At 50.4% G+C, this 138,996-nt stretch overlaps 5 protein-coding genes and 2 long non-coding RNA genes across 14 annotated transcripts; 4 read left to right on the top strand and 3 right to left on the bottom strand.

Moving 5' to 3' along the window:
- Window positions 1–117: 117 nt before the first annotated feature.
- Window positions 118–6,834, bottom strand: LOC113186892 (uncharacterized). 2 transcript variants are annotated; one of them, XR_003301345.2, is made up of 5 exons: window positions 6,249–6,834; window positions 5,914–6,091; window positions 4,626–4,741; window positions 803–1,026; window positions 118–383 (listed from the first exon to the last, which is right to left on the bottom strand). It is a non-coding gene; the product is annotated as an uncharacterized LOC113186892 (long non-coding RNA). The 2 variants fall into 2 exon arrangements; XR_003301346.2 differs by lacking the exon at window positions 4,626–4,741.
- Window positions 6,835–38,806: 31,972 nt separating this feature from the next.
- Mrpl14 (mitochondrial ribosomal protein L14) lies at window positions 38,807–51,969 on the bottom strand. Of its 2 annotated transcripts, none has more exons than XM_026394501.2 (3): window positions 51,864–51,969; window positions 41,276–41,365; window positions 38,807–39,313 (listed from the first exon to the last, which is right to left on the bottom strand). In XM_026394501.2, exons 2-3 carry the CDS (start codon window positions 41,344–41,346, stop codon window positions 38,947–38,949), a joined length of 438 nt encoding a protein of 145 aa, XP_026250286.1. In that variant the 5' UTR covers window positions 41,347–41,365; window positions 51,864–51,969; the 3' UTR covers window positions 38,807–38,946. The 2 variants fall into 2 exon arrangements, with proteins under 2 accessions (XP_026250286.1, XP_026250287.1); XM_026394502.2 differs by lacking the exon at window positions 51,864–51,969 and adding an exon at window positions 51,418–51,505.
- Tmem63b (transmembrane protein 63B) lies at window positions 51,506–77,075 on the top strand. 3 transcript variants are annotated; one of them, XM_026394498.2, is made up of 24 exons: window positions 51,506–51,593; window positions 58,812–58,994; window positions 59,271–59,350; window positions 59,583–59,621; window positions 60,528–60,618; window positions 62,008–62,045; window positions 62,952–63,094; window positions 63,188–63,239; window positions 63,700–63,808; window positions 64,440–64,510; window positions 68,383–68,463; window positions 68,794–68,917; window positions 70,034–70,167; window positions 70,306–70,443; window positions 70,557–70,710; window positions 71,649–71,755; window positions 71,988–72,074; window positions 72,318–72,383; window positions 73,597–73,759; window positions 74,325–74,430; window positions 75,337–75,504; window positions 75,760–75,875; window positions 76,037–76,117; window positions 76,375–77,075. In XM_026394498.2, exons 2-24 carry the CDS (start codon window positions 58,836–58,838, stop codon window positions 76,564–76,566), a joined length of 2,499 nt encoding a protein of 832 aa, XP_026250283.1. In that variant the 5' UTR covers window positions 51,506–51,593; window positions 58,812–58,835; the 3' UTR covers window positions 76,567–77,075. The 3 variants fall into 3 exon arrangements, with proteins under 3 accessions (XP_026250283.1, XP_026250282.1, XP_026250284.1); XM_026394497.2 differs by lacking the exon at window positions 51,506–51,593 and adding an exon at window positions 52,102–52,200; XM_026394499.2 differs by lacking the exons at window positions 51,506–51,593; window positions 59,583–59,621 and adding an exon at window positions 52,102–52,200.
- Window positions 77,076–77,192: 117 nt separating this feature from the next.
- Window positions 77,193–97,389, top strand: Capn11 (calpain 11). The gene is made up of 22 exons (XM_026394500.2): window positions 77,193–77,225; window positions 86,180–86,430; window positions 86,761–86,830; window positions 88,317–88,435; window positions 89,398–89,531; window positions 89,691–89,859; window positions 91,837–91,920; window positions 92,014–92,099; window positions 92,313–92,387; window positions 92,532–92,692; window positions 92,880–93,055; window positions 94,274–94,285; window positions 94,596–94,807; window positions 95,099–95,138; window positions 95,237–95,302; window positions 95,387–95,444; window positions 95,544–95,605; window positions 96,044–96,112; window positions 96,524–96,602; window positions 96,698–96,811; window positions 97,168–97,226; window positions 97,338–97,389. Exons 2-22 carry the CDS (start codon window positions 86,203–86,205, stop codon window positions 97,359–97,361), a joined length of 2,097 nt encoding a protein of 698 aa, XP_026250285.1. The 5' UTR covers window positions 77,193–77,225; window positions 86,180–86,202; the 3' UTR covers window positions 97,362–97,389.
- A 22,834-nt stretch (window positions 97,390–120,223) lies between these two features.
- On the top strand, window positions 120,224–121,042 carry Mymx (myomixer, myoblast fusion factor). Of its 2 annotated transcripts, none has more exons than XM_026394493.2 (2): window positions 120,224–120,302; window positions 120,716–121,042. In XM_026394493.2, exon 2 carries the CDS (start codon window positions 120,729–120,731, stop codon window positions 120,981–120,983), a length of 255 nt encoding a protein of 84 aa, XP_026250278.1. In that variant the 5' UTR covers window positions 120,224–120,302; window positions 120,716–120,728; the 3' UTR covers window positions 120,984–121,042. The 2 variants fall into 2 exon arrangements, with proteins under 2 accessions (XP_026250278.1, XP_026250280.1); XM_026394495.2 differs by having other exon boundaries at window positions 120,283–120,321.
- A 1,249-nt stretch (window positions 121,043–122,291) lies between these two features.
- Slc29a1 (solute carrier family 29 member 1 (Augustine blood group)) lies at window positions 122,292–138,399 on the top strand. Of its 3 annotated transcripts, none has more exons than XM_077801836.1 (13): window positions 122,292–122,414; window positions 129,278–129,363; window positions 131,220–131,301; window positions 131,429–131,631; window positions 131,712–131,851; window positions 132,225–132,359; window positions 132,453–132,550; window positions 132,689–132,767; window positions 133,203–133,327; window positions 133,741–133,849; window positions 134,076–134,161; window positions 134,504–134,703; window positions 135,031–138,399. In XM_077801836.1, exons 2-13 carry the CDS (start codon window positions 129,332–129,334, stop codon window positions 135,140–135,142), a joined length of 1,401 nt encoding a protein of 466 aa, XP_077657962.1. In that variant the 5' UTR covers window positions 122,292–122,414; window positions 129,278–129,331; the 3' UTR covers window positions 135,143–138,399. The 3 variants fall into 3 exon arrangements, with proteins under 3 accessions (XP_077657962.1, XP_026250241.2, XP_026250242.1); XM_026394456.2 differs by lacking the exon at window positions 122,292–122,414 and adding an exon at window positions 122,426–122,505; XM_026394457.2 differs by lacking the exons at window positions 122,292–122,414; window positions 134,504–134,703 and adding an exon at window positions 122,426–122,505 and having other exon boundaries at window positions 135,031–135,138.
- On the bottom strand, window positions 124,758–130,581 carry LOC113186868 (uncharacterized). Its single transcript, XR_003301342.2, has 3 exons — window positions 130,408–130,581; window positions 129,990–130,075; window positions 124,758–125,227 (listed from the first exon to the last, which is right to left on the bottom strand). It is a non-coding gene; the product is annotated as an uncharacterized LOC113186868 (long non-coding RNA).
- Window positions 138,400–138,996: the final 597 nt, after the last annotated feature.

The raw sequence follows: 138,996 nt of genomic DNA, 5'->3' as shown, positions 1-138,996 counted from the left end.
AGGGCCAAAAAGGGTGGGCAGGAATGTTCAGTTGGCATTTGAGCACTGTGTGTGTGCATGATACAGGGATGCTTAAAGAAAATACTAGAACACTTATTCATTTTTCATTTCATCCTTTTTCTAATTAATGTGACCATATTGTAAAAGATCAACAATACAAAATATATTCATATTACAGGGGTGTGCTCAACAATCGTTTTCTTGCTAGGGTTCCATGATCAAAAATAGCTTGAAGGTCACTGGTCTAGACTTCAGGCAGAGTGACTGTGGGCAGGGGCTGGTTTGTCTTGTCCGTCTGAGTATCTGGCCTGAAACACGGTTAGCTCAGAGCCTTGAAGGGAGGCGGGAGCAGGGACAGAGTGGTAAAGGAACAAAGTCCACTCCTAGAAGTGACAGATGAAGAAACTGAAATGACTCTGGGTGGGGAAATTGCTCAGAGGAGGACATGGACAGATGGTCTCCCATTGGTGCTAGATCTGCTGGGCCCAGCACCCAGCATCACCCAAACCCAGCTCCCACCCACATCAGCAAGCACCACTCCCTCTCCTGCCTGCTAGACTCTGCTGGCACCAAAGGAGCAGAGCCAGGTAGGGTTGCCACCCACCACATCTCCCAACTTGGCAGGAAGCCTGTTGAGTGCTTAGTATTGTGGAATTCTCCAGAAGCCCATCAAATATGGAGAAAGCATTTAGGCTCCAGACAGGCCCCAATTCCCCTCCAGGTGAATGACGTGGGCACAACACATAACTGCTATGGGCTTTGGTTTCTTCGCCTGTAACACGGGACTGACAAGCACACTTACCACGTGGTGTATTGTGGATACTGACCAGCCTGCTGGTGTACACGTCTAGCACATAATGCATGCACCAGAGTCTTCCTGGTCTGTGCGACAGGTGCCCACTAAAGAACCTGTTGGGGGCTGGGATTGTGGCTCAGCTGTAGAGTGCTCGCCTAGCAAGGGTGGGACCCGGGTTCGATCCTCAACACCACATAAAAATAAAGGCATTGTGTTGTGTCCATCTACACCTAAAAAATAAATATTAAAAAAAAAATGGTTAGTCTTTGTTAAAAAAAAAAAAAAAAAAGAACCTGTTGATTGTGACTTGGCATCATCCTGCGAAGGAAAATTCTGCAGGCAGACAAATGAGCCCTTGCAGACACCTCCCTGCAGAAATTTTGCAGCCACCCAGAAGCCTGGGCTTTCTCTAAACTCGCCCACTCTCTGGTGGCTTGGCCTCCTCTTTTCCACCCTGTTCCTTTCTCCCAGGCAGGACAGCTTCACTTCAAGCACGAGCTGAGGGTGACATCTAGTGGCCATTTTTGCAGCCGCATGACCCTGACTGGTGACACCCTCTCCTGGAGGGACCTGAGGTCAGGTGTGGGAGCCCTTGGTTCCAACACCTTTCCTGCCCCTTCCATCTCATGGTCGGGCCCCGGCAGTCTCTGAGGCAGCCACTCCCCACTCCGCCCTTCAGGTCTCCAGCTGTCAGGGCTGCACCTGGTGGGAGGGATGACCAAGGAAGACTGCCCACTCTGCAGCCCCAGCCCTGGCCCCACTCAGAAAGCAGAAGACGGCTACCCTTCTGTCAGGTGCTACTGGACACCTTACAGGCATCACCTCGCTCAATTCTTATCATGAGAGCCCATCATTATTGCAAAGAAGCCAAGACACAGCAAGGAGACTGCAAGACTCACAGCTCCTTGGTGCCCAAGTGCTGAAGCGACTCCTGGTGATGCTCAAGGCCAAGAAGAAGGGGCCTGACTCGGGGCTGGGAGCTTCAAATTCCAAGCCAGCTTTGCCCCCAACTAGTGGGGTGGCCTCTGTGGAAGGCCTCCTGCCCACTGGGCCTGTTTCTTTGACTGTCCTATGACAACTTAGAAGAGTAGTGATTCTCAAACTGGCTGTGCATGGATCCCTTCGGGGACGCGGGGTGTTAATATACATGCTTGCTGAGCCTTGCCTGAGAAAATCAAAATCAGAGTGGAGCCAAAGCATGGGTTCTTTTCAAAATCTTTCTGGGTGCTTCTATATGAGAACACAGCCTTTCCAAGTTTCCATTTTTCAGACTCCCCTTCCTTCCCGAGGTCAGCTCCCCAGGCTTCTCCCAGTCCCCAGGGCTTTCCAGAGAAACTGTCTCCACTCCTCCCAGACCCCCAGAATAAGTGACCTCCTCACCATCAGGGGCCCCCAGGAGGGCACTGGCCCATCGGCCCTTTCTAGAAAGGGCCCAGCAGGCTTGAGCCTCCTGAGGCTCTGACCCCCGGCCCGGCCTCCTGGCTGGGGGAGGGAAGGCCACAGGGAGCTTAACCCCAACAGGATGAAGGCGGCATAATTAGGGTCAGGCGGTTGGCTCAGCCTGCGGAAATCCCCAGCTTAGTAGGGATGGGGGGGCTGCAGCCTTGGAGAGGGGGTCAGGGCAGAAGTGAGGGGGCAGGGGAGGCCAGGCATGTGAAGACCCTAGGACCTAGGCCCCAGCTGCCCCCTGAGAGGGCCCAATAGGGACTCCACACAGTCCCCTTATTTTCTGGGGGTGCTGACCCTCATAGAGGGAGGGAAGGGGTATCCAGCCCCCACCCCTTGAGGTCCTGCTGCTCCTTCAGGATGGGGTGCACCAGGATCACCCCCTACCCCAGTCTTGGCGGGAGGCAGAGGGCCCTGGTGGGAAAGGACTACAAGAGCATTCCCAGGGTGACCCCGGCTGCCCCTGCTATAATCCCCAGGCCTTTAGTGAGGGATCACCTTCCCCTGTGGAATGTAACACCCAGGGGATGAAACAGGGGGGTGCAGATGTCAAGAAGGGGGCCTTGCTGGGGGTGGGTACTTCCCAGTCCCCCAAAAGGCCCTTCAGGAGGTGGCAACTGCAAAGAGAAAAGCCCCTTCCCCCATTATTCCCCAAGCCTGTCTTCTGAGCTCACTGCGGGGCACAAGGTCTCAGGCCAGGTTGACCAGGTACCCTCCAGCCAACGCCCACCCGAATCCTAACACAGGGCAGGGCCTGGACGGTGGCTTTTACTAACCTTTCATCTCACAGGGGAGGAAATGGATTTGACAGGCAAAAACTGGTGAAGATCGTGTAGTGTCAGAACCACACCTAGAAGGCCCAGCTGCCCGAGAGACTGCTTTAGTAATCTAGCAAGAACAGCAGCTTGTCACTCAGGAGTCCCTCACACCTGTGCTGGACTCTCTGCCCCACAGCAGGGCACTCAGCTCTTTTACCCTCCAGGGTCATGGGCTGGACACGGCAGGGCAGGAAGGGGATCATGCATACTGGTCACAGCTGGGACCAGGGCCCAGAATCAACACCAAAGGACTGGCAACATTTCCCTCCCACAAAGCCTGGCCTCCCAGAGGCTGACCTCTCTTCCTCAGCCTCACCCCTAGCCCATCAAATAGGCCCTGAATGAGCCTCAGTCCTGCTGGATGTGGGGTTTTCCAGGAACCCCTGTGGACAGGACCATGTGGAACACAGAGGTACCATGCCCAGCCCAGCACCCACCACAGGGATGCTCAGGAAGGAGGAGGGTCTCCTGGAAAGGTGGCAGAACTCAGCTCAAGTCACAGGACCCTAAAAGCACCTTCAGTAGGAAGCCACCTCAAACATCCGGTCCAGCCCACATGACCTCCCAGTTGGAGTTCAGCTGCCTTCTGCCTCAACACTGTGAAGCGGGAGCCTCTCGGCTGTCCATTCAGCCTCTCAGCTAGTGAGCCTGGTCCCATGCTCGGCCACGTTCTGGGGCTGAGGCAAAGTACCATGTTCAAGGAGGCAGGCTAAGTCCAAATAGAGGGTCCTCAGGCAGCCTCTCCTGGGCCCGGCATAGTGCTAAGTGAAAGTCAAAGATGCTCATCAGAAATGATCCCCCCACCATTATGTCACACTGACATCAAGTGTGGTTTGCACGCTCGGGCTCATTCCATACTCACGACCTCCAATCCCAACAGCACCAACGTCGCTGACAGATGGCAAGGTGAGGCTCAGAACATGATGGCCTTGCGGCTGGAAGAGCAGCAGAACCAGGACCCTGCCTGGCAGTCCAACTCCAGCCCAGGGTTCCCTTTACACACCCACTCCCAGCCCCCACCAATGTGGGTTTCATGTGGAAGACAGGATTAACCCAGGAGGAAGAAATTGTGATTCGGGCCCCAATTATAAAACTAATCAGTGACAACGGATCGGAGGCCTTCAGGGTCCCAGCACAGCCCTGAGTCTGATAAATGCACAGGAGTCACGGGTGGACCGTGGAACACCCCCTCCTCCTTGGGTCAGGCCCACAGTGTCCCGGGCTAGCTCGGTGGCATGGGCAGATGCACACACAGGCACGCACACACATTCAGGGTCATGAGTCTCTGCACGTTCCAGGGACAAGGTGGCTCAGCCCCTTCCCTCCCCTCTGATAACCCAGCGGCTTCCTGCAAGACCGGCACGTTGGCCTTCAGTCTGGCCACGTCAGGCACGTGCCAGGCCAGTTGCCAGGGCCCCGGGCCCCAGGCCTGCCGGGCCCTAGAGGGTGACCTGCTACATGACTGACCCTGCTCAGCCTCAGGAAGAGGGTGATTCTCTGGGGTGTGAGGAGCCCCCATTCAAATCCCTTCTCAGAATCAGTGTTCACTGCAGGTAGGGGCTTACTGGGGAAGCTCAGGGTTCCTGGGGCTTCGTGTGGGCACTCAGCCCTGATGGCATCTCTGGGCACACTCCAGGGAGGTCCAGGGAAACAAGATGCTCCGGTGGGGACTGACGTGGCTCTAGGAGGAAAGGTGGTGTGGCTACAGCAGGGCACCCAGCCCTCTTGCCCTCCAGGGTCATGGGCTGGACATGGCAGGGTAGGAAGGGGATCATGCATACTGACAAAGGGTTGAAAGTAAAAGTGAACCTGGGAAGGTGGAGGTGCCCATGTGGGCTGTTTGGAATCGAGAAGTAGGGAGAGGGTTTGGCCAAAGAGTGCTAACAGGGCAGTTGGAATTTAAGGAAAGGGAGACTCATGTGGCACAGGGAAGGAGATTAGGAAACAGCCAGGGTTAGATACCAGTCTTGCCATTTATATAAGCTGGGTGATTTGAGCAAGTGGCTAGCCCTCTCTGAGCCCCTTGATGTCATCTGCAAAATGGAGCTAATAATAGTATCTGGCTTGCAGACTTTGAGAACTGGATGACACTCTTGGGGTAAAGCATGGGGCAGCCGTTGTCCTTGTCACCCTGTCCTTGAACTGTGTGACGGACTGAGAAGAGGGAAGGAGTCACGGCTGGGAGCTGGCATCTTCCTGGGGATTCTGGAAGGTCCTGGGAGAATGTCTGCTTTGTTCAGATGAAAGGGTCCAGGTCAGAGGGGAGAGGAACTTGCCCAAGGCCACTGAGAGTAAGGACAGAGGCAGGTCCACTGAGTCTCCCACCAGCTTCTTTGCCTGTGAGGTGCCCTGACCCTGCTCAGAAAGAGAAGCCAGGGACAAAGACCCCTTCACCTCTGAGAGCCAAGGCCGGGCAACCTGCCTTCTGGACCTGGGAATGGGACGCTCCTCTCCTGTTCCCACACAGGGCCTTGCTGAGGCCCAGGGGACACTTGTACAACCTCCAAAGCTCAGGGGCACGGAAGGTACCTCTTCCAGGACACCCTGACCAGCAATGGCAGTCTTGCCAGATGGCCGAGCCATCACCCTGGTCTGTGGACATGTTGCTTTCCCACAATGACCTTCAAGGTTCTGGGGAGAGACAGAGTCTTCATCAAATTTCAGGCCACAAACCTGACACCACAATCCAGCCTAACCTTTGTAGGTGTGGATTAAGGGAGACCTGACCGTGCTGGCCAAGGACCCTGAGCATCGGCACAGGGCCCCCGGGGCATTGCCACCCTGCCCCGGCCTGTCCTCCCTCCCCCACGCCTGGGCCCCATGCTAAGAGCAAGTTCCTGGTGCAGGCTGTACCTTGTCACTGGTGCCTGGCATTTACCAAAAGGGCAGAGGCACCGAGAAGGGCCTCCCTGTGCCATCCGCTCTTGAAGGAGCCCTCAGAGGGGGAAGAGTCAGGTTTCAAAGTGCCCGAAGATGACAGAGTGATGGCGAAAGCTTGGCATGTCAAAATCCACCAGGGGTCACATCTAGGCTGGATGACAAAAAGAACATTCACAGAGCAACAAGAGGACAGCAGCCCTGCCCCACAGTGGGCATGAGAGATAGAAGGCAAAACCTCAAAAACACAAGAAAAAATGCCAAAGAACACCAGAGACCTCCCCACCCCAGGCAGATGGGCAAAGACTCACACGCCGGGTTAAGGCCAGTATCCGTGGGGACACGGGGACCCAGGAGCCGTCTGCCCTGTGGGAGGCGGGGTAGGCCGGGCAGCCACAACAGCCTGGGGTGGGTCATGCTCCCTCAGGTTAAGAATACAAGTGCCCCATGACCCAGTGACTCCACTCACGACTCCACCCCGGGATCGTCAGGGCACCTTGACATGGCGGAGAGGGGGGCAAGAAAATATGTGGGTGCCCCCCATGGGGTAGGACCCAGCGGTCTGAAGCAATAGGGCTGGATTTTATAAACAGTGCTGAGAGGGGGGGGACCCATAACACATGACAGTCACCAAAGTGAAAAATATAATAACATGTTTACAAAACAGCCGTCCCCACTTGCAGGAACCACAAAAACAGGAAGGATCAAATATTAGGAGGGACAAAGAAGGGTGTGGGGGAGAGAGGAAGAGGAGAATCACTCCAAAAAACACAAAGAAGGCCAGAGGCCTGTGACCCTGGGAAGATTAGCACTCCCCTGGAGGGTGGACCCCAGCCTCCAGGGCCCCCAGCAAGGCTCAGTGCCGCCAGGATCCCCATCTGTGAGGCTCTGAGATGGACCCACCTCAGGGGACCCTTCTCCCACCGCCCTCCACAGCCCAGGCGTGGCTGACGTCCACGGGGGGCCCCCCGGAGCTGAACACAGCTCAGGCTCCCCTTGTGGCTGGAATGGAAGAGCAAGGGACCTCCAAACCAGGGCCTCAGGAAATGGGACCAAGCTCTTGCCCTTATAAAACTCCCTAGAATTAAGGGGGCTTGCTGTTTTTTGGTTTGTTTGTTTGTTTGTTCTTTTGGTTTGGGGTTTGGTTGTTTTTTTTTTTTTTTTCTTTACAGAGAGTTCTTTAGACACGATTCTGAAACATCTGTGAAGGGGTATTGTGTCTTTGGCACGCTTCAAAATAATCTGGGGGTGAGGCCTAAAGTGGGGTATGAAATCAGAATGATCATAGAATTAATAGCTGCCGAGTCTGGGAATGGGGGTACAGGTCACCACACTTGATTCTCTACTTATGTGTATATTTAAGTGTTTCCATAATAAAATTTTTCAAAAGAAAATGATCCCCGGGACTGGGGATGTGGCTCAAGCCGTAACAGGGTCGCCTGGCATGCACGGGGCACTGGGTTTGATCCTCAGCACCACCTAAAAAAATAAAGACGTTGTGTCCACCAAAAACTGAAAAATAAAATATTAAAAAAAAAATGATCCCCAGTAAGAAAATCCCCCTTGAGAGGAGAGGAACCTCTAACCTCAGGAAGCCCCCAGTCTAAAGGGGGAGACATGGGCTGGGGATGTGGCTCAAGCGGTAGCGCGCTCGCCTGGCATGCGTGCGGCCCGGGTTCGATCCTCAGCACCACATAAAACGAAGATGTTGTGTCCGCCGAGAACTAAAAAATAAATATTAAAATTCTCTCTCTCTTGTTGAGAGCCACAGCCGAAGGGGCCCCAGCAAACTTCCAGCTGCCGGCTGATGATTGGCTCACAGCGGCCCCAGCAACATCTAGCTGATTGGCTCCTCTGCGGTGATGCTCATTGGGCTGTTTCCCTGCCCTTTCAGACCACGGAGCTGCTCATTGGGGGACTTTTTTGGCTCCGCCCACACGACCCAGCCAATCGGCCTCAAGAGCAGGAGGATTGTAGGAGGTGGAGAGGCTTGTGGTTGTGAGAGAGGCTTGGGGGAAGCCGTTGGTGGCAGTTGGGCTCTGAGGGTTTTTCCTGAGGAGCTGTTTTGTTTGGCCTGTGTGGTTCTAAAAATAAAGTTAGTTTCTTTTGACAAGTGGCTGCTGAATTGTGCCCAGCCAGACTGCGGCATTTGGTGGCTCGCACGGGGAGCGACTGAGGGTAAGTGATAAGGTAAACTGCTCGCCCCTGAGGGCAGGGCGAGAGGATGGGTAGCCATTTTAAGATTCCTCTTTTGTTTTGCTTCACTTTTGTTTTAAGTTGCCTGTCCCTGGAGATGAGTGAGATGGAAGAAAAACCGCTCACATCTGAGGAAAAACTATTTACGTCTGAGGAACAGATAGGGAGAAAGGACGGATGCACATGTCAGGAGGATAGAAAGGCTATAATGACTTTTTGTTGTTCCCTTTTTATTTCATTCTGTCTCGATTTTGTTTGGCGTCATCTTGTTGGGTTGTATTATAGTAGAAATATGGGATCAGAAATTAGTAAAAAACAAACCGAAAGAGTGTTAAGTAAATTATTAGAGGAAGGAGGCATCTCAGTAAAATCAAGAACAGTCAGGGCATACGTTGATACAATACAAAAATGTAGCCCATGGCTTTTTAAGGAGGAGTTGTTAAATATATCACAATGGAACCATCATGGTGAAGATTTAAAAAGAATAGAAAAGAAAAGCCCAGGAACTCTGCCAGTTGGCACATTGACATTGTGGGCGTTGGTATCTGGTTTGCTTAGTCCAAAGCCTTCAGTTCAGACAAAGATAGAGGAAGAAAGCTTAGAGTAGAAAAAGCCATCAGGGGGAAAGTTACAAAAGGAGACTGCTACTAACAACTTTCTATCACCAGAGGGCGTAAGTGTCCAACCAACAGCGCCACCTCTACAGGAGACTGCTACTAACACCTTTCTATCTCCAGAGGATGTAAATGTCCAACTAACAAGGCCACCTCCATATGCTGGGAGGCCCCCAACCCCCGTAGTTGATAGATGGGATCCTGAGACAGGACCTCAAAGATCAGCATGCTCTGTATTTGAACAGTCAGGAAGGCAGCAAATTCACCATGTTTTAGATTTCAAAACAGTGAAGCAGCTAAAAGAGGCTGTAACAACCTATGGTCCCCAAGCACCTTTCACTGTAAGCATGGTCGAATCCATTACCAACTTGGACATGATGCCAGCAGATTGGGCTAGTATGTGTAAAGCTGTGCTAAATGGAGGGCAATACCTGTTATGGAAGGTTGCCAATGAGGAATTTTGCAAGGAGACGGCTAGTCGAAATGCAGCAGCTGGTTATCCTCAGAAAAATCTAGATATGTTGTTAGGAAAGGGACCTTATGAGGATCAGCAGCAACAAATTGCATATGATCCTGGCGTATATGCACAAATTGCTGTAGAGGCGGTTAGGGCATGGAAGACTTTACAAGAACATGGAGGTTTACAAGGTCAATTATCTAAGATAATACAAGGATCTAATGAATCTTATGCTGAATTTGTAGATAGGCTTATTCAAATAGCTACCAGAGTTTTTGGGAATACAGAACAAGCAATGCCATTAATAAAACAACTGGCTTATGACCAAGCAAATCATTGGTGCAGAGAAATCATTAGACCATGGAAGCATGAAGATTTAAACACATATATTAAATTATGTAGAGACATTAATGAACAAGAGCAAGTCGTGGCAGCTGCAGTAAAACAGGCTTTAGATGCCAGAGACATTAATGAACAAGTGCAAATTGTGGCAGCTGCAGTAAGACAGGCTTTAGATGCCAGGCCAAGAACATGCTACAATTGTGAACAAACAGGACATTTTAAAAGGAATTGCCCCCATAGAAGGAGGGTTTAACAATACTAGGTATCAAAGGGATAGAATACCGGGTATTTGCCCACGATGCCATAGAGGGAGAACAGCAGCCAATTTGGATTCCAGAGAGATTAATTAAGGTCCTGACCCAGTGATTGTCTGGAGTTGGGGGTCTGTTTGTGTGTTTCCACAGGGAGAACAGCAGCCGATTTGGATTCCAGAAAGATTAACTAAAGCGATTTCTACAGTCCAAAAAGAAGATGATTTGGCTCAAATCCATAACAGCTGATATCCAAAACTCCAGTTTGGCTATCCTTACATCTGCGACAGAACCAGGATGCTTTTTTCAATATCTATTCTATTATTGCCCTTTCCCACATCATAAAGTTCTATTTTGTTTTTTGAGCTCATACAGGCCTAGGTTAATGTTTTGCTGATCAGTTCTATTTTTTGACTATAGAGTTTTTAAACATTGCAATGGAGATTTCACCTGTAAAAAGTTATAAGGCCTTTACTATTATGTTATGTGTTGTATGTATTATATTATGTGTGCACACTTGTGTTTTGTGTTATATGTTTGAATGTATGTATGTCCATATCATATATGATGAGCGCTCATGAAAAAATGGATCCAAAATTTTTTTTTATTCACGTGATTTAAATGGTTTAATTTAAATTGGGTAAACAACTGTTGAGGATTGTTTTAATATGTGAACAAAAAAGGAGGTTAACAGATCTGTTTGTTTACTTTCACCTTTCCTTTTCATTATATTTAATAATTCTCTTCAAGATAATGTAAATTGTTAAGAAAATTGTTTTCTTTTAGTGCCTTCTGGAATGTTACATAACTTTTTCTTTAGCCATTATTGCCAGAATTCCTATCTTCATCCCAGTGCCGGTGAAAACAAAGATAAAACCAATCTACAGCTTCTGCAATAGCCATCACTGAACTGCTTGCAGAACTTGCCTGGACTATGTATGACTTGTATGCATTGTGAACTCACCTGTATGCATTATGAACTATCTGTTGGTGCAGCGACTTGTGGTAGTGTTGGGGTATTTTTGCTGATGATGTCATCAGTGGTACAATTTTTCCAAAAGGAGCCGTCAATTGGCTTGGTGTATCTTCCTCCCTTCTGCTTGTCATGATCGTTCAGCTAAAATTTGGGGGCCAACAGAGGTGAGGCAAAGAACCTCACCCCCCCCCCCAGTACAAAGACCTCTCCACAGGTGTGGCTGTATACTGGACTGGTAGTCAGTGACGGGTAAGATCCAATTACAATGGTACCAACCTAAGACAGGAGGCTGATGCCTTGAGGTCAGCTCATCCGAAGACGGGTAAGGACCATATGTAGTATTGGACAACCTAAGGCAGGCACAGTCCCTAAGCCACATGCTTGTTGTTTAAACAGAGAGGAGGAGATGTTGAGAGCCACAGCCGAAGGGGCCCCAGCAAACTTCCAGCTGCCAGCAAACTTCCAGCTGCCGGCTGATGATTGGCTCACAACGGCCCCAGCAACATCTAGCTGATTGGCTCCTCTGCAGTGATGCTCATTGGGCTGTTTCCCTGGATCTGGGCGCTCTCCCAGATGAACCACTCTGTGTTTCTGAGGGCAAGATAAAGTCTCTGCCTCTGTCTGTCCCAGGCCTCCCCTTCCTGGCTTGCATCTTGTCCAAACAAGGTTCCTGGTGCTCCCTTGGCTTGGAGCTCAGCAGTGGGACTAGGGGCTGGGGAGGGGGGTCTTAGGGACATCACCCTGGACTCTGAGCCAGGAAACTGTCCACGGAGCTGCTCATTGGGGGACTTTTTTGGCTCCGCCCACTCGACCCAGCCAATTGGCCTCAAGAGCAGGAGGAGTGGGGAAGGTGGAGAGGCTTGGGGGAAGCCGGTGGTGGCAGTTGGGCTCTGAAGGTTTTCCTGAGGAGCTGTTTTGTTTGGCCTGTGTGGTTCTAAAAATAAAGTTAGTTTCTTTTGACAAGTGGCTCCTGAATTGTGCCCAGCCAGACTGCGGCGCTCTCTCTCTCTCTCTCTCTCTCTCTCAAAACAAAATTTAAAAAAATAAAGGGGGAGACATGGCCCCCACCATGTGTGTGTCCAGGGTCTCCCTGCTTCTCCCCAGCCATCCCCTGAGGGCCACAGGTATATCAAGGGACACAGACATGATTCCAGCACCAGAGATGGAGCCTCAGACCTCATCAGTGAGCCCCAGCATCGCCCTGGAACTGCCTGGGAACAGCTCTGGTCCCGGCCCCACTGTGCTGGCTGCTCACCATCCGGGCACCTGCGTGGGCACAGGGAACACCCGGCCAGCCCCAGCCTGCTCCCCTGCACCAGGCCCTGCTGCTGTTGGTCATGGTTCCTCACTCCTGCTGGCTCCCCTCCATGTTTAACGAGAACTAGAGTCACCAGGGAGTTGGAAGATCACATCAGACAACACTTTACAGGTGCTCATAAGAGATTCCAGGCCGGGAGGGAGCCGGCCAAGGTCACAGCCAGGGAGCACAGAGCCAGGTTCCTCACGGGTCCAGGACCCTGTGCCCGTTGCCACCCACCTGCCATGAGGCCCACAGGCTAGTGGACAGTTTCCTGGCTCAGAGTCCAGGGTGATGTCCCTAAGACCCCCCTCCCCAGCCCCTAGTCTCACTGCCGAGCTCCAAGCCAAGGGAGCACCAGGAACCTTGTTTGGACAAGATGCAAGCCAGGAAGGGGAGGCCTGGGACAGACAGAGGCAGAGACTTTATCTTGCCCTCAGAAACACAGAGTGGTTCATCTGGGAGAGTGCCCAGATCCAGGGACTCTGTAGGGGGCTGTTGGGGACATCAGGAGTCCTGGTGTCACCCAGATTCCCAGGGCAACGTTTGTGAGTTTCCTGCTGTGGACACGGCGCTGCTCTCCTGCGTCATGTATATTATTTAATTCTCACAACTCTCCTGAGAGACCGACGCTGTCGCTGTCCACACTGTGCAGATGGTTTCACTGAGGCACAGAGAAGGTAAGCAACTATCCCGAAGTCGCTCAGTTTGCAACCAGTAGAGCTGGAATCTGGCTGCGGAGGTCTCTGAGGCTGTGCCCTCAACCACCCTCCCAGGTGCACGCTCAGTAGCCACCTGGCTTTTCCTGAGCAGTGCTTCTGGTTTTCCTGGGGTCTGATGGTTGTTGACAGGGCAGTGGGGGGCTCTATCACAAAGGAGATCGGGCCATTGACCATGCCTCCTTCCCTGGGGGAGGTCCAAGCTCGAGCACCCACTTGGCCTGGGAGCTCTGCTGGGGAGAAGGGCAGGCCAGGCAGCAGCTGATACCCTGATTACACCATAACACCTCACCTGGTCCTCACCTGGGTGGGCAGTCCAGGCACCTGGGCAGTGTCTGCACCGGTCTCTCTTATGTCTCTTCTTCTTCCCCTCCTCCTCTTCCTCCTTTCCCTCTCCCTTCCTCCTCCTCCTCCTCCTCCTCTTCCTCCCCTCCTCCCCCTCCTCCTCTTCCTCCTCTCCCTCTCCCTTCCTCCTCCTCCTCCTCCCCCTCCTCCCCCTCCTCCCCCTCCTCCTCCTCTTCCTCCTCTCCCTCTCCCTTCCTCCTCCTCCTCCCCCTCCTCCTCCCCCTCCTCCTCCTCCTCTTCTCCTTTTTCATTTAAATTATCCTCAAGAAGTTAACCAAGCCCTGGGGAATCTCTCTCCTCCTTTGAATGAGAACAGGAAAAGCCCCCTTCCCCTGAAATGTGTTCCTCTGCAAGAGGCACATGGCACAGGAGTAGGGGGACTGGTGTCTGGTGGCCACTGCTACTCCCCAGTGCTGAGTATTAGTTGACATCTTTGGGCCCCTTTTTTCTCTTCTGTAAAGTTGAAATGACCACAGCATCAAGGTTCAAGTTTCAAAGGAAGTAAATGTATGGGAAGCATCAGCCTAAGGCCCTGCGCATAGTAGGTGCGCAACATTGGCTACCAGCATTAGTGCAGCTCTCAGGATCAGCCTCAACCAAGCTATGGGGTGCTCCAGGTGGAGGGGAGCTCATGGTGTTCTTCTTAGTCCGGATCAGCATTCGGCACAAGGCATGACACACAGCACCTGCTCTGTGTCCTGGGTCAGGTCCCCAGAAGATCCTGGGATGAGGAATTAAGGCTTGGTGATTTGGGACTGTTCCCAGGGACTAGATGGGGTGCTGGGAAGCAGGACTGGAAGGAAGCGGCCAGCAAAGGTATTGGAGGCTCAGTCCTACAGAGGAAGGCTCTGTCTGGTCCTGTGGGGGGGACCCTGGAGCTGGGTTATGCCTCAGGGTTGTCCCCACCCCAGGCAAGAAAGCTTGGATCAAACTCCCAGGACTTTCCACTGCAGCTGAGGGCAGTCGCCAAGAAAGAGTGACCAGCAGGGAGGCACCAGGCTGGCCAGGGAGGACTCGTGGAAATGGGGAATGGAAAAGGGGTGTGAGGCCATCCACACCCCCCCGAATGTCAGCCCAGCCTCTGAAAGATCCAGGCTCTCTGTGTGGTCCAGGGTGGTCATGGCAGAGGTGGGGGACCCCCAGGCAGAGAGGAGCAGCTGTAACCTACACGGTGGAGTCTCCTGGTCAGAGGCAGGAGGGTCCCCGAGCAGCCTGTCTCCCCAGTAGCTGGCACGGGTGGGCCTGGGCTGCAGAGTTGGTCCCAAGATCTCCTGCTCTGTGTGCGGCTCAGATGCCAAGTCCTTCTCATGATCTGTGCATTTAATCCTCTCCACAACCCTGCAGAGCATCCCGACTTAGGGAGGAGGAAACTGAGGCGTCCAGAGGTCAGGGCACCTGCATGCGGCCCCCCAAAGTTAAGGGCAAATATGACCAAGGAATTAGTCACTATGGAAATCCAAATTGAACCCACAATGAGATGCCACATCACACCCACTAGCATGGCTGTAATACAAAATATATTTGAAAAATGGAAAATAACAGGCATAGACAAGGACGTGGAGACTGGGTCCCTTGTCCACGGCTAGAGGGAACACAGATGATGCAGCTGCTGTGGAAAATAGCTTGATGGCTCCTCAGGAAGTTAAACATAGAGTCACCATATGATCTCATGATTCTACTCCCAGTGTATACCAAAAATTGAAAACTGGTTTTCAGACAAAAACTTGTACAAGAATGCTCATAGGAGCACTATTCACAATGGAAATAACCCAAATGCTCACCAACAGATGAATAACTAAACAAAACATGGTCCATCCACACAATGGAATATTACACAGCCATTAAAAGGAGTGCAGTGCCAATTCTCACGCTACCACCTGGATGAACCTTGGGAACATTGTGCCAGACATGTTTACATAAAGTGACCAGAATAGGCAAATCCATAGAGCCAGGATGCAGACTGGGAGTCGACAGGATGGAGAGAGGAGAATGGGAGTGACTACTCAATGGGTCATGAAACCAGGGAGCAATTACAGTGGCACGCATCATGAACATACCAAACACCACTGGACTGTACACTTTAAAGTGGGTATAAGGAGCCGAGTGCTGTGGTGCACACCTGTGATCCCAGTGACTGGGAGGCTGAGGCAGGAGGATCGAGTTCAAGGTCAGTGACTTAGGAGGACTGTGTCTCAAAAATAAATAAATAAATAGGATTGGGGGTGTAACGTGGTGGTAGAGCACCCTGGGTTCAACTCCCAGTATTTCAAAAATAAGTAAGTAAATAAATAAATAAAATTTTAAAGGTAGAATTGTTATAATGACAAATTTTGCATGTGTTGTACCACAAAATTTTACAGTTTTTTTTAAAAAGTGAGTAAAGGAGGGGCTGGGGTTGTGGCTCAGCGGTAGAGCGCTTGCCTCCCATGTGTGAGGCCCTGGGTTCGACTCTCATCACCACATGAAAATAAATAAATAAAATAAAGGTATTGTGGGGCTGGGGATGTGGCTCAAGCGTTAGCGCGCTCACCTGGCATGCGTGCGGCCCGGGTTCGATCCTCAGCACCACATACCAACAAAGATGTTGTGTCCACCGAGAACTAAAAAATAAATAAATATTAAAATTCTCTCTCTCTAAAAAAAAAAAATAAAATAAAAATAAAATAAAATAAAGGTATTGTGTCCAACTACAACTAAAAAATAAATATTAAAAAAAAGTGAGTTAAGGGGCTGGGGTTGTGGCTCAGTGGGTAGAGCGATTGCCTAGAATGTGCGAGGCACTGGGTTTGGTTCTCGGTACTGCATATAAATAAATTAAATAAAGGTCCATTGAGAATATAATAGTGAGATTAGGGCCTGGAGCAGTCAGTCATGGTGTTTGGACATGGACAGAACAAACCAAAGGCAAGACCGCTCAGCCCTGTGCCAACCAGGACCTGTGTGTGTGTGTGTGTGTGTGTGTGTGTGTGTGTGTGTGTGTGTGGTGCTGGGGATTGAACCCAGGGCCTTGTGCACGTGAGGCAAGCACTCTACCAACAGAGCTAGATCCCCAGCTCCCCAACCAAGGTGTTTTTAGCCATTTTTGTGCCCTGGCCTGAGAGAGAAATGGACCCTCTGGCCTTGCCTTCAGACAGAGACTGGATGGAAATACTGATTCCATCACTGCTGTGTGACTTCAGCAAATTACTGTGACTCTCTGGGTCTGTTTTCTCACCTGTCATGTGGGGATACTAAGCAGCAGCTCTCCGTGTTGTTGAGAATTAAGGGAGTTAACCAGGGAAAAAGCCCCAGGCCCAGGGCCCCCACCCAGCTCAGGCTCAGCCAGGGCAGACCCCTCCTCCCTCTCCTTCCCCACATGGCCACCCGGTGCTTATCCCAACCAGGTTTCACCTGTAGGAACACCTTCCTGGGAGGTACATGCAGTACTTGTCCTGGCTCCTGGGGAGCCCTGTCCAGGGGAGTGGATCCGCAGGAAGCCCAGGTGAGATAAGGAAGTGAAGCCATCCAGGGGACATTTGGGGTAGGGAGCACCCCCTTCCCTGGACATCATTTTTGTGCACACACAGAGACACATACATCCAAACCCCTGACTCAGTTCCCCCAAGCTGGTCTCTGACCCTGTCCCCCCCGCCCTGTCCACAGCTCAAAATGTCAGTGAAAATGCTATCAGCTTCCTAGGGAAGGACCAACTGGTCTTTTTCTCCTTTTTTTTTTTTATTAAAAATGTCACTTTTAAGGATCTACTAGAAGAAATTTAACTTTTAAATTATCCTCTTGTCCTTGTTGGAAAAATAAGATGCCCTCAACCCTTGACAGAGTCTCCAAAATGACTTATTTTGAAGTTTTATTGGTAAATTCTCAAATGTGGCGTCTCCCCTCCTGGTAGGGAGCGAGTCCTCCCTGCCTCGTGCTCAGTGGGTGGGAGGAGGGTAGGGGCCCTGGATGTGTCCCTGCCTGGCCACTCTCTCACCTCCACCCACGTCCCGCAGTAGCAGACGGGCATCGGCCTCCCTCCCCCCAGCACCGTGATTCAGCCTGGGCACCACGGCCTGGGGCAAGCCTCTGTCCACCAGCAGGACCAGTCCCCAGGGGCTGTGTCTGAGGCAGAGGGCAATATGGAACCGCCACACTGCCCCCTTTGCCTGACCTCTGGTTTGGCTTGACAAGGAGCACTCCACGTTCCGAGAGCATTTTTTTTCCTCTAAACCAAAGGAGGCTTCATTAGACTGCAGCCTGGTCACTCCAGCCCAAGCGCCTCCCTGGACCCTCCTGACTCTCCGCGAGTCTCTCAAGTTGAGCACACCCTTCTAAGTCATTGTCCTATCACCCAGTCTGAGGACAGGGCAGAGGCCTCCAATACTACGGCAGGAATGTACCCCAAGCCCCCCTTTAAAATCCTGCCTTGGACTTGGAAGCAAAATCAGTGGCAGAGACCTGGGACCTGCCACCCCCACCCTGGGAGATGCCAGGCTCCGTGTGACAGGCACTAGAAACTGTCAGAAGACCACAAGAGACTGCAGGGAAAAGGAGGCCGAGACAAGGAAGGGCAGGCAGGCCTCGGGGAGAGCCCGTGGGGCCCCTGTGGGCCAGGCCCAGGGCTCGGTGCCAAGAACACAGCGTGGATGAGGTACAAGCCCTTCCCCTGACAGGGTCTCCCAGACAAGCAGGTGCCACTGGTAATTGGAGAGGTCAAGGTTGAAACTTATCAAGTCAATTCATCTCCCATGATCCCCAGTTAAGAATCCCAGCTTCATGGAGCTCACAACCAAGTCAAAAAGCAGGAAAAAAATTCCTCCTGGGACAAGCCCCAGAAGAAGATAACCAGGCAAGGGAGAGCAGAACAAGGCAGGAGATTTAGAGCCGGGGGTCCCAGAGGACCTCTCCAGGAGGTGACACTGGAGGTGGAGGAGGAGAGGGAAGCGTGTTCTAGGTAGAAAACAGCAGGTTCAGAGGCCAGGAGGGGAAGAAAGGGCTTGGTGTGCTCAGGAAGAGCACAGGGCTGGGCCAGGGCTGTGGCTCAGTGGCAGAGCGCTGGCCCAGCTTGTGTGAGGCACTGGGTTCGATCCCCAGCACCAAAAAATAAAGAGAAAGAAAAATGACTCTGGTGCAGGAGCCTGAGATTAGGGAGCAGGGTGGGCAGCTGAACTAAGTGGGGAGACAGACGCTGGTGGAGGGGAGGGAAGGGAGATGGAGAAACGTGATCAGGGGTGCAGAGAGTCACAGAGGTGGAACAGGCAGGGCTCCTCAAACCTAGAGGGACCCAGGACAGACAGTTGCCCCAGACAGGGGCTCCTTCATCCCCTCCCCCACTCCCCATCAGCCTGGCTGGGGAGGAGATGGGGGAGCATGGAAGCCCAGGCTGAAACTAGAGGAGCATTGTACAGAGTCGAGAATGGGATGTCCCCACCCGACTCACTCTGCCCATCTCCCAGCCTGGTCGGCACCCATAGCTGGAGTCCATTCCCAGTTAGAAACCCCAGAAACTGCTTCCAGTGACCCCAACAGCACAGGGCTTTCTCTTTTTTTTTTTTTTTTTTTTTTTTTAGTACTAGGGATTTGAACTCAGGGGCGCTTAACCACTGAGCCACACTCCCAGCCCTTTTTTTGTATTTGATTCAGAGACAGGGTCTCACTGAATTGCTTAGAGCCTCACTAAGTTGCTGAGGCTGGCTTTGAACTCAGGATCCTCCTGCCTCAGGCTTGTGAGCCTCTGGGATTACAGGCATGCGCCACTTGCACCCGGCAGCACAGGGCTTCCTCTCCAGGCTCCACAGTCCCAGGCCCGTCACTCTCCCCAGAGCCCACAGCCCCCACTCTCTGGCAGAGAATCGGCTTCACAGGGGTGGGGAAGCCCTCAAAGAGCAGCCGGCACACAGGTAGTCCTCACCTGGAAGGGGCTTGTGGTATGTGCTTTCTTTCCATTCACAACATCCTCATAAGAAAGGCACTGCTGCATTCCAAGGAAGGGAAACTGAGGCATGGGGGACTAGTCCATGGCAGTCTGCTGCAGGGTCCTTGCTTGCCGACTCTCCTCTGTGCCATATCCGGGTCAGTCTTTGCGCTCTCAGAACTCTGAGCATCTCCATCCCCGACTCTTCCCTGTCCTTTTGCTTTCACAAAGGTCCTGCCAGATGCTCCATTTCCTGCCAAGATCAAGGGCCGCGTGTGGGGATTGGGTATCTGAAACCCAGAAACCACCTGCCTGCCTGCCACAAGGGGTGGTGAGGAGTGGCCCCTAAAGTTAGCAGGCCCTCTGGGGAGTAGGGGCAGGCAAGCCTGTCAGGACCCTCCCCACCCTGCACCAGAGATGGCTGCTGTCCCCAAAAGCCAGACCAAAGCAGATTGCTGAGCCCCAGTTGACCTTGGTCAGCTGTCACACCTCACCTCTGCTCCAGGAGCTCAGGCTAGGCAGCTCCTACCCCATGCTAACTTTGCACAGCACTTGGGATGGGGCAGCTGGGAGGCTTCATCTCTTGTCCACTAGATGGCGAGATGTGCACAGAAATATGGGTTTGCCCTCGGCTTCCCTTCCCATGGCATTAAGGACTGGGTTTCACCACCCACCCTTTATATTTCTCTTCTTCTCTTTCTCTTCCTCTCTCCTTTTGGTATTGGGGATGGAACCCAGGGATGTTCTACAATTAAGCTGAATCATTAACCCTTCATATTTTTTATTTTGACACAAGGTCTCTAAGTTGCCCAGGCTGGCCTTGAACTTGGAATCCTCCTGCCTCAGCCTCCTGAGTGGCTGGAATTGCAGGTGTGGACACCACCACACCCAGCTGTATTTATCTCACTTTTATCCCACTCCCTCACCCGCCGCCCGTAGCCAACCATCTGCATGTGCTCTTGCAAATCCAGAACATGTATTTTTTAGTTTCATACTTGGTACCTTTAGATATTTCTTATTTTCACTCAGCACCATATTTTAAAACCCGTCCATATTGATGTGGACAGGTTTAGTCCCTGGTGAGCACTCCTCACTTACTTACCCAATTTGAGAGTGATGGGCACCCAGGTTCCCTCCCACACTCCTACAGCTGTGAGCATCCTCACAGGATCCCTATGGCCCTGCCTGAAAAGAGAGAGTGCGGAAACTGCCGGGTGGCAGGGTATGTGCTGACTTCATTTGACACAGTACCGCCAGCCAGCTCTCCACCCCCTTGATTCTCCCCAATCTCCCAGAACTGCTCAGCGGGCCATCCCTTCCTGAGTGAGGGCTGGACCAAATCCTCTCAGCTTGGAACCCTAGGGAGATGAAGAGCTGCTGGCCAAGATGTCATGAGCATCTTTCGATTGTAAGACCTCAGGCCCTGCACCCTCCCCTGGGCCTGCACTCATCCAGGGAGCGGCTGGCCATTAACTCCCAGCATGCCCCTCTTCAGCAGACTTTCTGACTACAAAGCACATTTGGCCCTTTCCCCTCCCGCAGGACTACCCTGGTTCTCTGCATTTTCTCATTGCTCTTCCTCGGCCCAGCTCTTTCCAAGTGATTAGCTCTGTGATCCCAGCTGTGTATGGGGGCAGGTTGCGAGACTCTCCCAGTCTCTTCATCTACGTCATGGAAGTGAGCCACCCAGGCGCAGGGACTCTCTGGCCTCTGCACACAGCCTATCTGACTTACCATGGCCTCACTTTCCATAAAGAATGAGCAGTTCCAACTTCTCCTCCTCCAGGAAGTCTTCTCAGATGTAACCAGATAGTCCCAAAGTCCTTAACCCAACTGTCACTTCATGAGAGCTTGAATTTTTTTTTTTTTTTGGCTAAAAGTTGAAAGAACAATAAAACCTATGATGCATTAAGCACCTACTGTGTGCTAGATCTTTATCTTACCCCACATCCTCACAAGAGCCCTGGAAGGCAGGCATAACCATCTCCATTTCACAAACAAGTGGGCTGAGGCTCAGAAGGTTAAGAGACTTGCCCAAGGTTATTGGCAGGTCATTGTCAAGGTCAGAATTGGAATCTAGGCTTGTATGATAGGAAGATTTTCTCCTACCCTATACCACCTCCTTCAAAATCCCTCTTCTTGTCTCTCCTCTTCCCATATACCCAGAGTGCAAACCATATACATTTGTGTGTGTGTGAGAGTGTGTGTGTGTGTGTGTGTGTGTGTGTGTGTGTGTGTATGTGGTGCTTTACCACTGAGCTGCATCCACAGTACTTTTCATTCTTTATTTGGGGAGAGGGTCTCAGTAAGTTGCCCAGGCTAGCCTTGAACTCTTAAACTTGCCATCTTCCTGCTTCAGGCTTCCAAGTCACTGGGATTACAGGAAGTACAGCACCACAGCCTCCCAGTGACAGGCTATGGAAGCGAATTGTCCCCTACAGATGGCCCAGTGCATGCTCTATTTTGCAAAGTTAGTTTTAAGTATGTAAATAATAAAGGGATGCATTCTCCTTATTTAAGAATTAAGTACTATAGATAGGGCTGTCTCCCCTGGACTGGGACCTCCTCCCTCCACCAAAGGAATCTCTGCTATTGGCAGTTTTGAGTGTTGTTCCAGGGCTTTTGTGTGCATTTACATAGAATTTTCTACATCTGTAGGAAATAAGTAATATGGTTGAGTGCTTTTACTTTATTTGGCGTGAGTGATGTGTGCCTTACCCTTCCATGTGCCTTCTCCCACTCAGCCATACGTCTTTTGAGACCTACATCCATGTCTACTCGCATGGCGCCTGCTCAGGACTGCTGTGCAGTATCCTGTGCCACGGTGGGCTTGGCTGATTTACCTGGCTGATTTACCTTGTCTCATACAGATGACATCATCCGTGACCTTGCTAATAAACCCCTTGCTAACTCTCAAGGGGGTTCTACACCTGGGAGTCACTGGAGGCCTTGGGGGCTCCCACTTCTAAAATTGTACCCAAAGTTACCTCCATGCACACACTGGGGAGAGCGTCCCTCTCCTTACTGAGCTCCAGGCTTTCAAAGAGCCCCAGAAGAGCTGAGAAGTGCTGACTTGCATCAGCTTTTGTAACTTTATGTCCCAGCAGCACCATGTTTCAGGCTCAAAAGGACCAGTGGAAGCACGAAGCCCCTCTCTCCCTCCCTTTGCCAGCCCCGGCTCCATCTAGTGCTGAAAAAGAGGACCTTGGGGGTCAGTCCCTATTCCAGAGCCTGGCTCCGCCCCTCACCAGGTGGTTTGGGGCAACTAATTAACACCTGAACCTCATTACAAAGGGAGGCAGGTAATACCTGCCAGGTGGAGAGTAAGTGAAACCCCTGTGTTCCACGCCCAGCCTAGGCATGCCTGCAGTCTGTCCCTCCCAGCCAAGTGCTTTAGGCAAGGGGACTTTCTCAAGGGCATCTGCAGCCCCCTTGAGTTCTGAGCCTAAGTCTGTGGTGGACAAATCAGGAGCAATGACACCAAACAGATTCCTGGCCCCGGCCCTCGAAGTTGTGCAACAGCATTGTCACCGGGAGGCTGCAGGCCAGGCCTGCCTTGCCCAAGCCTGGGGAGCAGCTCTGACAAAAGCAGTGTGTGTGTGTGCGCGCGCGCGCGAGCATGCTGTGTGCTCAGGCGTGTGGGTGAGAAGGCATGTGACTGTATGTCCTGGTGCGTGAGCGAATGAATGGGTGATTTTCAGAGAGGCACTAGCCCTGGCCCTCCCCTGAGGAGTCTCCAGGGTGCTGGAACAAATTTCAAATTTGATCATTGCTCCGTGCCAAGCACTTCTCTTTTTTAACCAGTGATTGAACCCAGGGGTGCTTACCCACTGAACCACATCCCCAACCCTTTTTTGTATTTTATTTAGAGACAGGGTCTCACTAAGTTGCTGAGGCTACCTTTGAACTCATGATCCTCCTGCCTCAGCCTCCCAAGCTGCTGGGATTACAGGTGGACATCACTGGGCTTAGCCCATGCTGGACACTTCTTTTTTTTTAATATTTATTTTTTAGTTGTAGTTGGACACAATATGTTTATTTTATTTATTTATATGTGGTGCTGAGGACTGAACCCAGGGCCTCCCATGTGCTAAACGAGGGCTCTACCGCTGAGCCCCAGCCCCAGCCCCACGCTGGACACTTCTGTCCCTTAAAGAACTCACAGGACAAAAGCAATACAGCTAAGTTCAAGCAATATTCTCAAGTGCTGACATTGCACTAAACACTAGAAATGCAAAAAGATATTTCCTGCTCTCCCAAATGACACATTTTCTAGAGTCACTGGACATGTAATTTAATAAGTACAACCTCATGTGGCACCGAGGGACAGAAGTATATTCAAAACCCAGAGACCATGGAGATCAGAGTGACTCTGTCCTGGGCAGCAAACATGTAATACAGAAGGGGCACATCCCCTCTCCTGCAGACCACAACCAGGATGTCCCCAGCCACCTCCCCTCCTTCCTCACACCCACATGGCCACCAAGCCCTGCTGGTGGGGGGGCATGATAACCCTTCCGGGCCCTTGTCCTCACCTTTCCCACGCTGCCCCCTCACTCCCAGCACACAGCCTCCCCCGCCCCAGGCTTTCAACACCCTCCCACGCAGGCAGGCTGGCCTCTCGGAGCAGCCAGTTCACACACGCCCCAGCCAGGCTCCGAGGGTGAGATGCCCGTTCACTTGCTCAGGTTCCTGGCGTCTCTCTTCCTGGGGCTCCTGCTGTTGTCTCCTTGTCTCCACGGCCTCCCCTCCAGCAGCATCTCCCTATGACTGCAGAGCACTTAGGCCCCACCATTTCCCAGCCTAAGACCTTAGGCAAGTGACTCCACCTCTCTTGAGTTTTGGTCCCCACGTCTGTCGCACAGGGCAAAACCCAGTGGAGTCAACAGAAGATCAAAGGGGGCCCCTGGGAAGACGTGATGATACTGGGCACATGAAATGCTCAGCACAGGAGTCAGGTCGGGAGCGTTCTAAATGTGATCAGTATTGCCGTAACCCTTGGCAACGCCCAGCATCTGAAAGGACACGAAGACACTGTTACAGTTTGGCTTTAGAACGTTCCCCGGCAAAACTCATGTGTCTAAGACTTGGTCCCCAGTGCAGCAATGTTCAGAGGTGGAGCTTTGGGAAAATGATTTGATCGTGAGGTTCTGACCGCATCAGTGGATTAATCCATTGATAGCTTAATGGGCCACTGGAAAGTGGTAGAAACTGTAGACAGGTGGGACATCATGGAAGCACAGCCCTGGGGACTATGTCTTGCCCCTGGCCCCTTCTCCCACCTGTTCCTCTGCTTCCCAGATGCCACGGGGTGAATCATTTTACTCCGCCATGTCCTTCTGCCATGAAGTGTATGTCCTGGCGTTGGCCAACCGTGGAGCGAAACCTCTGACACCATGAACCTAAATAAACCTTTATTGTCCAAGTGTGGGTGTCAGTTACTTTGGTCACAGCCACAAAAAGCTGACTAACACAGCCCGCATTAGGTGATCACTGGATGATCAGAGATACAGAATCCAGGGATGGTGTCAAATGGTTATCCACTGTCCCCATCAAAGTATCCTCCCATGTAAGTCAGATTCTATCCCTCCTGGGGTCCATGCCCACCCTCACTCAGGACCCTGGTCCTCAATCCGGCAGTCTCGCTTTACTTTCCTCCAGGAGTGTCAGCTCCACTGGGTCAGAGCACCCGGAGAGGGTCCTTGGAACGAAACCCCATCCCAGCGCCTCATCTCTTACTGAGCTTGGTGCCCTCTTAGTACTTACCGTGCTCACATCTTCTCACCAGAAGCCTCTCAGCAGGGGAAGAGCCCATGTGTTCACAAAAAAAGTCCTTATGTCCCCTTTCACTACAGCTCATCTCTCCTACCCTTCTCAGCCAAGCTCCTTGAAGAAGTTATGGGCACCTTCAGAGATCATCTCCTAACCCATCTCCTCCCCACCCCGTTGCAGGCTGCCCTTGACCCCAAGTTCCACTGGTGACAGCCTGTGGTCGCTTCATATCCCTCTGTGGCATCACTTTGTCTGATGAGGTTGACCACGTTCTCCTCAAACCTCACTTCCCCAGTTCTCCTCCCGACCTGACCATTTCTTCTGGATCCCTCGCCCAGCTTCCTCCTCCACCGCCCACCTCTTGAACCTCCCTGTTGTCTGTGCCCTGGGCTACAGCTCCCCCCTCCCTCCCTCCCTTCCCTCTCCTTGGGTGACCTCATGATTTGAAATACCACCTGTGTCCTGATGCCTCTGCAATCTCTCACTCTGTTCTCTCCCCTGGCCTGAGGTTTTGCATTTCCGGTCTACTCCCAAACTGTGCAACTCAACAGGCAGACAAGACTCCCTTCCTCCCTTCCCTCTCCTCCCAGGATCCTGGACCCTGAGATGATCCCACCTCACCCACTGAGCCAGAAGACCCAGGGGCCTCTCCTCTTTCCAACTCTGTTTAAATCTTGCCCATCCCACTTTTGGGGATGTATGAGTTGGGTGGCCCTGTAGGTTGAAAGTGCAGGGACACATGGATGCATTTTATTTCAAGGCCATAGCCATGTCCCAGAGAGAGGCTGCTCCAGAATGCAAGGGGAACAGCCCCACAACTCAGATCACACAGCCTTCCAACCAGACCTCCCCACGAAACCCGGTGGCCTGTCCAGCTGCACAAAGAAAGCTGTGGACATCTCCCCTGGGGCGCTCTTAGCCCACGTCCCCACTAATCACCTGCTGAGCTGGTCAAGCTCCCTCACGGGCACAGCCTGCAGCCCCCCTACCCATTATTCTTCCCTTTGGAGTTCCTCTGCATACAAATCCCATCCCTCAACAGCTTATCCCAAAATATTTAGTTGTGCTAACTTCAATTTTTGGATACTTCTCTATGCCAAGTGACTTCAACCTGCTCATGTCTTCCCGCCAAATCTCTCTTGACCCCTATCTTCCACCCCTGCCTTACCCCACCTTAATGCTCTCATTAACTTTTTTTTTTTAAGAGACATGATCCCATTCTTTTTTTTTTAAGAGAGAGAGAGAGAGAGAGAGAGAGAGAGAGAGAGAGAGAGAATTTTTAATATTTATTTTTTTTTAGTTCTCGGCGGACACAACATCTTTGTTGGTATGTGGTGCTGAGGATCGAACCCGGGCTGCACGCATGCCAGGAGATCGCGCTACCGCTTGAGCCACATCCCCAGCCCATGATCTCATTCTTTACCCAGGCCTTAAACTCCTAGACTCAAGCCATCCTCCTAGCTCAGCCTCTTGAGTATCTGGGACTACAGGCAAGTGCCATCACCGCTGGCTTCTCATCACCATTTCAGCTTACTGAATTCCCTGTCTCCTGCCTGGGCCCCCTTCCATCTCCTTAGAGGAGTTCTCTACACAGCCATCTATAAATATTCATCTGGGCCAGGCGTGGTGGCACAATTCCAGAGACTGAGGAAGCTGAGGCAGGAAGATCTCAAGTTCCAGGCCAGCTTTAGCAACTACTTCTCAAGAACCCAACTCAATAAAAAAATAAATAAAAAGGGCTGGGGCTAAAAAGTTCAGTGGTAAAGTGGCCTGGTTCAATCTCCAGGACCAAAAATAAAGATAAATAAATAAATACTCCCCCGGGGTGAGGAGCCAGGGGTGTTTGAAGCAGGATAGTGACAATGTTAAAGTCCGTGTCATGGTGCAGCCTACAAGGCCCTCCCTGACCTAGCTTGCCCCATCCCCAGCTCCCTGTCACCTCTGTGAACCTCAAACTGAGGGCAGGTCTCAGTACACCTCACTTGTTGTCACATGTCTGGCTTTGGCTGGAGGGAGGGGTGTTCCCACTTGACCCTGTCACTTGACTAACACTTGCTGAGGTCTCAGCCTCCGGGTTCTGGAATCTCCTCTGGAAGTCTTTCTGGCTCTCCTGGGTTGACTGCCATAGCATACAGGCAATCCTAATCCTTGCTGAAGTAGAATGAAACTGTCCACGGGGCTGTGTCCTTCCCAGGAGCTTCTCCAGGGCCGGGAGCACATTCGCCCATCTGGGTGCACACTTATTTGTTCGCACTGGGCAGGGTTGGAGCAGGCAACAGGTGGGCCACTCAGGGCCAAATTGGGATGATTTGAGTATCACGATGCCCAGGGTCCAGTCCCTGAAGAAAGTGGAGAGCAGCTGTGATGTGAACAGGGATGTGGCCAGCCCTTCCTGGAGAAAAGGGGGTAGTGACAGATACCCCATACCTTCCCTCTCCTCTCTCCTGTCCTTCAAGCTCCTGCTGGTACCTCCCACTCTTGTGATCCACACAGCTTGCCCCCTCCCCCAGGGCAGAGCAGGATGGAAGGGGTGGGAAGGACTCTCCAAGGAAAATTAAGTGTCCAACCTCATACCATAAATGTCAGTTGTTAACAGTATTTGCTGGATGAGGTGTCTGAGCAAAGATCCTCGGAATGACCGGCCACCGCCCTGGGGAGGAAAGGATGTTGCTAGCCAAAAACACATCAATGGGCCCTTCATGGCTTATGCTGGATGCAACAGCAGCAATTGTGTGGACAGGGCAGGAGAAAGGAGGAGGGAATGAGAAGTCTTGGAGTGGGACAAAACCCCATCTCCATGATGAAGGGACTAGCAAGCTAAACTGTCTAGTGAGTCTCCAAGGGACTTCCTTGGCCTGGATTTTCCAGGGGCTGAGGAACTAGGTTTGATGAAGCAGAGAGGCAGCCGTCCATGGGGATGGGGAAAGACCCACACTCTCCACTGGTAATTCATTCAGGGAACATTAGGAATCCAGTAGGGCTGGGTGCTGAGAGCCCCATGGTGAACCAAGACAAGACTCCAGCCCCAGGAAGCCCCTGTGGGCCAGGAGCAGAGAGGGGAAGATAAGGGCCCATTTCCTTGGCCACAGCAGATGTCCAAGTTGTGGAGTGGCAGGAAGCTGTGTTGTTAAACAAGGCAGGAGCCAGGATCCCCAGGAAGCACAGCTCTTGGCTTGGGCTTGAAGGAGCTGACCTGATGGGCAACTGGGAGCACGGCGGTGTCCACAGTGGTCATCCAATGGCTACTTCCGGAAAACAACTTTCATAGCCTGAGGAGGGCACAGGACCAAGAAATATTTCCACTACAGGTCGGTGCAGCAGAAAGGGCAGGAGCTATGAGATCAAGTGATCCTGGTTTCAAATCCCAACCTGGCACTTTCCCACGCATCCCTGAGCTCCTCTTAGCCTGGTTTTTCTCACTCATAAATCAGGCACACAGTGACACAAGCACCACTGTGAGGACAACTTGGAAGAGAATCCAAAGTACCCAGCACAACATGGGCCCAATAAACCACTTTTTTTTTTTTTTTTTTGCTTATTGGGATTTAATCCAGGGGTGCTCTACCACTGAGTGACATCTCCAGTCCTTTTTATTTTTTGAGCCAGGATCTCACCAAGTTGCATAGGGCCTTGCTAAATAGCTAAGGCTGGCCTGCAATTTGCAATCCTCCTGCCTCAGCCTCCCAAATCACTGGGATGGCAGGTATGCGCCACCACCGTACGTAGCAGTTTTTCCTCTGCTTCTACCAGCACGTGATGCAGATCCAGGCTGAAAGAGAGATGGCTTCTTCCTCCAGGAGCTGCCTCTGGTGGGTGGCTAGATTGTCATGATGAGTTGGCAGTATGCCCAGGCTGGGTAGGAACCCTGGGATGGAGAAGGAGCAGATTGGCCAAATTCTGGAAGGAGGAGGAATATTACTTCTGTAGGAGAATGTGCAACACTTTGCCAAGACCCAAAATGGAAAGGGAAAAACAGAACAAGCTCAAAAGTGACTCCACAGCTGTCAGATTCGTAAGGTGGGAAGGTCGCAAGCACCATCACTAGGACAGTCACAGAGAACAAGGGCATGGCAGAAACCAAGGCTCCGAGCAGCGACCAGCCAGGGTGAACCAACATGTGGGTCAGCAGCCAAGTCCAAGCCAAAGCTCAACCTTGGCCCCCAGCCCAGGAGCTTGTGCATGCGCTCATGTGGATCAGATCCCCAAGCTCATTCTGTGGGCCAAATCACTCCATTCCTCTGTTGGTCCATGTCGCAACCCTTCGGGAAGCTGCAACCTTTCTGAATTTTCTATTACCTGCTCCAAACATTAGGTCTCAAATCATGACTGGTCAAGTGGTCAAGTAGAATTCCATCGGTCTCATCCTCTCATCCTACACCATTATTTATGAGCCAACAGTTAGTTTACTGAATCTCAGGTACTCTCTGTCCCTTCTACACATTACGGGCCCCACCAAGTCTCACCCTTGGTGCTATTGATACTTGGGGCCAGAGCTGCTTTGTTATGACCGTTCTATATATTGCATGGCCAGCAGTATCCCTGGTCTCTACCCACTAGAGCTGCCAATGTCACTATGACAACCAACAATGTCTCCAGATGTTGCCAAATGTCTCCAGGTGAGTACCATGGCCTTATCTCTTGCACAGCCTTTTTTTCCCCCCCTCCAAAAATGGAAAGGAAAAAAACAATTGAACTTTAGTCCATCAGTAAATTTTATTCCACAACCTTGTGGGTGGAGAGGGTAGGGAAAACCAGGGGAGGAAAATAGAGAAGGCTTGTCAAAAAGAAACGACAGACAGCCAGCTGTGGTGGTGCACACCTATGATCCTAGCTCCTAGGAGGATCCTCCTAAGAGGATCGCAAGTTCAAAGCCAGCCACAGCAACTCAGCGAGGACCTAAGCAACTTAGCAAGACCCTATCTCTAAATAAAGTATAAAAAAAGGGCTGCGGATGTGGCTTAGTGGTGGAGCGCCCCTGGATTCAATCCCCAGTACAAAAAAAAAAAAAAGGAAGGCTGGAAATGTAGCTCAATGGTAGAGCACCTCTGAGTTCAACCCCTTTTGAGAGAGAGAGAGAGAAGGGAAGGAGGGAGGGTGGCAGAAAGAGAAAGAAGAAACTGATAGCCTGAGAATGAGAACTGAAGAACACTGAAGTCAAGTTGTAGTGACACAGAGTCACTTTCCCTCATGTGCATCTGCTCTTACTCCCTTATCTGTACCCTGCCAAAGCCCGAGGACTACTACTGCTTCCAAGAATACCATTTAAACCCAGGTATGGTGGCACATGCCTGTAATCCCAGGCTTTGAAGGCTGAGGCAGGAGGATTGCAAGTTCTGGGCACCATAGCATGACCCTGTCTCAAAAAAAGTGGGGAGGAGGTTTGCAGATGGAGCTTAGTGGTAGGGTGCTTCTGGGTTAAATCCCTAGTACCACAAAAACCAAAACCAAAAATAACAAAAAACCACACCACACTATAGCTTCTCCCCAAGAAAGACACGGTGATTCTTTGCACATAAAATGTGAACTCCAGTTTAACTGGGTCATCAGTATAGACTTGGCTTAGGAAGACACCCCATGAGCAGGAACCACTGGGCATCCGGCCAGAATGGGTCAAGTCCATGGGGTAAGGATCTTTGGGAGATGTGTATAGATCCTTAAGCACGGGTCCTTGTAACCACTCTGCAAATGTTTGAATTTTTACCAACCCCACACTAGACTTTGATATACAGACTTCTAACTTGAGGATTCAATTTTTATTTTAATATTTTTTTTTTAGTTGTAGATGGACACAATAGCTTTTAGTTATTTTTATATGGTGCAGAGGCTTGAATCCAGTGCCTCACACTTGGGGGGCAAGTGCTCCACCGCTGAGCCACAGCCCCTCAATTTTTTTTTCTTTTTTGAGAGTTCAAATTTTAACCTTTGAGCGCTCAGTATTTCTTTTCCACATTGACTGACAGATGATAGAGCTGTGTGCAACACAGACTGCTCCCGTCCCGATGGGGCTTGTCTAATGCCACCCTAGTGTGAGACGCGCTCTGCTGGGGAAGAACTGGACACAGTGGCCCCCACAGCGGAAGACAAGAACACCAGGCCTAGCGTCCCTGCTTACATACTCAGTTTCCCATCTCCCCCCACACCCCCTCACAGTGTGGGGCTGGAACACAGGGCCTCTCACCTGCTAGGCAAGTGCTCACCACTGAGCTGCATCCCCAGCTCTCTCCCATCTTTAAAACAGGAATATCAGCCCTACCTTCACCCAGAGTTATCATCAGGCTTGGAGTCACAGAAATTCAAGGCTGGCAAAGCTTTAGCAGCAGGTATGGAGAAGACCACCAAGGCAAAAGCACTCCAAGAAGGGGACAGTGTTCCACAGAGGTAGCCTGCCACCAGGGGCTCAGAAATCATGGGGTCCCAGTGAAGAAGCATCTACTACTCAGGAGGAGGGAAGAAAGCAGGAAGGGAGCTTCCAAGCTCTCGGTCCAGGGGTGAAGAAACGGACTCAGAGAAGAGGTGTTAGACCATAGCCCTGCCTCCCTCCCTCCCTTCATTACCGCTGGTCACTCTGCCTCAGGAGGCCACTCGGGGGCAGCCAAGATTCCCTAGCTCCTTGCAGGCTGTGCTGCCTCCTGTCCCTTCAGGCTGCATTGTGATGGCCCCGTGCAAAAGCACTCGTCAGAAAGTTCATCAGATTTTCAAGCTGAAATGGAACAAAATGCTGTGGCCCAGGAGGAGAATAAGAAAACCCACATTCCCCACCCGAATCTGATACTTTCATAAGTTAAATCTGGGGAGTCTTCAGCCCCCAAGTCTCTGTGGTCAGAGAAGGGTCCAAACCTAACTGATGGGAGTTCACTTTAGCTTTGTTTGGAAATAAACTCTTCAAGCCACAGATGGGTTGACTCTGACAAGGCCTTGGCCTTGGGAGAAAGAGCCCTATACACTCCCAGCTCAAAAGGAAAACTCCAAGTGCACTCTAGACTAACACTCGTTACTTAGGAGGCACTTCAGGAGGTTCCTTCAAGCCTTAACCTTGGGCTGCAGTGTAGCTCGGTTCTAGAGTTCTTGCTTAGCATGTGTGAGGCCCTGGGTTCCATCCCCAGCACCACAAAAAAATAACCATAAAAACCTCACCACAAGCTTGAACAGAAATGATTTATTAACTCAACACTTAGACGTATGCCAACTATGAGCCAGATGATGGGAATACAAAGTTTGAAGACATCATAGAACCACAGTCCTAAACTGAAGGGAAGAATACAGCTCAGGCCTAGTCCCTGGGGAGAAGGGACAGGAAATGAGACAGGCAGAGCCAGAAGCCAGGCGTGGTCAGGAGTGAGTGGACTCAGGCTGTTCTGGTTCCTGCCATTAGCAATTCCCATCAGGCAGCCCACAGCCACGAGCTCACGTTTATGCTTGGGGATAGCCAGTGGAAACACATTTCGAAGTGGGCTTGGTTTAGTCATGAGTCATATTTTTAAGGCATCAGTCATTAGTCATTTTTTTAAAGCAATATTTATTTTTTCACCACCACCACCCCCAGCACTAGAGATTGAACCCAGGGACACTCTGCCTCTGAGCTACGTCCTCACCCCTTTTTATGTTTTGAGACAGAAGGATTCCAAGTTCCAGACTGGCCTGGAACTTGGAATCAATCCTTCTGCCTCAGCCTCCTGAGCAGTTGGGATTAACACACACTCCACTGTATCCAGCAAGATTTTACATTTCAAATAATATTAGGAATATAAGAAATATGGAAGAATTATTGCAGCCAGGCCCAGTGGAACATGTCTATAATCCCAGTTACTCTGGAGGTTGAGGCAAGAGGATCTCAAGTTCAAGGACAGCCTTAGCAACTTAACAAGACCCTGTCTCAAAATTTTAAAATTTTTTTTAAAGGGCTGGGGATGTAGTTCAGTGGTAGAACACCCTGGGGTTCAATCCCCAGTACCAAAAATATAAAATAAAACAAAAACACACCACACAAATACATGATCTTATAAAGGGAATGAGTAAGACTAAAATTCATTCCTATATGAAACAAAAGAAAATGAGTATGTATATATGAATTAGCTCTGTGTAAACAGTTACCTATCCAAAAGTAATTTCATTAAGTACAAGGGGTCAGGAGGTCTAAACAAAGACTATTGGTAATAACTGGAGAAGCATGTAACTGTTTCAGTTGTGAGCACCCATCCTGGAGAAACAAGGTCACAGAACACCCTCAAACTTCAGTACACGCAAGGGGTTCATTCTTCTGTACCAGAAACTCTTTGATTGGAACTGGCCAAAAGCCAATGAATTAATGCAGTTGGCTAAGGACACGTGCCAGTGAGCTATGTGGACACACAAATGCTGTTCCCTGGCCTGTGTTTGCCTGACCCTTTATGGGCATCAGCTATGGCCAACCAGGAAGGCACTGGATTAGCCTGGATGTGTCAGCTCAGCCTACTCCCAAGCCCTGGAAATCCACCAAATGCCAGGCGTGGTATCTCTCGAAAAGGCCAGCACCTGGAAGAGAAGGTCTCTCTTTCCCTGCTCCTCCTATGCCAGGCAGCCCCTTGAGAGTAGGTACAAATTAACAGGGAGCCCAGTGTGGGCAGCAGGGAGGACAGCTGTGATTGCTTGCTGGATCCTCAGTCCTGGATGACCAAGTGCTGCTCTATTGACAGCATGTAAATATTGACATGTAAATATTTGGCCTCACATCACTCACTCATCAAGGTTTCATAATACCCAAGGATATCCCAATTATGCAAGAGCTCTTTTGATAATAAAATTATCAAAATAAGTTTATTTTTTTTAAATGACTCTGGTAAGTCTTGGGGGACAGCCTGTCATAATACCAAGCCAATGGCAACAGGTTATCACTGTTGGGAGATCTGGGAACCACTGGCTTGATGCCGAAATAATTTGGAAAATTATTAATATTTGGCAAAACAATTTAGCAAGAAAGTATCTAAAATGCTGAGAACTGAATTTCCATAAGCACCCTCCAGGTGGGAAAGAATAAAACAAAATCCCCCAACGTTTTTAAAAAGATTGAATTACAAAATTAGAAGGAGGAAAGGAATGCAGCAGTTGCAAGGGGAGAGTTGAATTTCAGTTCAGCATTTGATTTCAGTATCATGCAATTTTCTCGGCCTCTGAGGAGGACCCTGAGAGAACAAGAGGCAAAGGGGAACAGGGAGGGGACTGAGATGGAAGCCGAGTTGGCGGGAAGCCTGCCTACTGGAGCTGTGCCCTGCCGTGCTGCCTGCTGAGGGTCCCCCTCACCCTGCCCATGGGAGCAAGGTGCCAGCTGCCTGCCTTACAGCAAGCTTAGGTGTGGGGATTCCAGGAAGGAGCTTTCTGACATTCAGGGCACAGCCTGACACCCCCTGCCACAGTTGGTTGGTCTCAGGAGTGTTGACGGTGAGTACTGTCTGCCACATTTTGGCCAGGCCCCCATCTGCAGCCAAGGGCATGCCCTTCAAGGAGGCTAGGGTGAGGGCTGTGGTCAGTGTCACCGTGGTCTCCTCAGGCCTCCCAAGCACCAAGCCATCATGCAGTAAGCTCCCACTTCCCCCTGAGGCTGTGCCCTGCCCAAAGTCACACAGCTAGATGGCAGCAAGGTCCCAACTGGAACCCCGGTCTCCCAACCACAGCTGTCAATCTAGAGCTCTTTCCACCATATTTCTTCTGAAGTGGCCTAGCAGGAGTCACAGCATGGGTGGAGTCAGACACTTCAGCAAAGACACTGCGGTGAAGTCCATTAGTCCAGAGAGAGATTGGCCCATCAGGGGCGGCTTCTTGAGGGCACAGAAGGGGAAAAAACAAAAGCAAGTTTATACTCATAGAGGAAACATAATCTGTGATTATAAATATTTCATGGGCAAAGAAAGCAGCACTGGCTGAGAGACTGGGGTGGGGGAGGCGGACAGCAAATTAGATCCCAGTTTGCAAAGTGATAGGGCAGCTGGAAAAGCAGCAAGGCTGGGCTATTCTGAGCTGAGTGCCGCGAGAGCCTGCGTCACAGGCCTGGCCACCCGGTGGTGTTGAAACTGCAGCCTTCCAGTGGTCAGCGCAGAATACCTTGGGAGGAGTGCCGAGGTCCATGGGGGACCAAAGGGGACAGCAAGGACAGAGTCATCTGGGTGGCTCTGGTGAGCTCAACAGCAGGGAGGAGGGCAGGGGGTGCAGCAGAGCAGTCAGCACCCTGCGAAGACATAACTGAGGGCAGAAGGAAGAGGGCCTGACCCCAGGAAGCAAGTGGCCAGAAGCAGCAGGACAGATGAGATCAAGCTGTCCCTGAGGAAAGGTCCAGCCCCAAAGCAGGCTGAGAGTAACAATTCCACCGCTCCCGTGTGCCAGGCCCGGGCTCTCGTCCTCCCACAGCCCCTGGGGAACGGCATAGACAGCAGAGAAGTCGAGAGCCCGCTGAGGACCAGAGAAACACCCCGCACTGGCCATGCTCGCCAGCCTCCTCAGCCACGGCCACCACTGCAGCAGCCTGTCAGCCCCTGACTCTGCCAGCCCTTCTGGAGGGCCAGATGGAGAGGGACCTGAGGTTCCCAAATCCCCAGAGCACCTCAAGTCAAGCTTAGTCAGAGGGGAGCAGAGAGTTCCTCAGCTGGAAGATGCAAAGCCGGCAGTAGTGGGCTGCAAGAGGGACCCGTGGGACCCAGAGAATAAGCATAGTAGCCTGCAGGATCACAGCTGGCCAGAACCGAGACAAGATGGCAAGGACTCACCAACTACAAAAAGGACACCCAGTGATGCTGCGGCCAGACCCTGAATTTTAAGCCACAGGATCTGGCTTTGAAATCAGCTTTACCACTTATTAGGAATGGGGTCTTGGGGCTGGGATGTGGCTCAAGCGGTAGCGCGCTTGCCTGGCATGCGTGCGGCCCGGGTTCGATCCTCAGCACCACATGCCAACAAAGATGTTGTGTCCGCCGAGAACTAGAAAATAAATATTAAAAATTCTCTCTCTCTCCTCTCTCACTCTCTCTTTAAAAAAAAAAAAAAAGGAATGGGGTCCTGAGAAACCATGTTACCTCTGAAACTCAGGGTACACCCAAGAAATGGGACCAATGCCTGTAAAGCCCGAGGACCGTGAGGAGCACCAAGAATATGCATGCACCTAGATGTTTTCAAATTTTACTTTTATTCCGATGTTCAAGATATTTTACATACAGCTACCTGCTTGACATCTCTTGAATGTACCAAAGGTACACACACCTAGCCAGCCTGCTATTGCTCGCCCTCCCCAACCCTTGGGCACCCTAGCTGAGTGCTCAGCATGACTAACCACCCAGGTGTGGAAGCCAGAAACCTCCAACCCACCCTTGGCCTCCCCATCACGTTAGCTAGCTTTAGCCAAGTCCGGCAAACTGTTTCTCCCCGAGGCGTCCATTTGCTTCCAATCTACCCTAGTCCACCTCAGTCTCTTGCTCAGTCTATCACAAAGCCATGCTCTTCCACTCTAGCCTCCCTCAGCCCCTCTGAAGAGAAGGCCTGACCTGCTATCCCCTCCCATGCCCCAACCCTGCTTGAGAAATTCCCTCCTGAGCAGCCCAGGCCCTTGGGATAGCCCCTCCTTCCTGAGGCCGAGGAGGCCCTAGCCAGAGGAGCCCCACTCCTCTCCTGGCCTATTAGTTTAGATCTTAAATGTCCCCCAATGGTCCATGTGTTAGAAGCTTGGTCCCCAACCCATGGGGCTATTGGAAGTGGTGGAGACTTGAAGAGGTGCGTCCATGGGCTGGGATGTGGCTCAGTGGTAGAGCCACTGCCTGGCACAGGAAAGCCTGGATGCCACCCCCAGCACCACACACACACACACACACACACACACACACACACACAAAGTGACGGGGCCTAGTGGGAGGTCTTCTGGCCACTCTGGGCATGCCCCTGAAGGGAACAGTGGCCCCTCATCTCTTCCTTTTCTTTCACTTCTGGGCCTTGAGGTGAGCGGCTCCGCTCAGCCCCGGTTCCTCCATGATCTGCTGGAAGCCAAAGTGAACCTTCAGGTGTGGACAATCTCAGGCAGTGGTTACAGCAACACCAAGGTGACTAACGCACAGCCTCCTGCTCAGCTGCTCCTGCCACACTGGTTTTTCCTCCAGTCTGTGGTACTTACCCCAGTCCCTGCCCCAGGGGTTCACCCACATGCTCTTCTCTCTGCTTGAAACCTTTCCCCTCCCCTCACCTAGCTAATGCGTATCTGTTTATTTTCACTAGGGTACAGCTCATTAATTATTTACAAAGGTATACACTCATCTAGATTTAGAGCATGTACATCACTAAGAATAATTCCTCACTGGGCTCAGGAGGCTGAGGCAGAAGGATAGCCAAGTTCAAGGTTACCTTCAGCAACTTAGTGAGCCCCTATCACAAATTAAAAATTTTTAAAAAGGACTAGGAAATATAGCTCACGGTGAGCACCCCTGGGCTTAATCCCTAATAACCGCCCCCCCCAACACACACACACACACACACACACACACACACAAAATAAGGCTCCTCTTGTCCATTTCTGGTCTACACACTCCCAATCTTCTAGGAACCCTATTATGACTTCCATCATAACACCTATTCAGACTCTAGCTGAGGCAACCCTTTCTTTGGGAAGCTGCCTCTAATCCCACTGAGAATCTAACCCTTTATCACAGGCCCTTGATAGGCTTGGTGTTTTGCATCCATCTGGGGAGTTAATTCATGTTGGCTTGGTCTCCCCTGCGAAGCTGTAAGCTCCCTGAGGACAGGAAATCGCTGAGAGCAGTTAGTGCTTGTTATTGCCAGGTACTGCTCTGAGCACTTACAGGCACATCAACCCTATCAAGTATTATATCTTTAATATATCCCCATTTTACAGGTGAGGAAATTGAGGCAGAAAGGTAAAATAATTTGCCCAAAGTCATGAAGTGTAAGTGGTAGAGATGGGATTCAAACCCAGGCAGTATGGCTACAGAGCTGTGTTCTTTACCATTACACTACTCTGCCTCTCAGAGGCCACTGAAATATTTAAGAAGCACCCCAAAGTATTTTTTTTTTTGATATCAGGGAATGAACTCAGGAGCACTAGTCCACTGAGCCACATCTCCAGCCCTATTTTGTATTTTCTTTAGAGACAGAGCCTCACTGAGTTGCTTAACGCCTCATTTTTGCTGAGGCTGACTTTGAACTTAGAATCCTCCTGCCTCAGCCTCACGAGCGGAGCTGTGTGCCACTGTGCCCAGCCCCCAAGATATTTTAAATGAATGAATTTGTAAATGACCTGATAAGATTCCATTAAAGACACTAAGAGAGCTCCTAATCTTCCCAAGGAGGCCAACAAGTGATCAGAAGATAAACTGTCACTGAATCATGTGCACAGGCCCAAAATTATGTCATCTCAAAATAGAAGGACCTGTCCATTTCTCCACAAGTCCTGGGAGGAGGACCTATGTCACTGGGCAAAAAGGAGTGTTCTGGGGGCTGGGGATGTGGCTCAAGTGGTAGCGCGCTCGCCTGGCATGCGTGCGGCCCGGGTTCGATCCTCAGCACCACGTACAAACAAAGATGTTGTGTCCACCGAAAACTAAAAAATAAATATTAAAATTCTCTTAAAAAAAAAAAAAAAAAAAAAAAGGAGTGTTCTGAGAAATACTCGAGTGAAGAAAGGCTGCCACTGTTCCACTGCTCGATTCCAAAACCCAGTAATCTTTACAACCATTCCATACCTCAGGTCCTAGGACCTAAAACAAGGATGGAAAACAGAACAAAACCATTTTTAGTTAGAAAGTGACAGACTCCGTGGTACATTATAAATTGTCATTTGATTCATACCAGTTTCCCAGAGCCTGACGATCCTGGATAAACTCATATCATAGGATCCAAACCAGAAAGGCAAGGGCCCAGCCCCTGCATATAGCCGGTTCCATGCAAAGACTGTCATCATACGTGGCCAGATGGGTTGGCCACCTTTCAACTGCTTGGGTGTCATTTACCCCATGCCCACATCCCAGAAAGCACAGGAAGAAAACATACATGAAAACGTTTATTCTCTCACGGAACACTGTGACCCCGCACAGCAGCCACATGGCAGGCGGCGCCTCTCAGCCAAGATGCAGCTCTCGGAGCTGCTCTATCCACACGCCCCCTGCGGCCAGAGGCCTGGGCTCTGTTCACACAAAGTTCTGAGCGATGGCCAGCACCTTGGAATATTCTCCTTCCTTCTGGCGCAGGCTGCTGGGGATGGGTACTTTAATTCGGGTCCCCACAGGGTTCCCATTGTCCTCAATGAGGACGACATTGTTAGAGTCAAACCTGGGGGTCATTCGGGGGCCAGGCATGCGATGTCCCACAATGAGCGCCTTTTTCTTCTGTCCCCTAATGGCCAGCAGTATCCGGTCACCCACCTTGCCCACCCCATTCTTGTTGTAGACGTGGATGCACCGAGGAGGGCGATGGTAGGGGGTGTTCCCCAGGGCGCTGTTGTCGACCACTCGCACCCGCGTCATCTTCTGAATTGCACAGAGGCTCCCAGTGGTGCTGGTGGGAAAGAAAGAACAGGCTGTGACCTGTTCCCGCCTAGGCCAAGGTGCATGGCCTCGGAAGGCAAGAGAGTTCATGTCAGAGACAGACACACACACACACACACACACACACACACACACACACACACACACACACACAGAACACAATCAGCCCTGGGGTCTTGACAGGCAGGCAGGACTATGCATACCCAAATTCCCTTACAATCAAGAGCTTCTGCTGCTGTGGCAAGATCTTGATTTGGGTGGATTTTAAAGAGAATTCTACTTTTCTATTATACCATCATTCATGGCAGCTCTAACTTAAAGCCTCTGATTTCCAAAAGATCTCTGAGAACTCAGGAATCCCTTATGGACCAGGCCTACAGCCAATGCCTATCCTGCAAAACCTGCTTCCCCAGATACACTCACTCCCAAATGCTCTCATCTACGTGTTGCTGGGAACCTGGAGATGGGAACGAGCAGCCTTGCTAAGGGAATCCGCTGACACATGCTGCAGAAACTGGAATTAAGTCAAGGTAACAATATTTTGATACTAAAAAGGGTTGGTTTTTTTTGACTGTTTTTTAGAGTATGTATTAAAGGCCGAGATGGTGTTTACAGAGTGGTCTCTACAGTGAGATCTCTATTTTCCAGATGTTCACTGCTGGTAGTCACCTTAGGGCCTCTTCTCTCATTCTACACACCTGGGCAGTTTCAGCCACTCTCCTTGCTGCCAACTAGTGAACTCCATCTCCAGTCCTATAGTTCCACTCCCCAGGGTTCCCTAGAACCTGCCCTACCGCCAATGCACACTGACCTCCTGGGGCCCTTGCAAGCCCCGTTCTGCTGCTGCATTTCCTACCCAGGGAATGGTTTCTCCAGAAACTCCAGCTCCCACCCATACACCTCTGTCACCATCAAACATCCACCAGCAGCATGTCCTACTGACGCCACTTCCTAAGCACTGCCCTTTCTCTGTACCCTCACTGACGATGCCCCTTGTTAAGCAGTTCCCTCTGCTCTGCAACTGTGACATAGGTGTGCTCACTGGTTCCTGCCGCACCCCACTCTGCTGGCCAGGGCTTTCTTTGGAAAACAAAAACTGAGGCAATTTCCCGGCATAGAAATGTTCAATAGTTCTCCACTTTCACAACCTGATCCCAACTTACCCGCCTCTGAGGTCACACACCCTACCACTTGCACACCTGTGCTGGGCCCCAGCAGCTGGCAGGAAACTCTAAGTACACTACCTCCCAGCCTCCCTGAGGACCTGGGCAGGACCTGTGCCCACTTCCCTTCTGGGAAGACTGCCTCCTTGCCTTCCTCCCCCCCAGCCCCCACTGGCAGCTCCAGGCTCAAGCCTTCCCAAGTACCTTATTATTATACTCATCAATTTTTCTTGGAGTTATTTGTTTTCAAGTTCCTTCCTGTAGCCCACTTGAGAGCTCTTTCATGGCAGGAAGCAACTCTCATTTGACTCTGTATGACCAGCCCCAGGCACAGTGCTCAGAAAATGCCTGTGGCATGGGGACACTGATGGGGTAGGGCTGTCCTAGCTTAGTGTCTGGAAAGAGGACAGGAGGTCACACTTCTAACATGCTTGATTTTTTTTTTATAACAAGCAGTATTATTTTGTGATTAAAATACATTTTCCATTCTTAAAAGAGAAAGTTTTAATGCCCCAGGGGAATGACAGGTCAGAGATGTCAGAATCTCTGTAAGAGTCTCACAGAGACTGAAAAGTAACAAGCTTCCATCATATGCTAGTCCCTGTCACCTACCAGACAGAACTCGCCTCTTTACCCACCATCACCGTTCACCATCCTGCCAAATTCCAGCTCAGCTGATTTCCTTTAGCTTTCCCTGACCCCAAGACACTTCCCTGAATTTCTCCTCCCAATCTAGTTTCCATACTAACCAGCCCTGATGAGAGGTTTACTCAAAGGCACAGTTTTGAGAACTTAATGCGGAAAGTTACCTGAAACAGCGCTGGCTGAAGGCTCTGCTTGCACTGGTGACAGGGCCCCAGAGCCCACTAAAGACAGCCATGGGCGCCAGACAGCAAATCCTGATGGAAAAGGGGGAAGAAAAAATTGATTTCAAAGTCAAAGTCCTGACTCAGAGCCAGTTTTCTTTGGGGACTTGTGTGGGAGATGGCACTTCTAGCACAAGACTATTAGTCACTAAATATAAATCTTAGTGGTTAAAAGATACACAGACGATTAGATGGAGAACTTCAGCTCCAAATTCTGCTGATTCACATTCTGACTCTGGGTTCAGAGAGCAGGACTGGCCCTCAACACTTCCACAGTAAGTAACATCACAACACAGGGATGCCTGCATTGCAGTCACTTCCACAGGCAGGAGAACTTGAGTCCTCTAGCATGCCCTAGCTAGTGACTACTGCCCAAGAACCCCACGGAGCTGCACACACACTATTTCCCTTGAATACCTTTTGATATCAGACCTTAATCCCCTAAAAAAAAGTAGATTGGCCAGGCATAGTGGCACATGCTTGTAACCCCAGTGACTTGGGAGGCTGAGGCAGGAGGATTGCAAGTTCAAAGCTGGCAAGTGTGTGCGTGTGCATGTGTGTGTGTCTGTCTGTGTATAAAAGGGCTTGGATGTGCTCAGTTAAGCACCCCTGAGTTCAATTACTGGTACAAAACAAAGAGAAAAAAGAAATAGGTGGTCTAAGCAGCTGCCCATCTGCTTGTCACTACATCACCTTTCCCCCAAATATGAAAGTCAGAACATTGTATAGCTCAAGGTCAACAAAGCAGAGCCAAAGACCGCCCTTGCCAAGTCACTGACCAAAGTCTATATTTGGGTCAGTCTCCCCAACAACACTAACATGGAAAAACCAATGACACCATCTTAGAGCTGAAAGTGGGCTTGGGAAAGCAGGCGGAGGTGCAGAGCCAATACCAGCCTAAGATTCGTGACTCCAGTCTGCAGACCTCAACCTTAACAATCAATTATGGCAGTCACCAGCATTCTGCCAACACCTCAACACCACTCACGGGTGTGCTCGAGAGCGCCTACAGCCTGCTGTGGGTTCTAGCTGCAGAATAGAACCCAAACACTTGACTGAGAGGGTCTCATTCAAGAGCTCTGCAGAGCCAAACTCTACACTGTAGTGTTTACACTCGGCTTTGTTTTGCACAAGTTCAAAACACCTCAGATAAGACTTTATTTAATAAGGGTGGGTGAGGAGGACCCTTTAACTACCACAGAAATGCCTACACATTCCACAAATGCATGTTAACTACAAGTTAGCCTCAAATCACAGGCTTACTCCCAAGTATTTTTCTTAAAACAATCCATGAAGCACTGGCCAAATATAATTGTGATCAGAAAATTAAATCAAAGGCAGGCAGCTAGCCTTTGAAACTATTAACAACTGACACACGGAATCACAGGCGACAGACAGAGAAGGCCAAGTTCATGTCTGCTAGCTGAATGACCCTGGACAAGTAATTAAAGTGCTGAGCTTTTCCCACGTGAAACACTGGGACACTGACAGATGCTGTGCTCAGGAGGACTGGGCCAGACGCACTGCACAGAGCACTCGGCCCAGGGCCTGGCACCCCATACCTGCTCTCCTCCTCCTGATGTCGCAGCTCATCTCACAGAGACATTAAGTGACTTATATCGAGCCCACAACCTGTCAAGGGAAGAACCAGAACCAGAAATGACTGCGGCCTGGGTCTAAGGCATTCCCACCACAAGCACCTTGCACATGAGGAGCTCCCAAGTTGAGCAGCTTCCAGGGTCATCTGGCCCGTCTCCTTTCTTTCTGAACATTTACTGGCTGGTTACAATGTGTTGGGCACCAGGCTAAGTGCTTTACATTGCCATCTGATTTAAGGCTCACAAAAACTCTATGGAAATGAGTACTATTATTAGCCTCAGTGTTACACACAAGGAAATGAGGCCCAGAGAGGTTAAATAACTTGACCAAGGACACGCAGCTAGTACTGACAAGGCAAAAATTTGAACCAAATAGCTGGCTTCCTGAACCCATGGTCTTACTTATCAGGGAGTAAACCTGGCAATTGTAATTTAAATATCAATATTTTTCCAACTGTTAAATCACTCTTGTTCCATCAAGACATTGCCATCATGAATGAATAAAGAAAATGTGGCATATATATATATATATATACATACATACATACATACATACACACAATGGAATATTACTCAGTCATAAAGAATGAAATTATAGCATTTGCCAGTAAATGGATGGACTAGAGACTATCATGCTAAGTGAAATAAGCCAATTCCAAAAACCCAAAGGCTGAATGTTCTCTCTGATATGTAGATGCTAACACACAATGGTGGTGGGGGGGGGGGTTAGAAGTTCACTGGATTAGACAAAGTGGAAAGAAGGGAAAGGAACGGAGGTGGGATTAGGAATGACAGTGGAATGGACTGGACAGAACTTTCCTATGTTCACACAAGAATATGCAAACGGTGAAACTCCACATGGTGTATAACCACAGAAGGGAAGTTATACTCCATGTTTTATGTCAAAATACACTCCACTGTCATCTACATCTAAAAAGAAAAAAAAAAAAGAATACTGACATCACATGCTCATTCTACTCATAACCAACTCTGTGCTGCCGAATCAATCAAAATGTAGACAAACACCAGGTGAAAATCATTCACTTTAATCCAATTTAAGTCTTGAGATAATCTGTAGAGTGTAGGTGGTGAAAAGAACTCCATGCTAAGCAACAACTAAAACTAGGGCGGGAGGGGAAGGAGACACACAGGGGAGCAGTCCTTCTGGTCCTGGCTGCCGTCCCCTCTGGCCTGACGCTGGCAGGCCCCTGGTCTGGCTCCTTGGGAGAAAGGAGGCTCCCAGGCTACTCCTTAAGATAACCCAGCACCACCCACCTTCCCTCCCCGGAGAATCACAACACCCAGCCTCCTCCTGCCTCTCCACTCTGCACTGCTCCTCAGGAACATGGATACAGCGTCTAGGGGCTTCCCAGAACTCTCCTGGCTTGGGTTTCACCACAAACCCCAGCACTTAAGGCACCCCACTAAACTCCTTAGATCAGTCAGTGCACAAGCCCAAACCTCCTCTCCCAGCCTCGCTCTCAAGCCACCCCACAACCTATGCTCCTTCCCTGCCCACCCCTCTGACCTGGTCCCAAGCCCACTATCTCCAAGAAGCCTGTGTAAAACTGCAGCACCAGCTGCCGTCCCTCCTGCACACTGGGGATGCTGTGTAACCTGCTGGAACTGTCAGAGACAGCACGCACTACCCGAACACAGACACTAAACAAACTTGGACCCTTTTTTTTTTTTTTTGATGTCCCTTAACATTCTATTCCTTGCTACTTATTATCCAAAACACACAAACCACAGAGGACCTGACAGCACCGCATCTGAACTGGCTACAGGAATTCAGGAGTCACACAGACTCAGATGGCAGGGATGACACGTCTTGCCTTGGACACAAGAGTGACAGAGTCATGCCTCCAGGGAGCGCTTCCATTTTTACAAGGGAAAAAAAAAAAAACCTGAAAACTTTCACTACCTCTTTAGTGATTTTGATATTGACCTCCATCCTGACCCAGACAACTTAGTCACCAAATGGACACCCATAAGCATTACTATGACCTTAAAGCGCAAGAGTCAAATATTTCACTTACTATATTATATACCCCTTACCCCCCCAAAAAACATAAAAAATGTAAAAAAAATAAACTATTATCTCCTCCCTATCCTCCCCAGCAGATCCAGATAAATAGCAGGAGCACAACAGGCATTTGCTGAATGGAGTAAAGTGAGCCGGCTGGAAGAAAACCAGGCCCCACCCCCACCCCACCCCAGCTCCAGGCCACAATCCCAGGCTGCAGGCACCTATCTGCACATGGGGACCTGCACCTCTCAGGTGAACACACTGCAGAACGCTGCTGGTGGCAGGAAGGTGCCAGTCCTGGGAGAAGCCTGTGCTTCGTTTGCAGGCCCCTGGATCCACCTCTTGGCCTGGTGCCTGCCCTGCCCACTGTGGAACGTGCCTCATCCCACCCCTGAAGATCTGCCTCAGACCCGGGATGAGCAATGGAGGCAGCAACTGACTTCAAAGAAACTTTGATGGACCTTGGTGGTTATTTCCCAGCATATACCCCTCCCAAGGACATAGGGCCTGGTTCACTTCAAACCTACTCTATACATAACGCTTTCACAGCCAACATTGTTCAGAGTCAAAACTCTCAAAGAGGAAGCCAGGTATTTGGAAGACAGTGGTGCCGGAGAGGGGTTTTCATGCCACTTCCCGGTCAGTACGGAGCACTACCCTCCATTTCAGGGTATAAATCACAGCCTCTTTGTTAAAAGAGAAGAGGGAAGAGAAATTGCTTAATGCCATCCATCCAAGAGCCAGGATCATTTTTCATCTTGGCTTAACTTTAAGATCCCTTGGGTTGTAGAAGCACGGTGGGGGGAGGGAGTGCAAGGGGCATGATGGCTTCGGTTTCACAGATACACAAATGAGTTGTTTCTTGGCTCATCACCCTACAGGTCCACTGGAATAAATGCTCCCTGGGAGCAGAGACGGGAACCTGCCTCGGTCAGTGTGCAGCACACAGCGAGAGCCAAAGAACCCTGTGTCAAATGGACAGAACTGATTTGCAATTCAACCTCCAGCACAAGAGTGTTTCCATGTTGGGGGTTTGAGAAGGTTTTCCTGCGCCCTTTACCCAGGCTCCCAGTGACTGCTTGGGGGACTCATTTTTAGGTAGATCTCATACACAAAGTCTGAGTTTATAAAACAGACAAAACGAACCGACACCTCAAATGTTTGCTGGAAAGCTGGAAAATAACCATTACTTGAGTTTTGAAGATCAGCCAAATGTACTGCAGCTCTACCCACAATGCAGCAAGCCTAGTAACCAGCACACATCTATCCATACATTGTCTCCACCTCAACAATGACAAAATTCAGGTGCCTGGAATGGGTCATACATATCAAAGGCTTTTCAAGGGGAATGGGCTCTAGAGAAAAGGAAGAAAACAAAAAGTCCAGCATAATTAGAAATGAGTGCTTAAAGGAGATTTTGTTAGTATGTAACAGAAGGGAAAAGAAACACTAAGAAATCAAATGCAAAGCCCAGCCACAAAAAGAACAAACTGCTAGTGTGAGCTTGTGAATGTCCTTCTTCATCAAAGCAGGGAAAGGCAACAGCCTGGCAGCTTTGAAGAATCAAATAAAGGAACTCTCAGGCGGGTGCGCTGGCACAGGCCTGTAATCCCAATGCCTTGGGAGGCTGAGGCAGGAGGATCCCAAGTTTGAAGCCAGCCCTGGCAACTTAGCAAGACCTTATGTCAAAAAAAAAAAAAAAAAAAAAAAAGCTGGGGATGGAGATGTAACTCAGTGGTACAGCATCCTTGGGTTCAATTCCCAATATTAAAAAAAAATTAAAAAAGGAGGAACTCTCAAGATGCTTCACCCATCATGCAGGTTTGATACTTTCATCTTGGCAGGGTTCTCCCAATCATCCTGGACTAATAAATACTTCTACTGATACTTAGAGATTCATTTCTATTTGGCTATTAAAAACTTCCCTTTCAGAAAGATGAATGTGTGTGTTTAACTTCACACAACTGTAACATGCTGCAATTCCCAAAGTATTCTCGCCCAGATCATTTTCTTTGATTTCATTCCTAAGCACCCAATGAAAACACAAAGACACACACAGAAAGCAACAGTCTTGTGAGGTTGAACAGACTAAGGACTTGGACTAGCTATGAGGGCTCAGGGCAGTTAAGTGTCATTTTACAGATGAAGAAACAAAGTCAGAAACACTGTGACACTTGCTAACTCATCCCAGGTTAGAAGGCAACAAAGTCCAGACCAGAACCCAAGGCTGTTTCTATCACACCCTGCACAACAACGGCACACCTAAGATGCTGCCTAACCTCTAGCAGACTTCACCTAAAACCCAACACACACAAGGTGGGCACTCCTTTGTCAAAGCTGCCACACAAACTGGGCAAGGTGGCACACACCTGTAATCCTGGTCTCAGGAGGCTGAGGCAGGAAGATCACAAATTCAAGGTCAGCCTCAGCAATTTAGCAAGGGCCTAAACAACTTAACGAGAGCTTTTCACAAAATAAAAAGGGCTCAGATACCTGGTACCAAAAAAAAAAAAAAAAAAAAAAAAAAAACTACTGCACAACTTTAAAAATCAGACAATAAAAAGCTGCATCTTGGGGGCTGGGGTTGTGGCTCAGTGGTTGAGTGCTTGCCTAGCATGTGTGGGGCATTGGGTTCAATCCTCAGCACCACATAAAAATAAAATAAAGGTATTGTGTCCACCTATAACTAAAAAAAAAAAAAAAAAATTTTAAAGCTTCCTCTTCAGTAAGTATCCATGCTATACCCAGCACAGCCAGCTGATTCAGAATCACCTGTCAATCACCACTACCAATGAGCAAAGCATCCTTAAAAAGCAAAAGGGAAATTTCTACCACAGATGCCACTGAGAAAATCCCATTTCTCAGGCTGGGGATGTGGCTTAGTGGTAAAACACTTGCCTGCCCTATACAAAGATCTAGCTTCAATCCCCAGAACTGCAAAGAAAAAAAAATTAAAAGTCACATTTCTCAACTTGATCCACAAAGGATGAACAGGCCCAAGGTTTCTGTCTTATATTTGTTTAACTTATGTCCCACCTTGTTACAAAAGTAAAGCAGAGGTCTTAGATTCATCTATCAATTCTCACTCATTCAAGCTGTCTTTTAATGTGTAAATTTAATCTAGTCTACCTTTGTCCCCCTCCTATCCCTGACTCACAGATGGGCAAACAAATATAATTCAGAAATAAATTTGTATTGCTCTTGGTGTAGTCAAACTCAGGAAATAATGCACAAGGCAAGTTAAGTCTATTTAATCGCACACATATTCTGTTAGTACCTACACTGGTCAGTGGCAAAGAGCCAGGTTTGTGGAGATGTCAGGAGAGGAGGAGGACAGTGAGGAAAAGCCAAAGCCTGGGGTGTATAGGACTGGGGGTACCTAAAACCAAAGAGGAAAAGCTGCTGATGGAAAGCATCTCCCTTCACCCAGGCTTCCCCTCCTCTCCCATTAAGTCTGTGGCCTAAGAATCACTTTTCTAGATCTAGCAAGGGCATGGAAGCACAAACCCATAATCCCATGCAATCCCAACTACTTGGCAGGCTGAGGCAGGAGGCTCACAAGTTTGAGGTCAGCCCAGACAACACAGCCAGACCTGTCTCAAAATAAAAAATTTTAGAAAGCTGAGATAGTGCTCAGTGGTACAGCACCCCTGGGCTCAATCCCCAGTAGGAGCAGGGGCAACAATTCTCCAAGTCAACCTGACAAGTGCTTCTGCTTCACTCCCATAAGGGATCAATTGGGAAATCCCTGGGAACTACCCAGTAGGACCAGGTCTGCAGGATAAGCAGTTTGTTTCCCAGACCCTAAACAGGAAGAGCAGCCTCACTCCTTGATCTTGGGGAAGCACCATGGTTTTTAGCTTAGGGTGAGCCAGGTACAGTGGTACACACCTGTAATTCCAGCTCCGCAGGAGGCTGAGGCAGGAGGATCAAAAAGTTTGAGACTAGTGTGAGCAACTTAGTAGAGCTGTCTCAAAATAAAATGGGCTGGGTATGAAAGATCAGTGATAAAATGCCCCTGGATTCAATGCCTAGGAACAGCGGTGTGAGCGGGGAGTACAGCTTAGAGTGGGCATGGAAAAGTGTTTCTTCTCCTTCATAAAGACATAAATAATTTTTAAGTATTTGACAGGGACTTTCCTACTCTTTCCCATATTTCCCTAGTGAATAATAAGCTACCTGCATCTTTCTTAATATTCAGCATATTACCTAACCCAGAGAACAACAAAGTGAGACCTGAATCTCAGTCCTCTCTTGCACACTGGTTGTCATTGTTAACATACCTATAAAATCATACCAGGGTGAGCAACAACCCAAACAACCATCAGCCTCTGAAATGGAAGGTTAAATCATAACCTGACTTTGAGTGACACTCCCAAGCCCCTCCACCCCAAGCTGTAAGAATTTCCCAACTAACACAAACAATAGAAAAATACAACCAGGTGCAGCGGTGCCTGTAATTCCAGCAGCTTGGGAGGCTGAGGCAGGAGGATCACAAGTTCAAAGCCAGCCTCAGCAACTTAGCGAGTGAGAGCCTGTCTCAAAGGAAAAAAAAAAAAAAGTGCTGGGAATGTAGCTCAAAGGTAAAGGGCCTCTGGGTTCAACCCTCAGTACCAAAACAAAAATGAAAAAAAAAAAAAAATCTATCCAAATATCACAATAATGAGGACAGGAGTGGAGCAAAATAGGTTTTAAAGGACCTTTGCATCCTCTAAGATTCTAGGAGCTGAGGAGATTCTAAATTACTCCTGAGAAACAGACTGTTTCTTTATGGATTCTACAATGCACCTAACTCAATTCTTATCAGGCTTGCTGAAATGCTTCCCATCTTCTACCTAGAAAGAGTCACCTAATGGTCCATATACTCCTTAATAGGTGATGAACCTAACTAGGGATAGGTAGGAATAGCTCAGGAATCAAACTTTATAATTCATAACTTTAGATTATGAATTATAAAGATTCATAACTTTATAGTTTTTAAAAATAATATTTAAGAAATGTCTTCCAGTGATCTTGGAGGCCCAAAACCAGGTAACTATGCCCCCCATTTCCATTTTCAAGTATCCACTACTAGTGTTCTTTAGCCCCAACGTGAATTTGATTGATCCATGCAAACAATGGGTCACATTAGTTTGGGGGTTTTTGTTTGTTTTTTGGTACCAGGGTTGGAACTCAGGGGAATTCGACCACTGAGCCATATCCTCACCATCCCTATTTTGTAATTTTATTTAAAGACAGTGTCTCACTGAGTTGCTTAGTACCTGGCCATTGCTGAAGTTGGCTTTGAACTCTCCAGCCGCTGGGATTACAGACGCCGCGCTAGACTGGTCACACTAGTTTTATTACGATAAAGTTAAAAATGTAAAAAGTTCCACACAAAATATATACCCAAAGAGGTCTAAGGGTAAAATGAAGAATCCTTTTTAAAAAAAAAGTAAAGAAAAAAATCACAACCTATCCTTTTTCATCAACTGTTTGCTCCTACCCAAAACAATTCTTAGAATCCAAGCTTACAAAGACTCCTGCCACCAGAAAGTTCACAAAAGCAATTTCACCCCACCCAACTTTGTGTCACAGTTGAAAAACTGCCCTTTCCCAAAAAAGCCAATTTATCTCCTATCCTCAACGAAATCCATTTTTCAGTATTTCCAGTGAACTAAGAGTGAACTTTCTCTCTCCTAGGAAGTAACCTCTTGGAAGATACTACTCTGTCTTTCAGTGTATATTCCTGGTATACTAACTGCATCCCTTGGGCAATTTGAACTCACAAGAAACTCAAGCTAAGGAAGACAAGAGGGCAAACAGGGTACAGGAGATCAATGCTTTTCAGACTTTTCTAACTGCGACACACGGAAACACATTGTACAACAATCTTTATACACTCAAGTGTCAAGAAGCAATATTCTTACTAAATGCAACACCATCGGATAATTTTTATTTCATCTTTTTAAAAACGATGGACGAGATTTTCTAAACTGATTTCTAACTCACCGATAGGAATCAACAGTTTGGAAATTGCAATTAATCAAATCTTACAGTTGCAATTTACAAGCTACCCCAGAACCTTTAAAAAGCCATTAGACAGAACAGACACCGACCAACTACAAGAACAAGTGGCTCCCAAATAGGCAGTATCCTTCTGTCCAGCAGTGGTTGCAAGGTTTAAGTATTTCCCACATCGCCAGCATTTCCCAAGTAACCCAAAGTGACTGTCAACTATGGAAAGCAAGGCTTCCTTTTTTGTCCCCTTCAGGAAAACGAAATTAAAGATGGTGCTCATTGGGTCTTTGTGATCCTATCTTTGTGGGGGTATATACAGAAAGTCAGTCTGTCTCTCCCTCTCTCCATCTTTCTAGTCTTAATTACGGCTAGTTGCAGTCTCTGGTGAAATGAGAAACCAGGAAACCCCCTGCACCAGGGGAGACACTCAGCAAACAGAAGTGAAAGCAAGGACTCACTCCTCAGGCCATCCAAGTGCCTAGCAAACTCATCTCCATTCCGAAGTTTGAAAGGGGAGGGAGGAGCAGATAACTGCGGGAGCCAGCGCGCCAGAGTGACCTTCCAAAACCACCTCGCCAAGGCTTGAGCGCAGCCCTCCCCTTCCCAGGCCGGCTCCACATCCCTGGGAAGGCAGGTGAGCACGGGCCCGGGTGCGTGGGAGGGAGGCGCAGAAACCGCAGGGACCCCCCGCAGCCCAAGGAGAAAGGGAGAATGGGACAGAGGAGGGTCCAGGTCTAAGGCCTCCCTCCCCGTCGAAACTCCTCCCACTGACCCCCATGCGCCAAGGGCCCACAAATCCTCCGTCACCCACCCCCGGGGAGCGAGCCTCCCCTGCTGCAGGGAAGAAAGGGAGACCAGAGGAGCAAAGCTAGGAACCTGACCCCCTCTCGCTCCCCCTCCATACCGCTCTCGCTGCCCCGGAATATCCCGCCGCGAGCCCCACTGGCCAAGCACCGCCTTCCCCCACGCGGCCTCTCCCCCTGCGCCTGCGCGCCGGCCTCGCGGGGCGAGCGGCGATCTGCGAGTGCGCGCGCAGCTTGCGTGTGCTGGCGTGGGGGGTGGAACCCGCGGGGTCCCGCCCCCTCCTCCCCTCCCTCCTCCCGCTCCCCCTCCCCCATACACTGCCGCGGCCGCCGCAGGAGCCCAGAGCTCCAGCCGCCCAGCGACTCCCCCTCCCCCTCCCCCAGCCCCGCCCCGCCCCAACCCGGGGCTCCCAGCCGGAGCCGAGTCTGCGCCTGGGGGTGAGTACGCGACCCTCCCCAGCCCCCTCTCTTTGCTTGGAAGATCCCACCACCACCCAAGAAAAACCCAGGACTCAGCTGCGCGTCCCCTCCCTTCAACCTCCTGCGGGACCCAGAGGTGCCCGGGCCCGCGGGACCCAGTGGTGGCGCTCACTGCCCCCAAACCCCGCACCATCCCTAGCCAAAGGTGAATCCTCCGACCCTTGTCCGGGGTCCAGATGTGCACCGCCTTCTGACCCCAGGCCCTGGGAGATCCCAAGGGGTGGGACCCCTGTCTCGGCCCCCTAGTGCCACTCTGATCCCATCTGCCCGGACCAGGTGCTCGTCCCCTGCGCGCCCCGCCGGGGTTCCAGCTGCGCCCCACCAGCCCGCCGCCGCTGTGGGGAACCAGCCGCCCCCGCCCCTGAGTTTTGGATTCCGGGGTCGCCAAGTCTGATGTCCTCGGTTTCTTTTATCTTTTCTCTTGTTCCGGGGCCAGTGTATACAAGAGGCTGGCCCAGAGCAGGGGTTCGGGCTCAGGCAAGGGCCGGGTTCGTGGGTGCTGGCACGAGGCCGGCTGCTGCCCCCGGCCCTTCTGGGGACTGATCGGCGGGCCGGAGAGGCGACTGGCCCGGGGAGCGTGTCCTCTCCTTGCGCCCCACACAGGGCAGTTCATTCATGAGCCGCCCGGGCCTGCGTTGGAGGGTGCGGTGGGGAAAAGACTGAGACTCGGAACCGGGAGTGGGGCAAAGGCCCTGTTGGGGGGAGGGGGCGCGCTTTGTCCCTCCTGGCTGTCTTAACCGCCCAGGGCAGACTGTCCCAAAGCTTTCCGCGGGTTTCCCAAGCAAAGGGAAGGACGCTTGGGAAGTGGCGACGAGAGGTCAGAGGGGCCGGCTGCCCTTGGGTCTCTGCTGCCACCTGCCTGGGTCCCTGGGGCAGAGAACTGGCAGCTCCAGGCAAGCCTGAGCACTCCACTGCTCTGGAGGCTGGGGCCTGCCTTCCCGGTATCAATCTGGCCTCTCCTCGGGTCTGCAGCAGCCCAGGAAGAATGAGGCTGTGCCCAGCACCTCCTGAGGAGGGGCTCACAGTCTTGCCTCCCAGGCACAGGTGAGGAGGGGAGTGGGAGTGTCTGCCAGGCTCCAGGTGGAAGTGTACTGGCAGCATGATTGTCCTCCAGGGCATCAGAGGGTCCAGGCCCTGGCATGCCCCAGATGGCACATGCTGGGGCCTGCTGTCAATTCACCCCATGCAGTCTTGGCCTGTGGGTAGGTGGGTGGGTAGGTAGGTGGAGATGTTGTAAAGCAGAAGACAGGTGGTAGGTACCTGAGTGCCCTCTTTTAGAAGTCATACAAAGTCTCTCCAAGTATAACAGAATAATAGAGACCTGAGTTCAAATCCTAGTGCTGCCATAATTAAGCTGTGTGACCTTGACAAGTTACTTAACCAGTCTGAACCTATGTTTCCATTACAAAGTATGGTTATTACCACCTCCTTATATGGTTTGTCAAGCAAGATAACACAAGTAAAGAGCTTGGCACCCTGCCTAGTAATTGATCATGAATGTATTCTCTTCTCTGAACTTCTGACCCATCTTGGCAGAGCATCACCTGCCATACCCCCACATCCCAGCCTGCTGCAGATGGATAGGAATGTTTGCAGAGTTTGGGGACGTTCTTTGCCATTCAGTGGCAGAGTCTTTAACAGTTTAAGTTCTTAAGTCTAAAGGAGAAGCCATCCTCCTCCATAGAGAAATTCTGTGCTCTCTTTTTATTTTGATTTTTACCCGTTTTCCTCCACTAAATCAACCCATCATATTCCACATCTTATTAATCACAATGGCTATTTTTAGAGCCTGTTATATGTCTTGAACTGTATTAAGAGCTTTGCGTCGTCATCTTAATTCTTAAAACAATCACACAACTGGATTATTGTTCCCATTTTACAGATGAAGGAACTGAGGCCCAGGGTGAGTAAGTAATTTGCCCAAGATAAAAGGTTGGAGCTGGGCGTGGTGGCATATGCCTATATCCAGTGACTTGGGAGGCTGAGGCAGGAAGAAGGCAAGTTTGAGGCCAGCCTTAGCAACTTAGGAGACTCTCAGCAACTTAGAGAGACCCTATCTCAAAAAAAAAAAAAAAAAAGGATTGGGGATGTAACTCATTATTAGATTGCCAGGGTTCTACCATCCCAACTTCTGTACCAAGAAAGAAAGAAACAAAGAGAGAAAGAAGGAAGAGGAGAAGGGGGTGGGGGAAGCCAGGTCTTGAGTCTTTGCTCTTAACCAGACTATTGCTTCTGTCACTTATTTCTACTTCCCATCTCCACCCCCAGCACCTGAACTCACAAACCTAAGGCCAAGTGGAAGGTCTAGGAGCCCCAAGAAAGAGGAAAGACAAGCAGGTAGAAAGAGTATGGCATTTCTCCAGAGCTGTGGCTGGCAGCCCCCAGCCCTCAGCTCCGTGGTGGAAGTGGGCTCCTCTATTTGCAGAGGCAGCAGTTAAGATCATACATTTGAGTCAGGCTGCCTGGGTCCATCTCTGGACCCACCACAAACTGGCTGAATGTCGGCAAGTTATATACCCTCTGTATACCTCAGTCACCTCTTGAGGTTGTGATGGGGAGCAAATGAGTTATATTTACAAAGTGCTTATTAGAACAGTGGCACAAAGAGTTAAAGAAACATTTGATAAATGCATTGTTACAATTTTTCGGGGGGAAGGTATCTGAGATTGAACTCAGGGGCACTTGACCACTGAGCCACATCCCAGCCCTATTTTTTGTTTTTTATTTAGAGACAGGGGCTCACTGGGTTGTTTAGTGCCTCGCTTTTTTTTCTTTTCTTTTTTTTTTTTTTTTTTTTTTTTTTTTTTTTTTTTTTTGCTGAGGCTGGCTTTGAACTTGCAATTCTCCTGCCTCAGCCTCCTGAGCCATTGGGATTACAGGCATGGACCACAGTGCCAGGCTTGCATTGTTACTGATTTATTCTTACTTATAGATGCATTTTTGCCTATCCCTCTGAAATCTGCAGCAGCAGGGGAGGCCTCTGATGTTAGTATGTCTGTGTTACAGATTGGAAGACTGAGGCCCAGGTTACACAGTATCACAGCTGGCTTCCATCTTTACCATCCGCCTCCCTATGATCCCAAGCCCCAAGTTAACTCTCCCCACAGTAACTCCATCAGGAAAAACATTTAACTTCTACACACACTCCCTAATGGTAAAATCACAACCTTAACTTAGTTAAATATACAACTCTTCATCACTCTGCCCACTTCGAGCTAAAGCCTCGTATCAGACTAGAGAAACTTCAGCACACAACTGACTGGGGCATGTCAATGAAAGAACTACCCGCTGCCACCTTCACCCCCCAAATAGCCCACCTGTGTCTCTTCCCTCCTCTTGGCTACTGGGCCTTGTGCTGGCTTTGAGAGCAGCTGCCCTTGATGAAACTGTCCAGCAACCCCGCCCCCACAATAAAGAACTTGAAGTAACCCTGTCAACCTGCAGAGCCACCAGCCTCAACTCCATCGCTTACCTGCCCTGTTACCTTGTGCTAGTCTCTTTACCTCCCTGGGTCCTTTCCTCCCCTGCAAAATGGGGATAGTGAGGGCTGGGGCTGGGGCTCAGTGGTAGAGCACTTGCTTAATATATGTGAGGCACTGGGTTCGATTCTCAGCACCGCATATAAATAAATAAAAAAATTAACGTCCATCAACAACTAAAAAATAATTAAAAAAAAAAACGATCCATTGACAACTAAAAAACATTTTTAAAAAATGGGGATAGTGATCTGAGTTTGCCCCATCCTTCTTGTGCAGGGGGGGCGCAATACAGTTTTGGAGGGGAGAGTGCTTTGTAACAGTAAAGAGGGTGGCAGCAGAAGGACTGGTGATTTCAGCTGGACGCTCACTACCCTGTTGGAGCCTGAGTGTAGAAACTCCCAGAATGTTCCATCTTTCTGCAGCATGGGGTGGAGGCCATGGCATACTGACCTTGGGGTTTGGAGAAAGAACCAGTGAGGTGTAGGAATGGGCTGTTGAGATTTCTAGAGTGCCTGGGAGTGGTGAGATGAGAAAGTGGGGCACGAGTTAGAGTCCCCCACATCCACACCCCTAGCCCTGGAAACATACGACTGCCTTTAACCTGCTCTGGTGCCCCAGGGTCTGTGCACTTTATGTTTACATACCCAGGCACCCAGACACACCCACATTCATGCCTCCACTTAAACCCAGCAACTCCCTTCTTTCTGTGGCCTGCAGTCACCTCAGCCACCTTAGCTCCCCTAGAGCACAGGCACATAGACACACACACACACATTCAAGCACACACAAGAGCACATATTTGCTCATCTAAACACACGTTTCCCACAGTGCCTTTGTGTTCTTTGGCCTGAGAGTGTTTAGTGAGCATTTTATTTATGAAGCTCCAACAATCTGTAGAGTTTCATTCTAAGCATGTGGGGGGGGGGTGTTCTAGGGCTGGGCTTGTGACAAGTTCAGTGGTAGAGCACTTGTCTAGCATGTGTGAGGCACTGGGTTCGAGTCTCAGTACTGCATATAAATAATTAAAGGTTCATCAACATAAAAAAAAAAGAATTAAAAAAAATGTTCTAGCTTAAGAAAGAAGTTGACCTAGGTTTGAATCCTGGGTCCATCATTTTAGTAGCCATGAGATCTTGGGAAATTTACTTAACTTCTCTAAACCCTCTATCCTCATCTTAAAATGGCAGTGGTACTCATAGGATTGTTGAGGATTAAATGCAACCATGTATGACTCTTCAAATAATGGACACTCAATAACTTAGTACTTTTAGTGCCTGCTAAAAGTACTAAGTTAGTGTGATTTTTAAAGTCAGCTTAGGCTAGAAAAGAGGGAGGCATGTATACACACAGGACAGTTACTCACTGAGCCTCCCTAACCCATGCTTTGCCAAGACTCCCTGGGACCAAGGAAACATGTAAACAACCCCAGCTTCCTCCTCCTCCGTCTGAAAGCTCCTGCCTCTTGCCCTCAGGTTGGAATGTTAGGAAGGAGAAGGGAAAAACCCAGGGCTGGTGGGTTGGAGAAACCCTGAGTCACCCCAGGGGGGTGAGGAACACTTGCTTCCAAAGTCGCAGTCACCCATTCTAGGTTTGTTGTTCTCTCTGTCAGGTTTCCTTTCTTCCCTGGGGACATCCCCCGCCTAGGCAGAGCTTCACTGTTGTCAGCAAAAGGGGCCCCCAAGGGCCCCCCAGTAGGATGGGGTGGGGCAGCAGGTGCTGCTGCCACCCCGCTGCTGCAGCTACACGTCTCCTCCCTGGGAACCTCCCCAGAGCCCAGCTTAGCTCTGTCCCCTAGCACTTCCAGAGCCCAAGCGGCTAGCTGGCTCCCCTTCCCTCCTCCTGACCACCCCATCCTCCCAGAGAACAGAGGGCCCTGGCATGGAAATGGGCAGGAGGGCAGTACCCTGGTTGCAGGGGCTTGGACGGGCCAAACCGCTGCCCACTCTCCCCTCTTTTGCCAATGGAAAAGCTTGCTGGAGAGGATAGCTTTCCCAGCCTGCCCTGCTGTGGGGGTGGGAGCATGGCATTCTGGGAGTTGTAGTCTTCATACTGTTCTGGTGACCCCTGTGCAGAGATCTGGGAAGGTAAAGAAGCTGGAAAGGGAATAGTGCAGGGGTATCTAGTGCCATGGCAGGAGGAAAGTAAGAGGGTAAGCATGAGTGGCTGGGGTTAGGCAGGTAACACAAACCCAGAAGTCTTGCTTTTTATCTGCTTCCTGTGTCTCATCCTCAGACCCCTGCTCTGAGGACACAGGGCTAAACATCTTGGTTTTGTTAGTGTTATTTTCTGGTACTGGGAATTTAATCTAAGAGTTGTTTACCACTGAGCTACATCCCCAGCCCTTCTTTTTTTTTTTTTTTTTTTTGAGACAGGATCTTGATGAGTTGCCCAGGCTGACCTCAAACTTATGATCTTCCTGCCTCCAAGTAGCTGGGATTATAGGCATGTGCCACTGAGCCTGGCCAAACATCTTGTTTTGAGGCCAATTATATTGAGGCAATTAACAGAGTTTAAAACTCTAAGCAGATATAATTATGCCATTTTTCTTTTCTTTTCTTTCTGCTGTGCTGGGGATGGAACCCAAGGCCACTGAGCTACATCCCCTGCCCTCTCACCGTGTTCTAATAGAGATAGAGAAGATGAGGATGAGGCAGCTGGCTCCTGGGCCATCTTCCCCTGGCATGGAGATCCCTTCTCTTAACCTTGGATCCTTAGACCTAAGACCCTTCTCCATGTTCCATCAGCTCTGCTCTGCCCTTACCTGAGGCAGAGAAAATGAGAGACTGGGAGAGAGTGTGTGGGGTGGGGTGGAGTAGACACAGCCTGGCGGATTCCCTCCCCCCAGAACAGGCCTGACATCTGGGCTGAGTTCCCCAGGCCTGGGATAGGGTCACAGCTCAAGAGCCAGTGAAGGTAAATGCATGTGACTCAGCCCTCCCCTCACCAGGCCCTTATCTCTGGAGGCCAGAGCTTCCACCCTTCCAGGCAGCCTGGTGATGTGTCCTCACCGCCCCTTCCCCATGCCCATTCTGCTGGGGCATTGAGGGGAATAGGGGGCCAACCCAGCTGACTGCTCTGCCCTCTGCCCAGGAGGACCATGCGGCAGTAGCAGCCATGCTGCCCTTCCTGCTGGCCACACTGGGCACCACGGCCCTCAACAACAGCAACCCCAAGGACTACTGCTATAGTGCCCGCATCCGCAGCACTGTCCTGCAGGGCCTGCCCTTTGGGGGCGTCCCCACCGTGCTGGCTCTGGACTTCATGTGTTTCCTTGTGAGTTCCCACAGGCCACTCCCCTCCCTGGGCGCCCAGACCTTGTCCATCCCTGGCAAACATCTCCAGTTCCGTCCACTCTCCCACCTGACCCTGACTCCTCAGGCTTCCCTGGGGAGGAATGCCTACTTCCAGCCCTAGTCTAGCTTCTGAGAATTCACCCAAGCCAGGGGCATCCCCTTCTGAACCAAGAATTCATGCCCCTTTGTCCCACTTCCGTGGCCGGTCCAGCAGTGGGCAGTGTCTCCACCAGCCGACTCCCCCTTCTTCCCCCAGGCACTGCTGTTCTTATTCTCTATCCTCCGGAAGGTGGCCTGGGACTATGGGCGGCTGGCCCTGGTGACAGATGCAGACAGGTAAGGGTGTGAGACCCTCCCTCCACCTCTGCACACACCCTCCTTATTCCACGTTGCTCAGGAATAGGAAAGAGCCAGCCCTCTCTTGTTCCCCTTTGTTGAGGGGGACAAGAGAGACCAGTCGCAGAGCCAGCATGGGGGGCACAAGGACCCTTAGTTGGGCCTCAGTCCCTTGCCAGTCCCCAGGGACTCTCCTCTGCCCCTGCTAACCCTGTCTGTTCTCTGTCCTCAGGCTTCGGCGGCAGGAGAGGGACCGAGTGGAACAGGAATAGTATGTGGGGCGCCAGCCCCTCATCCTCACTAAACCAGCTTTCCTTTTTCTTCCTCTCTCATGCTTCTCTTCTGTTCCTGCCAAGTTGCTGATTTCTTTTTGCAGTTTTCTCCTCTGCAGGCTCATGTTTCAGATTAACGCAGGCGGGATGCTTTGCAGAGCAGGGGGCTCCCCAGCTTGTCTCTGCTTCCCTACCCCCCCTCTGCTCCCCCTCTGGGTCCCTGCCTGAGAGAAGTCCCTGCCTAGGTGTCTCTGCCTTCGCAGCCTTTGACCTTCACTGGCAGGAGGGGGAAGGACCATCCTCCAGGAGATCCCCAGCACCATCCCCAGCACAATCATGCAGAGACAAGATTGGGTGTCCCCACTGGCTTCTCATCCCTAACAACTAGTTCTTCATGTTCCAGGGTCCCCTGCTCACCCCTTCTGGAGGCCTAGGAGGGGGGCTGTCCAAGGAGCCCCCAAGTCTGGCCTGTGTCTCTCATTGTGGTCTCTGTCTATAGGACTGGAGTTGGAGCTGTGGCAGCTGCTGGGACAGGGAACGGGGAGGTTAAGGCCCCTCCTGAGAGACATCTTCCAGTCCCCCATCCCTATGAGCTATCCTAGTCCAGCTTCCAATTGCTGGCCCTTTGCCCTGCTGGTCAGCACTGGAACTGCAGAGCCCTGTAACCTTGTTTCTCTTCCACCTGGGCCTTGATGAGGACACCCTCCTCCATCGTGCCCCGCTGCCCAGCACCAGTGCCCCTGAAGGGAATGGGCTCATCTGAGGGAGGCAGGATAGAGGGCGACCACTCCTGCTTCAGCCTCTGCGCTTTCTATGCTTCCTGTAGCGTTAGAGCTCTGGGTGCCCACAGCCGCTCCCTTGGGGCTCACACCTGCCTCTGATCTCTCATCTCCCCCACCCCTCAGCGTGGCCTCAGCTATGCACGGGGATAGTCATGACCGGTATGAACGCCTCACCTCTGTCTCCAGCTCCGTTGACTTTGACCAAAGGGACAACGTGAGTATCCTCCCCAAAACATTTTAGCCCTCCCAGCACCAGGGCTTGTGGGCTGAGCAACCTCTAGCTCACGATGCTACAGGTCAGGGACGCTGCTGCTTCTCAGCAAGAAAAGTAAATTTACTAAGAGTCATAGAACAGCCACCCCAGCCCAGAGCTCCTGGCTCCTGTCTGTGTCACAGTCTCTCACCAGCCTAAGCCTAACGTCTGTAAATCCAAGATTTTGTTTGTCAAAATAGTTCTATGCTCACCTCTGCTGCTGATTAATCCTAAGGCCACCTTTCCTCCTTAGACATGTTTATAGAAATCATAATGAGCCTTCCGGGCCTGTGTAGCAAAACATACGTCTCCGATAGATTGTTCAGAGTCTGTAGGTTGGCAGCCCTGACCGAGAGGCTAGCTGACCTGCTGGGGTCGGGGCTGAGTAGCAGTGGCCCCTCCAGTCCTGGCAGTTCGCAGGAGTCCCACACTCCCTTCCATATCAGACCCAGCATGCAGGTGTTGCCTGCCTGGCCCTCTGTCATCCTGAGGGTGAGAGTCTCAGGCTGAACTCTAATCCTAAGTCGGGGTTAGCTATTTTCAGTTCAGCTTAGACTGGGGGTCTGGGGGTGGCAGCTCCTGCAGCAGCCCCAGCAGAAGACAGCTGTCAGCTTCTTGAATCGGACTCCTGCGGGTAAGTGGCAAGGCTAAGGTTCCATCCCTGCTAGCCAGAGGTGTTCAGATGGTCCCCAGACCCTGGCAATGCCCAGGGAGCATGATGTGCATCTGGACTGAAGGTGCCTTCTTCCCAGTCCGCTAGGCCCTGGCCTTCTCCTGGTAGGAGGCTGGGTGCTAGTTCTCTGTGCCCAGCTCTCCCCTGTAGCTCCCCACCCTCTGCCTGAAGGCAGGCCTGGGGATAGAGGAGGGAGACCCTGGGTTTGGGTCCCTCCAGAGTAGACTAGAAGACAGAGGCAGGGAATCAGGCAGCCTAGCAGGCCCCTCTGATTTTGGCAGCCATGTTGCAAACTTCTCTTAGCTGGAGGTTAATGGACCCCACTACCCTTCCTATAATCTCAATCTGTCCCGTCCCTTCCTGGCCCACACACCACAGGGTTTCACAGGATTCTGTAGCTCTGGACATGAAGGTCCACAGAAAACCTGGTTTGGCCTTGGGCCTTTTTCATCTCTGATGGCAGGGCCATTCCCTCTCCTCTCTCCCCATCCCTGGGATTGGGCTCATTCCCGGGGCATGGGGTTTTTCTCCAGGAGCGTGGGTGGGTGTGGGAGCTGTGCCAAGGTGAGCCACAGCCTGGAGGTGATTGTGAGAGTGGGGTGCATGGGACTTGAGGAGGAGGGGAGTTGGGGTTGCTGGGCTAGGGCTTCCAGCTGATAGCCTTCTGTCCCCCCCAGGGCTTCTGTTCCTGGCTGACAGCCATCTTCAGGATAAAGTAAGTGAATGGTCTCCAAGCTCTAAAGAAAGAGAAAAAACAGAAAAAAACATCAGAACCTGACATCTCCCTACAAAATCCAGAGGCCAGCAGCTTTGAGGGCCCTGGTGCTGCTAACCAGCCCAGCGCTCCAGTCCCTGCTCCCGGAGGCCAGGCTGTGAGGCCGAGCAGTGGGGGTGCCTGGCCTCTGCACTCTCCTGGATACTCACTTTATCCCAGTCTTTTCCGTGGTACCCTGCCGGGGGAGGGGGCAGCTCTGCCCTCATCTCTCCCTGCCCCCCCCACGCCTTGAGAGCGGGGGGGCTGGAGCCCCTGCCTCAGCCTCCGTGCAGCCAACGGGTAGGGGCCTCAGGCAGGCCAGGATCAGCCCTCCGGGCCTCAGGCAGGAGCCAGTGTCCAGCAGGCAGAACTCAGGAGCCTCAGCCAGAGGCCTGCAGGCAGGCAGTGAGCGCTGGGACAGGCAGGAGGCTCGGCAGGTCAGCACTGCCCCCGGCCCCAGGCCCCTTCCCAAGTATGGCTGCTTCCAGCTCAGCCAGCACCCCAAGGGCACCACTGCTGCCCCACCTCCCACCTCTGCCCCTTTCTGTCACCACGCCCACTCCGGGTCCTTCTCCCCACGCTTCCTTCCCCTCAGATTTTCCTCTTCCTTCCACTCCATTTCTTCTCTTCCTCTTCCACTCCTTCTTCCCTTCTAGCCCCTGAGTCCCTTCCCTTCTCCATGCATTCCTTCTGTTCTGTCTCCCGCCCCCCCTTCCCCCTACCCAGGAAATCCCAGACCAAGAGGGCCCCTTTCACCCCCATACTGCTGCCAGGTCAGCAGGGATAGGGTAGATTTGGGGCTGGGGTGAGAGAGAACAAGCAGGCTGGTCCTTACCCCATCCTCTGCCCCGCCCCCACGGCCTGTAGGGACGACGAGATCCGGGACAAGTGTGGGGGCGATGCGGTGCACTACCTGTCCTTCCAGCGGCACATCATCGGGCTGCTGGTTGTCGTGGGAGTCCTCTCCGTGGGCATCGTGCTACCTGTCAACTTCTCAGGGGACCTGCTGGGTCAGTGAGGGCCCATAGGGTCAGGGTGGAAGTGGAGGCACAGGAGACACATGCCCGGCCCAATCATCAACCTCTTCCTCTTCCCCCTTCCAGAGAACAATGCCTACAGTTTTGGGAGAACCACCATTGCCAACTTGAAATCAGGGTGAGGCCAGAAACTGGTTGTGGTCTGGGCTCTGCAGCCAGAGTCAGGGCAGGGGGTGGGGGAGATGGAGCATCATCAGTGGAGAAGGCGGCTGAGGCCACAGAGATGGTTGGAGACAACCAGGGCAGAACCTGCTAGGGATCTCTAAGGATGACCACCTGTGGAGGAGGGGGTGACCTTCAGTCCAGGGAAGGCTGGCCAGGGCAAGTTGAAGGGTACCATAAAGCCAGTGGGTCAGGCGTGAAGCAATGACCTCTTGAGGACACTTCCATTAGAGTAGAACAGTTTGGGGGCCTAGGGGCTGTGAGGTATGGGGCCCACCCTGTGAGCGATCAGTGCCAAAGACTGGTGGCAGTAGAGGGGCCTCTTCCATATGAAGGGGTTCACTCAGCAAGAGGTTGGGAGCATCTCAGTGTGTCCCAGCCCAGTGGCCCCCAGGGATCCCCTCTGCCCCCCACAGGAACAACCTGCTATGGCTGCACACCTCCTTCGCCTTCCTGTACCTGCTGCTCACCGTCTACAGCATGCGCAGACACACCTCCAAGATGCGCTACAAGGAGGATGATCTGGTGAGTGAGGCAGAGCCTCCGGCCCACCCGTCCTTACCCCCAGCCTCATTCATGCTCTGAGACCATGACTGCTCAGCCTTCAGGGGTGTTGGCTGTGGAGTTAAGCCATTTGGCTTAGGAACCCCCATCCTGCAAGTCACGTGCCCTCCCTAAAGCCTTGGTTTCCTCACCTGTGAAATGGGATAATAGTACCTTTCTCAAGGCTATTGGGAAGGTGAAATATGGCAGTGCCCCTGCACACCCATGCAGGGCCTGGCCTGGGGAAAGAGCTACGGCTGGTATTATGGTAGTCACGGTCCTTTGCCACCTAGTCACTCACCACACCAGTGCTGGGTGCCTGTTCCATGCCAGCCACCGCTGTGTCCTCAGGCTCCAAGCATCTGAAAGTAGCACCCACCCACCCTGTAACCTCTCACAGAGCAAGGCTAGTGGCCTCTTCTTTTGTCTTTATCACTTGGTTTCCAACTCTGGCTTTCCCTGGGGCCTGTCATACCCCTAAGATCTCTTCCCACTCTGTCTGCTCCTCTCTGCTCACCCTTTCAAAACAAAGCCCCTCTCCAGCCCCTCCCTGCACACCCTGGCTCCTCTGGGTGAGTCCTCAGAAAGGAAAACTTGCCCCCCTCTCATCCAGGTGAAGCGGACTCTCTTCATCAACGGAATCTCCAAATATGCAGAGTCAGAAAAGATCAAGAAGCACTTCGAGTGAGTAAGCTGCCCCCTCCCCAGCCTTAGGTCTACAGACCCTCCTAAGAGCATCCTCATACTCTGGAACTCAGAGGTCTGCAGCAGGGTAGAGGTCAGATCAGGAAAGATGGTCTCTCATTCCAGGGTAGTATAGCACGCGGCCTGGGTGATAGGCCCCTTTAAGAGGAGGAGAGGGCTGGTGGATTGTGTGCTTAGCAAGCTCAGGTCCCGGGGTGTTCAATTAGCATGTTCAATTCCCAGCATCCTCTCTCTCCACCTAAAGAGCAGGAGAAATAAAGTAAAATATTGCAGAGTACAACATTGGTTCCCTCCACTATCCCACAACTCCTCCCAACTTGGACTAGGTTGTTGGCCCAGGGTCCGTTGAAAATGTGCTGCTTCTTTAAAATTATCAATGGCATTCTGAAGTTCATGGGTTCCCCTGGGCTGTGTGTGGTGTGGGACTTTTTAGCTCTGGAGTTCTGTCTGGAGGAGAGGCATCTCCAGGACCAGGTGGCCAGACACTGGAGAGAAGGACAGAGACACTGAGGGGCAAAGAGGGCACTCACCTTGTCCCCCCATGGCCAAGGGTGTACCTCCGGGCAGCTCATGGGGGAAGGGAGTCTTAGTTAATGGCCCATCTGTGTGAATATGTAGGGACAATTTGGTACAGAATTGGGGGACCTTTCATACATTCATCTGTTCGCTCACCAAACTTTCTCAAGTGCTGGTGGTCATGAGTTGCTCTTATGGGCTTTGGGACTCCAAAAGATGAATGAAAAGTCATCAGGCTCTCGGGGTTCACACCGTGGAGATCAGCCTCAGGAGCTAGACCAAGATCTGATCAGAGATGGGTCTCAGTGTATGGTCAGAGTCAAGAGTCAGCAGTGGTCATGATAATGGGATCGGTGGTCTTGACCAGGACATGAACTGTGGTCAGAATCAGGGTGTATTCTTGGAATTGGATCTGCTGTCACTTGGCCTGAATCAGAGTTCAGTCACTGTCCTGGATCAGGCCAGCATGCGATCCAATCAGGGACAGAGGTTGGGCAGGGTTAGGAGTCAGTATTGAATCAGGGTCAGATTCCAGGGCCCAGTGTTACAGGGTTAAGCCTGGGTTGAGGTTGGCATTATTGAATGGATACTCATTCACATGACATTCACTTATTGTATGCCTTCTATGTGACAGGCATAGATACATTAGAAACAAGCCCCATCCTCACACAGAACACCTGTCAAAATTAGATCTTCCTTGCTGGGCACAATGGCGCATGCCCGTAATCCCAGTGGCTTTGGAGGCTGAGGCAGAGGGATCACAAGTTCAAAGCCAGCCTCAGCAATGGAGAGGTGCTAAGCAACTCAGTGAGACCCTGTTTCTAAATAAAATACAAAATAGGGCTGAGGATGTGGCTCAGTGGTCAAGTACCCCTGAGTTCAATCCCTGGTACCTCCCGCTCCCAAAAATTAGATCTTCTTTGATCAGTGTGAGGGACTATCTAGGGTCTCATCCAAGGTTCCAGCTGTGTTCAGCATTGGGGTCCATTTGGGTCAGGACTGAGGATAGTGTGTGCTCAGAATTCAGTGACATTTTCATATTCTTGTCCAGTGGGAATCAGCTGTCAGCTGATACCTATTGTGCTGATGTCTGTTCTCTTAATGCAAATACCTGGTGCACTGTGTGCCTGTTCTGGGGAAGGAGCAGAGGCTACACCAGGAAACAAGGAAAGAAAGGCCCGCCCTCACTTGCTTGCCTCTTAGTCAGGGGAGGCAGATAACGAACAATGAGCTAGCAGCAGACACTATGTCAAGTCAGGGAGTTGCTAAGATCCAAAGCAGGAAAAAAGGCAGAGTGACAGGGGTCAGTATGTGTTGCTCTTTCCAGTGGGGTGGGCACCAGACGACCCTATCAGGGCAGAAACCTGAGCACCATGAGGGAGTGGACCTGCCTGTAGCCTCCTGTTCACTCAGCACATGGTGTGGTGCACCTACTCGGGGTTTCAGGCCAGGAAGACCAAAGAAGAACCAGACCCATTGGGAGTGACTAGGGAAGTTACAGTCCTGTTTGTTTGTTTAATGGGTTGGTCTAGAGCTTTCTTTAGGAAACAATCTGTGATTAAAATTAGTGATCAGCTTATAAGCAGGGGTGAGAGAGCTCCTGATTGGAGTTTTGGGGATCAGTGGGAGGAGCACTGTGGAATAGGCATATTATTGGTCAGCCCAGTTTATTAAGCACCTCTGTATGCAAGTGGTTAGGACAGGCCTGGGTATACAGTGATAAACAAGAGGCAGCTCTTGTCTTCGTTGAGCTTCTGGGGTGGTCATCAAGGTCAGTGAGGGCTTGTGGTCCAGGTCTTGGGTCTATCTGGATTGGAAGACTGTCTCAACAGACTAGGGAACATCCTGTGTGCAAAATCAGAGGCCTGTGCAGCTGGTTTAGAGGATCTGCCATTAGTCTAGGGAGAATGAGAACATGCCCTTCCAAAGAGGAAACTTAAAATGTTGTGAGCATCAACATTATCCGGGAAAGTTCTGTCAGCTCCTGGAAGGTTCATTTACAAGGACCCCATCCCAGATTTAAATTGCTAAATTTTCATGAGTTTGCCAAGTCCATCTCGTTGCTTTAGAACTGTATCTCAAGGATCTTTAATACTTGGAGGTCCTTCATTAAAAAGATAGGGACTCAGTCTAGGTTAAGGTTAGGATCCAGGAGCAGTATGCAATCAGATTTTAAAAGGAACTGCTGGGCTGGGGATATAGCTGAGCTGGTAGAGTGCTTGCCTCTCGTGCACAAGGCCTTGGGGGTTCAATCCCCACTACCACAAAAAAAAAAAAAAAAAGGAACTGCTCCACCATTCAATCAGGGAGCATTCAAAGAGCCCTGCCGGACACCGAGCGTTGGTGAGTCAGACACGTCTCTCTAGTTAATCTCAAATCAAGGTTAGGGAATTCGTTTGGGGACTAGGTCACCTATAGACAGGACTGTACGTTGGTTGGGGTAGTCAATTCCGAGTGCTGGATCAGGACAAGATCTGTCTTCTGCAAACAGGTTTAAGCAAACAGCTTAACTAGAAACAGTTTCTTTCAACCTCAAGTTCATAGCCTTGCATAAGAATCAAGCCCCAGCCTTGGCCTAGCCCGGATGTCCTCACACATCTGGGTTCATCACACACACTGCCTTCACAGCTCCCATGCATACCTGTGCCCCACCCCAATTGGATGAGCATGAGGAGGAATTTCAAAGTTTCATTCTTGCCAGGCATGGTGGCACGCTGTACCTATAATCCCATCTACATGGGAGGCTGAAGCCAGCCTAGGCAATTTAGCAAAACCATATCTAAAAATAAAAGGAAATCAAAAGGACTGAGATGAAGCTCAGTAGTAAGACACTTGTCTATTGTGCACAAGGATTGGGTTCATGCTCTACTGTGCAAAAAAAAAAAACAACCCTGGGTTCAATTCCCAGCGCTGCAAAACAAAATAAAACAGCAAAGTGGTTTTTTTTTTTTGGTTTTGGTTTTGATACAGGGGATCAAACCCAGAGGCACTTAACCACTAAGCCACATCCCCACCCTACCCCCCCTTTTTTTAAAAAATTTTTTTATTTAGAGACAGGGCCTCACTGAGCTGCTTAGGGCCTCACTAGGTTGCTGAGGCTGGCTTTGAACTTAACAATCTTGCTGCCTCAGGCTGCCAAGTCACTGGGATTACAGACGTGCACCACTACCCCTGGCTAACAGGAAAGTCTTATTTCTGGGGAACTGTCACTTCTGTAGACTGTGAAAAGGGGTGCTCGGATTGGGGATGTGTGTCTGCAAGAAATGGATTTCTGAGTAGCAGGGCGGCAGGTGGCCAGTGTCACTGCAGAAGATGACAACTGGACTCTGTTTCAGGGAGGCCTACCCCAATTGCACGGTTCTTGAGGCCCGCCCCTGTTACAACGTGGCTCGACTTATGTTCCTTGATGCTGAGAGGTACCAGGGCTGGGGGCAGGGGAGGGTGACACCAAGGGCCCCCCGCCCATTGTGGAGAGCATCTTGACTGCCACATGAGAACCTAGGTCCCCTTCCAGGTGCTTCAAGGGCATTTGAATTTAATTCAACCCCCAAAGTACCTATTATTTCAACTCTGGAAAGAGCAAGGCCTGGGTGGGGGCGTGTCTGGACCACGCATCCTAAACAAATCCAAGAACAGGCAGCTCCTGTCCTTAGGGAATGGGTCTCTCCAGCTGAGCTTCCTACCCATCCTCCCAAGCCAGCCCCAGCCACACTGGATGCTGGGTGACAGGCACTTGGGTTCCACAGGAAGAAGGCCGAGCGGGGAAAGCTCTACTTCACTAACCTGCAGAGCAAGGAGAACGTGCCTACCATGATCAACCCTAAGCCCTGCGGCCACCTCTGCTGCTGCGTGGTGCGTGGCTGCGAGCAGGTATGATGTGAGCTGGCAGCTGGGCCCCCACAGCCCCTGACAGGTCGCAGGAGGACTGCACAGATCTGGGAGAGACAAGTTGTAGCAGAGATGAGTGCACCTCAGGGTGGAACCTGTCCCGCAGCCCCAGGAATGAACGCACTAACAGGCATGGGGCACAGTAAGACCCAAAAGGAAACAGACTCCCAGAGGAGGCTAGACTGGGTCCCCTGCCCCAGTGGGTCCCCACCTGTCCCTGGAGTCCTCAGAGCCCCATTTCCCACTGTTGGGTTTGTCCTGTTCATATAGTGACCAGGTTTTCAAACCCCAGATTAAAAAACATCAGAAAGAAAAAAAGACAAGGTCAGATAGAAGCTGCGTGCACATCTATAATTTCAGAAGTATACAGAGGCAGAAAAATCACAAGTTCAAGGCCAGCCTGGGCAACTTGGCAAGACTCTGTCTCAAAATGGAAAATAAAAATAAAAAGGACTTGGGATGCAGTGGTAGAGTACCCTGGGGTTTGACCCTTAGTACCATTAAAAAAAAAAAATAGCCTTGTGCTGTATTGATTAACAGCAGTGACCTTGGGCAATTTCCTTAACTGCTCTGTGCCTTGTTTCCTTGTTTACAAGATGGGGCTAATTCTACCTACCTTGTAAGATACTCCACACATGTAAAAAAGCCTCAAGGATGCTGGGCACAGTGGTGCATGCCTGTAATCCCAACAACTTGGGAGGCTAAGGCAGGAGGATCTCAAGTTTGAGACCAGCCTCACCAACTTAGTGAGGCCTTGTCTTAAAAATTTTTTAAAAAGGGCTGGAATTGGGGCTGGGGTTGTGGCTCGGTGGTAGAGCGCTCGCCTAGCATGCACGAGGCACTGGGTTTGATCCTCAGCACCACATAAATGTAAAATAAAGATATTGTGTCCACCTAAAACTAAAAAATAAATATTAAAAAAATAAAAGGGCTGGGATGTAGCTCTGTGGTACAGTGGGTTCAATCCCCAGTCCCACAAAAATAAAATAATAATTTAAAACAATTCAAGGATCAGGACTGGCATGTAGTGAGCACACGGCCTCTAGGTACTAGCCCGTCCCTATGACCAGAGCCCCTGGCCCTTGCCCGCCCTGGCAGGTGGAGGCCATTGAGTACTACACAAAGCTGGAGCAGAAGCTGAAGGAGGACTACAAGCGAGAGAAGGAGAAGGTGAACGAGAAGCCTCTAGGCATGGCATTTGTCACCTTCCACAATGAGACCATCACCGCCATGTGAGCCCCCCACCCTGCCCTCACCCCTGGCCCTTGTCCCCAAACAGCCCGCTGGGACTCCCAGGTCCCTGTGCTCACGGCCAGCATTGGCAGTGGGATCCCCAGCGGGGGCCACAGTAACTGGTGCCCGTTCCCCAGCATCCTGAAGGACTTCAACGTGTGTAAGTGCCAGGGCTGCACCTGTCGTGGGGAGCCACGGCCCTCCTCCTGCAGTGAGTCCCTGCACATCTCTAACTGGACCGTGTCCTATGCCCCCGACCCCCAGAACATCTACTGGTGAGCAAAAGGGATGCCAGCAGTGGGGAGGAGGAGGATGGGGAGGGATTCGGTGTCATTGGGGACCAGTTGGGTCCTGGGTCCCTGGAGTGATCCCTCCCTCGCCTTCCCAGGGAGCACCTCTCCATCCGCGGCTTCATCTGGTGGCTGCGCTGCCTGGTCATCAATGTCGTCCTCTTCATCCTCCTCTTCTTCCTCACCACCCCGGCCATCATCATCACCACCATGGACAAGTTCAACGTCACCAAGCCTGTGGAGTACCTCAACGTGAGGCCCACACCCTCCCAGCCCTTCGGGACCATAGATGCCAGGCCCTGAAGGCCTCCTCCCCACTGGCTCTGGTCCTGTTTGTCCCTGCCTGGCCCCTCCAAGATGCCCCCAGGGGAGATCACCCTTGGGTTTACAACTCCTAGAGACACCCAGGGAAGAGAGTCCAGTCCTGATCAACCATGTGACCTTGGAAAAGTCCCTTTTTCTCATCCCTCTGTCTTTTCAACTGGGAATTGGAAGGGTTAGACTAGATCCTTGGCTTCACTTAGAGTCTGATCCCTTTATTAGCATGAAACCCATGTGGGAAAGCAGGCTTTGTAGATAACAGTGGGGTGGACATTTCTGCCTGGCCTCCCCAGGCCCCCCTCCACACAGCATACTGCTTTAGAACCCAACATTCAAAGGAAGACAGTCTGCCAGGCACTGTGGCACTTACCTGCTGCTCCAGCTACTTGGGAGGCTGAAGCAGGAGGATTGCTTGAGCCCAGGAGTCTGAGGCTGCCTAGGCAATGTAGAAAGACCCTGTCTCAACAAAATCAGCTGAAGGAAGGCAATTTGAAAATCACTGAGTGATAACAGCATAATGGATAAGACCCAGACCCCCTGTGCAGATCCTCCCACTTCACAGCTTGCTAGCTGGGTCAGTTATCTGCTCTCTTTTCCCCATAGTTGACCCATCCTATAAAATGGGCCAGTGTCATTGTTGTGAGGATTAACATTTACAAAGTACATCAGTGCTTGCACATAGTAGGTGTTCATCAAGGGCGTATCATTCACCCTGGAACTGTACTTGTTTACGGCCTGGCCCTCCAGGTGTTTTGGACTTCTGACATGGGGCCTGGAGAGCTGTGGGCCCAGGACTCAGTGGGGAAGGAGGCAGGTGTGCAAAACAAGCTGGGCCCCCTGAACTGACCCCTGTTCCATGTCCCTTGCAGAACCCCATCATCACCCAGTTCTTCCCTACCCTGCTGCTGTGGTGCTTCTCGGCTCTGCTCCCCACCATCGTCTACTACTCTGCCTTCTTTGAAGCCCACTGGACACGGTAAGGTCACACACTGTCTGCAGTGGCCTCTAGTTGTACACTGACCCCACTAGGGAAAGGGTTGCCCTTTGCCATTCAGGCTGCCTGCCCTGCCAGCCCAATGCTGGCAGGGAATGGATGGAGCCCTGTGTCCTCACCTTGGGGAGCCCCCCTTCTATGGGAACCCTCTAGGGACACTGTCTTGGTCTTGGAGGCTGGGCTTGTCTGACCTCTGACCCCTGCTGCCCTTCAGCTCCGGGGAGAACAGGACCACCATGCACAAGTGCTACACCTTCCTCATCTTTATGGTGCTGCTCCTGCCCTCTCTGGGACTGAGCAGGTGAGTTTCAGAGGATGGGATGGGAGCCAGGTCGGGGGTTGCAGGACAGGGAAGGGAGACAGTTCAGGCTCCTGCTCTACAAAGCAAGAGCACACCATCCAGAGCCTGGCCGTCCCCAGGCCTCCTGAGATATCTGTCCTGTGTCTGGGGCCTCTCCAGAGGCTCATGGGGGGACACCCCCTCCCTTGGTATTCTGTGCCGTTCCCACCCCCCACCCCACCCCACTTCTCTCCTCCCCTCCAGCCTAGACCTCTTCTTCCGTTGGCTCTTCGACAAGAAATTCCTGGCTGAGGCAGCTATTCGGTTTGAGTGAGTGATGGGGGCCCCTGAGGAGTGAGACCGGATGGCAGGGGCAGGCATGCCTGAGAGACCCTGCCACCCCCCAGCCCCCGTGGGAAGAGGGGCTGACACCACCACGGGTCTGCAGGGTCATTCTGAAAGAGGCGCCCACAGGGTGCCTGGGGTGTGGAGATGGGAACCTGTCTGGAGGCTGAGCTCACCCTCAAGGTGCTTAAAGAGCTTTGGGGCCCACACTTGGGGGTTTCTATGGGATCTCAGCTCACATTCCAGACTGACTATGGGAGTCTTGAGTTTTGCTTGGGCGGCCAGAGAGGTAATGGTCGTGGGATCTCGGTCGTACTTTGGGAGCGACTTGAGGATTCCCAGGGTATCCCTGATGGTCCCTGGAGCTCACACCTTTGAGTGGCCATGGGAGGCTCTTGGTCTCATAGCTTGGCATGTCTCTGGGGGCTTTGGGGTTCACACTTTGTGGTGCTGATGCAGCATAAGTTCTGGGAACATCTGAAGTTTCGGGCTCTTGTTTGCAGTGTGACGGGAGAGTCCTCTGTGGGCGTCTTCTCTGAGAGTCCCTGTGAGGGCATGTTGGGGGTAATAGCATGGCTGTAGTTATGTGCAAAAGCTCCAGGGGCTTGCTGTAGTCCTGTGTGGATCTTGGACTCACACTTGAGGGGTCTCGAGCATTGACAAAGGTCTTGTTCCCTCCCCTGCAGATTCCTGGGGAAGGGTCTCTGAAGCTTGTCTGTAGAGGTGACTGAGGTTCACCTTCTGGGTTTAACTCTGGATTAAGCTCTAAGGGGAGAACTTTCTGGGTGCTCCTGCGGTTCACATCCTTGGGAGTCTTTGAGGGTCCCACTAGGGTTATCTGTGGAGATGTCAGACACACCCTGAACGCTCTGGTAGTTTGGGACAATCTTGAGCACTTTCTCCATGAGTTTTTATAAGGCAAGTTCTAGAGAACTTGGGCTCATTGTCAGGCTACGTCCATTTACATTCTGAGAGTACCTGGTCTTGCTTTGGGGATGTCTGCTGACACTCAGGCTTCTGTCTCTGAGGTTCACACTGCTGAGGGACTGGGGCACAGGTGCTGTGGGGTGCTGAGCTGGGGGTGTCCACCTGAAGGATGCAGGTTGAGGGTGAGGCTGGTGTGCTGTCATGCTGGCAGTGGGCAGGCGGCCACTGGGTGACCCCAAGGGTGCAGTGCTGGAGCGCCCGGTGCCCGCAGGTGTGTGTTCCTGCCGGACAACGGCGCCTTCTTCGTGAACTACGTCATTGCCTCAGCCTTTATCGGTAACGCCATGGACCTGCTGCGCATCCCAGGCCTGCTCATGTACATGATCCGGCTCTGCCTGGCGCGCTCGGCTGCTGAGAGACGCAACGTGAAGCGGGTATGGCCGCCTGGGGCAGCCGCGGCCCGCACAGTGCCCCCTGGTGGCCCATCCAGAAAGAGCAGCAGTTGGGCGAGGGTTTCTGGGACTTGGGGAGCCCAGATCTACTGCCCTGGGCCATCCCCTTCCATCCGGGGCCTCAGTTTTCCCATATGTGTAGCTGAGGGTTGACGTAGATGACCCTAGAGGTCCCTGAGTTCTGAAGCTCTAGTGTTTTTTGTGGGAATTGGGAGAGGTCTAGCTCCCTAGATCTAGCGTCCTTCTGCCCCAGTTCCCCAACAGGGCTCTAGGCACCCCATCCCCAATCCTCCCAATTTTTGCCCCCCACCTCCCAGCCCCTGGCCCCTGGAAGGCCCCTTTCTAGGCCCCATCACGACCCCCCACTCCCCTCAGTCAAGTCCCTCTCTCCATCTGCTTTGCCCTCCCTTCCCCAAACATCAGGTCCCTGCTCCCCGTGACTTCATTCCCAGCCCCAGAGTTCCTGGCTTCCCTCTCCCACCTGCCCCGTCCTCCTGCAGCCTGTCCCCCTCACCCTGAGCCACCCTCCTGCCCATGTCCCCCCCAGCATCAGGCCTACGAGTTCCAGTTTGGCGCAGCCTACGCCTGGATGATGTGCGTCTTCACGGTGGTCATGACCTACAGTATCACCTGCCCCATCATCGTGCCCTTCGGTAGGCACCGCCGCGCCGGGACCTGGGCCCTGCTCGGGGGAACCCAGGGCCTCACCCGCTCCACTCTAGTAAGGCAGGCCACCCCGAGTGGACAGGGCCCCGGTGGGAGACCGGCCCCTCCGACCTCCCGCCTGGTCCCTGGCCCAGTCTGGGGCCCGGCCTAGGGGAAGAGGGGGAGAGCATCTCAGCTCAGGAATGGACCTGGACCCACCTGGTGTGCTGGGTCCCCCAGCAGAGTCACCCCAACAGGGCCTATGTGCCCATACTGATGTCCTTACCCAACTGGATATACGTGGACACGTCACATTCCCACTGACGTGTTACACACACATACACACCTACGCAGGCATCTACACTGTTCACAGTCCTTGGAACCCAAGAAAGACCTTTGGGTGGAGCTGCCCTCCGTAGCAGAGCTGTGTGACTTTGGCAGTTCTCTCTTCCTTTTTGATGATGTCTAGCAAAGCTTCTCTTTCCCCACCAATAGCCTCTGCCTCCCCCCAGTAACATCCCTAACCCTTTAACCACCCTCTCTGGCTAGTGAAACCCCACACTCCCAACTAACATCCTTGTCCCAGGGAAATAGAACGTGTTGCTTCATTTGTACTCATTGGTTGAGGGACAGGAGTAGGAAAAAGCAGGATGGGTTTCAGGAGGATTCTTACTGACCAGATGAGTGGATTCCTGAAAGGAGAGTCTCTAGTGAGGGACCAGAGAATGAAGGCCAGGAGTGGAGGAGGCTGGAGCTCTGTGGTCTGCCAGGAGCATGGGACACCATCCTGTATTAGGGCTGGGAAGGGACCGGAGGTGTGAAAGGCCACCTCGGGAAGCCAGGGCAACCTGTGACAGACCCACAAAGGTCCCGTAGCGCTGGTTCCGAGGTCAGGGCCATGTGGCTTCCCCCAGGGCTCATGTACATGCTGCTGAAGCACCTGGTAGACAGGTACAATCTCTACTACGCCTACCTGCCGGCCAAGCTGGACAAGAAGATCCACTCCGGGGCCGTGAACCAGGTGGTGGCTGCGCCCATCCTCTGCCTCTTCTGGCTGCTCTTCTTCTCCACCATGCGCACGGGTGAGGGCCACCCGCCCCCCTCAGGGAGCTGGGAGGTGGGGGCAGAGGGGGGCTGCCCACAGTCAAAGCAGAGTAGCACAGGAGAGCCGTAGGCTGGGGGTCACAGCAAGGGACCGGGAGAGGTCACGGTGAAACTGTAGCTCGTGGAAGTGGGGGAGTACATTCAGAAGGCACCAGAAGTGGGCGCAGTGAGCCCCTGGGAAGGAGCCTGAAGGACAGGTAGCAGCTCCGTTCTTTGCCCACCACCCATGCCAGGGTTCCTAGCGCCCACATCCATGTTCACGTTCGTCGTCCTGGTCATCACCATCGTCATCTGTCTCTGCCACGTCTGCTTCGGACACTTCAAATACCTCAGTGCCCACAACTACAAGGTGTGGGGTCGTGACTCTGAGCAGAAGCTGGCCGGGGGTTAGAGGGGGAAGGGAGGAGGCCGGGGGCAGGGTCAATGGAGTGTTGAGAGGATATGGGGCTGCGGTGGGTGCCAAGTGCCAAGACATGTCCTCCAATCCATAATTCATTCTGGGCCCTCAAGATTGAGCACACGGAGACAGATGCTGTGGGCCCCAGAAGTAATGGACGGCCTCCCACTGCTGTTGCTGTCCCGAAATCTGCGGTGAGTGTCCCGCTCCATGGCTAAACCTGGGGAGCCTCTAATGGAGACAACCCCAAAACTGGGTGTCCTATGAGTCCTCCAGAGAGGGAAGCCTGTTCTAGACTCTGGAGGGACTGGGGAGGGGGGCATTTGCTTCACTGGAGGGCTGCCCCACACTCCCTGTCTCCAGACCCTTGGTCCCCACAGCCCCCAAGACTCTCATTCCCCCCCAGCCCTTGGGGGCAGCTGTTCACCCGAACCCCTCCTCCTCCCCTCAGAAATACATCGCTCAGGTGCTGCAGGACTCAGAGGGGGACGGGGACGGGGACGGGGCTCCCGGGAGCTCGGGGGACGAGCCCCCATCATCCTCGTCCCAAGATGAGGAGCTGCTGATGCCACCTGATGGCCTCACGGACACAGATTTCCAGTCTTGCGAGGACAGCCTCATAGAGAATGAAGTTCACCAGTAAGGGGAGGGGGGGCCCTGGAGGCCGACCGCCCTGCCCGCCCTGCCCCCACGGACACTAAAACGCTAATAATTTATTAGATCTAAAGCCCCTTCCTCCCCCATCCCCTGCTTTCATTAAGGTATTTAAACCTGGGAATTCCACACTCTCCCCCCACCATGGAGGGAGGGAGGGAGTCCCCCAACCTCAGTGAGGAGAGCCCCGAGCCGGCCCCGGGGCAAAGAGGGGTGTGGAGGGAGTTCCCCCGGATCAGTACCCCCAGTAGTGTGGACAGGAAAGGGTTAATGAGAGCCAAGAGGGGTACCTGGTGCCATGGCTGGAGACCTGGGGGGGCAGGCAGATCAGGGCTGCCCCCCCAGTTCTTTCCTCCCCTTAATTCCCCCAGGGATGTGGAACCTCCAGCCCCTAGGGATGCATGAGAGGGGAGGGGTACCGAGCTAGAGGAGGAGCCAGGCCCTGAGCCGGGGGTGACCTGGGGGTGGGGGTGGGCATGGCTGACACTGGAAAATGGGTTTTTGCACTGTTTTTTTTTTTTTCCTTTAAAATAAAACAGAAAGAAAAACTCTATCTGATCTGTACTGTGCCCCAGTCGCACGGGCTGGACCCTCACCTTACCCTCTGTTCAACCAGAGGACCTGCTCCCACTCCCTGCGGGAGCCAGGGTAAGGGGCTTCTCGTCTGGAACCTCCGGGGACAGACTTCAGGGGTCTCAGAGGCAGGAGAGACGATGCCAGCCCCTCTGACTGTCCCCAGAGTCCCACAAACAGGACAACAGTCAGGAGACAAAGCCATAAGCTCCACACTGGGGGAGGCCCTCCTGAGCATCTCAGAGTGGAATCCCCCCTGCAGCCCCATGTCCCCAGAGATGTCTGAGCCCTCCCTGAGCAGCCCCCTTCCCACCCTCTAGTCAGAAGACCCAACTCAAGCCAGACACAGTGGTGCACACCTACGAACCCAGCCAGGGGTTGGGCCACAGGGAGATGCTGAGGCTGGAGGATCACAAGTTTAAGACCAGCCCAGGCAACTTAGGGAGACCGTCATTCAAAATAAGGAGTAAAAAGGGCTGGGGACATACTAGTTCGGTGGTAGAGCGCCCATCCACACACCTTAAATCTCCAGGACTATAAAAAAAAAAATCACTGGACAAAGTGGCTCATGCCTGTGATCCCAGCAGCTTAGGAGGCTGAGGCAGGAGGATCGTGAGTTCAAAGCCAGCACCAACAGTTTATCAAGACCCTAAGCAAACTCAGTGAGAGCCTGTCTTTAAATATAATATAAAAAGGAGGCTTGGAGGGGCTGGGGTTGTGGCTCAGTAATAGAGCACTTGTCTAGCATGTGTGAGGCACTGGGATTGGTTCTCAGCACCACATATAAATAAAGAAATAAAGGTCCATCAACAATTAATAAAAATTTTAAAAACTGAATAAGGTAGGGCACTGCGGATGTGGCTTAGTGGTAAAGCACCCCTGGGTTCAATCCCTGGTACCAAAAAAAAAAAAAAAAAAAGGAAGAGAATTAAATCATCATACTGGGCTGATATTAGCTCAGTTGGTAGACTGCTTGCACAAGGCCCTGGGTTTGATCCCCAGCACCACCAAAAAAAAATTAAAAATAAATAATGTCATCATACTGCAGTGACACATGAATACCCATGTTTATAGTAACACAGTTCACAATGGCCAAACTATGGAACCAGTCTAGGTGCCCATCAACAGATGAATGGATAAAGAAAATGTGGTATAGATACACAATGGGGTTTATTCAGCCATAAAGAAAGTGTCATTTGCAGGAAAAGGGATGGAACTTGAGACCCTTATGTGAAGTGAAATAAGCCAAACTCAGAAGGTCAAGGGTCATGAGTCTCCTCTCCTATGTGGAAGCTAGAGAGGAAAAAGGAAAAGAAAGGTGGGGCGGAGATCTCATGAAAATCAAAGGACCATCAGAAGAGGCAAGGGACCACGGGATGGGAGAAGAAACTGATATTGCCCAAATTATACTGCTCCACTGTGTGCCTGCACAGACGTGTCACAACAAAACCTGTCACATGTACAACTACAATGCACCAGTAAAAATACGCAAAGAGAAAAAAAAATTAAAAAGGCTGGGGATGTAACTCAGTGTTTAGTAAAGCACCCCTGAGTTCAATCCCCAGTAGAAGAAGATGGAGGAGGAGGAGACAATGACCAAGACAGCACACAGGAGAGTGCCATGTGGAGACAGCAGTGCCACACTGCATGTCAGTGGGAACATTGGAAAGAAGACTTTCCAAAAAAAAAAACTAGCCTTGCTGGACATGCTTAATCTCAGCAACTCAGGAGGCTGAGGCAGAGGATCACAGGTTCAAGGCCAGCCTGGGCAATTTAGCGAGGCCCTGTCTCAAAATTAAAAAAAAAAAAAAAAAATTAAAAGGGCGGGGGATGTGATTCAGTGGTTAAGCACCCCTGGGTTTAATCCTTGATGCCAAAATAATAATAATAATTAAGAATAAAACAAGCCAGGCTCAGTGGCCCACGCCTGCAATCCCAGCAGGTCGGAAGCCTGAAGCAGGAGGATTGCAAGTTCAAAGCCTGCCTCAGCAACTCAGTGAGACCCTACCTCTAAATAAAACATAACAAAGGGCTAGGGGTGTGGCTCGGTGTTTAAGCAGTCCTGGGTTCAATCCCAGATACCAAATAAATAAATTAATTAAATAAAAAGGGCTGGGTGTGTGGCTGAGTGGTAAAGTGCCCCTGGGTTCAATCCCAGTACCAAAAAACCCCCAGCTAGCCTTGGACTGAGAGAGAGGCTGCTGGGTGTGGGACCTGGGACTGACAGATAAGGAAGGGGCCATTTACTGGCAGAACCAGTTGGGTGAGGACAAGTGGGAAGGCGAGAAGGGGGAGGCAGCAGTTAAACACACCCCGCCAGGGGAGAGTTCTGGGATGGGGGAGGGGTGCCTCTGCTCCTCCTCCCCCCAGAACCTTCAACTGTCAAGTAGTCACATACCAGGAAAGCCACCAGCATGCTGTACTCCACAGGTAGGCACTAACGGGGCCTTTGCCGCACGCCGGTCCCTCCTGTAGACTAGAGCCTCCCTCCAGAAATGGTGCTGTGGCCTCCGTCAGACTGAGTGCTCCCTAAGGAAGAGAGCTGGGCCTCTTCCTCAGACTGTTTGGGAAACAACAGGCTCCTGATGGTCAGACCAGTTGGCAGGAACGCTTCCTCCTGCAGCCCACTGAGGGGACAGCAGAGGGGCCCACCCCCCCACCATCATGGCTGCCTGGGGAAGGCACCTGCAAAAGGGAGGCTCAAGGAGGCCACTAGAGAAATAAACTCAGGAAACAGAAAATCTCCCCCGAGCCTAGAAAAGCAGGTCTGGGAACGTGGAAGGAGTAGTCCCACCTGGAGCAAGCCTGGGTGGGGTGGAGGGGCCCTGGGAGAGTGGGCTGAGACAGAGGGAGGTGGATGCTGGCAGAGCCTAGTCCCATGGTGTGGGGTGCCCTGGGGGCAGCCAGTCAGCCAAGGGGCTCAGTACTGCCCCCCCCCAGGGTGGGAGGAAAGAAGCTGTGTCACTCTGAGGCCATGGGGCCCTAGACCCAGCTTCCCTGCTTCTGAGCCCTCAGCATCTACCTGTCCCTGTAAGTGGAGGCCTAATGGGAAACTCCCAAATCCAACTGCAGGCTCTGCAGAAGAAGAAAAGCACAGGATTCTGAGTCTTTCTCCATCCTGATTTTTTTTTTTTTCTTTCAAGAGGGTCTTGCTATGTTGCCCAGTCTGGTCTTCAACTCCTAGACTCAAGTGATCCTCAGCCTCAGCCTCCCAAATAGCTGGGACTACAGGTGTGCACCAATGCACCTGATTCTTAAGAAACTTTCCTTAGTGGGGGACCAGGAGCCTCCAGGCTCCAGGGACCCCCAAAAGGGACCCCATAGAGACCTATGTGCTATGATCGAGAACCTGCTCATCCTGACACCAACTCTGGCTTCCCTAGTCTGAGCCCAGGTCTTTTTGATGCCCAGTCCAGGTGTAAGCACAGGGACAGTGCTGGGTAAGAGTCTGAGTGTTCCAGGGGATTCCAGTGCTGCTCCGGGATGTGCTTGTGAAGGGGCTCCCCAATGGAATGGGGAGTCCAAGAATGAGCCACATCCCCATGTATCCCTTCACAGCCTTGTTATTAGGCCCTTCCTATGGGAGACACTAAGAAGCATAAATTTCTTCCTTCCAGAACTGCTTAGAGAAATCATTCAAAACACTTATTGATCACCTACTATGTGCAAAATACAGAAGCAAACAAAATGGACCAAAATTCCCTGCTCTCTCATGATCTTCCTTCATGAGGGACACAATGATAAACAAAATACATAGTATGCCAGACACTAGCAGGACAGGGGGTGAGAGCCGGCAAGAGAGAGAAAACGCAGACCAAAAACCACTAGAGCCAGTGCAGTGTCACACGCCTGTAATGCCAGCAATGTGGGAGGCTGGGGCAGGAGGATCAAAAGTTTGAGGCCAGCCTCAGCAATTTAGCAAGACCCTCAACAACTTGGTGAGACCCTTTCTCAAAATAAAAAATAAAAAGGCCAAAGAGGTAGCTCTGGGTTCAATCCCCAGTACAAAAACAAACAAGCAAACAAACAGTACTTCGAAAAGCAAGGCATTGGTTCATTCATTCATTGAAAGCATTTTTCTGCCCCTGCTGGGAGACCAGGTGTTAGATGATGTAGAGGAAACCCAGGGGGGTACAAGGTGACTCTACCTCCACCTTTGAGAGCTCACAGGCTCCCAGGGGATCAGACAGGTCAACTCAGAGCTGGCAGGCAGTATTGAGTGTCACTTGGAAAAAAAACATTATCATAGCCAAGCCTTGGAACCAACCTTCAACAGATGAATGAATACAGAAAATGCGGTATATATACACAACGGAATATTACTTAGCTAAAGAAAAATGAAATTATAGCATTTGCTGGTAAATGGATGGAACTGGAGACTATCATGCTAAAGCGAAATAAGCCAATCCCTAAAACCAAAGGTTGAATATTCTCTCTGATATGCAGATGCTAACACACAATAAGGGGGGGAGATAGAAGTCAGTTGGATTAGACAAGGGGAAATGAAGGGAAGGGAGCGGGGATGGGAATAGAAAAGACAGTAGAATGAATCAACATACTTTCCCATGTTCATATATGAATACACGACCAGTGCGACCCCACCTCATGTACAACCACAAGAATGGGAAGTTATACCCTATGTATGTACGTCAAAATACACTCTGTTGTCATTCATGTATAGCTAAGAAGAATTTAAAAAATAAAAATAAATGAAAGAAAGTGTTAGGCTAAGCAGCCCCAAGCTTTGCTTGGATACATCAGTGGAGGCTCCACAGAGTTGAGGGTGGGGCTGAATGGAGCAGGGACTGGAGGCTAAGCAAGGCTCTTCCGGGGGGACACAGTGTATGCACAGGATCAGGGATGAGTCCAGGCAGAGGCACAGCAGTGGGAACAGTCCAATGTCACTGAGGGACAAAAGCAGCCTGGACACCAAGGTGCTGAGCCAGAAAGTGGCAGCCTGGTTTGGGTTTGTCAAGCTAACAAGAGGCGAGCCATTTAAAGGACTGGGCAGGTAAGGGGAGTAGCTGCAGTCAGCTTGCGTTTAAGAAAATCTCAACCAAGCCTGTGGGGAACCAGTAGGGAGAGAGGACGCTTAAAGAAAGGGGCAGGTTAGGAAATTATTCTCCTGGCCTAGATTATCAAATGACTTTTGCTCTTTAAAGTTAACTTTTTTAGCCGGGTCCATAACCCCAGGGAGACTGAGGCAGGAGGATCGTAAGTTCAAAGCCAGCCTCAGCAACTTAGCAAGGCCCTAGGCAACTTGGCGAGACCCTGTCTCTAAATATAAAAAGGCTGGGGATGTTGCTCAGTGGTTATGTGCCCCTGGGTTCAATCCCTGGCACCAAAAAAAAAAAAAAAAATTGAATATGCTTTGTGCCCCAAACCCACTGCAGATGCCTTAGGCTATCACCCATTCTGAAGATGGAGAAGCCAAGGCGAGAAGAGATTAAGGGCCTGCAGTCAGTCTTTTTTGGACTCTGGCCTGGTGCTCTGTGACCTGGGGTACGCCTCTGCTCCCTCTCTTGGTGATCAGGGCTTTCCAGGGACCCCTCTCACTGCCACTGCGTCTGAAGTCCAAGCTCTGTTGTGTTAAACGGAGACGCCTGCTCCTCCCTCTGTGGGGTCTCACCTCTGACAATCACGGGGTCCTCCAGCCCCCCTCTGTAGCTGCCCCTTCTCTTCTCACTCTGAACCCTCCCAGGCCCCAGCACCACACTGTTCTGCACCCTGCTGAAAACTTGGGGAGGCTGAGGGGGTCAGTACCTGCATGGGTGGAGCCTGAGATTCACAGCCAATTGTTTCCCTGGGGTCTCACCTCCTCTTCCTCCTCCTCCTCCTCCACTCCTCTCTCTGCCCCACCCCTTCCCTTCCCCTGAGCGCTCCAGGTGACAGGGAGGAGGGTCGGGTGGAGGGGTGCACATGCGCATGCGTGGTATGGTGTGCAGTGCATGTGCGTGTGGGTGGGACAGAAGCACGTTGTGGTTTGGGGTGGCAGAGCTGTGGGCAGGGCACCCTGGGTCTCCAACTACCTGACTTACTCTAAGGCTCCCCACTCCCCACTAGGCCATTGCCTAATTTGGACTCTCCCCCATCCACCCACCCTGTCCCCAGCAACCCTTCCCCTCTGCCCTCCCACCCTCTCTATGCACCATTATTTCTGTTCTCCCCACAAACTCTGGGTCTGGAGGCCATTTCTTTTTTCCTTTTTCAAATATCTCATTTTATGTGTATGTGATCCCATAATAAAGTTAGCAGTCACAGGAAGATGGGATGAGCAGTAGAAGCCATAATCCCTGATTTCCAGTTCAAAATTGCTGTTTGACAATCATCACAGCATTTCAGGGTTCGCGGGTGTAGCTCAGTGGTAGAGCATTCACCGAAAGTTAAAAATCAAGAAATAGCAATGTAATCATTTCCCAAATATGAAAAGTTAAGTATGTATATGGTTAGCCAAGCATGGTTAGCCAAGCATGGTGGTGCACGCCTGTAATCCCAGTGGCTCAGGAGCTAAGACAGGAGGATCTCAGGTTTGAAGCCAGCCTTAGCAATCTGTCGACACTGTCTCAAAAAAATAAATAAATAACACACACACACACACACACACACACACACACACACACAAGTAGTTGTGGAGGCAACTTTTTAAATAATTTTATTGAAATATAATTCATATGCTGTACAGTTTACCCATTTAACTACAACTCTTGTGGATATGATGGCACACCCCTGTAATTTCAGCTACTCAGGAGGCTAAGACAGGAGGATCCCAAGTTCAAGGCCTGCCTCAGCAACTTAGCAAGACCCTGTTTCAAAACAAAGGGGTTGAGGATATAGCTCAGTGGTTCATCCCTGGGTTCAATCTCCTGCACAAGGGGAAAAAATAAGTGTACAACCCACTGTCTTTCAATACACAATCTTTTATATCCATGGGTTTCACATTCACAGATTCGACAAACCCCAGGTTGAAAATATTCAAGGGAAAAACTACAGAAAATTCCAAAAACCAAAATAAATTTGTCACACAGAGTACTTACACTAAATCCATGCAAAGGAAGCGGTAGACTGGGTGTGGTGGCACATGTTTGTAATCCCAGTGACGCAGGCTGAGGCAGGAGAGTTACAAATTTAAACCAGCCTGAGAAATTTAGTGAGACCCTGTCTCAACAGAAAAAATTTAAAAGGCTGCGGATGTGGTTCAGTGGTAGAGTGCTTGCCTAGCATATGTAAGGCCCTGGGTCTCATCCCCAGTACCCCACCCCATACACACACACACAAAAGCAGAGGGGAGGATGTGTGTAGATTATATGAAAATACTATGCCATTTTATGTAAGGTACTTGAACACCTTCTGATTCTGATATGGGCACATGGTCCTGGAACCCATGCCCTGTGGATACTAAGAGACCAGTGTTTACAGTCACACATCCATCACCACAGTCGATTTTACATCATCTTCATGACCTTCCAAAAGAAACCACCAGCAGCAACCCCTCTGCCCTCCTAAGCCCTACCACTAATCTACTTTCTTTTCTTCTTTGTTTTTTGTTTACAATTTTTTTAACATATTAACTGTATACATCAATGGGGTTTATTGTGTCATTTCAACGCACCAGTGTGCACTGCTCAAATCAAAGTAATTAGTATTTTCCTCTCACTATCATTTCTTTCTGCTTGAACTCCTCTTTTCTGTAATTTCTGTGTCTACATAAATTTGCCTATTTTGGACTTTCTCTCTCTCTCTCTCTCTCTCTCTCTCTCTCTTTCAGTACTGGGGATTATTGAACCCAGGGTTTGCCACATGCTAGGCAGGCCTCTGCCCCTGAGCCACACCCCAGGCCTATTTCACACGGTCTGTCTACATGGAATCACACAATATGGAGTTTTTGTGGACTGGCCTTTTTGGTTCAGCATGTTTTGCTTTTGTTTTTTGTTTTGTGGGACCAGGGGTTGAACCCATGTCCTTGAGCATGCTAGACAGATGTTCTCTCACAGAGTTACATCCCCAGCCTTTTCTAAAATATTTTTAGAATATAAATAAGTTGCCCAGGCTGGCTTCCAACTTTCGATCCTCCTGTCTCAGCCTCCCGAATCCCTGGGACAACAGGCGAGCACCATCCCGTCTAGTTGGTTTAGCATGTTCCTAAGGTTCATCCATGTTGTAGCGTATGTCCCTACTTCATTTGGTTTTTTTGTTTGTTTGTTTGTTTGTTTGTTTATTACATGTATAATGCATGTTTTGTTTGTCCATTCATCAACTGATGGATCTTTTTTTGGAGTTTTTTCCCCACTTTTTAGCTATTATGAATAATGCTACCATGAACATTCGTGAACAGATTTTGGTGTGGACATTTATTTTCCCCTCTCTCGGGCACGTGGTAGAAGTGGATTTGCTGGGTCATACGGCAGCTCTATGATTCACTGTTGGAGAAACAGCCAGGCTGTTTTTCTGAGTGGCCACCTTGGAGACAGGTCCATGGTAAGAGTTCTGGCCTAGCAAGATGGACGCCCCAGATTTGATCTCCAACACCACAAAAAATAAACAAATAAGCAAGTAAATAAGTAAAACCAAAGGGGCTGCATCATTTCCATTGCCACTGGCAGCACACGAGGTTCCCGGTTTCTCCAAGTCCTCACCAGCACTTCTATCACAGTCACCTGGTGGGTGTGAGGTTAAACCTCACTGTGGGGTTTTTTTTGGGGGGAGCGAACTCAGGGGCACTCAACCACTGAGCCACATCCCCAGCCCTATTTTGATTTTATTTAGAGACAGGGTCTCACTGAGTTGCTTAGCGCCTTACCTTTGCTGAGGCTGGCTTTGAACTTGCTATCCTCCTGCCTCAGCCTCCCAAGCTGCTGGGATTACAGGAGTGCGCCACAGCGCCCGGCTCTCACTGTGGTCTTGACTCAGTGATTCCCCGATGAGGAATGTTGCTGAGCTTTTTTTCATGTGACTGTTGATCATTTGTATATCTTCTGAAAAATACCAATTCCATTTATAATTAGGTTATCTGTCTTTTTATTATTGAGCAGACACCGATTTTATTAATAAGGGCATGTTTGCCCACATAAGCCATAACCGACTCAAGGCCAAGGGACTCGGCCAACACAACAATGCCCAAAACTACAGAAACCAGGACTTTGAGGAGCTGCAAGCAGACTGCCTTAGCATGGGCGAGCTGTTTGAAGACCCCCTATTCCCTGCAGTACCCAGTTCCCTGGGCTTCAAGGATCTGGGCCCCAACTCCAGGAGTGTTCAGAACATCTTGTGGCAGCGGCCCAAGGTGGGCACTGTGGGGGAAGGTGTGGGCTCATGGGAGGGGACTTTTATCATCTCCAGTCCCCGACACCACCTTATCCTGACCCCTGGGTTCCACCTCCATCAGAGCTGGGGACAGTTCTGAATGCACTTCGGCCACAGGTTACCCTTGAGAGGTCACTCACCAAGCTCCGCTACCCCAGCCTCGCCATGTCCCATGGGCCCTGCACCTCCCCCTCCCTCCTCTCATCTATCCCCCTGGAACTTGGAGGGAACACCAGTCCCTAGTCAAAGTGTGAGGGCAGCAGGCAGCAGGTGTCCTGGGCCCCCTGACACCTTTGTTCCTTCGCTGCAGGATATTACAAGCAACCCCCAGTTCATCGCAAATGGGGTCTCTCCCACAGACATCTGCCAAGGGGTACTCGGTGAGTGGGGAGCAGGGGGAAGCTGGTCTCCACTGCAGAGAGGCCGGGGAGAGGGTTGGTGGGGATACCTACTGCAGTCTGGGTTTGGGGGGTCTGCCGGGGGTGCTGTATTGATAATAATGAACTATTCAACGCTTAGTGAGTTAAAAACATCAAGAGGCGTTTCTTATCTCAAGGTTTCTGTGAGTCAGGAATTCCAAAGCAGCATGGCTAAGCGGCTCTGAGTGGGCCACTGTTGAGGTCATCGGCTTTACTGTGTTCCTCTGAGGGTTCCCTGAGTCTGGTGGTCTGCTTCCAAGATGGCACCCTCACCGAGTAGGAGGCTCAGCGCCTTGGCTTTTGGCTCCTCGTGGGTTTGCTTGAGAGTCCACACAGCATGGGATCAAAGTTAGTGATCCAAGAGAGCTAAGGAGGAAGCCTTTTAGGACCTAGTCTCAGGAGTCCCACAGTGTGACTTCCATTCATTAGAAGCAAGCCCTGAGTCTGGTACACATTCAAGAGGATGAGAAGTAGGCACCATCTTTTGAGGGAGGGAGAGCCAAACTTTGGTGGACAGGTTTTCCAACCACTGATGGTGCTACAGCCTACTCAATCCAGGGCCTCAAATAAGAGAGCAACTGACTCCATCTGACCCACTGACCCTCAGGATGCATGGACAGGTCTTCCTTCCTAAGCCTGGTCCTGTTCCAAAGTTTCCTCCAACTCCCTGTTGCCTCTTTAGAGATGAAACCAGGGTTGGCTTCCCCTAGGAATGAAGTCTGTCCCCACTTGTGGCAGAGAAAAAGGGTGTGTGGCCATGGTAGAGTCCAAGGAGACCTCGGGCCCCACGGCTGCCTCTGTGTCTCGCTGGGCTGCAGGGGCATTGGTTCTAGGAGGAGACCCTGGTGCTGGTGGGTCTGCGGCACACTGAGCTTTCCTTCCTGCCCTCTGCCTCCCTCCAGAAGGTCACTGGTGATCACAGAGCTCTGCCTGTGCCCTCTGCTCAGCCTGGCCCTGGGGGCCCACCCAGGCACCTGCTTCCTGGCCCACTAATGAGAGCTGAACCCGAGAGGCAGATGGCAGTGGGTGACTCACGGTGCTGTCCTCCCACAGGCTCCATTGAAGTCAAGCCTCAGGCCACACACACTGCCCTTGGGCCCCAGGCACAGCTAGTCCTGGGGACTTCACTGGTGTCCAGATGGAGCTTCCGCAGTGGGAGGGGGGACTGGCTGTGGTGGAGGGACAGGAGCCTGTTGAGTCTCTCCCAAAGAAAGCAGGTCCCAGGGAGGGGATCCGAGAACAAAACCACCTCCCCCGGAACTCCCCCAGACACAAGCTTAGGGCTCCGGTTTGTCACTATCTCCCAAAACAAAACAGGGGGCCGAGCAAGGGCGGCTCTGCTGGGAGCGAGGTGCCAAGGCCAGGTTCCTGCTCCCCCAGGGCAGGGACTCGGGGATCCACCCACACATGTGGGTGCTCAGGGGGAAAAGCCCTGCCTGCCTTCCAGGGGACTGCTGGCTGCTGGCTGCCATTGGCTCCCTCACCTCGTATCCCAAACTGCTGTACCGAGTGGTGCCCAGGGAACAGAGTTTCAGGAAGAACTATGCGGGCATCTTCCATTTTCAGGTGAGGAGCAGGGTGAGAAACAGAGTTGCTTTGTGGGAGGTGTCGGGGGGAGCGAAGGAGAGAGAATTCGTAGGTGCATATTTATTTTATTATGGTCTGGGGGCTGGACTTGACCACTGGGCCACAATTCCAGACATTTCTCTTTATTTTTTTCTTTTGGGGTCTTGCTAAGTTGTCCAGGTTGGCCTCTAACTGATGACCCTCCTGCTTCAGCCTCCTGAAGAGTGGGCTTTTATTTTCTTTTTCAAAAATAACATGACTGGGATGGCTTTGGGCCTCATGATCAGAGAAGTGAAACTGTTCCCGAAAGAAATCACGGCGGCTGATTGTTGAAGCCCCCAAAGAAAATAGTTATGAATTCATGGTTCTTCTCCCTTCTCTTTCTCTCCTCCTCATTATTTGTGTATGCGGAGTGTGTGTGTGTGTGTGTGTGTGTGTGTGTGTGTGTGTGTGTGAGTGATGTCAGTAATCTCTGTCACTTAATGTTTGTGATCTGTCCCTTGGTAACATTTGGACAATTACCCATGTCATAAAATATTTCTAAGAATAGTAGTAGGAGATTTTAAGATCTCAGAGATCCTGGCAAAGCTGCCTCTTTTTAGAGGAGGCCCTTCGGTCAAGAGGGGATGGGGTCACCTGGAGACCAGGCAGGACGGGAAGGAGGCTGGGGGTCGGCATTCAAGATTTTCTAGGTCTTTCCCCCACTGTTCAGTCTTTGCAGGGAGTGGGGTTCCGTGGCTGGCGTGTTACTGGGCCTGGCCACCAGGAGGCGCTCAGGTGACAGGATTCCCACGTGGTGTGTGTGTGTGTGTGTGTGTCTGTGTGTGTGTGTGTCTGTGTGTGTGTCTGTGTGTGTGTGTGTGTCTGTGTGTGTGTGTGTGTCTGTGTGTGTGTGTGTAGCGCTGGGGACCGGGGGCTGAGCGATGCCCCTGCCCCACTGAGGCCCACCTTGGTGCCCACAGATCTGGCAGTTTGGGCAGTGGACGGACGTGGTGGTGGATGACCGGCTGCCCACCAAGAACGCCAAGTTGGTGTTCGTGCACTCCTCGGAGCGCTCCGAGTTCTGGAGCGCCCTGCTGGAGAAGGCCTACGCCAAGTGAGTGCCCGGGCCACGGGGGGGGGGGGGGGGGGGGGGGGGGGGCTTGCCCTACAGTGGGCTGCTTCAGGCAGAGAAAGAGGCGGGGTGTGGTGTGCAGCGCGGGGCCTCCCTCCCCTCCCTCCCCAAGTCCTCACACTTCCATCTCTGTACCCACAGGCTGAGCGGGTCTTATGAAGCACTGGCAGGGGGCAGCACCACGGAGGGCTTTGAAGACTTCACCGGTGGAGTGGCCCAGAGCCTCAATCTCTTGAGGCCCCCTGATAACATGCTGAGACTCTTTAGGAAGGCCATGGATCGATCCTCCCTCATGGGCTGCTCCATTGAAGTAAGCCAAGCTTGGGCCTGTCTCAGGGCCTTTGCACCTGTTGCTGCTTTCACCTAGAAAGCTATTTCCCCAGCTATTTGTATGCATACCTTCTCACTCCCCTTTCAGTTCAGCTGTCCCCTTCTCGGGTCAGCCTTCCTTGACTCCCAGTTGATGTACTTTCTACTTTGTTTTTGTTTTAGGGGGCCACCAGGGATTGAACCCAGGGGTGCTTAACTACTGAGCCACATCCCTAGACCTTTTGATTTTTTGGGAGGGAGGGGTGGTGCTGGGGATTGAACCGCAGGGCCTTGTGCATGCAATGCAAGCTCTCTACCAGCTGAGCTATATCCCCAGCCTTGATTTTTTATTTAGAGACAGAGTCTTGCTGAGTTGCTTAGGCCTCGCCAAGTTTGTTATTGTTGTTGTTGTTATTTGAGACAGGCTTTCACTGAGTTGCTTAGGGCCTCACTAAGTTGGTGAGGCTGGTCTTGAACTTTCGATCCTCCTGCCTCAGGCTCCTGAGCTACTGGGATTACAGGCGTGCGCCACCACGCAAGGCTTCTACTTTGTTCTGATTTTCTTCTTCAACCTTTATTGTGGCCTGAAATGTCTTGCTTACCTATGTATCTATACATGCTTATGTTGCATGTGGGCAGGGATCTTATTTGTGTCATCATCCACTGCTGGACCCTGGGACTTTAGACAAGACCTACCATCTAATAGGCACCCAACAAATACCTATTTTTAAAAAATGAACCCAGAGTGCTACCATATGACCCAGCAATTGTATTCTTGGTCATTTATCACAGAGAAATTAAGATTTGGGGTCCACACAAAGCCCCCTACCCAGATGCTTATGGCAACTTTATTCCTAGTAGTAAAAAAGACAAATCAAACTAGTCCTTCAGCAGGTAAATGGCTAGATGACCTGTGATGATTACACACCATGAAATACTACTCAGCCATAAAAAGAAACAAACTATTGATAGCTGTAACAGCTAAGCTGGCTCTCTAGGGCATTAGCTGAATGAAAACAAGTCAACTCCAGAAGGTCGCACACTGATCCTGTGATTCCATTACATGACATTCTTTTTTTTCCCCACTGGGAACTAAACTCAAGGGCACTTTACCACCAAGCTACTTCCTCAATCCTTTTTATTATTTTTTTTTTATATTGAGTCAGGGTCTCACTAAGTTTCTGAGGCTGGCCTAAAATTTGTGATCTTCCTGCCTCAGCTTCCCAAGTTGCTAAAGTTGCTGGATTACACAGCAACCACATCCAGCCCCATTTATTTGACATTCTTGAAATGACAAAATATTAGAACTGGAGAATAAGTTCTGGATGTTGTTGGCTAGGGAAAAAGAGATGGGTTGTTTATAAGCAACATAAGGGCTGCTTATATTGAGGGAAATGTTCTGTACTTGACTTTACGGAAGTACTTGACTATGGTGGTGGGCACACCAAACCACACACGTGAGAAAACTGCACAGAACACACTCAGTGAGAGCTAATAAAACTAGGGAAAGCATGCAAGGTTAATGGATTGCATCAAGGTCAACATCCTGGTTTTGACATTATCTAGTTTTGTAAGATGTTACTCTATCTCTGTGTGTTATTTCTTACAACCGTATGTGAATCTACCATTACTTCAAAATACAAAGTTTAATTTTAAAGAAAAAAAAAAAAGAACCCAAGGGCCAGGCATGGTGGGGCACGCCTGTAATCCCAGCGACTCAGGAGGCTGAGGCAGGAGGATCACAAGTTCAAGACCAGTCTCAGCAAATTATTGAGGCCCTAAGCAACTTAGCAAGACCTTTACTCAAAATAAAAAATTAAAATAAATTAAAAAGCCCTGGGGATGTGGCTCAGTGATAAAGCACCCTTGAGTTCAATTCCCTGCACCAAAAAAAAAAAAAGAACCCAGAGAGTTGTCACCTTTCTTGGGGTGCCCCAGTCCAGATCCTGAATGCCTTTTCTCCCCCTCTGCTCTGTAGGTCACTAGTGACAGTGAGATGGAGTCCATGACTCATAGAATGCTGGTGAGAGGACATGCTTATGCAGTGACCGGCCTTGAGGATGTGAGTCCTGGCAGCCAGCCCCACCCTGAGGATAGCAGGAAGGAAGGCACCTCTCTCCTAACCCGTGCCCCTGCCCTGTCCTGCCTCTCCCAGATCCGCTTCAAGGGCAGGATGGAAACACTGATTCGGATCCAGAATCCCTGGGGCCGGGTTGAGTGGAATGGAGCCTGGAGTGACGAGTAGGTGCCCGTGACCCAGGTGGGGGATGGAGGTCTCAGCAGGCCCAGGAGTCAGGCAGTGAGGGACTGACTGTGTGCCAGGGCAAGCCCCTCCCTGAAGGCACTCCATCCTCCTGACTCAGGACCCGGGGAGGCAGACCTTCAGGGGGAGGGGAGGGAGTCCAGTGGGGAGGCTGGCCCACCTGGCTCTTACTGCGGCCTTCTGTCCCGCAGGTCCAGAGAGTGGGAGGAGGTGGATTCCAAGCTCCGGGAGCAGCTGCTGAACAAGAAGGAGGATGGGGAGTTCTGGTGAGCTTGTCTCTGGTCCACTCCTGACTCCCCAGGGCCCCATCCCTTAGCTCCCCTCCTCCCTCCACCCTGTGCCTCCAGTGGGGAGGTCGTGGGGGGCCTCTGCGCTCCCGGGTGTGGGTATGCACTGACACCCTCCTGCAGGATATCCTACTACGACTTCATGAACAACTTCACGCTCCTGGAGATCTGCAACCTCACCCCTGATGCGCTCTCTGGGGACCCCAAGCGCTCCTGGCACACCACCTTCTACGAGGGCAGCTGGAGGAGGGGCAGCACTGCGGGGGGCTGCAGGAACCACCCTGGTAGGTGAGGGGCCTCGGGGCAGGGAGCCAGCAGTGAGCCACACTCACCACTAACCCAGGCCCGGGGCGCAAGGTCACAGGGGCCAGGGTGCATGAGGTCAGGGGTCAATCCAATCGATCCCAACATCTGCCAGTAGGGGAGGCAGGCACTGCCCCAGTAAAACCATCTGATCCACTTCCTCCACAGACACATTCTGGACCAACCCTCAGTTTAAGATCTATCTACCAGAGGAGGATGACCTGGAGGAGGACGTTGAGGGAGACCCAGTGTGCACCTGCCTGGTGGCCCTGATGCAGAAGAACTGGCGGCATGCGCGGCCCCAGGGAATGCAGCTGCACACCATTGGCTTTGTCGTCTTCCCAGTGGGTGCCCTGCGGGTCAGGCTACTCTTGCTCCCTCACCTCTGGCCTCCTCCCTTGAAGGCCCTTCTTCAGGGTCACAGCCCAACTGCCCAGGTTCCCATCGCCCCAGAGCCATGGCTCTCCGATGCTGTTTTCTTTTCACAGATTTTAATTAATTCATTTTGATGGGGGAGGACACAGGGATTGAACTCAGTGGCGCTCGACCACTGAGCCACATCCACTATTTTGTACCAACCACTATGTATACAAACCACAATTTGGTATTTTATTTAGAGACAGGGTCTTAGTGAGTTGCTTAGCGCCTCACTTTTGCTGAGGCTGGCTTTGAACTCACAATCCTCTTGCCTCAGCCTCCTGAGTACATGGGATTACAGGCCCATGCCACTGCCCCTGGAATCCTACTGAATTTAACTCGATTTAACTCACCTTTTTACAAATTTATAAATTTGGAGCTGGGTGTGGTGGCATGTGCCATCTGCTACTCAGAAGGCTGAGGTGGGAGGATCACTTGAATCCACGTTTTCAAGACTTTGTCTCAAAAACAAGCATATAGCTCAGTGGTAAACACTTGCCTAGCATGCTCAGGACCCTGGGTTCAATCCTCAGCAACTCACACACACACACACACACACAAAAAAAAAAAAAAAAAAACTACCTTGGAAAAACATTATGTAACTGTATTTCACAATCCAAATATGATGGATGTTTTTATTTGCTTTGTTTTGTTTTTTGGTACCAGGCATTGAACTCAGGGGCGCTTAACCACTAAGCCATATCCCCAGCCCTTTTTTGTTCTTTATTTAATAGAGACAGGGTCTTGCTGAGTTGCTTAGGGCCTCACTGAGTTGCTTAGGGCCTTGTTAAGTTGCTGAGGCTGGTTTTGAACTTGTAAACCTCCTTGCCTCGGCCTCCAGAGCCAATGGGATTACAGGTGGGCACCGTGGCACCCAGATAAATACAATAGATTCTTTGTGTGTGTGTGTGTGTGTGTGTGTGTGTGTGTGTGTGTGTGTGTGTGGTGCTGGGATTGAACCCAGGGCCTTGTGCATGTGAGGCAAGCAACTGAGCTATATCCCCAACCCAACAATGGATTCTTAATGCTATCAGAGCCCCCCCAATACATACATACACACACACACACAAACCCACACCCTCTACCTGGCTTTTGCAGACCTTATCACTCTCAAAATCTGAACCTCCTCTCTCTTTCCTTCCCAGGTCCCAAAAGAGGTACAGAAGAAGACATGGGGCTTGTTCCTGGGCAGCAATCCCTGCCCGCTGCATGTGTAGTGTCAAAGGGTGGGATTTGGTAACATGCTCTGAGAAACACTGGGTTAGGATCCAGCCCCTTCAGGCCCTGGTGGGAGTCGGGGAGAGAAGAGACCACACCAGGGTTGCATGGTCTTTGGGCCATGTCCAGAACAGGTTGGTTGGTGTTGATACCTAATCCCAACACTGCCCATCAGGCTGCTTGCTTTGGGGGACCCTCTCTCTCTGCTCTCCCATGCCAGTCCTGCACCCACCTCCAGGGCACATATAGTTTCAGAACGTCCAGGATGTGCACTTGAAGAAGGATTTCTTCAAGAAGTATCAGGACAACGGCTTCTCAGAGACCTTCATCAACTCACGGGAGGTGAGCAACCACCTCCGGCTGCCTCCAGGACAATACATCATTGTCCCCTCTACCTTTGAGCCACATAAAGAAGCCGACTTCCTGCTGCGGGTCTTCACTGAAAAGCACAGCCAGTCTTGGTAAGGGTCCATACCTCACTGCTTCTAGATCCCCTGAGCAAGAACTGAAGGATATCCAGCTTGTGGAGCTGTCGTCTGGTTCTCCTCTACATTGTCCCTATTTTATAGTCAGGAAAACTGAAGCATTAGGAGGTGAAGTCTCAGTTAATAGTAGTAGAACTAGAATCTAGATCCTTCTGAGCTGTTCCATGTTGCTTTGAATATGCAACATGACCTTCCCCAGACCCCACTGCAAACCTCTGTCTCCTCGACTTCTGGTAACCCCTAAGCTTTCACTCTCTTTTCTTCTAGGGAACTGGATGGATTCAGCTACGAAGAGCTTCTCCAGGAGGTGAGGGGAGGCTGTGGGACTGGGGGTTGGAAGGAAACCACTTGGGAGAGATGAAAGAATTTTTTGGACCGGGTTCCTTTCCCACTCCCTTCCCCCAGGAAACCCCGTCTAAGAAGGACATAGATGAGGACTTCATAAATTTGTTTGAGACAGTGGCAGGCCAGGTGAGAGAGCCATGGGGAGAGGCTAAAGGAGTGTGGCTGGGGGCTCAGGGGGCCGGAGCAGGAGTTTCCCCTCCTCTTTCCTAGGACAAGGAAATAGACCAATATGAGCTACAGAAACTGCTCAACAGAACGGCTTTCAAACGTGAGTCCCCACTGCCACCCTCACAGCCCTTCCCCCACATAGTTTGCCCCACCTTCAACCACATCCCCTTCATTCCATCTTTTCTTCCTTCCCTCACAGTCAAATACAAGATCAAGGGCTTTGGCTTGGATACCTGTCGCCGTATGATCAACCTCATGGATGTATCTTCCTATCTAGTGGGTGGGACCTGTCTGGTATTCTCCCACCCCTGTCCTCCACCCCCAAGCCTGACCCAGAGATGGCAACCTCTCTGGCCAGCCACAGAAAAGATGCCCATTCTGCCAGGCTTGGTGGCCCACGCCTATAATCCCAGCAGCTCTGGAGGCTAAGGCAGGAGGATTGCAAATTTGAAGCCAGCCTCAGCAACTGAGCAAGGCCTTTAAGCAAATAGCAAGACCCTGTCTCAAAATTAAAAAATCAATAAAAAGGGCAGGATATGTAACTCAGTGGTTAAGTGTGTCTGGGTTCAATCCCTGGTACCAAAAAAATGATGCCTGTTTTTACCATTCAGTGGCTCCCTGCAGTGAGCCTCTCTGCTTCCCTGCCCCAAGATATACTCTTCAGTCCCTTTTCTGCTATCCTTGACTACTCCCACCCAGAAAGATGAATCTGGAAAGATGGGGATTTTGGAGTTCCAGGTCCTGTGGAAAAAAATCAAGAAATGGACGGTAAAGAGCCCTAGAAGGACAGTCTATTGGAATCAGGAAAGGGTGTCCTCTAGAGGAGTGGGGACTAGCAGGAATGAAACTAGAATTGGAGCCTCTGACCATAGGGGCATATGACAGGAGAGGGTCTTGGAGTGCTAATGTATGAGCTGGTCAAAATGTTTAATAACCAGGATGGCCCAGGTACCAGCTAGTCTTGAAGGATGCCTACAGAAAGTACCAAGCTGCTGTATCAGAGCCCTCCTGCAATGCTTGGAATTAGTGCCTTAATCACTAGATAATATTGGGAGCCCATAGGGTAGGTCATTGTGGGAGGACTGGAGATCTTGAGCAGCTATTATGAACCAACTGTACTATAATATTTCTTGGTTTCAACCAATGCTATGTACATGGCCCTACCACATTTGTCTTCAGGATATCTTCCGAGAGTGTGATGAGGACCAATCAGGCAACTTGAACTCCTACGAGATGCGCTCGGCAATTGAGAAAGCAGGTGACAATTGAGAAAGCAGGAAAGGGTTAGGGACTGGGAGCACAGATGCCTTGTCCAGAGCCCTGGACTCTGCCCCTCCCCACTCTCTCTCCCAGGCATTAAGCTGAACAACAAGGTGCTGCAGGTGCTGGTGGCAAGGTATGCAGATGACATGCTTGTGGATTTTGATGACTTCATCAGCTGCTTCCTGAAACTGAAGGCCATGTACAGTGAGTTAAGCACCTGCCCATCGACCCCCATACCAGATGCACGTGGCCCCAGTTCCAATGCCAGCTCACCTTGCTGGCGCTAGAACTTTGTGCCTCCATTTCCCGATCTATCAAATGCGGATGATAATGGTACTGCCCCCTTGGAATGGAGGTGCAGAGTAAACGAGGTGATCCGTGGAGAGCACTCAGAACCAGGTCTGGCTCCTAGCAAGGGTGTATGAGTTGTGATCATTCCTTCCTCACTGGGTTAGGGGATTTATCCCGAAGGCAGCAAGCATTTTCTGACCTTGTTGGAAGTGGGTCCTTTAAACCACTGACCGCCTCGACCTCTTTCTCCCGCCTCCTCCCTGGAACAGTGTACTTTCTCACCAAGGATCCCAAGAATACTGGCTATATTCGTTTGGACTTGGAGCAGGTACAGGGGAGGGGGGGGGGATGTCCCCGCCCCTTGCCCCGCCCACCAGGCTCTGGTCCCGCCCACTCGCCCACCTCCCCTGCACGTGCTGGTCTACTCTTCTCTCTGCAGTGGCTGGTGATGACCATGATATAGGCACTCTGCTGGAGCCTGGCTCCCTCCCTCTGCCAGCTGGGGGTGCTGGCCGAGGAGGTTGGGGTGCCCCTCGCCGCCCTCAGCTCTCTGGTCTGCTGGGCCCGGATGCTGTGTTTACTCCACTCCCGCTCTTTGTCCCCCACCAGCTTCTAGTAGCTGGATCAACCCCACCATCTCAAATTTTATCCCAGTATATTTCATTAAAACTTAAGTTAGGCTTCCTCCTGTTCCCCCGTGTGAGACAGCGGAGAATAGGAAGGCACCTGAGCTACTTGGTGCCCTCCAGCTTTCTGTCCACTCACCTGCCTGCTGACCCAGTCCTCCTGTGGCATCGCTTCTCTTTCCTTTCCCTCACCTGTGGATGATATTATAATAAAGAGCACATGCCACTAGCTTCCCCATGTCTGTGTTTCTATACCAGGAAAAGACTGGCCAGGGCTCAGGTCACTTCCCCAACACCAAAGAGGTGTCCTGTAGCTCTCTCCCTCCCAGCAAGGTGATAGATACTACCTTTTTGAGCCAGCTTTTTCACTGCTGTGACTACAGTTTCAGAGGTCTGACTCCACAGAAGGCTGGCTCCATTCCTCAGGGCTGGAGGTGAGGTGGAACATCATGGCCGGAAGAGTGTATTGGAGAGAAGCAGCTCACATGGTAATCACAAGACATGGAGGGAGACCCCACTTCCCAGATACAAATATATACCCCAAAATATGTACCCACACTCCCAATGACCCACCGGCTCCAGCCACACCCCATGTGCCCCCAGTTACCACTCAGTTAATCCATCAGGGATCAATTCAGTGATTAGTTTAAGGCTCTCCCAACCTAATCATTTCCCCTCTGAACTTTCTTGCATTGTCTCATACATGAGCTTTTGGGGGACACCTCACATAGAAACCATAACACCACCTTACCTCTGGAGAGTGCTTAGAAATATGAGCTGTTGCAATAGCTAGGGGGCGCTGTTGGCATTCGTGGTAGTCCAGGATGTGAAGTTTGCTTCTGTCCTTGAGGGTAAGAACTGTACAGTATGCTGGATGGTGGAGCAGCGTTGGGGTGGGGGCACAGGGAACTGTCAGCTGCCAGTGAGGGCTGTGAAGGGGCTGGCAAAGTTAGGGGCCACATGGCTTTGAGCCACCTCTGTCATCTCCTCTCTCCCTTGGGTCCCCAAGGTGGCACTGCATGTCTCAAAGTCAAAAATTCAAATGCCACACCTGTGGCAGCCAGCAGACAGATCAGAGATGTGAAAGGAACCTCCTGGGTGTGAGGTTGGGAGGGGTGAGGACTGAGTGTTCATTCCTGCCTTAAAGGTATTCAGATTCAAATGTTATTATTGTTGTTGGAAAAGTATTGCCCGTCAAACTATTGCCCTCACCGGAGGGATGGTCCTTGGATCTCTATAGTTTTTGACCTTGGAATCTCTGCTGCAGAGGCACCCGCAACCCCCCCCCCCAGTCCCAGATTCCTGTCATAGTAAGAAGACTCAGGCTCTACTGCAGCTCTGTGACCCCACTTCTGTCTTTCCAGATCTCTCGGTGGCTTCCCCGTCTGGTCTCTGGCAGGGATACTGGGGTCTGGGTGTGTGAGCGTCTCAGATTCCTTGGTAGAAACAGCTCCCACACTCCCTTGAATTAGAGACCGTTCCTGCCCAGGGGAGCCCAAACCCTCCCGCCTCCGTGCACTTTCTCAGCCTCCCAGGGCGGCTGGGCTCCAGTTCCCTCCTACGGTGTCCTAACTTGGGTCCTCCGCTGGAACGCTGAGGGGCCTGCAGGAGTTCCGTTCCTCCTGGAGCTGGTGACAGATGCCCTGCTCCTGCCTCCTTCATGACTTGAAAGACCAAACCTGATCAGCCTGTGTGGAAAGCCGCCCGCTCGGTCCTTCATCACCAGCCATCGCCCCTCTCCAGGAGTCATTTCCTCTCCTCCCCTTCCTCCCTCCATTGTGACAGATAAATGACACTCTCTAAGCGCCTTTGAAAGGCTTGATTCCCCACTTTATCTTCCTTATTGTCCAAGGAGCTCTCTCCCTGAGGAAGAAAGGGGTGGGGGTGGGGCAGTGGGGTCCTGAAACTAGAAACTACAGTCTTGAACTTTTGTTTGTGTGTGTGTGTGTGTGTGTGTGTGTGTGTGTGTGTTAGAGACAGGGTCTCAATGAGTTGTTTAGTGCCTCACTTATTGCTGAGGCTGGCTTTGAAATCAAGATCCTCCTGCCTCCAGCTCCTGAGCCCCTGGGATTACAGGCTTGTGTCTTCTGAACTTTTGAGATGTCCAGCAGTCCCAGAACTCCAGGAAGATGCTGACCCCATGTCCTAGGATGAAATGATGCCAACTTCAAACCAGGAGGGAGGGAAGCAGAAAACTCCCAAATCAGAACTATGAGTCACTTTTCTTTAAAATTTTTTTAAAATATATTTTTATTTTTTAATTGACACAGTAATTATATATATTTACGGGGTACATATGATATATATATATATTTTTTTTTTTCTTTTTGGTGGTGGTACTGGGGCTTGATCCCAGGAGTGCCCTACCTCTGCCTACATGCAATTGTCCAATTACCCTGATCTGTTCATTACATGTTGTATGGAAATGTCACACCGGCCAAACGTGATGGCTTATGGCCATAATCCCAGTCACTCAGAAGGCTGAGGCAGGAGGATTTCAAGTTCAAGATCAGCCTCAGCAATTTAGGGAGATTTTGTCTCGAATTTTTAAAAAGGACTGGGATATAATTTGGAGGTAAAGCACTCCTGAGTTCAATCCCTATTACTGAAATTTAAAAAAAAAGGAATAGGAAAAATTAAACATTCAATTGTAAATACATACATACATAATCAAATATCAAGTCATTGAACGAAACAACACAAATGGCATGAGGCTTATGATACAAAGTCAAATGAGCAAGATGCCATGACAGAATTCCTCTTAACGTTTGTGTTTACTGGCACTCTATATTATTAGCAATAGCTATGGATACAATGTAAAATATGGAAAATAAAATATGGGGCTTTAATACAGTGAAAAATGTGGAAATGACTCCATCCAGGACTTCTCTTGCCTCTCTTTTCAGCCTAGCTGCCCTGGGAGGTCATTCCCACTGTGACCTCGGTCTCTCCATATAATCCATAACCACAGGCAGGCAGCCCCACATTTCTGCTTTTCCCTCCTGTCCTGGGTGTGGGTGACTTCTGCTGCAGTACTGAACAGCTGAGATCTTCTGGGGAAGCACGAAAATATGCAGTCTGCTTCCTCCACAGCCACACTGGTTGACTCAATTGGGCCCCTTGCAATCCAAATTTCAACTCGTGCTCACTAACTGCCATTCTCCACAGCTGCTGCTCCTCTGCTGCTCCTCTGCCGCCCCATTTCCCTCAGAGGTCTCTCCTCAGCCTCCAATTTTACTAAAAAGATTGGGGATGGCTCAGAAGAATGGCTTCAACCTTGCCTCTTCCCTTCTTCAGAGTAACTCCACAGCTTCATCCTCTGGTCTGTTAAGAAAGCAGGGTCTCAGATGTGCTGGGAAACCATGGAATATCATGCAAGATTTAGACACAACAACTAGATGCCACACAGCACCAGCTGTAGAGCCTGGAAAAGAAAAAAGAAAAAAGAAAAGTCAAGTGGCCAAGTGGAATTTTTATTTTGTTTTGTTTTGTGGTCCTGGGGATTGAACTCTGGTGTACTTTACCACTGAGCCACATCCCCAGCCCCAGCCCCTTAACTTTTTTTTTTTTTTAAGACAGGGTCTTACTAAATTGCTGAGGGCCTCAATAAATTGCTAAGGCTAGCCTTGAATTTGTGATCCTCCAGTCTCAGCCTCTGGAGTTGCTGGGATTACAGGAGTGCCCCCCCACCCCCCCACCCCCCATGCCTGGATCATAAGCTTTTTTTTTTTTTGTATCTGGGCTTGAACTCAGGGGCACTCGACCACTGAGCCACATCCCCAGCCCTATTTTTGTATTTTTTACTTAGAGATAGGGTCTCACTGAGTTGCTTAGCACCTCACTTTTGCTGAGGCTGGCCTTGAATTTGTGATCCTCCTGTCTCAGCCTCCCCAGCCACTGGGATTATAAACTTGCACCACAGTGCCTGGGTCCAGATCATAAGCTTTTAAAATGTAAGTGTACAGTTTATGGCTTTACGTATTATGGTGTGTGCAACTGCTACCACTCTTTTGAATAAAACACTACTATAAACATTTTTGTGCACGCTTTGTATAAACATGTCATCAGTTCTCCTGGTAGATGGTTTCACATCTTTCCAGAGTTTCTCTATGCAAATACAAATATATAAATATATATACTTATTTCTCCACTGTCTTTGCACAAAAGGTAGGATGTCATACACACCTGTTGGCACCTTTTTTCTTTCTTTTGTGGGTGTGTTTGGGGTGGAGGATGCTGATATTCAAATCCAGGGTTTTATGCCTGTTAAGTGCATGCTCTACCACTAAGCTATGCCAACAGTTGGTCCTTTTTTCATTTAAAATAACTCTTGCCCTCTCCCTCTGTCTCTTTCTCTCTCTCCTCATTGCAAACTAATAATGGGAGGAGGCTTGAATAATCCATGTGGTAACAGATTAGATAAGAGATATCAGTATGAACTCCTGTTTAGCTTAGTACAGATACAAATGTTTACATATCAAATATTGAATATCTGAGTGTAGTGGTGAGTGCCTGTAATCCCAGTGTGGAGGAGGCTAAGGTAGGAGGATGGCAAGATCCAGCCCAACCTGGGTGACTGGTATTGAGACCTTGTCTAAACAATAAAATTTTTAAAAGGGCTAGAGGTATAGCTCAGTGGCAGAGCACTTACATAGCATATGCAAGGCCCTGGGTTCAATCCCCAGTACTCCCCCAACACAAATGTGTAGACCTGTGTATATACATAGGTTAATATCCCCACACCTACTTCCTTAGTCTGTAGCTAAAAGGGCCTAAAACCAACAGTTCTCCAATAGCAACAAGCACACCTAATGTCTAGTAATTGGTTTCTAATACCATTCTCCAACAAATAGGGGAAGTTGGCATGAGGTCTCCAGAAATTCTGTATAATCTTCACAACTTTTCTGTAAACCCAAAACTATTCTAAAATAGTTTATTTATTTATTTTTCCAGTGGACACAAAAACTTTTTTTTTTTTTTTTAGAGTGAGAGAGAGGGGGGGACAGAGAGAGAGAGAATTTTAACATTTATTTATTTTTTCTTAGTTCTCGGCGGACACAACATCTTCGTTTTGTATGTGGTGCTGAGGATCGAACCCAGGCCGCTCGCACGCTAGGTGAGCGCACTACCACTTGAGCCACATCCCCAGCCCAACTTTATTTTTTTTTAATGTGGTGCTGAGGATCGAACCCAGCGCCCCGCACATGCCAGGCGAGCACGCTACTGCTTGAGCCACATCCCCAGCCCCTAAAATAGTTTATTTAAAAAAAAAACAATGAAAATATATATCTTAGTGATATTTCTATTAGCATGTAGAGAGCTTCCTCATTGTTTCTATTTTTTATTTTACTTTTTTGTGGTGTTGGGAATCAGACCCAGAGCCTAACACAGCTGGGCAAGCACTCTACCACCAAGCTACATCTCAGCCCCTCATTATTTTTATAGCCGAATGGTATTCCATTGTATGGAAACCTCATCATTTATTTAGTAGTTTTCACGTTATTAAACAACGAATAACAATATATATAACATCATTCATGTCATTGTATCCCTGTGCACATATTTCTATAGGACAAATTCCTGAAAATGGGATTATTGTGCTGAAGAGTATATACATCCGAAATTATAATAACTATTAAATTCTTCATACAGACAGTACCAATTTGTATGCCCCAGCAAGCTGAGTCTGCCTGTTTCCCCACAACCTCAAAAACACATGAATGATCAAATTTTTCCATATTTCCAATCTGATAAAAGAAAAATGGTATCTCAGTATAGCTGTAATTTGCATTGCTCTTATTGTGAGTGAAACTGAGCACTATTCCCATTTTGCTTTGGCTTGCAGTTTGTTTTCCATGAAGTGTCTCTTTTTATTCTTTGCCCATTTTCATTGCAGGCTTTTTTTTGGTTTTCCTCCTAAAATTCTATTCTATTTTAGAAAGATTAGACCTTTGTCTGCCACAGGATTGCAAGTGTTTTCCTTTGTCATTGATCTTTCTGCTAGATTTTTAATGCCTGCCACCTGGACTCTGTCCCTTCACTCCAGCAGAGCTGCTTTCCCCAAGCCACCTGTCCCCTCTCAGAGCCACATCACAAAGACCTTCCAGATCCACATTTTCCTGGGGACATTTGACCTCATGGTGATATTAGATTCTAGACTAAAAACTCTCTTTTTGTGTAAATAGCATTTGTCGTGTTCTTCTGATTACATAGAAAATACAGAAAAGCACACAAAAGAAAACCAGAGCATATTTAATCCCACCTCCCACTTCCTGGGTGTGTGGGCGTCACTGTGTGTATTTATTTACACAATAAATTTCTTCAGCTTGCTCAGGCCCTTTGAAAGTCTACAGCTCCACCTTCCTGCCTGCTGGATTGCTCCCTGGGCTTGTTCTGCCTCCTGAAGCAGGACCAGCCCGCTCACCCCACAGCAGTCTCCCCCTCTCTCCGGGACCCCCTCCCTGACAGACACCAAACTCCAGATCTCAGGAGCCTTCAGAATCACCTTGTTGATAGCCTGAGTTTATCACCCTGCCCCAAAGGATCCTGGTTTCCGGGTTCTTTAGTGCCACCCATCAGGAGGGCCTTCCAAAGTCCGCCCCAGCATTGTTCCTGGCCCAGGCCTCAGGCCCGCTAGGCAGTTCCTGAGGTGGGCCCTCACTGGCCTCCTCTTTTGCTCAGGTTCTTCCTCTCCTGGACTCGTCTCCTCCATGGCATGGGAGGGAGGTAGCTTACATCCTACCTGACCTCCCCCATCCTCAGGGAACCTGCTCCTTTCCCTCCTGGAGACCTCTAAGAGGCCCTCCTCCCTCCCCAGCCACTCCTCCTTCTGGCCCCAGCTTGGTAGCTGACCTTTCTCACAACCCCAGGCCCCTTGCCCTGTTCCTTAAGTGCCTGGAATACTCCCTTTGCCCCCAGAGTGGTGGCTCCATATTGCAACTTCCGGTTTCATCCTCTGTTGCCCATACTGACCACACATGGAGAGCAGGACTGTCTTTCCATGGTCATATGGACATCGGCACTTCATTGACATTTGTATTTCAAGAGCCTGCACCCAGTGAATGCTGAGTGCATCTTTTGAGGGAAGGTTGGACCTACAAAGCTTTGCATCCAGGTTGTCTCCCTCAGGACTAAGGCTGGAACTGGAATCCACCCCAGTCTAATGTGCAACTCCCTCTACCACGGCTGTCTTCCTGCAACCCTCTTCTGTCAGAACCTCAGTTTACTCTTCTGTCAGAGAAGAGTACTCAGGAAAAGGAAGAGAACTCAGGGGAAAGTTATAAGGACCAAATGCATCATATACTTGTAAATAGTAACTTCATGAAAGAATATGAGGAATTGGGTTTATTATAAAGAGAGTATCACAGGGCACTAGGGTAACTTCTGACCAGCTATTGACTCCAGTGCCCACATTAACATAGGATTGATTGTTGATGAAGCCTCCCTAAATGGGATGGCCACCATGACCATTCCAGAGGTCAACAACTTCACCACCCAAGGTGAAGGAGGGGTTGAACACCTGATTGGCAGAGAGTACAAAAGGTGGTCCTCAGTTCTCCTGGAAAACACCAAACAGTAATAAAATTTGAGGACAACATTGTCTCCTTTGTCGTTCTCTGCTGGGAGATGGCCCACTGTCTCTCTGGAGAGTGCTTTTTGCTTAAGCCTCACTTTTCTTTTACTTTATGTTCACCTCACTTTCATTTCTAATAAAGTTCTCTTGCATGGCTTTTGGTGTCTGGCTTTAAATTTTCTTTCATCGGCACACAAGATCCGAGGTTTGGAGTTTCAGCCCCCTGCTTTCCTGTGACACTTCCACACTCTGTTTGCTTAACCATCACCTTGGACTGTCCTTAAAATAAAGCTCTTAGTATTATTTAGTCACAAAGCTTCCCTCTCTAATATAAACTGACACAGCTGGGTGTGGTGGCACACACCTGTAACCTCTCCAGTTACTCAGGAGGCAGAAGTAGGAGGATCAGACTTAGCAAGACCCTAAAAATATATATATATATAAATAAAAAGGGCTGGGGATGTGGCTCGGTGGTTAAGAGCTCCTGGGTTCAATTCCTGATACAAAAACAAACAAACAAATAAAAAAACCTGGCACACAACCAACTCCCCCAGCATGGTTACATAAAAATGGTAATGTACCACAAATTTAATTTCAAGAGTGGAGAAAGGTTCAAAATGTAGCTATATGCCCATATTTTCTGTTCTTCATTATTCATATTATTAGATTCAAATCAAACAAATACTCATCAGTTGAACTAAAAACAGAAGTTCAGCCGGGCGCAGGGGCCCATGCCTGTAATTCCAGTGGCTCAGGACGCTGAGGCAGGAAGAACACGAGTTCAAAGCCAAACTCAGCAAAAGTGAAGCAACTCAGTGAGACCCTGTCTCTAAATAAAATACAAAAGTCGGCTGGGGATGTGGCTTAGTAGTCAAGTGCCCCTGAGTTCAATTCCCCCCCCCCAAAAAAAAACCCCACAGAAGTTGTCATGGTTGTCATGCACTTACCATCAGTGGTTTGAAAAAATGCACATTCCCCAAGCCACCATTCCAGGTCTTTATCAATCTTAGGATGAGATTTTACTCTTTGTCCTTAGATTCTCAGATTTTTTTTTTTTTTCCCTCAGTACTGAGGATTGAACCTAGGGCCTCATGCATTCTAGACCAGCACTCTACACCGAGCTACATCCCTGGTTCTTTTTAAAAATCCAATTTATTTTGAAACCGGATCTCACTAAGTTACCCAGATAGCCTCAAACTTCCAGCCTCCGCCTCCTGAGTAGCTGAGATTACAGGGTGCACCACCTCATCCAACTTATATTTTCAGAATTTTGTCACCAAGAGAGACATGAGGTGAGGTGGGAAGAGACCAGACTGAGTAGGGGCCTCCATCAAACTCACAAAGGGCAAGAGAAGAGAAATGAGGAGAAGTTGAGTGGGTACCATGGTTACTCCAGGCCATGGTTTGGGGAGAAGTCTGTGCTCCCCTGGATCGCCAGTTTCCCCTCCTGGTTCGTCCTGTTCCCACTCTCTGATGCTGCCCATCTCTGGTAGGCTCTCACATTTCTGTGAGAGAAAACAAAAAACAAAAAATTCCTGCTTGTGGAGGCCAGAGGAGAGAGGGGGGGAAAGAAAGGGACTGGCTCTGGACACCCAAGATGAGACTGAGGAGGAAGGAGGATGCTCAGGGACAGCTGAAGTCAGACAGCCTTCCCCCAGCACCACCCCTCCTACCTGCTGGGCCTCACTGCCTTTTGGCAGGGGGGTGGGGGGGCTGGGACTTGTGGAAGCCTAGGAAGGAAAGGGAGGGAGAAAGCGGAAGATAAACTTGCTTTTCCAAGGTTGGTCAGAGATTGCCAAATCGCCCTCTAAAGGATTGTGCCATTTAGCTCTCCCTCCAGTACTCCATGAGGTTCCTCCTCCCAGGGTGCAAAGTGATAGTTCTCTGGGTAAATGTGCATTTCCCCATTGACCGATGTGGGTGAACAGCTTTTCATGATGATGGATCTCTCCTGGTTCCTTTTCAGGCCTCCTCTGATCTTTTGTTCAGAGGATTCATTTTTGTTTTCATTTTTTTGCTTTTTTTTTTAAGAGAATTTTTTTTTATTATTGTTTAGTTGTCAATGGACCTTTATTTTGTTTATTTATATGCGTTGCTGAGAATCAAACCCAGTGCCTCACACATGCCAGGCAAGTGCTCTACCACTGAGCCACAGCACCTTGTTCTTTGTTTTTTCTTATTGATTATAAAAGATTTTCGCTTATATTGATACTAATTTTTTTTTTCTTTTTCTGTACCTCCTAAGCTGCTAGGATTATAGGCATGTGCCCCAGCAATACTAAATCTTTTTCAGTTATGTGGATTGCATATTTCTCTTCCCAGCCTGTGGAAGGTTGTCATTTCATTTTGTAGTGTCTTTTTTGTTGTTGTTGTTGTTTTTTCCCCCATGTTGGGGATTGTATATGTCTTTTTTAGCAATTGAAAGTTGCTGATTTACTATTGAAACAGGTGATGCATATACATGGGTGTTCATTAGACTATTCTAATAGCTTTGATAATTACTATAACAGCTGGACATAGTGGCACACACCTGTAACCCCAGGGGCTTGGGAAGCTGAGGCAGGAGGATCAAAAGTTCAAAGCCAGCTTCAGCAATTCAGCTAGGCCCTAAGCAACTCAGTGAGACCCTGTCTCTAAATAAAATACAAAAAGGGCTGGGGATGTGGCTCCGTGGTTAAGTGCCCCTGAGTTCAATCCCTGGTACCAAAAAATAAAAAATTACTATAACAAAAAAATTTGTAAAAATCTATAAAACAAACAATTCTGTGCTCTTCCGAATTCCTAAAGCTCAGTTCCTATTTTTTGTAGTTTTACTTGTTATATATATTAAAGTCTCTAATGCCACCAGAAGTTTTGGAGTTGATGTGCCAGAGGGTCAAACCTCACCATCCCCTACCCCCGTGTATGGCCGGCAGTCTTTGCCCCACATCTGGCCATGCATGTCCCTTCTTCACAGACTGGCAAGTCCCCCTCTGCCTTACCTTCTTAGGTCCTTTTTTGATCCTTCTCTTCCTTAACCCCTGTGCCTATTCTTGCCACCTTCCACACAGTTTTATTTCTCATATTACAATTTGTCCAAATTGGCATCCTCAGGCCAGGTCCCTCTTTTTCTTCTTCAGTATTGACCTGGCTATTTTTTTTTTTAAGTTGTAGATAGACACAATACCTTTGTTATTTGTTTGTTTGTTTGTTTGTTTATTTAGTGCTGAGGATCGAACCCAGTGCTTCACATGTGCTAGGCAAGCTCTCTAACACTAAGCCATAACCCCAGCCCAACCTGGCTATTCTTTTTTTTTTTTTTTTTGATGGACCTTTATTTTATTCATTTATTTATATGTGGTGCTGAGAATTGAACCTAGTGCCTCACACATGCAAAACAAGCACTCTACTACTGAGCCAACCTAGCTATTCTTGACCTTGACTTCTTCCATATAAATTTTATGAAGGCTGGGGATGTGGCTCAGTGGCAGAGCGCTTGCCTAGCATGTGTGAGGCTCTGGGTTTGATTCTCAGCACCACATATCAATAAATAAAAAATAAAGCTCCATTGACAATTTAAAAATATAAATAAATAAATTAATTAATTAATTAATTTTATGATTGCCTTACCCAGATCCAGAAAGAAAAGAAAACAAAACACTGTTAACGGGGCTGGGGATGTGGCTCAAGCGGTAGCACGCTCGCCTGGCATGCACGCGGCCCGGGTTCGATCCTCAACACCACATACCAACAAAGATGTTGTGTCCACCAATAACTAAAAAATAAATATTAAAAAATATCTCTCTCTCTCTCATCTCTCTTAAAAAAAAAAAAAAAAAAAAAAAAAACACTGTTAGGTCCTTGATTGGAATCACATTGAATTCTAGATAACTTTGGGGAAAACAAACATTTAAAAAAATTTTTTATAGTAGTAGATGGACAGAATGTCTTTATATAATTTGTTTATTTTTATGTGGTGCTGAGGATCAAACCCAGTGCCATGCTTGGCAAACGTTCTGCCGCTGAGCTACAGCCCCAGCCCAAAAACAAACATCGTTACTTCATTTATCACATGAGTCTCTCCTGACCATCATCCTGGCACATCCACCCGTGTATTTAAGTCTTCTCTTTTGGTCCCTCTATAAAAATGTGTTTGCTTTCTCCAGCATCTTGCTCAATCTTTGTTAGATTTTTTTCCCCCTGGGGCCTGTGGTTTTTGTTGCTCTCCTTCCCCACACGGAATTTCAAGGCATGTCCTTCCTTACCTCCTCCTCTACCCCTCACCACCCTCTCTCCCACTGTCCCGGGAGCAGCTGTCCTGCCCTAACAGCTGACTGTCCCCTGTGAGGCATTGCCAGAGGGTGTAGGGTTCACACCTCACCCTTGAGTCCTGCCAGCTGCATCTGGGGAGGGGAGTGACAACTGTTTGAGTGGGGACAATGGGCTGCATTCTATACAGGCTCCCCTCTAGGGCCACCTCCCTTCCCCTGGTCAGGGCAACTGTTCCTATGAATAAGGAAGGGCCCCATCTGCCAGCTCTAGTTAACCCTTCGGGCAACATCCGCTTTCCCGACTCCTTTTACTCATGTCTGTCTTATGAGCATGTCTAGTTTGGGTCCTGCTGCCTGATCATCTGCTTGTGGGTCTGTCGATGCCTGGAATTAACTGGTGGGCATCATTGGAGGAAAGTCTGATCTCTCAGTTGTTGCACTCAGACCTCGGAGGGTTACCATAGCCCCACTTGGGTAGATGGTTTCAGATTGTCTGAAGCACAAAGGTATTGTGCTAAGCCACAGGGACAAGCTATCAGTTCCTGAGTGAGTATTCTGCCCTTTGTCTGCCCACACTGCCTATACCAGGTGGCTCAGTTTCCTGCACAAAGCTTTCCACATCTACTGCTTAGCAACAGCTCTCCTGGCTCTCCGGGGCCTGATGAGGCCTCCCTGGGAGAAATGAGACCTCCCTGGCTCCTTGCAGAGCTCCTTATTTGGGTTCAGCATCATCCTCAACCTCCCACAGACAAGAAGGACTCCAGGTCAGGGCTGAGTTCCAGAGAAGCTCCAGGCCAGTGTTGAACCCGAGGCAAGGTCTCACAGGTCTCCATCAACCCTTCAAACATTAACTGAGCCCCAACCTCTGGTCCTTGTGGCTGCTCCTGAGCAGCAGGACACCTGTGTCAGGCCTCCAAGAAGCAGCTCATTCATCTGGCCTCAGACATAGGGGTGTACTGGGAGGTCACAACTGGAAAGATGGATGGAAATTCATGTTTCCTGAATACTTTCTAGAGACCAAACCCTGAGTCTTGTGTTCTTCCCACTTCTTAATGTCATGGAAGGTAGGTATTATAATTCCTACTTTAGGGAGGAGGACCACCATATAGACAGTTCCAGAAAGCCACTCCTATCTCTAGCTGTGCACTGTACAGCCTATCAGGCATTCGGGGAAGCCCTAGAGAGGGTCCCAGAGCCAGCACGTGAATCCAGGGCTAAGTGACCAACACAGAAACACATGCAACCAGCTTTGCAGGTTGGTACTCATATATATATATATATATATATATATATATATATATATATATATATATATATATATAAGCTGGTCTTGGCAGAGGCATGTTATGGAGTGCTCTGGAACCCCTGGGTAGGGGCACGCAGACAGGAGTGAGATGAGCAGAAACCCCAGTGCTCCTGGTTCCAGCAAGAAGCCATTAGGTCTATCACCCCATCCCCACTTTTACCCTTGAGCTGTCACCTTGCTGACTCTTGGGGCATTAGGCTTTTTTGTCACTGCCACAGTACCTCCACAGGCCTGGCATGCAGTAGGTACTCAATGCTTATTGTCAATATGAATGGCCCATGTAACTGATGCTTGCATATAAGGGTGGTAGGAGTCTCCAGAATGCTTCTGAATGGCCCTGAGGACCTGAAGAATGGACCAGGGAAGTGGATTTCAGGGTCACTTAGTGTGTCTAGCTCTAAGACCTCAACTTCACAGGTTGAAACCCAGACACCTTTTTTTTATTGCTTTTTTTTTTTTGGTACTGGTGTTATGCTCGAATTCGGGACCCCCAAAAGACCACCAGAGACCCAAGATTGATGTAAGCAGCAAAGAGGTGTTTATTGCGAGCTAGCTCGGTCCTCCGCGTGCAGACAGCAACTGGTGACGCTGAGAGGCCCCGAGCCCAGGGTTTGCAGCAGTTTTATACATTCTTTGGAAAAGGCAGGGACTTCACATACATCATAGCATCTCTTAGCAAATCATCACACACTGCGGGAAAATCAAATAACAACTCTAAAACTCTAAAACATGATTCGCACATTCACTGGCGGGAACAAGTTGGGTAGGGGTGATTGGTACTACAAGAGGGGGATTCATTTGAACTGATTGGTTTAAGCCAAGAGGGGTGAACATGCTGAACTACATGGTTTCCCAACACCATAAACTACTGGGAGGGTCATCTGGCATCCCAGGTATTTCCCTGTCTCATGCTGATTGGTGGCTGCTAGGGGGTTGCTATGGATCCCCACCTAGCCTGACTGAGTCAGGGACACCGAGTGCAGCAGATCTCTCCTGTTATTTGTAGATAAACAACTTAGCAGGGTGGGAATGTGCCTAGGAGTGATCTATGGGTCTTTCTAAGGACAAAGGTGATGTCCCTTCCTTGAACAGGCTTTGCTCTGAGGCAGAGGCTGGTTTTTCACTGGGAATGGAACCCAGGAGTGTCCTATCTCTGAGCTGTATTCCAAGTCCTTTCTATTTTAGTTTAAGACAAGGTCTTGCTACATTTCCCAGACTGGCCTCGAACTCGTGATCTTCCTGCTTCAGCCTCCCAAGTTGCTGGGGTTGCAGGCGTGTGTCACTGTGCCCAGCTCCCATTTTTATTTTTAATTGACCTTGAGGAAACAGAAGGTCTGGTCAATTTCCTCAAGGTTGTCTACCCACCCCCAGCAGAACATGGAAGACAGAGATTAGGGAAGTTCAGGCCCATTGCACAAGGCTGAACCAGGAACTAGAAGAAACTGCTCCCTGGCAGCTTTGAAGACAGCCAGGATGGTTATCTTTCCAGGAAATTCTCAGTACAGCCCTAGGTTCCCTGTCTTAGGAGAACTGTTTGGGGCAGGCCAAGAGGAGTGGGGGTTAATCCAGGTAAGAATGGGAAGGAGATGGACACAGGAGGGGGCCGGGGGAGGCGGATAGAAGCTCAGCCTAGACCCATTCCTTGAACCCAGCCACTGCCCCCACCCCTCTACTAACCCCTGCTGCAGTTCCTCCTTGTTACCAGAGACAATAACCTGTTTCCTTTACCTGTTTTGCCTGCTCAGGCCCCTGGAATCCCTCATTAGTTACAAGAGGCAGTGTCATAGGGCAGGATAGCTGGCTCAGGCCCAGGATCCAGAGATCCCAGTTATGAAAATTGAGCCTAGACCAGGAGCGGTGGCGCACGCCTATAATCAGGAGGCTGAGGCAGGAGGAGCACTGAGTTCAAAGCCAGCCTCAGCAAAAGGGAGGCACTAAGCAACTCAGTGAGACCCTGTCTCTAAGTAAAATAGAAAATAAGAGAAAAACTGAGGTTGGGAAGCTAGTGGAACTTAGCCAAAGTCACAGTCATCACAGATCTGAGCCAGTGTTTGATGGGGCCTCCTGAGTTCTTCGGAGGGAACCATTAGGCCTGCCTTTCTTCCTCTTTGCTCTGTGTGTTCTTCCTGTTCCCCAAGGGCTCTCTCTAGCTATTTGTGTAACACAAGGCTCCCACACATCCTGGGAAGGTGTTTGGATTGATGGAGCCCCAAGGGGCCTTAGTAGCACAGGCTCTGGGGCAAACAGGTCCAGTATTGGATCCTCAAGCAGAATTTCATTTCTTTATTCTTACAATAAATGTTAACTGCCAAGCAATGGAGATCCAGCAGCAGACAAGCATCTACTATACTGGAACTCACATTCTGGTGCGGGAGGCAGATAATGAACAAGATAAGAAAGCTAAGCATCTAACATGACAGACAGTGATTTGCTGTGGTGACAGAGAAAGATGAGGGGAGATGGGGACAGAAGGAGGGGGTGGAGTGTATATTTAAATAGGATGGTTGGGTAACACTTAGGCAAAGACTTGAAGGGGATGAGAGAAGGAGCCCTGTACCTGGATAAAGAGGCTCTGTGGTGCACGCCTGTAATCCCAGCGGCTCAGGAGTCTGAGGTAAGAGGATCATCAGAATCAGCAATTTAGTGAGGTGCTAAGCAACTCAGTGAGAACAGTCTCTGAATAAAATGCCAAAAAAGGGCTGGGGAGGAGGCTCAGTGGTTAAGCACTCCTGAGTTCAATCCCCCGGAACCAAAAGAAAAAGAAAAAAAGCCTTGAAGACAGAAACAATGGTAGCCCCTGTTGTTGGGGCTCAGTATACACCCCCAAAATATGACTGTAAGAGACCACCCTGTGTATATGACTCTTTGGCATATTGATTATTTCAAAAAACTGCAGACTACAAGACTGTCTTTGAAACCTGGCCCTTGTATAAAGAAAATTTATGTCTATTTATATCAGTAAAGGGGTGTGGACCAGGGAGAGAGCAGCTCCTGACAACTTCTACCCCTGCCCCTAGAGGAATCTATGGACACAACAAGGAAACCTCTATTCATCACCCATTACCTCCTCTCCTCCTCCCATAATTTATTTTTATTTTTTATTTTTAGTTGTATCTGGACCCAATGTCTTTATTTATTTTGATGTGGTGCTGCAGAATGAATCCAGTGCTTCACACATGCTAGGCAAGCTCTCTACCACTGAGCTACAACTCCAGCCCACCCACCCACCCATAATTCATCTCCATCACACCCCAGAAGTTCCAAGCCTTGGTTCTTCTGAAGCTCTGGATGGTATAGAAGTCTCCATCATCTGATTGCTTCATAGGATCTTATTATTTTTTATTTTTTGGAGGTGGAGATTGAACCCAGGGTCTTGTGCATGCAGAGGCAAGCACTCTACCAACTGAGCTATATCCCCAGGCCTCTTAGTATTTTTTTTTTTAGTTGTTGTTAGACCTTTATTTTATTTATGTATTTATATGTGGTGCTGAGAATCGAAGCCAGTGCCTCACACATGCCAGGCAAGTGTGCTACCACTGAGCCCCAGCCCCAGCCCCAGAGTCTTATATTTTTATGGGACTCTAAGCAGACATACATGATTACAATATTTTGTCTCCTATGTCAATAAGCCTTATGTCAATTTAATTTGCAGACCTACCAAAGAACCTAGAAGTGAAGAAGGAAGTAGTGGTTATCCTCCTCTACATTTTGGTGACCACAAAGAGACCTTACTGATGGACCTGGCCACTCCAGAACTGAAGCAGAAGCAGAATGCTGGGACCCCTGACAGAAAGCCAGCTGAAGACAAGATTCTTACCACATAAGGTTCCTCCATCTTTGTCTGCAAAGTGAGAGTGGTAAGAGTCTCCTTGTCTTTTCTCCTTTCTAAATTTAGAAAACATTTGTGTTATAACTAGTCCTTGTATAGAGACTTTGGTGTGTGTGTGTGTGTGTGTGTGTGTGTGTGTGTGTGTGGTGCTGGCGATACAACCCAGGGCTTCCAGCATGGTAGGCAAGCACTCTACCGCTAAACCACACCCCCAGCCCTGTGTGCTTGTTTGTTTGTTTATTTTTTGTTGCTGGTTTTAAACCCAGGGGCTCTTAATTATTGAGCCTCATCCCCAGCCCTTTTTTGTATTTTATTTAGAGACAAGGTCTCACCAAGTTGCTTAGTTGCTGAGGCTGGCTTTGAACTCTTGATCCTTTTGCCTTAGCCATACAAACCCCTGGTATTACAGGCATGTGCCACCATGTCCTGTCCTGGGTGTTTTTTTGTTGTTGTTGTTTATATATGAGTACTATTGTTCTCTGATTCTTTCCCTCTAAAGAAGACCAGTATTTTCTTTTGTCTCCATCTTTTACACCCTTTATCATAAGAAGAATGACATCATAGATTAAAATTCTCTTTTTTGTTTTATATCCTGAATTTGGCTTTGCAACCATTGAGGATGCTCTCTCTGGATTTCACTGGTTGGGGGTACCAATATTAACTCGCTTCAGGCAGTTAGTCTAATAAGTTGGGAGACTGATCATAAAGTGACAAGTAGCCTTCTCTTTATCTGACCATACCAGCTCTCAGGAAAGTTTATCGTAATAAGAGGTCCCCCCAGTCCCTAAGTGGCAAATATCATCTCAAACTTCATTGCTTAGTTAGTGCTAAAAAAGACTCATCCAAGTAGCTCTTGCCCAGTGTCACAGATTAGCAGGTTTGTGACTGGACACTCTGTTGAAGACTGGGGATGCCATGTCACAAATATTATTCTTAATTCTTAATTGATGGCCATGAAAATCTTTTTTTTTTTTTTCTTAGTCTGTCTCTGGGAGTGAATTTTTTCATATCATGAGGGCTTCAACTTCAGGAGCACCAATTACCTCCAGAGTAAAGATTTATTATAAGCCTAGAAAGTTATCTCCAGGTCTTTGCATGAAAAGGTTTACTGGTTTGTATTGTTCCTTGAATAAATAAATGGGTCATATTTGGAAAAAAAATATTGGAGGCTGGGGATATAGCTCAGTTGGTAAAGTGCTTGCCTCACACGTACAAGGCCCTGGGTTCAATCCCCAGCACCACACACACACACAAAAAAAATTGAAATTCTCATGCTAAGCAACTGGCTTACTGGTACCATGAGAAGATCAAATCAACAGAAGACACAAAATAATGCAAAGGCGAGCCCTACAGATTCCCTTAACAAGATTTAAAAAAACAAAACAAACAAAAAACCCCACAGAAATCAAAGTTAGAACAAAAGTTGAAATCCAAATCCACCATAAATCCCTCTTCACCATTCTCTTATCTTTACCCTTGACTCCCTATCCCTGGATGGCCACAAAATTTTTTGGCTTACTCTCCTCCTCAAAACCTGGTGCCATCTTTTCAGATGGGAGAATTTCCATTTGAATGGAATGAGCTGAGCTCCAATTTCCTCAGCTCCACCAAGAAAGCTGCTTAAATCACCAGCTGCCTGTTTTAAACTTCCAAACTGTTTTCCTAAAGGATTAGAGTGCTTGCCCAGTGGCATCATCCCCAGGCCTAAGACGTCTCAGTTAAATTGGCAGAAGCAACTAAAGGTTGAGCAGCAAGGCACACTGTGCTGTCCCTTAAAATTCCTGCTTCCAGGGCTCTTTAAGTCTCTTCTGCTTTTTAATAAATCCACAACACCTTGCTACTCATTGGTAGACACCTGTGAACAGACTCTGTGAACCCCTTCCTATACCCATTCCAGCCTTTAGTCACTTGAACTTTAAGAGACTCAGGGATTCCCCCCAAATTTCCTTTTCTTTTTCTTTCTTTCTTTTTTTTTTTTTTTTAGGGCCAGGGATTGAACCCAGGACCTTGTGCATGCTAGGCAAGCACTCTACCAACTGAGCTATATCCCCAGCCCTTCTTCTTCTGTATCTTTGAGATAGAAAATTTCTGCTCTGTTTTATCTTAGAATCATCCCTTATGACAAGCAGACTTTAGGGGGATGTGAAGACAGTTGGGGCCGGGGCAGGACAAAGATATTTATGAGAAGTAGTTTGAATTGTGACTCTTGGACTTAGTATACCCATTTGATCTTTACCCTTCCATGCAAAGATAACGTTTTATCTTTTTTTTTTTTTTTTTTTTGTCAAAACATGGCTTACAAAAATGGGGATTGGTTTTATCTATCCTCAGCTAGTGTCCTATGGCCTGTTGCCAACTCTCAGGGGACTGTCTTTGGGAGTGGCTCTGATTCTTGGAAGGGCTGTATTTTTGTGCCCTCTTTGAGATAACTTACAAATCTGTGATTAAGCCATAAAAAACTTATCAGTCTTAAGTAATAAAAGTCTCATTGAGTCTTTATTGGTCCCTTGATTGAAAAAGAGAGAAAGAGGTAGAGTGGAATGGGGAAAAGATGATTTAGAAATTGGTCAAATGCAAAATTTTAAATATTTTCCACAAATAGTTAAAAGCTTTAGTTATCTGGGTAGGTAATCTTAACTTGTTCCATTTGCCAGGTACAAAGTTTTTCTTGTGTGTTGCCAAAATTAATTGTAAAAGAACTCTATTTAAATTGCTTAAATATAAGCACATATATAAATTAAATATTCTCTTAGAAATACAAACAATCTCCCAATGCTTTTTTTTTGGGGGGGTGGGGGGTACCGGAAATTGATCCCAGGGGTGCTAAACCACTGAACCACATCCCTGCTCTTTTTTATATCTTATTTAGAGACAGAGTCTCGCCAAGTTGCTTAGGACCTCACTAAATTACTGAGGCTGCTTTGAACTTGCAATCCTCCTGCCTTAGCCTCTGGAGCCACTGGTATCACAGGCATGCACCTCCAAGCCTGGCTTTTGTTTCTTTTTCAGACATGGACACAACATGTTGCTAAGTCTGGTCAGTCTCTAACTCCTGGGCTCAAGTGATCCTTCCACCTCATCCTCCCAAGTAGCTAGAGTTATAAGTGTACATCACCGTCACAGAGGCTGGCTCGATGCTCTTTTTAAATTCACCTGCCTTGGATAATCTATGGCAAACAAGTATTGTTGGTTTTGTAAAAATGGATATGCCTCCAGAGTTGTCAGCATTAATACAATGCAGACACACAACTTTTATTCTACTAGGTTTACTAGTCAAATAACTTCTTGTCTTTTTTTGGTGCTGAGGATTAAGCTAGGCAAATACCCTACAGCAAAGCTGCACCTCTAGCTCCCAATTTTTTTTATCTTAACTAAATATTTACAATCATAAAGCTGAGTTAAAACTAAGAAACAAGCCAGACGTAATGGTGCATGCTCATAAACCTAGCTGCTTGGGAGGCTAAGGTAGGAGGAATCCAAGTTTATGGCCAGTCTCAGCAACTTAGACTGTGCCTCAGAATAAAAAAATAAAAAGGGCTGGGTGGATAGAGTGTCCCTTGGTTCAATCTCCAGTATGTGTGGAGTAAGGAAATGACAAGTTTTCCTGGAAGCAGTGGTGTGCTCTTTCACTTTTTTCTTTATTTTTATTATTGTTAATTGTACTTGCTTATGAGGTACAGTGTGATAATTACCCACATATGTACAATGTGTGCAGATTCAATCAGGATAGTTAATGTTTCCATCTCCTTATCATTATTTTGTCTTTGGAGCCCTGACTGTTTGGTTCTTGATAAAAGATTGTGAAGGTATCTCTTAAATAGTCTGCCTAAGGGGGGAAAAATCTGTTTTATCAAGATAATTTCCTGTGCTTCCTATGGTCTTCATTAGTTTTATTTTGTTATGGTACTGGGAATTGAACTCAGGGCACTCAACCACTGAGCCACATCCCCAGTGCTATTTTGTATTTTATTTAGAGACAGGGTCTCACTGAGCTGCTTAGCTTTTTTGCTGAGGCTGGCTTTGAACTCCCTATCCTCCTGTGTCAGTCTCCCAAGCCACTGGGATTACAGGCTTGTACCACTGCACCTGGCTCATTAGGTTTTTTTTTTTAATTAATAAGTTTGAAAGACTGGAGGGGTAGCTTGGTGGTGGATTTGTTGCCTACCATATTTGGGGCCCTGGGTTCTATCCCCAGCACCACATAAAAATCAAAACCCCAAAAAACTGAGTGTTTTCAGTTTTAAAAGTTTTTACATGATCATGTAACTTTCTGTATTTGTCTTTCACTCTGTTATTGCTTCACAATGATCTGTGACTTCATTTAATCGAAAGTTCTAAAAAAAATTTTTTTTGGTACTAGGGATTAAGCCCAGGGCAGCTTAACCACTAAACCACATCCTCAGCCCTTTTTATGGTTTATTTTGTTTTGATATAGCGTCTCACTGAATTGCTTGGGGCTGTTAAGTGGCTGAGACTGGCTTTGAACACGCAATCTTCCTGCCTTAGCCTCTAGAGCTGTTGGGATTACAGGCCTGTGCCACCTTGCGCTCCAAACCTTTTGATAGTGTCCAAAATCAAATTCTAAATTGTCTTTATTTTTAACCTCAAACTAACTTTAAGATTTTCCAGAGCTAGGGATGTGGCTCAAGCGGTAGCGCGCTCGCCTGGCATGCGTGCGGCCCGGGTTCGATCCTCAGCACCACATACAAACAAAGATGTGGTGTCCGCCGAGAACTAAGAAATAAATATTAAAAATTCTCCCTCTCTCTCTCTCTCTCTCTCTCTCTCCCCTCTCTCACTCTCTTAAAAAGAAGACTCTGCCTATGAATGTGCACTTTCTTGCTTCTCACCCCTGCTTCTTCCACATAGAAGTAGACAGTCCTTTCTGACCTTGTAAGTTTTCTTTCTTCAAGGTCTTGGATGGTGATGGAGATGACAATGATGCTAACAGCAGCTGCTGGTGGGGTGCTGATACGTGATCATAGTCTCAAGACTTGAAGTTTTTATAATACGTCAAGGCCATTATCTCATCTGAATCCAGAAAGGCAGGAATTATAACAATTTTCAAAATAGGAGAATGAAGTATTTAAAAACAAAAACAAACAAAAAGCCTGTCTATAAACCCAATGAGATACACCTGGCTACCTTATGGATTCTCCTTTAATAACAAGGACGGAAAAGTAGGTGGAGAAAAGGGACCTGAATTAGGTCCCTCCTCCATCTTTGAGTACAAATGTCACCCGACTGTATCCAAGTGTGCCCAGCTATGAAATGGACTGTCTTCACTCCTCTGCCCCCAGGAGAGGGCCTGCTCCCACCAGGTCCTGGTTTCCCTGTCTTGTCCACTGGAACAGATCTGGTGTTAATAAATGTGTTTCCGGGGGGCTGTTTTATTGTATCTGAGGTTTGGGCATGTGGGTGTCCTACATTGTCCTGTTCAGTTCCTCCTCTCAGTTCCTCCCAGCCATTGAGGTAGGGGACTGGAGCCCAGAAGAGTCAGTGTGCTTAAGGCCACACAATTAGCAAGTGCTGTTTGAATTCCAACTCTGAGGCTTGTACCCAGCAAGGGGAATTCCTGCACATGCTCCCTCCTTCCTTTTCCTTCCAAACTGGAAAAGGGGATCATCCCAGCTGCCTGCTCCCCTCCATGTACCAGCTGCCAGAACACAGCTGTCTCTCCATTGTTTCCCCCACCTAGGCAAGCTGAGCTGGGTGGCTGGGGCTGAGCTGGGTGGGGTTACCCAGTGTTGCATCCAGCTAGGCTGTCTCCACTGCAGGGAGATCCAGCCAGAGACTGATTCTGAGCAGCAGTCCTGACTGGTGAGAGCTGAACTGATCGGTGGGTGTAGGGGGCCAGGGTGTTAAGGATTGCAGGTCTGGGTGGATCAAGAACTCCCCAAAAGAAAAATTAGAATTGCCTGGGGAAGAACTGCTGGATTGAGGAAGAAAGGTTGGGAAATATCAGGGGGATGGAAGGGGTCCCAGGAACAGTAGAGCCCCTGGAGACAGGGAAGGGCTGGCTGTGAGTTCTAGCTCCAGTTTTTCTCTCCCCATCTGTGCTGTGGTGAAACCCCCTCTACCAGCTACCTTGCTAAGAGAAAGGGAAAAGCAACCCACAACTGGGAAGCAGGAAGGTGTAAACTGAAGAGAGGGGGCACTCCTGTTCACCCATGCTTTTGGCAGGTGAGGTGGGAACAGGAAGCACAAGGTTAGAGCCTCCGTTGCCTTCGCAGCGCCCAGCTCGCCATGCCTGCCCCGCTGCTCCCACTGCTGCTGCGAGGGCTGCTGTCGCGTCTGCTGCTTCCTGCTGCCCGCCTGGCCCGCCAGCACCTCCTGCCCTTGCTGCGTCGGTTGGCCCGTCGCCTGAGCTCCCAGGATGTTCGAGAGGCTCTTCTAGGCTGTTTGTTGTTCATCCTCAGCCAGCGACACCCGCCAGATGCTGGGGAGACCTCCAGAGTGGACCGCCCGGAGAGAAGGGAGAGGTTAGGCCCCCAGAAGTGAGGCCACACGTTCTAGCAGCAGCCATAGCCATTGAAACGCTTTCTCCTGGAGTAGGAGTAGTTCTGGCAACAGCACTAAAGCAGCCTGCACTGGGCAGTCCAGTGGGGATCTGACCTGAAGGCCTCCCTGTCCCAGCAGACATGTCTCACAGACAATTGATCACTGCCCCTTCCTCCTCCTGCAATTCTTCTCAAAGACCTCTGCTAACAAACTCTGACCTCAGGGGAGAGGAGACCTCACCTCCTGGTGAATGGGGACAATTTATCTAAGAGGTGATATTTGAATCCAGACTGTTGGTCTTCCAGACTTGGGACCTACCTACCTTAAAATATGATTTTGGTTGCCTTTGGAGGCAGCACTGTTCCTAAAGCCCACCACAAAGCAAGTGCTTAATAAATATTTGTTGAATTCTTGGGATGCTTGTTTGAAAGTTTTGTCACCTACACCTCAGTGGGTGGCAGGTGGGGAGGGGGCTGGAGGAGAGGATCACTGGGAGGCTTCCTTTGGCTGTTTGTTTCCTTGTCCACCTCAGTCTTCAAAACCTTGAAGTTGTTTATAGTGTCTAACTTTGCCCAGAAGGTCACACTTCCCCTAGTTATGGTCTGGGTCTATTTTAGGGGAAGGTTGGCTGCTAGCTCACAGAGGGAGGAAAAACCGTTTGAGTCAGTTTGGAGTCATCTCAGCTAAAGATGGTGAGAAGAGGGAGACTTGTTTGCTAAGCGACCCTGCGGGTAGCCACTGGAAGGCGGGGCAGTGTAAAAATGTAGGACTTCAAGGACCTAGAAAAAATGGGGAGGGGGAAGCCTGAAAAAAAATCAACTCCTTATTCTCCCTTCCCCCAAAGGAGGCAACTGGGGATGTGTGTGTAAGAGTTGTCAGGAACATTTGCATCCCAGCCTCCGGATGATTTGTTTATGGTTTCCATGCAATAATCCCATTTCCCTGAGTCTTGGGCTCTGGTTGAGAGGGGGGATAGTGAGGAATACAGGTTCCTCTCGGGATCCCCATTCAATCCCTTGTCCAGAGAAGCGACACCAAGGCTGTGCACCCTCACTCCAGTAGGACTCTCCCCGCCCCAGTCGCTTCCCGACGAGGTCATCCACTTGTTCTCGCCACTCGAGAGGACGACCTGGGGGAGGGGCGGAGTAAAGGGGGTCTGAGTCCCGGGTTCCCTAACCCTGTCCCTTCGGAACGCTGGCCGCTCTGCCTGGGCCCACGAGCCCCTCCCACTGAGCCTCCCTCCCCGCCGGCGTCCCGAAACGCTCTGCGCCCTCGAGCGGCGAACGGCGCCAGGCGGGACTGAGAGCCTGCCGCGGATCGCTGGGCGGGCGCCGCAATCGCCAGTTGCAAACCTCCCGCCCGGCGGCAAAGACCCGGTCCACCCCGGCGCGGGCAGCGCTCTGGGGCCATGGCCATAGCCTCAGGCCGGAGGTAAGGAGGCCCGGAGGGATCCCGGATCCGCCGGCCTGGGAATTTCCGTCCTCTGTGCCAAGTCCGGATGCCCCCGCCAAAGTCTCAGCAGGTGCGCAGGGAACGGCGGCGGGGGCGGCGGGGGAGCGCGAGGCGCGCGCCGGGCAGGGGCGGGCTCTGCGCCGTTCTCACGCTGCTCCTGCAGTCTGATCCTCTATTAATTCTAATCTGCCGTTTCTGGAAGGGAGGGTAGTTTTCTGGGAGTTTGAAGGTGACTCCCCCTCTTCCTTGATCTCAGCGATTTACAATTGCCCGAGGTCAGAGATCTGCCTAGAGCAGAAGTCGGGGGCCTGAGCAGACCCAGTGAACAAAGACTTAATTCTTCTTGAACCCCGACCTAAAACCCACCCTTTGTACACACTTGTCTTTATTTAAAAATTCGACGTTGTATTAATCATTGATTCTTTTTATTAAATTTGGGTTTTTAAAAATTTTTTAGTTGTAGTTGGACACAATACCTTTATTTTAGTTATTTTTGTGTGGTGCTGAGGATGGAACCCAGGGCCTCCACATGCTAGGTGAGCGCTCTACCGCTGAGCCACAACCCCAGCTCTAAATTTGGTTTTTGAACATTGCACTAGGGCTGAAGTGTAGCTCAGTGGTGTCGCTAGTATGTTCAGGGTCATGTTCGTGAACCCCAGCACATAGTTGATCTTGTCTTTTCTTTGCCTTTCTTTTCTTTCTCTTGCTTCCTCTCCTTTCTTCTTTTTTTCCTAGTACTGGGAATTGAACCAGGAGCGCTCTATCACTGAGCTACATCCCCAGCCCTTTTTATTTTTTTAATTTTGAGACAGGGCTTCTCTAAGTTGCCTGGACTGTACTGGAACTTGCCTTCCTCCTGCCTCAGTCTCCCTAGTAGCTGGGATTACAGGCCTGCATCATTGCACCCAGCTGATACCCAACACTTTCAAACAAACCAAAATTCCACATTGCATTACAATTTATCATGATGATGATGATGATGATGATTTTGGCATCCCTTAAATTTGGTGTCTTAGGTAGCACCTCACTGTCCTCACTCTAGAACCAGCCCTGCCACAAAGGCCATGAAGACAATCACAAACACAACTGAGAACATGACACATGTTCTAGTGATAACCCCCCCGGGCTCAGCAAACACATTTCCAGCAAACACAGATGGCTTGTTGATGACAGCTGAGAGGACACAGGCCTGGAGAGAGAGGGCTGTGTGCTGGTGGTGAGGCATGCTTACAAGTAACCCAGGGGAGGGAGGAGTCTGGAGCATGCCACAGTCCCCAGTGGAATAGGGAATAAGGTGGGGTATGGGGGTCTGAAGGACCAAAGTTCCCCTCCATTCCCTGTGACTGAGATCTGATTCCATGAAGGGAGAGAACCACAAGACTGGGCAGAGGACTGACTAATTTAGCTAGAAAATCTCCAGGCACAGACCTGTGTTAGTGGGCCTCCGAAGGCTGTCCAGCAGAGGGCGTGGACACCCAGCCACCTTCTCTGTCTGGGAAGGCCACCGTGATCGGTATGGGTCTGGCCCTGGCCCAGGCAGGGTATGTGCCAGATAGACTTCTCTCCAACAATAATAGGCCTGGCTGTTGCCATCCCTTGAGCAGGCCAGGCCCCATGGGGATGGGAAGAGGAACCAACCTTCCCTAGTCTGGTTTCCTGGGGACCCTCACCACTTCCTCCTGTTTCCTTATACTTCCAGCCCCCTTTGCACACAACTGCAGCCACTAACCCCCGAGCCTGGCTGTGCCTGGCGGATACTGACCACCAGTCCTGCCACCCCCACAGGGCCAGAGCCAGAAAGGAAGGTGGGAGTGAGGCAGGGGGCCAAGGAGAAGGGGAGGCAATAGCAAGGTGAGGAAGAGAGAGAGACCGGACAAACATGAGGGTAGGAACCCAAGGTTGTGGACAGACATGAGCCACTCAAAAGCCAAGGGACAGTGCCTAGAAAAATACCACCCACCCCATCTTCCTGCCCTCTGTTTGCTTCCTGCTGTGGGGAAGATGTGTATCATCTCCACCAGAGCTGTAAGGCTGGGGACACCTCTACCCACTGCCCTATATAAAACCCCTCCCTCCTCAGGGCCCAGGCTTTCTTGGGGAGAGGGATGATTTTGCAGTGCCCCTATGATTTTAGTACCACTAATTGTTTGATGTTATTTTTTGGTACCAGGGATTGAACCCAGGGGCGCTCAACCACTGAGCCCTTTTTTGTATTTCATTTAGAGACAGGGTCTCAATAAGTTGATTATAACCTTGCTAAGCTGATTAGAACCTCCATAAGCTGCCAAACCTGGCTTCAAACTCACTATTCTCCTGCCTCAACCTCCTGAGCCCCTGGGCACCCAGGCACTAATTGTTAATTAGTGTGTATGACTTCTCCAGGGGATAGGCCTCTGGGGTAACTGAGGGTGGGGTAAGCAGCCTAGGTTGAATTTTCTCTCCCCAGGACACTTCCAACCTTTGGATAGTCCTAAAGCACTGAGCACTGAGGTAGGGGCAGAGAATGACCCCCTGATTTACTTTCCAACAAGAACAAAAAGGAATCCCTGCTCCTCCCTTGGAGGTACATGGTGGACCTCTCCTCAACACGGACCCCGTCAGCCAGGGAAGGATATGGAGCTCAGCAAGGATTCCACCTCTGACCTATATCGTCTCTGGGACAATGGGATTTGTGCAGGATGTTGGGCTCTTCCTGGCTTTCTCTTCCATTCCCAGCAGTGCCTCAGTTTTCCAAAGTGCTCGATTTAGAAACGGTAGATCATGAGGGGGCCCGAGGACTCTGCTTCTCTTCCCTACACAGAGACAAGAGACAGAGACAGAGACACTCATCCCTTCAAGTCAGAGCTGTGGGTGGCATGATGTTTATGGACCTATGGCCATGTGTATGTGTCATGGGTAGAAAAACCCACCACCCAGGTCACAAATGATTGAGTCTTAAGGATCCCACAAGGGAGAGGGTGAAAGGGACAGAAGTCTTATTGAAAGAAGAAGGGATCTAAACTGGAAAAGGTGGGACTCTGGAAAGAAAAGAGGCTCTGTGTAGTGTAGAGGCGTGGGCGGGGTTTGGGCGGGATAACGGAACACCTCAGCTGAGCCTGGCGGATCCTGGCGGTGGGGGCGTCCGGGCCTGTGAAAAGTCCCTGGGATGGAACGAATGGGACTTTGCACAGCCTCGGCGCTGAAGGGACTAGGGGCGCCTAGTGTGGAGCTGTGCCCTCCAGGCCCACACGCCTAATAACGGGCTGGGTTAGTGTGGCCCTAAGAAATAATGCGACCAGATGGCCCTGGGACGCAGGGTGTCCTAGTGCAGGTCCCGGCGCGGGCAGATCTGCTAAGCGGGAGACCCTGGGGGCGGGGGGCGGGGCGAGGCCGGCGGGGTAGCGGGAGGTGGTGGCTGGCGCGGGCCGGGGGCGGGCTCAGCGGAGGGCGGGTTTGAAAGCTCTCCTGCGGGCGCGGGAAGCTGCAGAGAAAGCGCGCAGGTCTCCGCGCGGAGGAGTTCTTCTCCGGCAGGTGCGCGAGGGCCTTGGGTGGGCGCGTGCCGGGGAAGGCCGGGCGTGGGGTGGCGGGTCCAGCTTGCCACGAGGGAGGGAGGCCAGGCCAAACAGCTCCGCGGCCTGGCGACCGTCGCCGGTCCCCCGCTTCCCTGGCCTGACTCGTGCAGAGCGCGCAGCACGTGGCACACCCAGGCTCTGGGCGCTGGGGATTTCTGTGGGGACCACCACCGGAGTGGGGCATGGGTGGCCTGGCTCCCAGGCCTAAAAGCTGCTGTTGCCTCTCGGACCTCCACAAGACGCAGGCGAGGGGACAGTTAATCCTGGTCGATTGTCTTCAAGACATGGGAGGGGCCAGGACACCGTGTTTGCAGTGAGGGGGATGGGGGCGAGGCAGATGGAGGTAGGGGAGCTGTCCCTTTAAGTATCCCTTTTATTGGCCAAATTCTTGTCCCTGGCGCGTCCTCATTTACTTACAGAGTAAATGAGAGACAAGGATAGCAAACGCCGGGCTTTATCCTCGGGGGGAGAGCAGCAATGGGCCCTCACCATCCTAGGGATCTCTCCCCAACCCTGTACCGACCCTTGGCTCACTCATCTCAGTAACCTCCAGACCCTCGGACTTGTCCTCCTGTCTGTGAGTTCTTCATGCCTGAATGTATATGTGTGATGGGATGGAGATGAGGTACCCCACCTCTTACAATCATGTCAGGCTGTGAATGATCTGGGCCCCCACTTTATTCTTCTATGTATTTATTTATATTTATGGGGGTTGACTGGGGATTGAACCCAGGGGTGTTCTACCATTGATCTTCATCCTCAGCCATTTTTTTTTTTTTTAACAGAGTCGCGATAAATTGCCAATGCTGGCCTCAAACTTGCTAACCTCCTGTCCCAGCCTCTCCAATAGATGGAATTATAGGCCTATTTTTTCCCTTTAATTGGAGCAGAGCCCCCCTCCCCTCCCCAGTCTACAGGGACATCTGGGAATCAGTCTTTATACCTCCCTGCCCAGCCAGAAAGGAACCTAGAATGAAATGAGCATTGAGTTTGAATCCTGGCTCCCCATTCACCTACTCAGTGAACTTGGGCAAGTGACCCAACATCTCTGAATCCTGCCTGGCCCATCTGCTCATCGGAAACAATCTAGAACTAGCTTCTGGATAGTTGAGAGAAAGAGGAGATCTGCAGTAGTGACTGGCCTATAGGGCACCCTGGGGAATGGAGATTTGATGTAGCACAAAGGTATGCCTGAAAGTTGGGTTAAGAGAGAGGTGTTAGGAACCTAGGGGCAGGGAGGGGCTCCGTTTTGTGGCTGCTTTCAAGACTTGACAGGCCAAGGCATGGCCCTGAGACACCAGATGGTCTGAGCTGGTATCAGATCCCTGGTTGCTGCTGGGCAAAACCTGACAAGAACAGAACACCTAAGCTGGCCAGTGGAATGTGAAGATGTGGGCAGGGGTGGAGGGGTGCCCAGTGGAATTGCAGGGCACCCAGGACTGGGGTGGGGACTGTGTAGAACAGGGGCCGGGCTGGGAAAGAGGACAAAAATAGACATTTCTCCAAGCCTAATGCACTTTGCTAAGGGGAGGGGGCTATTCTGCCAGGAGTCCTTCCTGTGGGGGGTGGGGTGGGACACGGGCTCTGTGGAGGTGAGAGATGGCCGGGGTCTCTCCCTGATACAGATGAAAAACCTGAGTCCTTCCTCTACTCCAGCAGAGCCCTCTTGTCCTTATCCCTCTAGAAGACATCAATACTATTGTTTGCCACTCTGTCCCCAGTGCCTAGCAACAATGCCTGGTTGCATACTGAGGTCCTTAGTAAATATTTGTTGAAAGAGGATTGGAAGAAGAAGCCCTCCACCTCCATTTGGAGGTATGCCCCCACCCCTACGACCCAGCTTTAGACTGAGGGATGAGGAAGATCTGTGGAGTCTAGAGTTTACCCAGGAAGGGGTGAAAAAGCCCATTGAGGATCTCAGAGTCCCCTGCTGTCACTGCTGTGACCTTCAGGTGCAGGGGGCTCCCCTTGCAATCTTATCTCCCCTGCAGCTCTGGGCCTTTTATCTCCTGGGTTTGCTTTGTGCTCATGAGGCTTCTCAGAAAGAGGCCCATGAGGCCAGGGGGGTCCTCTCCTGCTTTGCCCCATACCACCTTTTTCACTCTAGGCCCTCCTTCAGGACCATGTGGACAAGGTGTGCTGCCCAGCCTGCTTTAGGACCCCCTCCTAGGGGCTGCCCAGGCCCCTTCTGTTCTCCCCCTTCTGTTAGTGAGTCTAGGCAAGTGCCTGGACAGGGAGCAGAAGGCCGGCCTCCAGACAGCAGCAGACCTGGTTCCAGAGCTAGGCTCACCTGGAAGGTGGGCCAGTGCATGCTAGCGTGGCCTCCCAGGCCATCTAATGGAAAGCTGTTTAACCTTCTGGTGCCAGGGAGCCTCCCCCTACACAAGTGAGGCACAGAGAGGCCGGTGGCCGGGAGCTTTGGGACTCAGCAGTTTGGGTCTGTGTCTGAGCCCCTACCCCTCCAATCTTCCCTTTAAGGCCAATCTCAGAAAGGAGAAGAAAACAGCGGCCTAGAGTGGAACTCACAGGGGGATGGGATGACCTTTGGGCCAGTACTGGGGGTCAGAGTGGCTGGTCTGGGTTGTGAGAAGGGTCACATCCCCACACCCTTTGTGAAATATTTCCCTGGAAATCTGGCTGGGAATTAGGAAGCCTCTGGGCAGTGGTTGAAAAGAAAGGTTTAAGATGCCCCTAGGAGAGAGGCCAGCCTGGGGTGCTTTCAGTAGGGGACAGGCTCCACAAAGCCTATTCTGTCCTTGAATCCAGGGGCTCCTGGGTAAATTGACAGATCAGACTTGCGGAGGGGGCCTGGGGCCTCTGCAGATTTGTTTGTTTTTTTTTTCTGTGCCTTGCTCCCCCTGCCTCTGGCTGTCCCCTCCACTTTGTTTCTGTCCTCCAGCTCACCTTCCATTGTCAGCGCGGCCTCTGACCCTTCTCATCTCTTCTCTGTCTTTGACTGTCTTTCCCTCTCTCTCAATCATGCTTCCTCCTCCTTCTTTCCTGCTCTCCACCCTCCTGTTTCCCAGCTTATAAACTGCTTCGGCTGCTGGATAAAAATAGCGGTGGCAGCGGCCAGGCCGGGAGCCAGGTGGAGGCTGAGCAGCCATAGGGGCCCCATCAGACTGGCCTGCTGGGCCAGAGGGTCTATCCGAGTGGTCCTGAGGGGCAGGACCCAGAGGGGATCCTGTGGGACTCTCTACTTGCCTGCTCTGTCTGCCTCGTCCCCTCCTCCCCACAAGACTCTGAGGAGGGCTTGGTGGAAGCAGGGCCTCCCATTGCTTCTGCCCCCAGCAAGCGGCAGAGGGAGGGAGCCGTCAGCCAGGCGCAACTGAGAACAACAGCACCATGACCACCACCAGTCACCAGCCTCAAGACAGGTAGGTACTGGGGGCAGGGGAGGGGACCTGGGCTAGGGCTCAAGGGAATGGGTCTCCAGGGTGGTGGGGGCAGTGTTCCTTGGAATTTGGAATTGCCACCACAGGATGGCCTTCCGGCCAGGTAGCTCTGAGTCAGGTCTGCTTTGGGCTGGGAACCACGCATGTCTTGGCTGGGTGCTGGCAGGGGAGTCTGCAGGGGGGCACAAGGTGGCAGCAGCCTGTCTGGCCTGTCAGTGTTTCCAGTATTGCTCTCCAGCTAGTCCCACAGCTTCTGTCCCCTTGCGCCACCACTGGGGAGATACTTGGCAATACCCCTCATTCCAGAGCACATCTGGCAAAACCTCCCTGTCCCTCAGGACTACCCTAGGGCCTGTGCCTCAGATTACCCCACCCCACCCTGGTCCTAGATATGACCTTCCCACTTCTGGAGCCTGTGAACTCCCTCAAGTTAGAGCTGCCGTAGCAATGAGGAAGAGTTTTGGAGGGAGAGGCTGTATGGGTTTGAGCTCTACAATGGTTTGGGACATGACAGTGTTGATGAAGCCCTGCCACACTTTGGCCAGGCTTCAGGCTGTCCTTCACTCTGCCTCTGGCCACCACACCCCCCTCACATTTCCCCTGCCTACCTTCTTTTCTTTCTGTGCCAGAGTTTATGGAACCAGGCCACTTTGTGGGGTCTTTGAACTTGGTCTCTTGGAGACCGTTTCCCCACCTGTGAAACAGATAAGAATATCCACTTCACAGGGCTGTATGGAGGGGAGAGAATTGAAGTACAGGCCCAGGTGCTTCCTCTCCTTCCCAGGCAGCACGGTGCCCCAGCCTGGCCCCCTCTTCTGCGGTGATTCCCGGAAGCCCTCTCCCCTCTTCACCACCTGTCTTCCCACCCCACCTCTGACCCTCTGTCCTGTATGACCTTGCCTGGGAGTTTTGCCCTTCATTATGGGCCTCCAAATCAACCCTTTAGCATGTTTACTTCAAGGGGGATATGCAGGCTTTGGGGACTGCATTTGTCATAGCTCAGATCTATCTATATGGGACACTCACCAAGACCCTCTCCATATGAGGTGTGTGATGTTCCCCTACCCCGTGGCCAGGCCTCCTCCTCAGTGCCTTGGGTCAACTCTGAAGAATGTGAGTCTTGGCTGCTGGGAGGGTATGACACACATATCTGGAGATAGCCATGGGCCTTAGTGACCCTGGTGCACCAGGTTGCTAAGCTTGTAGGTAAGGCCTACATAATTAAATACTGGCCTGGCTGGAGCCGGGTGGCCTTTATTTATACCGGGCCCAGTTGACTGTCCAGATGACGTCCAGTGGCTGCAGACCTCTTGGCCTGCCTTTGGTAGTATGACCTATAAAACCAGTTCTGTCTGGACCAGGGGGAAAAAAAAAACAGCAGTAGCTCTCTCCTTCCCTGCCTCCCAGGCACCCCACCCTCCTGTTCTGCTAGATCCAGAATGGTCTGGGAGCTTCTTGACCTCAGAATCTTCTTTGGGGAACCATACAGTTCCTGCCCAGATGCACACTCACTTCCAGACAGCCAGCCTGGTGGGAGCAGAAGACTCCTCGCTGTTTGTTTTCTCACTCACCCGCCCACCCCAGCCCTTCAGCAGGATTTTCAAAACCATCTCCGGATATGTGGGTCACACTGGTTCCCAGCCTGCAGGATCCCCTGAGTGTTTGAAGGCTGAGAACCAAGGTCCTATCAGCCATGCCATTCAGTCCTGGGTCCCTGGACTCCACATATTCCCTGGGAGAACTGAAGAGATTGAGGGCAGGGAGGAAGAGGTCTCAGGTTGACCTGGAAGGGTGGGTAGGATGGTGGGTCACTTGGCTTCTCTTTCCTCCCATCCCAGATACAAAGCTGTCTGGCTTATCTTCTTCATGCTGGGCTTGGGGACACTGCTCCCCTGGAATTTTTTCATGACAGCCACTAAGGTGAGACGGGGCGGGGGGGGGACTGGGTTCCATGGGGGCATGTCCTCTGGGCTTCCAGGGCCTGGGTATGTGCATTTGGGCATAGGAAGGGACAGAGGTTTCAACATTTTATTTGCAACCCTTGCAGTATTTCACAAACCGCCTGGACATGTCTCAGAATGTGTCCTTGAATGCTGCTGTATTGAGCAAGGAGATACAGGACCCAGCTGTCCCCACAGCACCCTTACCAGAACAGAGGTCTCTCAGTGCCATCTTCAACAATGTCATGACCTTGTGTGCCATGCTGCCACTGCTGCTCTTCTCCTGCCTTAACTCCTTCTTGCATCAGAGGTGAGTACCTTCCTCTGCCCCAGCGCTGCCATTACTGTCTCCTGCTCACCCCTCATTGCTACCTGGGGCCTCTCCCGCAGGATCCCCCAGTCTGTACGGATCCCAGGCAGCCTAGTGGCCATCCTGCTGGTATTCCTGGTCACTGCCATCCTGGTGAAGGTGCAGCTGGATGCTCTGCCCTTCTTCGTCTTCACCATGATCAAGATCATACTCATTAATTGTAAGCTTGGGCCGGGAGCGGACGAATGTCATGAGCAGTTGGGGTTCAAAGGCTTGAACCTGCCTGGGCTGGGCTGGGTGTGAGGCAGAGAAAAGCTCAGCATGAAACCTCACTGGGAGGGGCTGGGGTTGTGGCTCAGCAGTAGAGGCTCACCTAGCACGTGTGGGGCGCTGGGTTCGATCCTCAGCACCACATAAAAATTTAAAAAAATAAAGGTATTATGTTCAAATGTATTTTGTTCAACTAAAAAAAAAAAAAAAACTACAAAAAAATGCCTCACTGGTAGCAAGCAGGAATCACAGGGCCTTATTTTCCTTTGGACCCTTGACTGCCAGCCCCACCATCCCTTGCTGATACTCATCCTGTTCCCCAGCATTTGGCGCCATCCTGCAGGGCAGCCTGTTTGGTCTGGCTGGCCTCCTGCCCGCCAGCTACACAGCCCCCATCATGAGTGGCCAGGGCCTGGCAGGCCTCTTCGCCTCAGTGGCCATGATCTGCGCCATTGCCAGTGAGTCCTAACGTTCACTTGCCTACTGCTCTGGGGGGGTGTGGGGGAGAAGGGATGGGGCCTCTCTCTGATCACAGACCTTGTCTATCCCAGGTGGCTCAGAGCTGTCAGAAAGTGCCTTTGGCTATTTTATCACAGCCTGTGTGGTTGTCATTTTGGCTATCATCTGTTACCTGGGTCTGCCCAGGCTGGTGAGCAAGTGGAGGGATCTGGGGTTTGGTGGGTGGGGAGGTTCAGGGTCTAGACCAAGAGTCTGGAACTGAAACTGGGGGAGGCAGGAGTTCCAGCAATGCCTCTGACTCTGCCTCCCTGTCTCCCTTGCTCGATAGGAGTTCTACCGCTACTACCAGCAGCTCAAGCTTGAGGGGCCTGGGGAGCAGGAAACCAAGTTGGACCTCATCAGTAAAGGTCTCATAGCCAAAGGAAGCAGCGGGGGCGGGCGGCATGCCAGGCAGGAGCAGCATGAACATGAGCAGAGGGGACAAGAATGGACACACTGTATTAGCTGGCAGCCATGAGCCAGTGGAGGACAGAGCAACCAGGGGTAGAGGTAGGGGGACCGTAGGAAATGAGGGCTGGGAATGTTAAAATGTGGGGAGATCCTATGACCCTGATGCCCCAGGCATGTGGACTGAAGACGCTAGGAAGCAGTTTCTGATTTGGGTTAGGGAGTCACATGACCTGAAGGCCCTGGGAATGGTTAATCCCTGGGTGGGGGGCTCAAGCCCTGGGGATTTGGAAGGGAGGTCTTAGCTAAGAGTTAGGGTACGGCTAAGGTCCAGGTAAAGCTACGTCCACTGTAGCTAACCCTGTCTTTTTCTCCATCCTTCCCCAACCCTGAAGATTCTTCTACAACCTGTCACCTGCCAGGAGAGGAGCCAAGAGCGAGCAAAGAGGAGTCCGGGATCTCAACCCCCAATTCTCAGGCTACCAGCAGAAACCCCTCTATTAGAGCCATCCTCAAAAATGTATGTGGGGCAGGGCTTCTTACCCTCTGTCCCTCACCTCTTTTCTTTCTTTTTGCTCCCTCCCTCTCCCTTTCCTCTAGTTCCCTTTTTGACCCGAGACTTGTCACATTCCTGGATTCTTATATGTGCACACGTGCATGTGTATTTTCTTGGTTCTTTAATGCAAACCACCATGAAGACAGGGATCCAGAGAAGCCAGGTGTGTGGTGGGGCACACTCAATCCCAATGACTTTGGAGGCTAAAGCAGGAGGATCACAAGTTCAAGGCCACCCTCAGAAACTTAGCAAGACCCTGTCTAAAAATAAAGGATAAAAAGGGTTGGGGGATGTAGCTCAGTGGCAGAGTGTCCATGGGTTCAATCCCCAAAACCAACAAAAGAAAAAGCTGACTGAATCTTATTCCTTTTCTCTAGATCTCAGTCCTGGCCCTCTCTGTCTGCTTCAACTTCACGGTCACCATTGGGTTATTCCCTGCTGTGACTGCTGAGGTCAAATCCAGCATCGCAGGCACCAGCGCCTGGGGTAAGGACACTGCAGCTTCCCGACACATAGGGTCTCAGGCAGGACTGGGAATGAAGTTGAGCGAGCCTGGATTGCCTTCTACCCAGGCAGACCTTTCTGGGTCCATTTGTCCTTCCCTGCGCTGGAAGCATCTTTTCTTTCTGTATGGTTGGGGAAGGCGAGGGCCAGTGAGGGCCGGAGTTGCTTGTCTGTTTCTCTTCCCTTACTCCTCCCCCTCCTCTTCCAGGAGATTACTTCATTCCTGTGTCCTGTTTCTTGACTTTCAATATCTTTGACTGGTTGGGCCGGAGCCTCACAGCTGTTTTCATGTGGGTAAGTGGAGGAAGGGATATTGGTACCCTGTGGGAAAAAGGAGTCCAGCCTGAGACCCAGAAAGGGGGCCTTTTTTTTTTAAAGATCCAGACATAATTTATATATAATTAAGTGTATAAGTCTTACGTGTACAACTTAACACGTGTGTGTGTGTGTGTGTGTGTGTGTGTGTGTGTGTGTGCACCTACCCAAATCAAGTTGTAGAACATCCCAGCACTCCACAGGGCGCTCCTGATCAATGGCCCCCTAAAGGTAACCAGGCTTAGCAGCCAGTCCAGTCCCCAGGGTCTCTAAATGGAACCCAGGGCTCAGCCTGGCTGAGGCACCGCCCTGTCCCTGCAGCCTGGGAAGGACAGCTGCTGGCTGCCGAGCCTGGTGGTTGCACGGCTGGTGTTTGTGCCGCTGCTACTGCTGTGTAACGTCCATCCCCGTCGCTACCTGGCTGTGGTCTTCAAGCATGACGCCTGGTACATCTTCTTCATGGCCGCCTTCGCCTTCTCCAACGGCTACCTCGCCAGCCTCTGCATGTGCTTCGGGCCCAAGTGAGTGGGGCCAGGCATTTGTCAGGGTCTAGAGCTCCAAGCGGGGACCCTCAGTAGAGAGAAAGAGGGCAAAAGGAGACTTTCTGGTGCTGAAGCTGATGGCCGCGGGGGAGGGGCTGAGGTGCCCGGGCTGCTTAGGTGGAGCTGTGGGAAGGACCTGTTGGGGCAGCATGGAAGACCCCCCCCCCAGTACACAGTCCCCAAAGAGGCAGAAACAGGTTGGGGTTAGGAAAGGACAGATTGGTCTCCCTACCCCAGATACTGGGGACTGTGGCTGGGGCCGGGGCTGGGCAGTCAGCCCTGGGTCGTCTTCCTTCCCTCCTTTAGGAAAGTCAAGCCGGCTGAGGCGGAGACCGCGGGAGCCATCATGAACTTCTTTTTGTGTTTGGGCCTGGCACTGGGGGCTGTCCTCTCCTTCCTGCTTCGGGCAATTGTGTGACCATGGATGAACAGAAGGACTACACTGCTGACCTGCCACCTGCCCCTTTTGCCAAGGATGAGCAGGGTAGTCTGAAGGTTTTCTCTTCTTTTAAAGCCAACTTCTGCTTTCTTATGCCCTGTGTGGGGCCTGGATGTCCAGGCCCTGGGGAGGGAGCCTCTGATGGACACTGAGAACAGTGGGCTTGAGGGTCAGACAGGAGGGGCGTGGCCTCTGACTGATCGCTGACTGGTCCCTGCAAGGCAGGTGAGGCTCCTGGGCTCGGAGAGCGTGTATAAGTGTTTTGTTTCTATCTGCCTACACCAGGGGTGGCTGGGGGGCCAGGACTGACCGTTGTATGGTCTGATCTGATATTTCCCCTCCCTCCTTTCTCCCCACGTGCTTCCTCCCCTTTCTCCCTGTCCCTTTCCCCTGCCCTTCACCCATCCCTACCCATCATGCACACTATATTAGATGCTATTTTACTGCCTTTTTTTTTATACTCAACAGAAACCAGGTGCCTTCAGAGGCTCTCTGATTAAATTAAAAAAAATTTTTTTTTTTCCTCTCTGTGCCTCCCTGTGTCCTCAGGCGACAGCTTAAGGCCTCGGCATGGTAGAAGATAGGAAGTATGGGTCTGGAGGAATGAGCAGGACCCAGCTGTAGGCCTGAGGGGTTGGGCCTCAGAGGAGCTGTAGTGACCCCTGCTGGGCCCACAGGGGAGGGACAGGCCTCCAGCCAGGACACCCGAACTGTGGCCCAGACAGAAAAGCCAAGTTTTTTCTTTGTTGCTTCATTTCTCCTTTCACAAGGCTGGAGACAGAGACAGCTTCTTGTCTTTTCTTGGTCTTAACTGCTACCCACCCCCCAACTCTGTCCTCAGTCCCGGCAATGAACTCTGAAAAACTGGCCAGCTCCACCCCCAGCTCTTGGCGGCACTCCTACATCACTGGGCAGGAAGAGGCTGAGGCCTGAGGGTTCTCCCCTGCCTGGCACCCAGCCCTGACACCAAAAGCTCGGCCTGCCAGACTTCCTGGGGAACAAGGAGCCTATGTGTCCCTCATATTGAAGCTGGACTTCTTCCTTCTCAGCCCAGACTCTAGCCTATGGAGGGGTGGTTTGGAATGGGACTGTGAGAGTCTCAGTGAAGGGGTCCTCACTACTGAGACCCCTGCCCAAGAATAACTGCCTGGCTACAGGGAAGTGCAGTCCTCTAGTCATGGTGACCCTCCAGCCCCAGCACTTGGGTATAAGTCTCAGAAAGGCAGGAGGTTTTGCTGCCCTGCCTGGGCTGTCTGTTCACTGATCTCTGACCAGCACATTGCTACTGAGTTGGCACCTCTGGCAGAATTTCCTCGCTTATGGGAGTTTTTTTTAATTGAAGGCTTCAGGCCTCAATAAATTCTATTAGCTTATTTTTCACTCTTCCATGAGCTCAAGCCCTAATGGGGTTGTTCAGTATACCATCTTAGTGGGAACTGAAGTCCAGGTGCTAATTTGTCAAACTAGAGTATGTATCTGAGGTGAAGGTAGACAAGGTCTTCCTTCCAATCTGGTTCAAGCTGCCGGATGCTTAGGATTCTTCCTCCTGATGTGATGCAAACTGAAGCTACAGACCTGAGATCTTTCTCCTCTGCTTGCCCTCAGGCCTCCCTGCTTTCCCCATTGTACCCAAACCCCATATCCCTATTGGATCCCTATTGGATCTTCCTTAAGGCCAGCCCCTCCCCCCACCACCTGTATTTCTTCCAGAGGACCCTTTACCACTTCCCTATCTGGCCTTTTGGGACCAAGTCCCAGGTCTTCTCTGATCCATTCCAAATGTGGCCACAAGAATAATCTAAGGCCAGGCATGGTGGTGCATACCTGTAATCCAAGCACTGGGGTGGTTGAGCAGGAAGATCACAAGTTCAAGGCCAGCCTTGGCAATTTAATGAGACCCTGTCTCAAAATTTAAAAAGGTAGTTCAGAGTTACAGTGTTCCTGGGTTCCATTCCTGGTACTAACCAAAAAAAAAAAAAAAAAAAAAAGGAGAAGAAAGAAAAAAGAATCTGAAAACCAATTTAGGGGTGTGTTCATTCCTTGCTCTGGAGCATGTACCTATCTCACTATTATGTTTTTATCTTTTTTCCTCCCTGCTACTGGGGATTGAACACAAGCCTTGTGTTTGCTGGACAAGTGCTCTTATCACTGAGCTACATCTCTAGTCTTTATTTTGAGCAGGGTCTTACTGAGTTCCCCAGGCTGACCTTAAATTTGGATTCTTCCTGCCTCAGCCTCCCACATAGCTGGGATTTTAGGCACATACCATAGTGGCTTATGTACTTTTCTTTGTCCAGCTACAAGACCACCATGTTTTTGAAGTTAGGTCTGTTTGACTCATGTTTTGGCTTTTCAATTTCAAAATGCTGTGCCTAGTTCCCAGAGGTACTTGGGAAATTTTGCTGCACTGCATCTGCTTGTGTCCCTGTGATATCTGTTGTTCCATCATCTCCACATGCCTGACTCCAGCTATGTGGTGGTGCTCATCATCCATGCCCTGGCATGTTATGTAGGTTCCTCCCAATCCCAGCAATGGTTCAAATAAAGAAAAGGCTACACCCATTTTCTGTACTTAAACTGATGTTAAAGGAAATTACTGGAATATCTTTTCTGAAAAAAAAATCTTAATGTAAATGCCAAAACTGGCAACTAGGTGCAGTGTCAGATTCTGACCACAAGTGGGCACTCTGCAAGCAACACTACACTGGGGGAGCCTGGTAGTAGGAGGCCGGGTGTTCTTGGCTCTCACCACTTTCCTCTCTGTTTCCAAGAGGAAGGGAGGGCAGAGCTGGAAAATCTGCCAGGTATCCCTTCCTGCCATGACTTGATACTGCCCATCACCTGACATTTCTGCTCCAAATGGTCTGTCATCCTTCCTAGGGGCTGCCACTGCTACACAGAAGTGTCTCTTTTTAGTCTTATGGTGAAATGTTGAGGCCTTGAACACTCTTGAAAAACTGAGCTCTAGTAAAAATCAGCATCCATTTTGAAAATAGAAATGAAGCCTGAGGTCTAACCAACAATTTGGAATATAGGTTTATTTTTTGAGGAGAATGTGGAAAGAGCATGGTGTAGGTGAGTATGAGGAGTGGAATGATAGGGGACTCCTAATTCTTGGGAAAACAAAACCCAAATTGTTCTCAGGGTTAAACTATAATAGTAGGGCTGGGGATGTGGCTCAGCAGTAGCGCGCTCGCCTGGCATGCGTGCGGCCCGGGTTCGATCCTCAGCACCACATACCAACAAAGATGTTGTGTCCGCTGAGAACTAAAAAATAAATATTAAAAATTCTCTCTCTCACTCTCTCTCCTCTCTCACTCTCTCTTTAAAAAAAATAAAATAAACTATAATAGTAATTCAAAATGAACCTGAGCAGAGAAATGCAGAGTCACTTTTAAAGAGACAGTACTGCTGTCTGGCCTGTTGGCCCCGCCTGAAACCTGAGTCCACATACAGGAAGAGTGGCTGTCTTTTGGAGGGGCCAGCCAGCAGATTTGATAGAGACCAGATTGGCAGTGTCCATGAAGCCCCTAGGGGGTTGTCTGGTTCCTGAGATGCATTGGCACTGAGCATAGAGATGGGCAGAGTTCCAACCCAATCCATCAGTGGCCTTGTGTCCTGGCTGGTTCCTGCAGCCTGTGCACATGAACTGGCCTTTGCCTGGTGCTCTCAGGCCTGGCTGTGCCCACTCAACCCTCTCTAGCCTTGGCTGTGTTGTGCTCCCTGCAAAGGGACAAGTTGGCGTTCCAGCTCCAGGCTGCTGTGAGTGCTAAGTGGGTGAGTGGGTCAGTGTGGCCCATGAAGGCCTCTGCCCAAGAAGCTGCCCTCTCCTA

This window comes from Urocitellus parryii, chromosome 8, assembly GCF_045843805.1.
Source record: "Urocitellus parryii isolate mUroPar1 chromosome 8, mUroPar1.hap1, whole genome shotgun sequence".
Taxonomy (NCBI): Eukaryota; Metazoa; Chordata; class Mammalia; order Rodentia; family Sciuridae; genus Urocitellus; species Urocitellus parryii.
Note: the sequence above shows the minus strand (reverse complement) of the source record. Positions and strands in the feature narration are given on the sequence as shown.

What these genes read in the sequence shown, in the direction of transcription:
- Capn11 (XM_026394500.2), top strand. Translation starts at nt 86,203, where the DNA reads ATGTTTGCCCACATAAGCCATAACCGACTCAAGGCCAAGGGACTCGGC. An exon ending in GTATGATCAACCTCATGGAT is followed by an intron (nt 95,606 to 96,043) that starts GTATCTTCCTAT and finishes ACTCCCACCCAG; the next exon opens with AAAGATGAATCTGGAAAGAT. An exon ending in CTCGGCAATTGAGAAAGCAG is followed by an intron (nt 96,603 to 96,697) that starts GTGACAATTGAG and finishes TCTCTCTCCCAG; the next exon opens with GCATTAAGCTGAACAACAAG.
- Tmem63b (XM_026394498.2), top strand. Translation starts at nt 58,836, where the DNA reads ATGCTGCCCTTCCTGCTGGCCACACTGGGCACCACGGCCCTCAACAAC. An exon ending in TGGTGCGTGGCTGCGAGCAG is followed by an intron (nt 68,918 to 70,033) that starts GTATGATGTGAG and finishes CCGCCCTGGCAG; the next exon opens with GTGGAGGCCATTGAGTACTA. An exon ending in CCCCATCATCGTGCCCTTCG is followed by an intron (nt 74,431 to 75,336) that starts GTAGGCACCGCC and finishes GGCTTCCCCCAG; the next exon opens with GGCTCATGTACATGCTGCTG.
- Slc29a1 (XM_026394456.2), top strand. Translation starts at nt 122,482, where the DNA reads ATGCCCCCGCCAAAGTCTCAGCAG. An exon ending in CGCAGGCACCAGCGCCTGGG is followed by an intron (nt 133,850 to 134,075) that starts GTAAGGACACTG and finishes CTCCTCTTCCAG; the next exon opens with GAGATTACTTCATTCCTGTG. An exon ending in TGCATGTGCTTCGGGCCCAA is followed by an intron (nt 134,704 to 135,030) that starts GTGAGTGGGGCC and finishes TCCCTCCTTTAG; the next exon opens with GAAAGTCAAGCCGGCTGAGG.
- Mrpl14 (XM_026394501.2), bottom strand. Translation starts at nt 41,346, where the DNA reads ATGGCTGTCTTTAGTGGGCTCTGGGGCCCTGTCACCAGTGCAAGCAGA. An exon ending in TTCAGCCAGCGCTGTTTCAG is followed by an intron (nt 39,314 to 41,275) that starts GTAACTTTCCGC and finishes CTTTCCCACCAG; the next exon opens with CACCACTGGGAGCCTCTGTG.
- Mymx (XM_026394493.2), top strand. Translation starts at nt 120,729, where the DNA reads ATGCCTGCCCCGCTGCTCCCACTGCTGCTGCGAGGGCTGCTGTCGCGT.